Source organism: Hippocampus bargibanti, linkage group LG01, assembly GCF_051943395.1.
Source record: "Hippocampus bargibanti isolate YZ-2025 linkage group LG01, ASM5194339v1, whole genome shotgun sequence".
Taxonomy (NCBI): domain Eukaryota; kingdom Metazoa; phylum Chordata; class Actinopteri; order Syngnathiformes; family Syngnathidae; genus Hippocampus; species Hippocampus bargibanti.
In genome coordinates this window covers 14,981,411-15,125,589 of record NC_142734.1, presented here as the reverse complement: position 1 = coordinate 15,125,589, position 144,179 = coordinate 14,981,411, and the positions used below count along the sequence as shown (strand labels likewise).

General features: G+C 43.3%; 4 protein-coding genes across 11 annotated transcripts; 2 read left to right on the top strand and 2 right to left on the bottom strand.

Annotated features, from left to right (window-relative positions):
• Positions 1-24,190: 24,190 nt before the first annotated feature.
• Positions 24,191-31,463, bottom strand: LOC148903265 (inhibin beta B chain). Of its 5 annotated transcripts, none has more exons than XM_088998815.1 (4): positions 30,261-30,646; positions 30,058-30,163; positions 29,495-29,903; positions 24,191-25,394 (listed from the first exon to the last, which is right to left on the bottom strand). In XM_088998815.1, exons 2-4 carry the CDS (start codon positions 30,112-30,114, stop codon positions 24,619-24,621), a joined length of 1,242 nt encoding a protein of 413 aa, XP_088854941.1. In that variant the 5' UTR covers positions 30,115-30,163; positions 30,261-30,646; the 3' UTR covers positions 24,191-24,618. The 5 variants fall into 5 exon arrangements, with proteins under 5 accessions (XP_088854941.1, XP_088854949.1, XP_088854974.1 ...); XM_088998823.1 differs by having other exon boundaries at positions 30,058-30,158; XM_088998848.1 differs by lacking the exon at positions 30,261-30,646 and having other exon boundaries at positions 24,191-25,119; positions 25,201-25,394; positions 30,058-30,236.
• Positions 31,464-31,508: 45 nt separating this feature from the next.
• Positions 31,509-36,736, top strand: LOC148903264 (ras-related protein O-RAL-like). Its single transcript, XM_088998855.1, has 5 exons — positions 31,509-31,639; positions 33,007-33,136; positions 33,206-33,414; positions 35,094-35,268; positions 35,558-36,736. Exons 2-5 carry the CDS (start codon positions 33,023-33,025, stop codon positions 35,663-35,665), a joined length of 606 nt encoding a protein of 201 aa, XP_088854981.1. The 5' UTR covers positions 31,509-31,639; positions 33,007-33,022; the 3' UTR covers positions 35,666-36,736.
• Positions 36,737-45,504: 8,768 nt separating this feature from the next.
• Positions 45,505-132,220, top strand: agap1 (ArfGAP with GTPase domain, ankyrin repeat and PH domain 1). 4 transcript variants are annotated; one of them, XM_088998797.1, is made up of 21 exons: positions 45,505-45,760; positions 46,044-46,167; positions 46,239-46,447; positions 70,137-70,195; positions 70,274-70,361; positions 76,024-76,038; positions 76,476-76,561; positions 76,667-76,808; positions 77,790-77,924; positions 81,993-82,120; positions 83,247-83,402; positions 83,485-83,577; positions 98,550-98,654; positions 100,695-100,863; positions 101,538-101,708; positions 104,352-104,513; positions 107,895-108,049; positions 108,149-108,239; positions 108,854-109,076; positions 129,086-129,341; positions 130,055-132,220. In XM_088998797.1, the coding sequence occupies exons 1-21, from the start codon at positions 45,523-45,525 to the stop codon at positions 130,262-130,264; spliced, it is 3,015 nt and encodes a 1,004-aa protein (XP_088854923.1). In that variant the 5' UTR covers positions 45,505-45,522; the 3' UTR covers positions 130,265-132,220. The 4 variants fall into 4 exon arrangements, with proteins under 4 accessions (XP_088854923.1, XP_088854933.1, XP_088854906.1 ...); XM_088998807.1 differs by lacking the exon at positions 76,024-76,038 and having other exon boundaries at positions 45,520-45,760; XM_088998780.1 differs by lacking the exons at positions 45,505-45,760; positions 46,044-46,167; positions 46,239-46,447 and adding an exon at positions 53,710-55,476.
• Positions 132,221-135,558: 3,338 nt separating this feature from the next.
• gbx2 (gastrulation brain homeobox 2) lies at positions 135,559-137,489 on the bottom strand. The gene is made up of 2 exons (XM_088995379.1): positions 136,885-137,489; positions 135,559-136,424 (listed from the first exon to the last, which is right to left on the bottom strand). Exons 1-2 carry the CDS (start codon positions 137,300-137,302, stop codon positions 135,904-135,906), a joined length of 939 nt encoding a protein of 312 aa, XP_088851505.1. The 5' UTR covers positions 137,303-137,489; the 3' UTR covers positions 135,559-135,903.
• Positions 137,490-144,179: the final 6,690 nt, after the last annotated feature.

Here is a 144,179-nt window from a genome sequence, read left to right as displayed (position 1 = left end):
ATATCGGCCTGGAGTTATATGAGCTTGAAATGGGGGCCGTTGTACAAAAGGCAAATGCTCCCCCCTTGTGGGAGGAAAAAAATATTACCAGAGGTCTGACCAGCGCTTTATCAACACTCCCCACCCCAAATTCGGCAAGGGCGCTATATGTCATATTTTCAATTCCTGAATAAATTTGGGAATGGCAGTGAATGAGTTAAGATACTTTCGTTTTAATTATGACCTATAACATCTTGCGCAATACGGATCTTACTATCCATCCACTCATTTCCATTTCCTAATCCCAAATGTGCTATGATGTTTTAGAAAAAGAAAATCCACCTGTTTCTAAACCGCACCCCCTAATCCGTAATATATTGTTCAAATGCGAGTTAGCGCTGGCCCAAGACAGAAATTTTGTAGAAAGTTCAGAGTAATATGTAAAAAAAAAAGAATAAATATGCGATTAACTCTCATTTTATGTTGGGGAAAAAATGTTGATTATATTGTGGGTCATTTTTTCCCGTATGTAAAAATCCACACAAAACAGTCAAATAATAGGTGACATCAGCAACTACTGTTTCTGAGATGTTATAAACATACATTTTTTTTTTTTGTTCTTTTGACTTCAAGACGGCGCCGCGAGAGTGGCTGCCTTTCCAACAGCACATGTATTTTGTTTTTCTACTTTCATTCCTTTCATCACTTTGCTGCTGTGAAATGTAAATTTCTCCACTGTGAGACTAATAAAGGCATATCCAATCCAATCCAATCCAATCCAATTTTCTATCCCATTGAGATATTTTAGACTTTTTTGAAGAAAGGAAAAAAAAGGATATCCAGTGCTTTAATCAACACAAAAACGGAAATGGGTAAAATTGATCCGTAACATAATATGAGAGTTAAAGTACCTTGGAAAATCTACTGAAGTAGTATTAGTCTTAGTATGATTAGAGTATTATTAGTGGTACATAGTTGTTTCCAATAAGGCAAAGCTTTTATGATGTTGTGATTCTTTCAATCAAACATTCACCATTCGAATCAGAATTATCTTCATTGTTACAGAAAAGGAACAACAGGTTCCATGGCGGCACCTTTCGTATACCTCCTCAAATCACCACTGCTACTGAGGCCCTTACACAATCTTCTGATTGACGAGGGAAAGAAGTCAGAGTGGAGCTTTGCGTGCAAAACGGGCAGTCTTGCCAAACACATTTTCCCTATCACGCGTCTTCCGCGTACAAATTATTTAGCACGGTTCTGAGAAGGTGGGCCCCGGGTCGGAGAGCGGTGCGCTCGCGGAGTGCGAGTGCTGCCAGCGCATGTGCCACTAATTAGATGCGGACTATTGTCCGCACAGGGTCAGTGGAGTGAGATTTGGGGGGATTTGCTGCTGCTTGAGCGAGCTGATTCACCGCTGACACTGATAGGAACGCAGCGGGGAGCCACTCCAGTTACGTGCATGTGTGTGTGTGCAGGGTACATTAGTGGCACACATGCATGCACACACACTTTATTATGCTCCCAGTCATGCAATGTCCCATCTCACCGCATCACTCAATCACAGTGTGAAGCACTGCGGGGGTCCGTGACATCCTCCGTTCGCCACTAAGCTCTTACTCCTCTTATGAGTGCGTGGAGGGGGGGGGGGGGGGGGGTGCATGAATGCCGCCTTGACTGCGTGACCACGTCAACATTTGAACCAAGTTGCTGGTCACGCACTGGCCTCACAGAATTGGCTGCCATCAGATAAGAGCTTAAGATGAGCCGTGACCGGCCTCAAAACTTCGGAAAACTCATATCCAAAATCATCTCTCCTAATTGAAACAAAGTGAAAGGTCATCAAACCACACCCTCAAAGAACAAACCATTTTGCATCATAATGTAATACTGCAATCCACTTCATTGTGCTGCTCCTCCTGGTGTGGTTATCTTGGCCATCAGGAGCCAGCCACGTCGACACAAACAAAGAAGAGTAATTCTTTGACTGTAAGTTTGTTTTAAATATGATGTATGAGTCCTTTTTTATAGTTTGACAGTACGCTTTCATTAACTCATTCACTGCCATTCCCGAATTTATTCCGGAATTGAAAAGCATGACGTGGAGTGCCATTCCTGAATTTGTTTGGGTTTTGGTTTTTCTTGGGGGGGTTAATGCTTTTTTCATGTTAGCACTTTGTTCCAGCTTCGGCTGTTGTTAAAGAACTGTATACCCCAATATGTATGTATTGCATTGTATTTTAGACAGCCACCCTCCTTTTCAGCTCATAACACCAGATACATATAATTTAGGAATTAACTTTTTTTCTTTTGAAAGAAGAGGGTCTAAGGTTTCTTTCATTGTATTGAATGTTTATGAAGTCCTAAAACTCAATCTTCTGTGGGTCCTGCAATTCTAGTGAAAATGACAAAAACCCTGGCACTGGAGTAGACACATTTTTGTACATTGTCTGTCAGTGAATGAGTTAAAAGGCTTGGATTGAGCTCACTGCCACCATTACAGCAGTAAAAGAAGTCACCCTCATGACCACTCATACTCCAAAAAACTTGTAAATACAGTCCAAATACAAATAATACCAGACCCAGCATGTGTTCCACATCAGATTGTCCCCCAGCATGCAACAAAAGTAATCCCTGTTTGGGAAGCTTCAACAGAAGGTGAACATTGAACCACTCAAAATTGTCTTTGCATTCTTGCGTGTACACGGTACGTATGTACAGTATGTCACTCAGATCAAAAATCACTGCGCCACAGCATGGGAATGTCCTCCTGGGACAATCTAGTACGCTCTTTTGTGCCTCTGTGATTGTCTCCCACTGCGCATGCTTGTTTCCAACATTGTCCTGGTCTGATGGAAATTGGCTCATTTTCAAACACAATGCCGAGCGAGCTCCGGTGACAGGAGCAGATGAAAAGGAGGGATCTTTAAGACCATCTCTTGTGTCCCAGCTGCCACTCGTGTCTCCCTCCGTCGCTGCAACAAATCCACACGTAATAGCCGTGACCGCCGCCCATTGTTTGGCCTGCGTAAACACTTTAAAATGAATCTTAACTGGCCCGCCCTGTAAATATGTCAGGCAGCTCCTTCAGGAGGGATGAAAGGGACGACGGTTGGCCTGTGATGCCAAAGCATTCTTAGCGCGTCCTCTTGAACAAAAGGGCTTCATCCTGCCACCGTTAGCCACGCATGCTTCCGCGTTGCCGTGGTTGGACTTGAGAAGGCGGTTAGAGGAAGGTGTGAACAGAAAAGCGTCTCAACTTGAAATGTTGATCAATACCTTTCAGCCATGATGCCCATGTCAGAAACAACCATACCACGTCAATTTCTGCAAATAATAAATGTAGTTGACTCAAAGAGCCTTTGTTTCTACTCGACTCCTTATGCATGGAATATGCACAAACAAGAATGGAAGCTTGGATAAGGAGGAGGGTTCTTAGGAAAAGGTCTCTCTTGTAAGGGGTCCCTGGAGTCTTTTTTTGCGAGGTCTGTTGATGGCAGTCATGTGACGATGGGGTCACAGCTGTAGAGAACACAAAATGGGCATTTTGTGTGTTCACAACTGTGTGCTCCACCACAAATGTTTTGACTCGCCGCACGAGACAACAAGGACATTTCTCACAGCAGTTTTTATTGCTGTTTTGGGTCTTGAGAGTGTCATAATATTTGATTGATGTGCTCCTATATAAGCTACAGAATATCCTGGAGGCCCAGATTTGTGCTTTGTTCACGAAGTGCTCAGTTTGAAGTGAAAATGAGTGCAATATCATCAACACACATGGGGAGAACTGCCTTTCCAGACATTCTAATGGGAGGATGTCTGTGTGACATCCTGGTTCTATTCCACATGCAGCATATAATCCAGCTGGCGCTGGATCAAATCTGTTGAGTGGACACATCCATGGTTTGGTTGGGTCGAGTGAGGCCACTTTGTTTTCACTCAGGGGCCTATAAAGGCACATGTAAAAGGAGAAAGGTTATCAGATGGTTGCGGTCAACCACTATGACAGAATGTCAAACGCTGGTAAAAGGCTCCAAGCCCACTAATTCCTGACAGAATGGGAAAGTTTTCGGTAAAACCCAAATTATAGTTAGACTGATGATGAGACACCGTCCATGTGTGTCTTGTGTTCTTTGTGAATGAACCCAGCTGCTTGTTTTTTGGCAGATAAGGTCCTTACCTACGGCCAGCGTTACATATGTGCAATGATGTTCGTGTTACTGTAGACCACCAAACAAAACCGGCACATTAAGTATGAATACTGAAATAATGATGAGCTCTTCTCAGCTTACTCGCATGATGTGTTTAAGTCAACACAAAGCTATCATTCTGTTGTTTGAATGGCAGCAGGTGGATTACGTCACCGCCAAAGATAGATGAACAAAGCTACATTGTATGTTGCAAATCAATAATGATTTTGGGATCAGTTGAGTGAAATCATTTCTTATGACACCGTGGTTGGAGATCACTGATTTTAGCCACTTTGAGGCATCAAACAAATGACACAACACCATTCAGTCCTAAGCCTGGCATTCAACCCAAAGGATCACGTTTCAGAACAGGTCAATGAAAGCCGATGTCACGCAACACAAATGTAGGCCAATTTTGAGGCTACAGACACGTTGCAGACAAACATAGTGTCTCATAGCCAATTTTGAATTGTCTTAATGCATCAATGCCAGCATAGTGTGACATACTAACGATTGGTCATGAGTTGTCTGGGATGCTTCATGACCAAGACAAAAGTCTGTCATGTCAGAATTTTTCTTTACCATTTGACAATTTAGTACATCAATTTATTTTTGTGTTATAAACAATCCATATCACCTGGTCCTCACCATCCAGGAGTGGGTCCATACTCTTTTTAATAATATCACACATGCACACAATGTATCCATCGACATGATTAGAGGTGTCAATGGGCGGAATCTTGAAGGAAGCACGAAAACAACTGGGCAGGGTCTGATCAGTGACAGACTTTTAGGGTGATATCTCCCTCGGTCCGAGGCACAGATCGATATTTATCTGTAATTCTGACAGCGTGAACTTTGTGAAGAGCAAAACATTTTGACAACACCATAACAACGTATGATACGGATTCTTCACCTCACGCTATTGCTATCTTTGCTATACACCTGGAAGTCACCAGCAAAATATATCATGGGGTTTATACTACACAAGGTAGAGGAAACGGATTAGAGCATGAAGAAGATAAAGTGAGACTCCCCCACTTAAGCTAGAGCTAAACCTAGAAAGCCCAGTGGTGGACATGAAAGAGTTCCGGTTCAAAGGCTTGCCACAAATCAATGGCAGAGTTGGGATCAAACATGTCCGCCACCCTGCGTCCCAGTGACATAGCGCTTCTATAGTTGAATCCACACTCGGTCACAAATCAAGGCCTGTCTTGGTAGCTCAGCTTCAAAGCTACAAAGAAGCTAACATGTACATTCACTCCAAACAAAAAGTCAAGGAGAATTAACTTTCCGTTGAAAATTTCAGGATGACCCTAAAATGAACTATACTCTTCATTGATGAACTTCCTTTGGTATTGCATGACCATTTGAATGCACAGGGCTAAGTGTTGAATATTTCAGTGTTGTCCGCACAGCTTGTTGGTCTCCATTAAGGAGCTGAAAAAAGGCAAAATTCCTAACAGGTTTTTGAACGATCAAGCCAGGCCAAGGAGGACAACACTACTCTTAGCCAGAGAGAAACAATGACGTCAGGTCGAAACAGTGCATGGCGGTTTGTCGGGATGGGCTCTGAAATGAGGCAATAAAGCCTTCAATACTGCAAAAAATGTACACAGTCCCTGACTTCAATTTCATATATTGAACACATAGGATATTCTGTAAATAATAGGACTGTTGAAGGATATTTCTTTGTTTTTATGTAAAAAAAAAGTCCTAAGTGAAAATAATGTTCATCAGTGACACACTGAGTGTCACGATCTGGTTGGCGACCAACGGGTGGCGCTGTCGGCCCCGCCTGCACATGCACAGGTGTTGATCGTTCCGATCAGTGGCAGACTGTCACGTTCTGGTTGGCAACCAACGGGTAGTGCTGTCGGCCCCGCCGTTAGTTGCACAGGTGTTGGTCGTCTTCATCAGTGGCCGTTAAAAGGATTCCCGGCACGACGATTTGTTGTCGGGTCATTGTATGTACTGTGTATGTGTTTTGCCCCCTGTCAGGTTTGTTTCATCTTGGCAGATTTTTACTCATGGTTTTCTATGATACTTGGTACTTTTCTGTTCGGATGACTTTGATGTTTTAGATTTTGTTTCTGCTGACTTTATTTTAATACAATTGTCAAATACAACCTGCTGCTCCCTGCTTTTTTGGGATCCACAGCCTCCATCACCAAGCCTCCATCACCTCGCAAGCCGTGACACTGAGAGGCCCGACGATGACACTGACAATGAAATTATTCCGTCAACGCTTATTCTTTTTTTATTTTTTATTTTTTTTTTGTCTTGTCACTGGTCAGAAAAAAGGGCATCCATCAGTAACGCACTGTTTGAGCTTCCATCAACACTGACAGAATGGCCACATTTGTTCATGAGACCAAGATGTGGAAAAGTCTGATCTAAAACAGATGAGATTGCCACCTCTCACTAAACGATTGCAGTGACAGAAGCGCCCCGTGACTCTCGTAAAACTCAAAAATTTCATTCTGACTTTCGGTTTATTGCCTGACACTGGAAATCATTTGGTGCAAGGCCAGCGTGAGATTATGAATTTGGATGGTTGAGTTTATGGTTCCAGTAATCCCAACTGCTTATGTACTTATACTTGGTGACTGCCTGCCATTCACCGGAGCAGTGTGTGAAATTCAGAGAAAATTGACTGTGGAACATTGAACCAAATGAAAAACTTTATGAAGTTGTCTTTTTCAACATCTCCCCTTCTGTGACTATTATATCATCAGCACAAACTGTACAATCACGGGGTGCGACAAATAGCAGAGTCCCGGCAGAGACCCAAAGTCACTGTCACTTTATATGCCACCACCTCCACACAAACATACACACACGCACATTGCACACACAAAGAAGACTTGGCAGGCAAGGGATCGGGGTCCGGTGTTGCATCATCTCTTGGGCCTGACTCAATTACAGGAAGTTGTGAATGTGTAAGAAGACTTCTTGGTCAGAGTTGACTTGTTCCATCTGCTGTTCAACAAGCAGCAAGACCATGTAGCGTTAGGAGGGTGGGTCGGGCGCTTGTTTGGTGGAAGGGCGGAGCTGTTGTTTAGTGGCACATTCATCTGTTTTAAGGCTTGCCTTTGTCTGCCTAGCAGGTGCTTCTAATCCCACTGTCACTGGCCTGGACAAGTTGTTTGAACAGGCCCTCCCCGATACACACGCGCGCGCACGCACACACACACTTACACACACGCGCACACGCATACACACACACACACACACACACACACACACACACACACACACACACACACACACACACACACACACACACACACACACACACACGTGATATGATCCCAACCCACATGCTAATGTCAGAAAGAGACTGAACCAATGTCCCATTGCTTAAACTACAGTAAGGATTTTATTTCGCAACTCTACATTGGATTGTTTTATGACCATATTTGGTCACACATTCTGCTGGAATGAAATGTGCGTCCAATAATTGTTCAAACGTGCATTCATGCATTAGAGACGTGTATTTGTGCATTGCCCCTTGAGATGAGCAACCATCTCGTTTTCCACGTGGTCCGCCAAGATAAATATCAAATTCACACAATGTACAGTGGTGCCTTGAGATATAAATTTCATTTGTTCCATCATCACGGTCATCGCTCAAAACACTATTTGAGAAATTAATGACCAACTATATGGGACCTGCGATCAGTTGTCTTACTTAGAACAGTCTCTCGTAAAGTGGCCCCGGGCCCAATCTTTTTTTTGCCCCACAGCCCACTTTCGTATAATCACATATTTTGTCCAAGTCACAAATTTTGCTGTTAACTGGCAACCTGTCTATAGTCAAGCCACAACTTTTGTTCATGAGCTACTCTAGAATTAATTGTCACTTTAATAATAAAAGTCAAACACGTAATAATGCACATGAATAATTTATTGGTTTATATTTTGAAGATGATCCTTGGTAAACAATCGCTGTGGTAGCTGACTTTACCCCAAATTGAAGCTGGCCTGAACTAATCTTTGGGGCATATTTTCATGTTTGTGCATGTCAATGTGTGGGTTTCCCATGTGCTTTCAATACGATTTTCCCATCTTGCCTTCAGTCATACCCACCATGCGTAACCATATGTGCAAATCTGTGCACCACCATCGATGTGCATCCGCTGCCTCCTCTGCACTGATTCAGCCGAGTCGGCCGGTGACAGTCAGATGTCAGAAGCTATAAAATGATTTCAAATGTTTTATTTGATATCTTATCTGCAAAAGGTCTAGATCTTTGTACAGCCTCCAGGGTGCGCAGGCCAAAAGATGCTCATGTCAGCGGGAGAATGCAAGCCTTAGCCCTGATTTCCACCGTCTGTGCATACCTGTACATCAAAGTCAAAGTCAGCTTTATTGTCAAATATGCTCATATGCATGACATACAGCACAGATGAAATTAATGTCCTCTCAGACCCAGCGTGCAGGGCATGCAAGGCACTTATAACGTGGCTAAAAAGACATACAATTGACAACAGACAATACATGTAATTTCTGAATGTAAAGTGAGGTAGTGTCATCTGGAAAGTGAGGTAGTGACGTATGTTAAGTGAGGTAGTGACATATGTAAAGTGAGGAAGTGACGTATATACAGTGACGTAATGTAGTAATGCAAAAACAAACAAGAAAGGGTTGAAGCGAGGTCTTGCCGAAAAAAATGAAAAAGAACAAAAAAAATAGAGTTTAGGATGATAGTACAGCATGTAGGTTACATGAACAGAGGTTGCCAGTTCATAGTCATACTGCTTGTATTGCAGCATGTTCTTCATAAGCTGGAGGTCATGGATAGGTGCATCAGCTGCAGATGTGGTGGTCACCCAGTGGCTGGTGTAGAATACATGAACTGAGGTTCAGGAACTCAGATCATAACTGACCCAGAGCAAATAAGCTGCTTACTACAAGTTGTGGAGTACCACAGGAAAAAAATTGACAGTTTCAAAAAAGCCACATTGAACAAGTGATAATACAGTGAGACCTCAACTTACGAACTTAATTGGTTCCCAGACCGAGTGTGTAAGGCGAAAAGTGTGTATCTTAAAAAAAAATCCCATAGGAAACCATTAAAATGGGAATAATCCGTTCCCGGGTTTCCATAAAATATACTTTTCAACTAAATACGCCTTAAGACTACACACAACATACCTTATTCTATGTATAATAAATGTGCTATTGTATTGTAATGAAAGAAATACACTGCATTGTATGATAAAGTCACTTTATTTACATTTGTGATGGTCATTTATGGCTTGATGGAATGGCGTTGGAGGTTGAAGGTCAAAGGGAATTGCTGTTTGGAAAGAGAGGCGCATTACATGACGACTGTAATTAAAGAAATAAACTGTGCTGTAAAATAAAGTTTTATTTACCTTTTTGATGGTCGTTGATGTCTTATGGAAGGAGAGTCACCTTCCATAAGGACTGTTGGTAACTTAACCTCTGGTGCTGTTCGGTCGTGTGCTTCCGCCGAAGATCACTCTGCCAGCCGTGGTGGGTGTGTATTATGAAAATAGTGCTTATTATAAGTTTTAATTTTCATAAATTTGACGTTTGTAAGACAAAAAGTTTGTAAGTTGAGGTGTTTGTAAGTTGAGGTCTCACTGTACATGAATTAGTAACATCCTATCTGACAGTTTCTTATGCAATATTTGTGTCAGTGCAGTGCTATCATACTACCAAACTGATTTTTTGTAGTGTCGCAGCTGTTTGTGCATTAAAATTAGCTAAGATCTATTTGTTTTATTATGCTTACGACCATATTCAAGAAAATTTTATTAGCTTTCATTTGGTACCACTTTCAATGCTATAGCATCAACCTATGGAAAGCTACAATGAAAATAAGGACATAGTATCCCAAATTTTGCAGCGTTTTTGAAAAATGTCAAGAATAAAATTACATGGCTCTTGAGGCAGGCATAGCCAAGGTCCAAGATCACAATAACTGGTATATTTAGCTAATTTTGACCTTGGAGAATGGGAATAATATCAGTTTCCATATGTTTGAAGAAAAGGGTCAATTTTGAAGAGGTCTAATGAAGGTGCATGACTGACACAAGTCTTTGGGAGTATTTGCCTAGTCCAAAAAGAATATTACAGTACCACTTTTCTCAGTCTAGCACTGAGGAGAAAATTCCGCCGGTCTGCAAAAGGGCAATGACAAAGTTGAACTGGATCACATTATTCAATTTCCAGTGCTCATGCGCACTGTTGCACCTTTCATGTGCACCCCATGTTATAAAAGACCAAAGAGCCAATGGTTCTCATGGTGTCAGGCAGAGGTTTAATTCCATTTCCTTATTTTTTCCTTCTTTTCATTTTTAAACCTGAGCATGTTGCGACCTTTCCTCAGGCTTTCTCTGCTCCAGTCAGTATCAAGATGTCCTATTGTGTGTGTCTGATGGAAATGATGCTGCTAAAATCTCCTTATTCCTGACAACAACCACAGCATTGATTATGCCCTCTGGGGTCAAGATATGACCCCCAAACTGCTTTTCTTTTGTGGAAGATCTCATAAGTTGCTCTGGTTCCGTTTGTATTTTGGGAGATTCGTGTGATGTGTAGGATGCTGTTTCCCTCACAATCCTCCTGGGTCCGTGTCTGCGTAACCTGGTTTCCAGCTGTGCTCTATTTTAGCAGGAGAAGAGGCCGCTGCTTTATTTTGGATTCCTGGTGGCCCGGTTCTTCAGCCTGAGGTCTCCAATAACCCAATTTGAGTTGACTTTTCCCGTTGAGGGAGCGCAATGGCCCGGGGCTATGCACTGTTACAATTCAAGTGGTACAATGAACACACATCATCACATGGCGCAAATTCACCTCTTTCTTCTTTTGCAGGCCTCAATAGAACATTAGACCTAATAATGTTCCTCTCTTGTGTTGACGGCATTGAGGTTTATTTGCTTCCTCAAATTTCATCTAGTATCCATCTGGTCTTCTTCGGGCTCAAACACAATATGGACTCCTCAGCAGACCCTGAGCAAGTTGTCAGCACTTGCCGATATAAAGTCAGAACCTCCTCTGGCTACACGTTGACCCAAATGATTGACATTGTCCTAGATTTGAGGTGTTGCATTAACTTCAGCTCATTTGATGGGTAAACTTTCAAAAGATACGAAGAACTGCTTTCATCATTTCTCTGGTGCCAACATCCCGTACCTATCAAAAAGTTACACATACCAAACATTGAAGGAAACAGCCTAAGTAGTGTTGCGACCAACTTCCATTTGAAACTTGCTTTTCACACAACTTTGACTGCTTGACTTTGTCAATTATCAAGTCTTCTCCAAATCCTTCTCTTCGTAAGTTTTTATCATGTCTGGTTTCATTTGCATCTGGATATATCTGTTGCACATTGCATCTAAAGTATAATTCGTGGTTGGGGGTGGGCCTCCAACTTGGACTATAAAAATGGACAGTTGAATTGGCTACAGTAACGTTTTTTCTTGAACTAATGTAGATGCTGGGATGAGAGGCAAAATGTCTTCTAAGACAGAGCAGTGCACTGTGCATCCTTTGATGCTTTGAAGGATCTGATTATTTTGAAAAGCACTGCGCGGTATAAATACATTGTACTATTTTTTTTGTCTGTTGTGAATTGAAATGCACACTGGCTTAACCTTCAAAATGGTGTATCAATGTCACAAATGGTGTCATATGGATGAATCTGATGACGACAGACATGACAATATGTATGTGATGCGATGGCTGTTGCGATGATGTTGGGGGTGGGGCGAGGAGAATTAGGGCGGCGTTGCACGCTCTGCTACGCTGGGAACGTCATTGAGGGCCGAATTGTGCTGCTGGGAGCATGAAGCTATTGTTCGGGTTGGCACGGAGCGGGGCGCCTGCGGGCCACGCCGTCAAAAGGTTTCTCTCCGATGCCCAAGCGTTTTATTGTTGAACATTGTCCTCCCCCCGAAAATTAGCATAGAAGAATCCAAAATGCAAAATGTTCTGCAAATGACAGCTGCTTGACTGAAACAAAGGAAGCAAAATGGCTTTTGGTTGTGCGGCACTTGTTATGCTAATGGCCTCCCTCGCCTCTTCCCTGCTAAGCCCCCCCCCCCCCCCCCTTCCACCACAACCCGCCTTCCACCAAGAGTAGCGCCATACAAATCACGGTTGTCCTTCACATTGTTGCACCAGATTGAAAAAACTGCCCATTTTTTAATTTGCGCCTCAATCACATTTAAACCAACTCAAGTTTGCGTGCAAATAATTGCAAGTGAAATGTCACCATGACTTCTGAGGGTCGATGTCAGCTCTTTCTGACCTAGGTGGTGCTGATGCTTAAAATGCTAACGCACCACTGTGTGGAGAAAGTGGTGAAAAAGCTCCGGTTTCTGGGTTGCTCCACTGGGCCTCATGACCATCACGTCACTTTAGGACACGGGTACGGGAGCTGATGTCAGTAGAAGTTCAAACCTCCAGCACACAGAGCATTGACCTTGCTTTTTCAGTTGTCCTCTTGGAGTCGCTTCCAGGTTGTGAAGTCGTGGTTCACTTTTTGCGACTTCCACAATGTGTCGTTATGCTGTTCGGGCCCGTTGCTTGGCGCTGAAAGAGATGGGCCACGCTCGCCTCTCACTCTTTTAAAATTAAGTTGCTGTCCGACGCCTATGGACCCATTGTCTTGGAAGCTTGAAGCCGGTGTTTGGTATTCCCTGCACAGAGCGGGCTTGGCGGCGCGCTGCCATTCGGATTCCCTCCTTCACCATTCCAACTCAATCTGGGCCTGAGCCCTCTACTCTGACCTGCGTCCCCATAGGGTACATACTACTGTATGATTGAGCGGCTTTGACATGGGAAACTGGTCCACTGCAGGAAGCTGATGCTTGACTGCAAAGCACATTGTGGCATTTGCATTTAGTTGCTCTCCATCATTAGGGAGAGCTGAGAGGCATTTCACCTGCTGTCTTATGAAATGCTAGCTTTCACAGCACTCGTACAGCTGGTTTACATCGCATCTCCCTGCCTGTGTAGGTTTTCTCTGGGCACTCTGGTTTCCCACCACATTCCAAAAACATGCATGGCGGGTTTAGGGAACACTCTTAAATTATCCCAAGGTGTGATTGTGAGTGTGGATGGTTGTTCGTCTGTGTACCCTGGCTGGCAACTGGTTCCAGGGTGTACCCTGCCTACTGCCCGAAGATAGCTGGAGTAGGGTCCAGCATGCCCGCGACCTTCATGAAGATGAGTAGATTAAAATGAATGGAAGGAACTAAGACCTTAGTCCAGGGGTGAGGAGCCATTTTTTATTATGTTACTGCAAAGAGCCACACACAAGCACACACATGCACCCACGCACGCACATACATACACACACACACACACAGACACACACGACCATGCGCACACAAACATTGCATGCACGACACGCAACAACCGGAGCGCCCGAACATATATGAAATCTAAAAACACAAACACCCAAATCTTTTTTCCCCAATTTCCCCCTCCCACTGTTAGCAGTCCACTTGGGACCAATCTGCTGGCTCTTGGCCGATTGCGATCGACTTAGCATTTACCACTTAGGACCGATTTCTGCGCATGAGTGGTGTTCCAGTCATCTAATCGGCTGCCCTCTATGACAATCAAGTAGCGGGATTGATGATAGGCTGATGTGGTTCGTTCTGTGTATTCAGAAACGTTTCAATGGAAGCGCCATCGGCGAGGCGTTAATGTTGTCGTGTGAAAGCCCGGACAACAAAAGAGTTACATGCGGCTCACGAGCCTCGGATTGGCAACCCCTGCCTTAGTCAATGTGAAGCGAATTACATATCAATTGTTCAAAATACCAGGCAGTGTTAGCACAAAACGGTCAGAATCTCGTTGGAGGGCAGGGGGTGCAGGAGAATTTGCATTACACATGAGTCTGAATGTGATTGGTTAGGCCTGAACACAACCGCATTGCAGTTGAAACCAACGTGTTCAACGACATTATCACAATTTGCTTTCACTCTGAAAAATAACATCACTGGTAGGAGAAGTTTTGAAGGCATTCATGTTGGGGGGGAGAAAAACCTGGAACACAAGTGTGTACATTTTTCAAACACACTCTATTTATATAGAGGGATACTGGGTGTCCAAAAAGTACCAACTCTTTTACTGGCCATTATTCATGTGTTTTTGTGTTTATATTGTTTAATGATCTAAATGAAAGAAAAATTAAATTCAGGCAGGTGTAAAAGAAAACATTGAGCTTCTTCCTGGGTTGATGTCCACACTGTCTTGCACAATGCACAATGACACATTTCATGTTGGGATACCTATCGCACAACCCATGTGATATTGATTTCTTTGTAGCTCTGTGAAGCATTTCCATCAGCCGTTCTTCTGTGTTGGGGCCTTTGGTTTTCTGAAGTCATCTGAAATGTTGCAGATGGACATCTTGAATAGTTCCATCAGCTGCAAACTGGTCACTTATGATCTCTTTTGCCAGTGTTGTTCTACCCTGAAACTAAATCAGAAACTCTATGATAATTGGCGATCAAATATTATTCGGTTCATCTTTATTCAATATTGGGAGCTTCAATGGGTCACAGTACTTGGCAATTGGGAAGATCCTGTTGTCTTGTTTATAAGTGCACGTGCCCTACTTTTCTATCCGATACAGTCCACAATGTTGTGTGAAAATAAAGGTTGCTGCGCGCTTGCAGTTTTTTTGTCTTGTCCTGAAGAGTATGCTCTAATCCGACCCACATTTGGGGATGAGCATGGGGCCTAATGAGCTAACAACGATAGCAGTTTGTATGAATGAACGAGTTGTTACCAAAGGTGCTCGGCCTGAGGGGGCGGGGGTCGACAGCAGGAAAACGCTTCCTCTCATGAATAGTCATCAGGGCCACACGTCATCCCCGTGAATTCTAATCAGGCTTACATGCACAGTTTTTCCTACTCATCAATATTCATGATCCAGTGAGGGTCTCCATTGGGGCTCAATGTCTGTCAACCCAAAGGAACGCAGATAATTGGACTGGTCTGGAGTACCTTCACATGTTGATTATTTTCATTCTCATTTTTGTTGTTGTGACCAGTCAGCAAGTAGTCATGAGTTGTGCCTCATTTCACGTGCATAACCAATCTGCAACCACAAGTGTTTGTGTGCATGCGAGCTACAATAGGATTGTTTGAAATGCGAGTCAAACATCCTACAGCCACAGGGCAGGAGACATCAATCGCAAGTCTGAGAGGCTCTCATTATCACTTGCTCTTTTGATCACATGATGAAGTGGCAAAATTACACTCTATTAAAAAATATCTATATATATTTGGGCCCCAAGGCAGTAATTTCTGATGGTAAAACGGAAAGATAAATTGCTGACAGTTATTGCAACAATGGGTATTTTTAACTTTGAAGTTGTTTTGACAAATCTTAATGTTGGGCTTCCACAGAGGGGACAGTTGTTCTGTAAACTCATATTTCCTCACAGGAAAGCCAATATTTGCCAGAACATTTTATTTTATATTTTTTTGTGTTTTTGTTTTGTTAATTAGGTTGAGCTGCCCAACTTAAAATTGGGTTTCAGTTTGTTTACTGAAATTCTGAGTTCACTCAACTTTATTGGATTATAAAGGCTGGTAAAATTATAAGTACCTTTTGCACTCTTTTTTCCACTTTCTTCCCCTTGATGCTATTGAAGTTAAAAATAAAGAGCGTCACACGGATCATGTATCATACTCAAGGAAAAGGGGCCAGATCTAGACACGCCATCATTTTATAATAATAATAATAATAATAATAATAATAATAATAATAATAATAATAATAATAATAATAATAATAATATGGTGGGACCTTGGCTTACGAACTTAATTGGTTACCAGACAGAGTGTGTAAGGCAAAAAGTGTGTATCCCAACAAATATTTTCTCATAGGACACCATTAAAATAAGAATAATCCTTTCCCAGGTCCCCATGAAATCCTGTCTACTTGATATCTAATGTTAAGCAGATTCTTTACTTACAGACAGCGTAGGTGTTCAAATACCTGACATGTTTCGGCGACTACTTCCGCCTACACTGTCTGTAAGTAAAGAATCTGCTTAACATTAGATAATTTTCTACTTCTACTAATTTTCTAAGCCTTTTCTAAGCCTAAAAACTACACAAAATATACCTTATTTTATGTATATTTTATTTTATGTATATTAAATGTGCTATATTATTATGATTAAAGAAATAAACTGTACTGTAAGTCATCGTTAATGGCTTGATGGAATGGAGTGTCCGGTTTCCTCAGCATTAAACACTTGATGAGAAATATAGGCTTCTTTCACCATCTTGAGGAATGATCCCTTTTAGGTGCTTTCTCTGTGATAATTGTATCTAGTTCATCAATTGTGATCTGTTTAGCTGGGTTGATAGCTTTTTTCATCAAGTGTACAGATGACTTGTGCGGGTTATTTGTGGAGCCTGATTGATGGGATATTATAACTGTTTTCTATCCATTTTCTCACTATTCTCACATCTTACACTTTTGTTTTTTTGTTTCAAGCTCTGTCATCTCCCTTTCGTGTGTGTGTTTTCTCAGTCTCTGTCTGCCTGTCTCTTTAATGGTTAACCCCCCCCCCCTCCACTGCTGGGTTCTTGACCAATCACGTGGATTTAACCGAAGACTGGGGGCGGGGAATAGAGGACAAAAACAGTGGTCACCATTTTCTTGTTAGGAGAATGGGCTCGTGCGCGAACGACACATCACTCATTGTGGCAGCTACGTGTGTATTCCAAAAAATAGTTTGTATGCCAAGGTAAAATTTTCATAAATGTAACATCCGTAAACTGAAGGAGTTCGTAAACCGAGGTTTCACTGTAATAATAATAATAGTTTTAAAATACTGTCACATAATGTCACTTATGTTCAATACCCATTTTGATAAAAAAATGATTTGTCAGATTTTGATCATTTAAAACGAGTGCTAACTTGCATCTGGCTCAGGCTTTTATGCTGTCAAAACTGAGCTACATTTAGAAAATCAGAAAATCAACTCCGAACAACTTTCATTGGTTCTGATCTGATTTCGAGTTGATGTGGGCCCCGTTTTTGTTTTCACTTGCCTGAAATCCTCAGAGACTCAGACACACACACACACACACACACACACACACACACACACACACACACACACACACACACACACACACGCGCACACACACACACACACACACACGCGCACACACAGACACACACACACACACACACACACTTGTGAAAATGCCAGGTTTTTGTTTTGGACAACAACTGTAACTAAGATGAATCAAAGTGATGACAACTTGAATATGAATGTAAACATATCAAAACAAATTGAAAAAAAATGTGTATGATGATAATCTTGGTTGCTAATGGAACTGCATAGTGCCACTTAGCAATTTTTGATGATGATACTAGTGCAGCGTGTTCTACCGGAAACAAATTCCTTGTGTGTTCTACATACTTGGCAATAAAGATGATTCTGATTCTGATTCAAACGTATGCACACCCTCTCAGGCCTCGCTGTGAATGTACACTGACCACTCACATTGAATAATGTGTAAATAATGTCAAAATAAAGCTGACTTTGACTTTTGACAATATCTGTATCATTTCAAGGGGAAGTCAAGTCAAAAAGGTATTGTATGTCCCATCTCTAGCCTACATCAGAATAAAATGATGTTACAGCAGTGGTTTGACTTTCAGTAACAGCCAGATTTCCTCTCTAAACATCTCTGGGAGTTGTTTAGGTTGAATCAAGGCCTTGTATAGTCGATAAAATCCACTGCTTTTGCTATTCACTGATATTTTATGCAAATGAGAATGTTCATGAAGGTAGAACTTGGACATGACAGAAACCCTCTAAGTGAGGCAATCGCTGGAATTAATTGAACAGCTGGCTTTCAAAAGTCATTACGTAAAACGTGTTGTTTGACTTGAATGTGTTTTCTGCTGGCCTCTGGCGCATTCCAGCCAAAGCACGACTCTTCCTTCTTGACACACTTGACACCTGCAAATATTTTAAGATTACTGAGGAGACATGATTGCACTGAAGCAGAACAACCTTCCTTGCTCCTCATGAAATAGTATTCCCTTTCCAGTCTCCTTTTCTATGTATGGAATCTCCTTCAGAATGCGTATATGAACTATTCCTCTTCGCGGTTTACACTGGAAAGGTTTATCACCTTGCCATGACCTACTGTGGTTGGACAAGAACTGTTCTGAGTTCTTGATCCAACTGGGAAACCACTAATGGCTGGAAACAGAGCTTTTTTTGGAGACCAGGTTGTACCACGTTCGGGCAAGGCGGAGGTGTTTTGCTCAACTTTCCGCAGCTCAGAAGCGTGCAGGCTACTAATCAGGGTGCAAGGTAGCCAGCAGCAACTCTGTATAAGGACCCAGCCAGCTGACTTTCATTCTGTCAGTTTTGCGAGACTTGTAGCAATTGTGAGGTACTGAAAACCATTCACATTAAAAGTGAGTATTATCACAAAATTATTTTCAAGAATACATTCAGAGCCTTATCATACTGACATTTTGTTGATGTGTGTGTGGCTCTCACTAAAATACATTTCCAACTATTTTGCTTTAATGGCTCTCTTTGTCAAAACAGTCACTGACCCTTGCGGTAGCTGAATGTTCCATTTGTTGTTCTTGATTTTGAATAGACAGATATGTCTTTTGTTAAGTAGAGCCACGACAGACGTTCCCCACCTTAAGAACAAGATACGTTCCTAGCGGTATCATAATCGTGATATATTTTGTATGGAATGTATGTTCAAGTCAAACAATGAAAGAGGAAGTATAAAACACAGACGCTCTAACAGTCGGAAAATAAATTCACACCTACTGTAGGACGACGACATATGTCCTTGGGTCTTCAGTAAGCCATTACTGAAGCTGCTGGCGCGTAATTCAGTAATTACTCGCCACCATTACTTTTTGTTATGCAACGCGTGCTCCCGGAGCGTCAACTTGGAAGACGGATTTCCTTCCCGCCCACATACTCTACACAGCCAATCGTAAACAAGCTCGGCGCCTCCTCCTCAGAGCCCAACTGGTAAGAGGGATTTCCGCCCCGCCCACATACTCCACGCGGCCAATTGTAAGTTATCTCGGCGGATCGGGGCCCGAACTCATTGGTCAGCCTCGGTGTCCGCCGTGTAAACTTCTAGCCCTTGAAACCTCCAATGCAGGGGTTCTTAATCTTATTGGAGGCACCGAACCCCACCAGTTTCATATGCTCGTTCACCGAACCCTTCTTCCAATGACCTAACTACTAACTGCAGTCGAGACTAAGGGGTGGACCTCTGCGGCGGAGGATCCACCGAACCCCCGAGACCGACTCACCGAACATCTAGGGTTCGATCGAACCCAGGTTAAGAACCACTGCTCCAATGTGTGTATGTGCGTGTGTTTGAAGCACCGGACAGAGTCAATCGCAAGCGAGCTTGGCCGAAAAAACGCTCGCAATACAAAATCTAGTTTACAGCATTTCTGTCTGAACCTTTTTCGACATACTTTACCCGCAAAAATGTTCGTATGTACGTAACTCGAATGTTAGTTAATTGGGGAGTATGTGGTCAGGGAGGAAATCCCTCTTCCCAGTTGATGCTCCGAGGAGGAGGCAAATTCATAACAGAAAGTAATGGGGCATAATTTGGTCATTATGTGCCAGCAGCTTCAGTAATGGAGTATGGAGTTTTATACGTTCAGTGTTTGACTTAAACATACATTCCATACAAAATATAGCACTGAAGCAACTTACGATCAAATTCACCTTACGAACGACCGCTCGGAACGTATCTCGTTCGTAAAGAACATGCAAACATGCAAACTCCACACAGGGAGGCCGGACCGGGTCTCTGTGAAACCGGCATGCTAACCACTCGACTACCGGGCCACCCATGAATGAAACAGATTTTCCAAATGTAATATATAAATATATAAAAGTTTTCCAATTACAAGACACACCACATTATAAGATGCTACAGTCGAGGCTGGGGTTACGCACTACTTCTTCTATAGGTGGAAATGAAGTTGGTGGCTGCTGACAGTAGTTGCGAGACCTGTTGTGGCTCAATATTACTTCACATGTAAGGCGCAGCTGCGTATAAGGCGCAGGGTCATCTTTTGAAGAAAATCAAGGTTTTTGGGTGTGCCTTATACACTATATATGTATAGACCAAGTCACGTGACCAGCTCCCGTGCCTTGCGCAGTGTAGCAGACGCCATTTTCTACCACGTGACCAGTCACGTGACCAAGCCACGTGACCAACGGCGCGACTGATACAGATTTTGATAATGGTGGTACTGTATATATATACATGTATATATGTATAACCGATAGCGATATAACAAGACTTTACTGTATTTAAAGTGTAGTGGTTTCATTTGCATGTGAACATGTTTAATCAACATGTACTTTGATGGTTTTTAACCTGACAAGTTATTTGGGTATTAACTGAACTAGCTGGCCAGTGTGGGAGTTCCTTAGTCCCTGTTTACACAAAAATGATCAATAAGTTCACCGACATTGATGCCTCAGGGTCTTTTAATGGTAGCTTCAAAGCTCCAAATCATCCCAACATTCCAGTCAAACTTTTTGTAAGAACTTTCCAATGTCACACGACCCAAGAAGCTCAAACAATCGTGTAAAAAGAAATTTATTTTGTGACAGTCACCATGAAGAAAACATTGAAATGTTACTGTACAGAGACCACATGTGATTCATTATTCTAAATGAATCTACAAAATGAACTGAGCTAGTAAAAAGTGTGTTAAAAAACAAGACATCTTCTAGGCAGAGATGATGATGATGATGATGATGATGATGATGGTGATGATGATGATGATGATGATGATGATGATGATGATGATGATGATGATGATGATGATGATGATGATTCACTCGACAGTGTTTCGGCCTCTCATTACAACACTCCAAAACATTACCTCTTTGGTTCCTTGAATGCGGTTTTAGAAAAATAACATTTTTAAAACTTGATGTCCCGTGTTGGCAGCTTCACAGCTCCTCAGTGCAAATATTCTAACAACAATGGATGGGGAGGGGCTGCAGGAGGGGCCAGAGAAGCAGAATGATGCTGTCTTTAAGCCACGGCACAACATGAAAACGTTCGGCAGGGGATGTCAAGAAAACTAGAGAGCCTTAAAGCATTGTAACTACTCACCATGCCTATGTTTCAAGTATTGCCGATACTGATAGTTTGTCGCTGGCGTTCAACTTGTCTGCTGTGTGCTCAACATATTGCATAGTTTATGTGGCACTTGTGTCTGACTGGTGAGGCGCCACCTATTGCTCACTGAAGGCATTTCAATCTGCAAGTGCTCTTAACGGTGTGAGGGTTTGAGCCTCAGCGTGAGTCTTTGATTTGAAAATTGGCTGTGAGCTCACAGAGGTCAACTCCCAGCACAAAACCATGCAAATAAAGTGGTACTTTGAATTAGGAAAATCACTTTTTTTCTTGCATGGAAAAAAAACATGGGACTGTGTGAATTAAGCCACCCCCCCCCCCACACACACACTCTGTGTTTAAGGGGCATGCCCTTGTGAATGACATTAGACCTCTGCAAAATTGACCTTTTTCTTCAAATATATGAAAACTGATATTATTCCAATTCTCCAAGGTCTAATTAGCTAAATATACCAGTTATTGTGATCTTGGACCTCGGCTATGCCTGCCTCAAGAGCCGTGTAATGTTATTGTTGACGTTTTTCAAAAACGCTGCAAAATTTGAGATATTATATCCTTATTTTCATTGTAGCTTTCCAGGTTTGATGCTATAGCATTGAAAGTGGTACCAAATGATAAAATTTTCTTGCATATGGTAGTAAACACATGAACACCTGTGTTCATTTTAATTAATTTTAATGCATTTTAATTTTTATGCTTGGAAAGGATGCCATCATATAATACATAACTTTATCTAAAAAATGCTACTCTTAATACTTTGTTATATCAGCCTCCACTACAAGACGAAATAGGATAAACACTCGTCATAACTTGTGCCAAAGTTACATGAATAACTTCAAGGAAAGTCCGCCAGATTACTGCACACTCCACTGGGATGGAAAACTTCTACGGGATGTTTTTAGTGAAAGATACCCAGTGGAAATTCTTGCAGTGCTCGTCTCTGGTACTCCACAGTATGAAGAAGGGAAGCTGCTTGGTGTGCCCTTCATAGAAAGTTCCACAGGAATCCAACATTGTAATGCTACATTGGAGCTGAGACCTGGGGTCTCACAGACAACATTGTTGGCTTGGTATTTGATACCACAGCAAGCAACGGTGGCATCAACAAGGGTGCAGCGAAGCTTATTGAAGAAAAACTAGGCAAAAAGGTATTCTACTTCGCTTGTCACTATCACATAACAGAGGTAATAATTGGAAGTGTATGGGAGGCTGTGTTTGGCAAGGTCAATAGTCCTGACAACCCAATGTTCAGCAATGTGAAAGAGAAGTGGGACAAGTTGGTTAAGGACTGCCCAAGAGTTCAAGGCCTAGTTGAACAAGATTTGAAACAGAAGAAGACAAGCACAATTGCAGTCTTAAGCAATTTCCTTGAGGAAGCAAGTCCGAGGGCAGATTACAGAGAGGTGGCAGAGCTGTGGCCGATCCTGCTTGGTGAGGAAGCTCCTCGAGGTATCCACTGGGCCAAGCCAGGTGCCATTCACCAAGACCGCTGGATGGCCAGTAATATTTACTATATGAAGATGCTCATGTTTTCCAAGGAACTGAAATACAACACGGACACTATCTTCAAGCTGGAGAAGATGAACAAGTTCCTGGCCTTATTCTACACCAGCCACTGGGTGACCACCACATCTGCAGCTGATGCCCCTATCCATGACCTCCAGCTTATGAAGAACATGCTGCAATACAAGCAGTATGACTATGAACTGGCAACCTCTGTTCTCAAGAAAATGAACAACAACCGCTGGTATCTGACCCAGGAACTAGTACCATTCACCTTGTTCAGTTCACATGCCAACGTGACCAAGTCTGCAAAAGAGAAGCTCGCAGTCAAGCTGTCAGAAACAGAGAAACCTGAGAGTTACAGGAAAGGCAAGCCAGTGTTTCCTGTCATCAAGGCAGCTACAAGTCTCACAGACATGGTAGGGCCAGAGTCTCACTTTCTGTTTGATGCTCTTTTTGTGTTTGTGTTGTGTTGTGTTGTGTTTGTGAGGTCAGTGAAAGTGACCAATGATGTGGCTGAGAGAGTTGTGAAACTTTGCAACTCAGATCACAACTGACCCAGATCAAAGAAGCTGCTTATTACAAGTTGTGGAGTACCACAGGAAAAAAAATGACAGTTTCAAAAAAGCCACATTGAACAAGTGATAAGACATGTATTAGTAACATCCTATCTGACAGTTTCTTATGCAATATATGTGTCAGTGCAGTGCTATCATACTACCAAACTGATTTTTTGTCGTGTCCCAGCTGTTTGTGCATTAAAATTAGCTATGATTTACACAGGTGTTCATGTGTTTTATTGTGCTTACCACCATATTCAAGAAAATTTTATTAGCCTTCATTTGATACCACTTTGAATGCTATAGCATCAACCTCTGGAAAGCTACAATGAAAATAAGGACATAATATCCAAAATTTTGCAGCGTCGTATTGTTGACGTCAAAAACGTTAACAATAAAATTACATGGCTCTTTAGGCAGGCATAGCCAAGGTCGTAGATCACAATAACTGGTATATTTAGCTTATTTAGACCTTGGAGAATGGGAATAATATCAGTTTCCATAAGTTTGAAGTAAAAGGTCAATTTTGAAAAGGGCTAGAATGACATTGTGTATATATAGTTGTCCATGTTAAGTGCTTTTTTAACAGCTTCAGCTGTTGTTAAAGCGCTACATAAATCAATCTGTATTCTATTGTGTGTGCATATATATATATATATATATATATATATATATATATATATATATATATATATATATATATATATAGAGAGAGAGAGAGAGAGAGAGAGAGAGAGAGAGAGAGAGAGAGAGAGAGAGAGAGAGAGAGAGAGAGAGAGAGAGAGAGAGAGAGAATTTTTTTCCCATATTAGTATGGATACTGATTTGTAATATATCACACATGCAGAAATGCAGAATTGATATACCCCTACGGCATGGAGTGACTTTAAATTAACACAATTGATAAATAAAACAAATAAATAAAAAAAATAAGTCAATTTATGCGATAAGATGTGTTTGTGTATTCAAAACTCTGCCCTCCAGACAACCATCCCTCCCTCCCAAATCGAAACCTTCCACTGCATGCTCATTGTGAGTGTTTTCATTTTGTATTTTTTGGTACTTGTAAGACAAGGTACCACTGTGTACAAACAAACATAAATATATGTACAAGCTTATACGCAAGTTCACATGAGGGTGTACACGACTCCACATGGTCCATCTGTTTCTGACTGTGACGCATCAAGAGAAGCTCAAGCGCAGCCACACTCCTCCACGATCATGTTGGGAACATCTCGTTTCACAATGTTGTACTCGTCATCAAAGTAAAGCATAGACATGGTGCTCAGCCTGGTCGGGATGCAACAGGAGTTCATGGAGCCCGGGCTCATCCCCCGCATGCGGTACTGGTTCACGACTGCCGTGTGGAAGGACGACGCCGAGCCGGGTACTCCTGCCATGTAAGCGGGACACTTCCCTTCACAATAGTTCCCGAAGTAGCCGGACGGCGCGATGATCCAGTCGTTCCAGCCTATTAGTCGGAAGTCGATGTAGAACTGCTGGCGGCAGCACAGACTAGCGCTGCCGTCACATTCCAGTCCTCGCTTCCGGATGCGATGCTTGGCATCCACCTGCCGGGCCTGCACAACCAGAAAAGGCCGGTGCGACTCGTCGTTGCGATTGAGGAGGATGGGCGCGACACCCACCGCCTCGCATCCATCGCAGCGCACGTCCAGGTTCTGCCGCCTGTCGCCCTGCTCAAACACCAAGCGCACGGCATGGGTCAGCACAACAGTGTGCCACCCACTCCGTTTAAGCTCCAAGCACTTCTCTACCAGGTTCCACTTGCTGCTCAGGCCCGGTTCCTGGTAGTATACTTTCACCGTCACTTTCCGCCGAGACCGCATCTCAACAGGTGGAGGCAGCAACTTGAAGTAAAGCCAGAGAGTGGCCTGTGTCACATCCAGGTTCTGGTTACCCTCGTTGGAGATCATGAAGAACAAACTGGACTTGGATGTCACCAGGTCATCTGCAAACGGCACCACAACAGAGGGGAAATCACACCAACTCAATGACCTCAAAATTCTGTTTCTTGCAGCTGATTTGGTCTCAGACGGATCTTCGCAATGCTCAGTTAAAATATGTTTTTGTTTTTTTTTAATCCTGGATGTGAAATATCAATCCCGAAGGCCAGATCTGGGACACTGCGTTATTTTATGTGGTCCACTCAAGCAAACAAATGGCATTCTCATAGAATAATCCGTAAAGAAATCAGTTACATGTATTTTAGTGAACAAGAAGAAATGGAATAAGTCAAACTAATTGTGATTTTTTTTTAGTCACCAAACAAATAAAATACAAATGAAAATGCTTTTGAAAAAACAAAAACCAATTGAGAATGATTTTTATGTTCTCAAGCAGCAGCCAATTGACGCTGCTCCCAAGAGACAATTTTGTGTATGGTTTTGGCTCGAATCGTTCCATACCTTCGTTACCTTCAACTCTGCTCGAAACACAAAGCTCGGTGAAAAGTGTTCTCTTTTTTTGGGTCTTACATGGAAAACAAAACAGCATTTAAAAAAACAGTACTCCCAGGTTTCAGACTCAACGGGAATTTAAATTACAAATCCACCTCAGAAGTTGGTAACTTGGCACATGAGGCATTAGGGCGTGTACAGGCATACATCACTGCAATTATTGCGATTCAGTTCAGTCTGTCTATAAACTATAATCTGTATGATCAAAGTACAGTAAAGTCTCGTTATATCGATATTCTCGGGAGTCGGAAAAAATATCGATATAACCGGACTATCGATATATCCGATCCTAAGGCATGTAAATTTTCTCCTTGCGTTCATAGAAATAGTATCGTAATAAGCAGTACTATCGATATAACCGATATCGATATAATGAGACTTTACTGTATTTTCAAATATTTATTAATTGAATTTGCATTACACAATGCTATTATGTTTTTTTAAATACTGTATTTTTAAGCCGCCTTGAATGGTAATTAAAAGTAACAACATTTCCATCCATCCATTCATCCATCCCTCCATCCATGTTTGTAATCTACTTAGCCTCACAAGGGTTGTGGGCATGCTGGAGCCCATCCCAGCTGTTTTCGGGAAGTGGTTAGGGGACACCCTGAACTGGTCGCCACTTAGACATCGACAAACACTCATATTCACAGTGACAACTCGGAACAATTTCGAGTGTTCAATTTATCTACCCTGCATATTTTTAAATTAAACTACAGTACCTGAGGATAACCACAACAGGCACAGTGATAACATGCAAACTCCAAACAAGCCCGAGCTGGAATCGAGCCCTGCACTGTGAGGTGGACATGCAAATTCACTATTTTTAAATTGGTAGAAATTGATAGCCGAAGTATGGGATGGAACCCTGCTACTCTGCGCCCAAGTCTGTCAACCAGTCAACTATCATGCTTGGATGAGCTCATTCACTGCCAGACGTGCAAAAATATGTCCACTCCAGTGCCAGGGTTTTTTGTCATTGTCACTTGAATTCCAGGACCCACTGAATATTCTAGGACTACATAAACATTCAATACATCGTTAGAAACCTTAGACTCTCTTCTTTCTCTTTTTCAAAAAAGAGTTAATTCCTAAATCATATGTGTCTGGAGTAATATGAGCTTGAAATTAGGGTGACTGTCCAAAATACAATAGAATACAGACATATTCATTTGTAGAGGGCTTTAACAACAGCTGAAGCTGGAACAAAGCGCAAACATGGAAAAAAGGGAAATGCTGCCCCCTGTCCCCATGGCCAGCGCTTTATCTGCACCCAAGCATGAAAAAACAAAACCCGAACAAATTCGGCAATGGCGCTCTACGTCATATTTTCAATTCCAGAATAAATTTGTGAATGGCAGTGAATGAATCTATGTAAGAAATGGTGACGTCAGAAGACATGGTTTTCAAAAAGGCCCCTGAGGGACACCACAACTACCATGTGGCCAAAGACCAAAATAAAGGCATGGTCTCATCAGCTGTTGTTGTCCCAGGCCAGAGTGAACACATGTATGGTACAGGTAGAGCTACAGTATACATGCTGATTGACAGTTGTCAGGTGAAGAAGATTAGAGCAATTATTCAAGAGTGAACTTTGTGAACTCGAAGCAGAGCCGATTGAGAATGACACTGAGAACCTGAGATAAACTTAAAGCTTCACACTTGGATGTACATCTACATGCAAACGCACAGATGCAAGTGCCCGTTCAGATGATGGGACAACCAGATCTTTCTCTTTAGATGCTTAAACACACATACAGCCCATGAGTTATGTACAACTTGGGTTTGTTCTGACTCAACTGTTGTAGTCTGCTGGAAGCCACTCAAGTCGCTAATGCAGCCAGTTGGCTGCAAACATTGTTGATTGAACCGTCTGAAACTCAAGACTGTCAAAGCTGACACCACGACTCACATTTCTTTTTTTGGCAATGTGGAGATTTAGGTGGTGTCCAACTTTCTCTGCTGCACTTGAATACAAGAGGTGTGGGAAAAAAAATCACTGTTGTTGTTTTTGTTTTTATTTTGAGAGCCATACATACCTGTATGCTTAAAACAAAGGCTGGGCAAACTTAAACTTTCAAGGCAACAAACTAGGATAAAAATTCAAGTTGGGCAATTCAACTAAATATTTCAAGTTTTGTTGTTGTAAAAATTGGCTTCCTCGCATTTCATGTTGAAGAAATAGAGTTCACGGAACTGTATTCATTCATTCATTTTCCAAAATGCTTTGTCCCTTTGTATTGTTCCCTCAAAATATAGATATAAGTAAAAACAACCCAGTAATTTGTTTGACTAGCTATGTTGCGGATGTGCAAATGAAATTAGCCAAAAATCTCAAGTCATATACTGTATACCGTATTTTCTGGTATATAAGGTGCACCCAAAAGCTTTGATTTTCTTCAAAAGATGACCTTGCACCTTACAGTACATGGGAAATAATATTGAGCCACATGCAACAGGTCTCATAACTACTGTCAGTAACCACCGACTCTATTTCCATCTGTAGAAGAAGTAGTGTGTAACCCCAGCCTCGACTGGAGCACCTTATAATGTGGTGTTCCTTGTATTTGGAAGACTTTTATATATTTATATATTATATTTGGAAAGCTTTTTTTTTATTCATTGAAGGTGCGCCTTATACACCAGAAAATGCGGTACTTTAAAATTGTCTCAACTTCAATTCGTTTTTGCCCCACCCCACCCCACCCACTCACTCACTCACACACACCAAAATACAACCTGTTTTTTTACCACCCAGAAAATATTCCTCATCACTTCATGAGAATAACGAGAGAAATTAAGCTTTTGTTACATCCATCCAATATCTGAACATGTCATCCTTGACAGAGTTTGCAGAGAACCTGAGCCTATCCCAGCTGTCTTAGGTCAGTAGGCGAGGTACACCCTCAGCTTGTTGTGAGCCAACTGCAGGGTACACATACACGGACAACAACCATTCACATTCACAATCACAGCAAAGGACAATATATTATGCTCAATTAACCTATTGTGTATGTTTTTGAAATGTGGGTATAAGCCCATGCGACCACAGGGCAACTCCACACAGAATTCGAACCCTAGACCTCTGTACTGCGATGTGGAGGTACTAACCAGTCGGCCACTGTACTACCTGCTTTAAACTGTTTGGATTTGCTGTTTTTTGGGGAAAACGTTTTTATTTAAATTTAACTGCACAAATATTTGAACTTTAAAGCATTATATTTTTATTGAGGTTATTTTGTTTTATTTTACAATATCTAAGTGCATTTTTCTTGGTCTACCTGCATACATGGGGGTAGGGTAATCTGACTGTATGTATCTGTGATTCATATAATAATAATAATAATAATAATACATTTCATTGCTAAGCCCCTTTCAAAACGCTCAAGGTCACTTCACAGTCACGGGATAAAGTTTTTTTGTGGGATGAGCAGCAGCAGCACATTATAAACTAATAATTGGAAACCGTTTGTCTTCTTATTATGTCTGTCTCTTTTCTGATGAGCATTCACTTACCTACTATCTAATACCTAACTTTATTTTAATGTTAGTCATGATGTTGGTACTTGGACACCGCTGGACAACGCACCTTTTTCCGCAAAGCTTATGATCTCCGAGCTCTCCTCCGGAACGTCATTGTTCATCGGGTGTCCGTCCAAGTTGGGGATCTCCACCCTGCCGTCCTCCCGCAGCTTCCCGGCGTGGAGCTTTCGCAGCGCCGTCACCATAGCGGCCTTCGGCACCGGATGGGTGATGTTTGGCCGCTTCCTCATCTGCAACCTGCTCAGGATGTGCCTCTTCACCGCCTCCAGCAAGTCCGCGTCCAGCCGGCCAGATTCGGTGGTCTTCTCCGGCTGAGCGGCGCTGCAAGACGCACAGTTATCCTGGGAAGGAGCGTGCGCCTCCCCCTCGGTAGTGGTTCTGGGCGCATCAGTGCTGAGGATGCAGAGGACGCAAGACGAGAGCGCAACCAATCGGAGCAGCCAACAAGTCATTTTCTGTTTGAGAATGAACAGAAAAAACTTTGTTCCCGCTTTGGTCACACTTCAAGTCACCAAGTCCAAAGTGAAGTACGGGGAACACTTTGTTACATCACGTCAACACTTTGTAACTCTTACGCTCGTACAGCTGCAGAGAAAAGTCGCGTCTCACCAGTCGGGGAAAACCTAACCCGAAACTTTCAACATATTCCACAAAATGTGAATCCATTTGAAAAGTTGCGCCCTTTCTTCATAAGTTCCCAAACATGACTGCTGCACTGAGACCAAGGTAGTGGGGGGTGAGGAGGAAAAGGACGAGAAATTAGAGGAGGTGATGTGCCAGCGAATGAGTCCATTCTGGCATCTGGGACCTACCAGCACGAAACCAGCAGGTCCTTTTAGACGCGGTGGGTGTGGCCAAGGATGGGATAGGTGGAGTCAAGGGAAATTTCAATGGCGCCTCTAGTTTCACTTGAACTTGTCTTGTTTTTGTTTGTATGTTACATTTAGTGTGAACTCAAACCGAGTGCAGAAGTTACCCGCAATTCTCTGGTTATTGCTTGTCATAGGTGTAACAAAACAAGTAAAAGTAATGTAACATGTAATTGTGGCGTGCAAATTTTATTTACTTTTGCATAATCACACTTTTATATACTACGTACAATTAAATGTAACACACTAAGCTAATTTGCTCAAATGCAAATCAAACTCAAGTGACTCGGTTTTGGGTCGCAAAACATATGTTAGTTTAGACTCGAGTAGCTCAGTTGCTTGCACCGCACTGCAAAACCGGTATACACGCATATTAGTTTTACATGGTTTGACGATGGGGTCTGGGAGATGCGAGTTATCCTTCCTTACATTTCATATATATATATATATATATATATATATATATATATATATATATATATATATATATATATATATATATATATATATATATATATATATATATTGATCCGTCCAACGTGAACAAAGTGTCCAGTGCCTTTTGTTTGGCCCACTAAAGCCACAGTTAGAGGAATTAAAGTAGTGCAGCAGGGCCATCTTTCTTTGAATGGGCGTAACTGCAGCAAAAGGAACTACCTCCTCATATAATTTCCCGATTCGATCAGAATGTATTTCAACCTCATCACACAAACTCGCTCGTCTGATCATCATTTCTCATAAAACGCAGCATGCAAATTATCGAGTTTCTTGTGCTTGTAACCAAACAAAAATAAATGTTTATTGATGTGATTTAACTTCTACGTCTAGGTGCATTTCTATGCCAGAGTGCAAAAAGAAATCGCCTAAATTAAAACAAGATTAATCATAACGAACTGCATTTACGTACATATTGTGGCGTCATATCCTGTTAAAAGTTTCTGCCGTTTTCCAAAGACAAAGAAAACGAAGGTATCACTCTGCGCCCATATCCCAAATTTGCTGTCTCAATGTTGTGACACGCGTGGAAACCTACATCTATGTTCAACATTTGTGCTTTATCTGTAAAAAAAAAACTAAAAATAAAGCTTAAAGGCGTGAAATTTGCGGCACGTTTATCCATTAAAGGACGGCAGTGTCAGCTCTCATGGGACATTTTAATCTGTCACGAGTGATCCCTCCTGTCTGTCTTCCTTCTTTATCTGCTTCGGCCACCACGCTGGGTGGGGCGCTAAACAGTCTGCTGGTAGTCTAATATATCTAACTTTCTATCGCTACGTTGTATGGCGGATGACTTTCAAAACAAGTGAAACAAGTAATACAAGGTGAGTTTGCCGATGTTTTCGTGACAGTTTCAGTTCGCTGAAATTTTCCTACTTTTGCGGACAAACCGTAACGTCGTTTAAACTCAAGTTCCCCCTCTGGGAGAGAAAGCACTATCAGCACCAGCGTTTCACGTGAGTGTCACTGGATTAAGCCAATCGTGTGTCTCAGGGCCGTGACCAGAACATCTGAAATCCAGTCAGAATCAGAAATTGATGAGAGGGCGGGAACCTGGAAGAACTACAGAATTTGGAATCCTTTCGAAACTCGTTGATTGGCTCTCACTTTACTCACAATCTTGAATTTATTCTACCTACTTGAGTAAACCCTTCGTTACACTCTTCCCCTGGGCCCTTCGTCACTCAAACTAGCTGCTGGAACCGGCAGTTTATTTAAAAAGGGAATAAACGACTCAATACTGACATTAGGAGTCCCTTCCGACTAATCTTCAACCACCCTTTCTGTCCATATTCATAGATTGTTCCCATGTTTCATCATATCCCAAATCAAAGACCACCTCAAATAACCAACTACCTTAAAAAATCGATGTGGATTTTGTACACAACTTCAAACTAAAACCAGCCTCCTTAAAATCAGCAATGTCCTCGACTCCGGCCTACTCTCCACCCTCATCATCCTTGAACTTACTTCCGCCTTCAAAATCCTCATACTCCGCTCTCACCTGAAATCCTTCAACGCGATATACAATGCCCTCACCTAGCTTCACACATATCTCACATACAGGAAACTATTCATCCACATCAACAACTGCTCCTCCTCCATTGTCCCCATTGTCCCTCCTCCATTGTACCCGATATTCCCGAGGTGTCCCCCAGGGCCCTCTTCACTTCATCCTCCACTTTCACCCCCTCAGCTAGATCATTCGTCATCACACTCTCCGATTCCACTGCTGCGCTGATAATGTCCAATTGTACACCTCCGCTAAATCCATCACCCTCTTTGAGACTAAATCCTGGATACAAACAAATGGTCTTATGATCACCTGCATTAAGTCTCTTCTTTTAATCATTGGTCCAAACTCCCTCACCCAAACAACCTTTAACTTTAACTTCACTATCGACAACTTTGACTATCTTCCTCTCACTGTCATAATTTTAGTATTCTTGTTGATAATAAAATCTCTTTTGACCAACAGTGGAGAGAACAACACTTTTCAAAAGAAAAAAAACTTCTCCATTGGTCCAGCGCCTTTCATAGACAAGTTAACTCAGCATACTTCATAAAGTATGAAGTATGTTTAAAAGAGTTGGTCAAATTAGGTTCGTTGTCAAATTTTACATTGACTCAAAAAAAGTTGTCTCAACAGTTCTCTGTAATGGTCTGTGATGGTTTTTATTGGTCTGAACAGGTGTCGCTGAGGCACCATGGCCTCAAGCAAAAACAAGAACCAGACATCTCTGGCGCTGCACAAGGTGATCATGGTGGGCAGCGGTGGCGTTGGAAAATCTGCCCTCACACTACAGTTTATGTACGATGAGGTGAGATCACATTGCTCCTTTTTCCCAGTCGCGACTCTTGGGTTTGCCTCATGGTTTCTGTCTCTGTAGTTTGTGGAAGATTATGAGCCAACCAAGGCTGACAGCTACAGGAAGAAGGTGGTCCTAGACGGGGAGGACGTACAGATTGACATTTTGGACACGGCAGGACAGGAGGACTACGCCGCAATCAGAGACAACTACTTCCGCAGTGGGGAGGGCTTCCTACTCGTCTTTTCCATCACAGAATATGAGTCCTTTGTGGCCACAACTGAGTTAAGGTGTGATCACCTTTTTCAGCCAAGTACAAATCCCGGTACTTTCTTTTGCACATAACGAAAGATTGTCTCAGATGATTAATTTGACACTCGTTAGATTTGTTCCTTTTTGAAGTTTTTAAACATACATTATTAGCATTTATGTGAAAAACGAAATGCAAATACTGACATGTAGTTTCAAAACATTAGCAGATTTATCAGGAATTATGGTACTTGACTATACATATAAGTATCCTGGGAACTTATTTTTACTCATTACATTTAAAAACAAATATACAGTGATACATCGGTTTACGAACCCCTTGGCTCACGAACCTTTCGGTTTACGAACGTTAAATTTATGAAAATTTAACCTTGGCACACAAACTATTTTTTTGGGATACACACGGAGCGCCACAACGAGTGGCGCTCCGTGTGTAGCCCGTTCTAACAAGAAAATGACAGCCAACCTGTTTTTATTCTCTATTCCCTGCCCCCAGTCTTCGGTTAAAGCCATGTGATTGGTCAAGAACGCAGCAGTGGAGGGGGGGGCGGGGGTTCGACATTAAAGAGACAGGCAGATGACAGAGAGACAGTGAGAAAATGGATAGAAAGCAGTGAAATTTTAACTCGTTTCAACTTTGATAGTTCAAAGGCAGAGTGTAGACGGGAAGGTTAAAATATCCAATCAATCAGGATCCACAAATAACCCGCACGAGCCATCTGTACATTTGATGCAAAAAGCTATCAACCCAGTTAAACAAAACACAATTGATGAGGAACTAGGTAAAATTATCGCAGAGACAGCACCTACAAGGGAGCATTCCTCAAGATGTTGAAAGAAGGCTACCTTCCTCATGAAGTGTTTAATGCTGATGAAACCGGCCACTCTATTCCATCAAGCCAACAACGACCATCACAAAGGTAAATAAAACGACTTTATTATATACTACAGTTCATTTCCCTAAATCATAATACCATAGCACATGTACGATACATAAAATAAGGTATATTTTGTGTAGTTTTAAGGTTTAGAAAATGAGAAAGTAGAAAATTATCGTTCATGGGGACCTGGGAACGGATTATTCTCAATTTAATTGTTTCCAACAGGAAATATATTTTTGGGCCTCACACACTCTCTCTGGGAACCAATTAAGTTCGGAAGCCAATGTATCACTGTAGTTGTACGTAATATACGTTTTACTCATTCCTGTTTCAAAATAGTCTCATTATATTTTTCAACCTCCTTGGGTGATGAATGACCCATAGTTGTGAGCCTGAAAAAAAACTCATTAAACAAGGACAGCAGCCAAATGGATAAAGATTTAGAGAAGCAATATATTCCCCATCCACAGCCGTATTTAGGAGTTTTGTTTAATGTTGTTGGCTTAAATATTGAATTGTGTCAAGTGTCAGCCCAACAACCACCTGTTATTGGTATTCAAAAGAAATATTTGACTAATCTGAAAACCACATACTGTAATTACTGAAACAACATAATTGCCTAAAGCAGGTGCTTTGGAGCAATGAATTGCCAAAACATGGACTTTTTCAGAAATACAGGAACAACTTTCAACAAAAAGTCAAATTGCCTCAATTGAATGTTTTCAGATTTCGATGTTTTAGAATCAAGACCGACTCACAAAGTTTATGAGCTCATTGTTAATTTGAACCCATACGAGCATGTTGAATGTTTTCCACAGGGAGCAGATTTTGCGTGTGAAAGAAGAGGACACCATTCCCATGCTGCTGGTGGGGAATAAGTCAGATCTGGAGGACCGGCGAAAGGTTCATGTTGAAGAGGTGGTGGAAAAAGTCAACGAGTGGCGCGTTCAGTATGTGGAAACCTCAGCCAAGACCAGAGCCAATGTGGATAAGGTACACTGTACTCTGCAGCTGCAGATAAGTTATCCCATAATACTGCCGCAATCTAAATGTATCCCACCTTGCAGTGTTCAAAAGCAAAATATACCCAGTATAAATAAATGTTAGACCAAAATACTCATTAATTCATGAATGTAATGATTGTATTACCAAAATTCCTTATCTCAACTTGCCATGGAAATGTACTGGAAATCTTCCCTTTGTAACTCGAAATAGACATGTGCTAATGTTTACCTGGCGCGCATGTTAAACATGCTGTCTGATCACTCTGGGTTTCTCTCAGGTGTTCTTCGACCTAATGCGTGAGGTGCGCATGAAGAAAATGTCTGAAAGCATGGACAAAAATGGGCCAAGTGGAAAGAAGAAGAAAAAACGCTGCAGCCTTCTGTAGCACGCGAAAGAACATGCTGAGAACACAAATGCTGCTGACGATCGACAATCACCTAGCCAATGTCTTAATGCGGCGCACCACTTCATTTTGAAATCATGTCACAAGAAGTAGCTGGAGTGGCCTGTTACTTATCAGAACCCAGCTCACGGGTGTGTTTCTTGGAAACAGTCCCAAGCATCAATTTACCTGTGTGTGGACCTTAGCTTGCTTCTGTTCTCATCACCGATTCACGTCACGCTTTTTGATTCAGAACAAATTTGACATTCTCGCTTCAGCATCTACGTTGTAAATGTGATTGAAAAATGTCACATTAAGTTCAATTTGTGTATTCACGACAGACATAACATGGCAAAACATGAATTGATCATAAAAGGACCTCACTTGTCTTTTGTATTTTGAAACCATAACAATGTCTTCATTCAGCTGTGATGTGTTATTTTTCCACTAGATACTGTCATCAATCTCAACTGAATCAAAGAAATGCTTAAGAACAAATACGGTACGCACGTCTGTCTGTACTCATTTTCACCCTTTCTTGTTTGTCTTCCAAGTGCACGAATGGTAGTTCGCAACATATCAAAGGTGACTTTTTGGGTTCTAGTAGCGTCATGATTCAAATCCCTCAGTGAACAACAAATAAAGTAGTGGTAACCAGGTGTTTGACAGGTACCAGTCTGCTTTCTGTCTACTGTTGCGGTATCCTTGAGCAAGGCACTCAACCACTCCTACCCTGTTTGAAAAAGTGCCCCACTGTTTTGCTCTTTCACTCTGGCATTATGAGTGTGAGATTTGTTTCCTTGTTCATAGCAGAGTACAAATTGAATTTCCTCTCGAGTGACAGTAAGTGAAATCATGATAGTTTTATTTAGTTGTTTGTCACAGGTGTTGACACATTTAATTGGGAAACAGTAACAGCATTCTTGCATTTACTTTTTTCTATAAACTGGGCATGCGGAAACAAACAATTCAAGACAAAACACGAGAAAAATGCAACTTTGTTATGACTGTCTCAACACGTGTGCGTTGATGTAATGTGCTGGTAGTATAGATATAATAAATCCAATCACGCAATCTTGTTTGTGGTTTGTTAAAAAAATAGAACGCAGTACGGGGATGTACAGTAGTCCCTTAAACGTTGTTTCCCTGTTTAAACGCCAGGGGTCACAATTTGCCCCCATGAGTTCAAATGCAGAAAGGAGACAGTATACAATTTCATTTTCAGACTGCACTCGACTTGGACGAATGTGAAGGGGCATTGATTGGCAATTCATTCAATGTCAGGTGTGTGGCACCATAACAAATATTGGAAACACAGAAGGTGTGCATTCCTTATACAGTATGAAGTTGACACGGTAATTTGCCAACTTCAAAGAGATGTAACAGAAACCAACTTTGGCCTGTGCTTGAGGGAGCATGACCAGTGTGAAATTTACCACCTAGAACACCTTCAACTCACTGCCTTTACACCCCTTTGTGTCATAAGTGAAGGCAACAAGCCAAGTAGCAACAGATGTGTGAGCCTCCATTATGGACACAGAGAGGGAAATAAATGCTGGCTGTACCACATTTGCCTCTGAGGTGCTAACTTGCTGTGTAGGCAGCTTGAAAGGGGGTAATGGCTTCTGGCTCCCAAGAAGTGTTGCCTTAACCTCACTACTCAAATAAGAGTAATGCATTTCATTTATAAGCGCCTTTCAAAATACTGTACTACCACACATATCAAATCATATTAAGTGTATCTTGTGGCGGGCACTAGGACCAGGCATCTTACCCAGCAGGTGCACGGGAGGGGGTGGGTTTATTTCACATATATTTCACAGCATTTTCTGTTTGATGGAGATCAACTTGTTAGCCGTTGGAATAAACACGTCTCCACATTCAGTCATGTGTGCTCTTTCCTCAACGGCTACACTGGTGACCCCGACGTTGGAAATGTTCATGGCAACAGACGAAGATGTGTCTTCTACTGCCATGTCGCCACGGCCGGCGCCCAAACTCGCAGCTGCCGCCTACACCGCGAAGTTGCCCGAGTTATGGCACAGCGACCCGGCTTCGTAGTTCCAGCATGTGGAAGCGCTTTTCCACCTACGAGGCATCACGACAGATGAGCCGAAATATTATCTGGTCGTGGCGTCTCTCAACGAGCAGACTACTCGCTGTGTGCTGCCGCTCTTACGTGCGCCTCCACAGAGCGAGAAATATGTGGCGCTCAAACATCTGCTGATCAGAAGGTTCACGTTATCGGCATCTGAGAGAGCAGACAGACTTCTTTCCCTTCCCGGACTCGGCGACGGAACAGCAGTGGATCTCATGGACAATATGCTGTCGCTCTGAAGTTCGGATGAGGCCGGATTCCTTTCCCCCCATATATTCCTCCGTCAGCTACCAGCCTCAGCGCGCGCCGCGCTAGCTAACTCAATGTGCTTAGCCACCGCCGACTATCAAGGTTTGGCTGAAGAAACGGATCGAGTGCTTGTGGCGACACGGCGGTTCGCCGTGCAAAGCGTGACGGCCGAACCCCTCGGTGAACGGGCATTGAGCATCGATCCGACCTTCGTGGCAGGAGTGGTATCTGAGAAGCGGCACGGGAAGACCACCTGTTTTTTCCATCAGCGGTTTGGCGCAAAGGCTCGACGCTGTGTGTCCCCCTGCTGCCACGAGGCTCCGGGAAACTCCCAACGCCGGCACCCAGTAACAACCGTGGGCGCCGGCAACGAAAGCGAGCTGCTTTTCATTACGGACTCCTCGTCAGGAAGTCGTTTTCTTGTGGACAGTGGGGCACAAGTAAGCCTGCTGACACCCACCGCCGCAGACAAGACGGCAGGTGGATGCGGGCCTCCCCTGTGCGCAGCTAGCGTCTTGCCCATCGCCAACTTTGCCTCCCGGTTGGTGACTGTGTGTAATTCCACGGACGGGAATTCAAGTGGAACTTTATTGTAGCCTCGATCACAGTTCCGATAATCGGCGCAGATTTTTTATGTGCTCACGGACTACTTGTGGACATTGCTAACCGTCGTTTGATTCACACCATCTCTTTCGCGACTTTCCCGTGTGAGGCTGCAGGGCAAATTATTTAACGTCAGGTAACGTTTACGGGGTAGAGCATTGCATCCCCACGGTCGTCCCGCCAGTTTTTGCCCGCGCTCGTCGCGTCGACGCGGCAAAATTGGCAATGGCGAAAGGGGAGTTTGCGACGATGGAGCGCTTGGACATCGTGAGGCGTTCCAACAGCCTGTGGGCCTCACCATTACACATGGTGCCCATCCTTGTTCATCCTTGTGGCCAGCCCTTCACCGGAAGAACACCTGTTGCACTTAACTAAGGTTTTCAAGCGTCTTGATTCGCACGGCCTTATCATTAACCCTCTGAAGTGCCAATTTGGTCTGTCCACGATCGATTTCTTGAGGCACCGCATTTCTCCACAGGGCTCCATCCCCTTACCCGCCAAAGTGCAGGCAGTGGTGGATTTCCCCCGGCCGGCCACATTTAGGGCTCTGCAGGAGTTTTTGGGCATTACCAATTTTTACAACACGCAGCCGACCTCCTACAACCCCTCTACGGCGCCTTGAGAAAAAAGAAGGCGAATGACCCCGTCGAGTGGGCCCCACAACAAGCCCAGTCCTTTCAACGAGCCAAGGAAGCTCTCGTGGGTGCAACTCTTCTGGTCCACCCGATGTCAACCGCACAGGTGGCCTTGACTACCGATGCGTCTGATGTTGCCGTAGGGGCGGTGGTTGAGCAGCTTGTGGAGAACGAATGGCAGCCCCTTGCATTTTTCAGTCAGACGCTGCAAGATAACGACCACAAGTATAGTGTTTTCGACAGAGAGTTGTTAGCACTCTATCTTGCAAGGCGCCATTTTCGTTTCCTCCTTGAGGGGCGCCGGTTCACCGCCTACGTAGATCATAAACCCTTAACATTCGCCATGTCGAAGGTGACCGAACCGTGGTCGGCCCGACAGCAACGGCATTTAGCGGCCATTTCGGAATTCACAACAGACATTCAGCACGTGGCCGGCAAATGTAACCCTGTGGCCGATTGCGTGTCACGCGCGATCGTGTGTCCAGTCCAGCTCGGGGTTGGATTTTTCAGAGATGGCCACCGCCCAATCTGAGGATCCGTACATCCACAAACTCAAGGCAGCAGGCACGGCCCTGAAACTTGAGGAAGTGGCACTGTATGAAGGGGGTCCCACTCTCCTCTGCGATGTGTCTACGGGTCGCACTCGTCCTGTGGTTCCGCAGGCGTGGCGTTGGCAAATTTTTGATTCTATTCATTCCCTCTCACACCCTGGCATCCGGGCATCAGTCAAACTACTTGGGGCCTGGGTTACGAAAGGACATCAGGAAGTGGGCATCTGCATACATGGCATGTCAGCGTCCAAATTCCACAGGCACACCCGGGCAAGCCTGGAAACTTTTCCAATTCCGGCCAGGAGATTTGACCACGTCTAAGTGGATCTGGTCGGGGCCCTCCCTCTTTCGCAGGGTTGCACACATCTCCTCACTATGGTCCACTAGGTGGCCGGAAGAAGTCTCCCTGTCCTCCACGACCTCGGCAGATATAGCCCGCGCATTTTCTGTCGTCCTGGGTCGTTTCGGACGTTTCGGCACGCCATCCAATATCACTTCGGACAGGGGCCCCCAGTTTGTGTCTGAGCTCTGGTCGACCATGGCACAGTCCTTAGGTGTGCAGGTACACCGCACTATGGCCTACCACCCGCAGGCTAACGGCATGTGTGAACGTTTCCACCGGTCACTTAAAGTCGCGCTACGGACTTAAGTATTTGGGGTCAACTGTCCAGAGCAATGGAGAATGTGGAAAAGAGGTGAAGAAGCGTGTCCAGACAGGCTGGAGCGGCTGGAGAAAAATGTCAGGTGTGATGTGTGATAGAAGGGTTTCAGCTAGGATGAAAGGAAAAGTGTATAAAACCGTGGTCAGACCAGCCATGATGTTTGGACTGGAGACAGTGCCACTGAAGAAAAGACAGGAAGCAGAGCTGGAGGTAGCAGAGCTGAAGATGTTGAGGTTTTCTTTGGGAGTGACCAGGTTGGATAGGATCAGGAATGAGTACATTAGAGGGACAACTCATATTAGAGGCTTTGGAGAGAGTCAGAGAGGCCAGACTGAGATGGTTTGGACATGTCCAGAGGAGAGAGAGTGACGATATCAGGAGAAGGATGCTGAGCCTTGAACTGCCAGGGAGGAGACCGAGAGTAAGACAGAAGAGGAGGTTTATGGATGTGGTCAAAGGGGATATGAAGGTAGCTGGTGTGAGAGAAGAGGATGCACAAAACCAGGATAGATGGAGGACATTGATTCGCTGTGGCGACCCCTGAGGGGAAAAGAAGAAGACTTAAAGTTGCGCTACGGGCCACGCTATCGGACGGTAACTGGGTCGACCGGCTTCTGTGGGTCCTGCTCGGGTTACGTTCGGCCCCAAAAGAAGACCTTAACGCCGCTCCGGCAGAGTTAGTGCTCGGCCAGCCGCTCCACGTCCCTGGTGAATTTCTGCCTGAAGCTTCGGGTACACCTTCTTTCCCCCTTTGGCCAGGAGTGCCCCTGACTCCAGCACCATTTCACCACTGCGTCCCCAAAATATTCGTTCCGTCTTCTCTTAGGTCAGCCCGGTGACGGCCGAACCCCTCGGTGAACGGGCATTGAGCATCGATCCGACCTTCGTGGCAGGAGTGGTATCTGAGAAGCGGCACGGGAAGACCACCTGTTTTTTCCATCAGCGGTTTGGCGCAAAGGCTCGACGCTGTGTGTCCCCCTGCTGCCACGAGGCTCCGGGAAACTCCCAACGCCGGCACCCAGTAACAACCGTGGGCGCCGGCAACGAAAGCGAGCTGCTTTTCATTACGGACTCCTCGTCAGGAAGTCGTTTTCTTGTGGACAGTGGGGCACAAGTAAGCCTGCTGACACCCACCGCCGCAGACAAGACGGCAGGTGGATGCGGGCCTCCCCTGTGCGCAGCTAGCGTCTTGCCCATCGCCAACTTTGCCTCCCGGTTGGTGACTGTGTGTAATTCCACGGACGGGAATTCAAGTGGAACTTTATTGTAGCCTCGATCACAGTTCCGATAATCGGCGCAGATTTTTTATGTGCTCACGGACTACTTGTGGACATTGCTAACCGTCGTTTGATTCACACCATCTCTTTCGCGACTTTCCCGTGTGAGGCTGCAGGGCAAATTATTTAACGTCAGGTAACGTTTACGGGGTAGAGCATTGCATCCCCACGGTCGTCCCGCCAGTTTTTGCCCGCGCTCGTCGCGTCGACGCGGCAAAATTGGCAATGGCGAAAGGGGAGTTTGCGACGATGGAGCGCTTGGACATCGTGAGGCGTTCCAACAGCCTGTGGGCCTCACCATTACACATGGTGCCCATCCTTGTTCATCCTTGTGGCCAGCCCTTCACCGGAAGAACACCTGTTGCACTTAACTAAGGTTTTCAAGCGTCTTGATTCGCACGGCCTTATCATTAACCCTCTGAAGTGCCAATTTGGTCTGTCCACGATCGATTTCTTGAGGCACCGCATTTCTCCACAGGGCTCCATCCCCTTACCCGCCAAAGTGCAGGCAGTGGTGGATTTCCCCCGGCCGGCCACATTTAGGGCTCTGCAGGAGTTTTTGGGCATTACCAATTTTTACAACACGCAGCCGACCTCCTACAACCCCTCTACGGCGCCTTGAGAAAAAAGAAGGCGAATGACCCCGTCGAGTGGGCCCCACAACAAGCCCAGTCCTTTCAACGAGCCAAGGAAGCTCTCGTGGGTGCAACTCTTCTGGTCAACCCGATGTCAACCGCACAGGTGGCCTTGACTACCGATGCGTCTGATGTTGCCGTAGGGGCGGTGGTTGAGCAGCTTGTGGAGAACGAATGGCAGCCCCTTGCATTTTTCAGTCAGACGCTGCAAGATAACGACCACAAGTATAGTGTTTTCGACAGAGAGTTGTTAGCACTCTATCTTGCAAGGCGCCATTTTCGTTTCCTCCTTGAGGGGCGCCGGTTCCCCGCCTACGTAGATCATAAACCCTTAACATTCGCCATGTCGAAGGTGACCGAACCGTGGTCGGCCCGACAGCAACGGCATTTAGCGGCCATTTCGGAATTCACAACAGACATTCAGCACGTGGCCGGCAAATGTAACCCTGTGGCCGATTGCGTGTCACGCGCGATCGTGTGTCCAGTCCAGCTCGGGGTTGGATTTTTCAGAGATGGCCACCGCCCAATCTGAGGATCCGTACATCCACAAACTCAAGGCAGCAGGCACGGCCCTGAAACTTGAGGAAGTGGCACTGTATGAAGGGGGTCCCACTCTCCTCTGCGATGTGTCTACGGGTCGCACTCGTCCTGTGGTTCCGCAGGCGTGGCGTTGGCAAATTTTTGATTCTATTCATTCCCTCTCACACCCTGGCATCCGGGCATCAGTCAAACTACTTGGGGCCTGGGTTACGAAAGGACATCAGGAAGTGGGCATCTGCATACATGGCATGTCAGCGTCCAAATTCCACAGGCACACCCGGGCAAGCCTGGAAACTTTTCCAATTCCGGCCAGGAGATTTGACCACGTCTAAGTGGATCTGGTCGGGGCCCTCCCTCTTTCGCAGGGTTGCACACATCTCCTCACTATGGTCCACTAGGTGGCCGGAAGAAGTCTCCCTGTCCTCCACGACCTCGGCAGATATAGCCCGCGCATTTTCTGTCGTCCTGGGTCGTTTCGGACGTTTCGGCACGCCATCCAATATCACTTCGGACAGGGGCCCCCAGTTTGTGTCTGAGCTCTGGTCGACCATGGCACAGTCCTTAGGTGTGCAGGTACACCGCACTATGGCCTACCACCCGCAGGCTAACAGCATGTGTGAACGTTTCCACCGGTCACTTAAAGTCGCGCTACGGACTTAAGTATTTGGGGTCAACTGTCCAGAGCAATGGAGAATGTGGAAAAGAGGTGAAGAAGCGTGTCCAGACAGGCTGGAGCGGCTGGAGAAAAATGTCAGGTGTGATGTGTGATAGAAGGGTTTCAGCTAGGATGAAAGGAAAAGTGTATAAAACCGTGGTCAGACCAGCCATGATGTTTGGACTGGAGACAGTGCCACTGAAGAAAAGACAGGAAGCAGAGCTGGAGGTAGCAGAGCTGAAGATGTTGAGGTTTTCTTTGGGAGTGACCAGGTTGGATAGGATCAGGAATGAGTACATTAGAGGGACAACTCATATTAGAGGCTTTGGAGAGAGTCAGAGAGGCCAGACTGAGATGGTTTGGACATGTCCAGAGGAGAGAGAGTGACGATATCAGGAGAAGGATGCTGAGCCTTGAACTGCCAGGCAGGAGACCGAGAGTAAGACAGAAGAGGAGGTTTATGGATGTGGTCAAAGGGGATATGAAGGTAGCTGGTGTGAGAGAAGAGGATGCACAAAACCAGGATAGATGGAGGACATTGATTCGCTGTGGCGACCCCTGAGGGGAAAAGAAGAAGACTTAAAGTTGCGCTACGGGCCACGCTATCGGACGGTAACTGGGTCGACCGGCTTCTGTGGGTCCTGCTCGGGTTACGTTCGGCCCCAAAAGAAGACCTTAACGCCGCTCCGGCAGAGTTAGTGCTCGGCCAGCCGCTCCACGTCCCTGGTGAATTTCTGCCTGAAGCTTCGGGTACACCTTCTTTCCCCCTTTGGCCAGGAGTGCCCCTGACTCCAGCACCATTTCACCACTGCGTCCCCAAAATATTCGTTCCGTCTTCTCTTAGGTCAGCCCGGTTTGTCTTTGTGCATCACGATGCCCACCGCTCTCCCCTCCAGCCACCGTACGTATGGGTGGGCAATGGGAGGGCATTTCAATAGACAGGGTCAACCGGTTCATTTAGTTATGGGCGAGGACATTTGGCCGGCCTACGTTCCACGTCGCGGACGCCCCCGAAACCTCCAGCCTCACCACGCCATGTCAGGGTTGAGTGTCCTTCGCCCACTCAGGTCTCACCCGGATCACCTGCCCGAATGATTTCACCTTCACCACCGAACGACGGACTGCGTAGTCGTTGTGGCAGGCTGGTCAAGCCCCCTGCAAATTTTTCACCTTGACCTTCCTTCTGGCTGTGTCGGGCACTAGGGCCAGGCATCTCACCCAGCAGGTGCACTGGAGGGGGCGGGTTTATGTCACATATATTTCACTGCATTTTCAGTTTGATGGAGATCCACTTGTTAGCCGTTGGAATAAACACGTCTCCGCATTCAGTCGTGTGTGCTCTTTCCTCAACGGCTACAATGTATACATTTTTCTTTGACACATTTCACGACTTTCGTAAACTATAGGAACATGTTTTGAAAGCATAAATGCTTTTGAAAACATACTACGCTGAGTGTAAATAAAAGTTGAAACTGATGTAATTTTTATGCCAAATTATCAGAGCTCAACAGTCAGTAACTATTTTTTTACTTTTGTTCTTTAGTCCATGTAGTTTATTTTTCACTTTGACTTAAGTATGTAATTTGTAGTGCGGAGTTCGACGTTTAACTTTTTTTAAAGACAAATACCTGGCCTTCTGCTTAAGTGCTTTTGTACACTCTGGTGACATGACATATTTTAAAGGATGTGACGTTCCACATAAATCCCAGCGGAAGTAGATATTGTTGCTCGTTTCCAGGAAGCAAGACGTGTTCAAGCCTATTCAATATTCCCAGTAATATGTCTAATGTTGGGATGGCCTTTTGCGTACTACTGTAACAACACTAATTAGATTTTTACAAGGGTGAACGATGAGTCTGATAAGTGTAAGTTGTTTATAGTGTACTGTACATATACTTCGATACTCGACTTACGCTGAGCGTTTATTTTGAAATGCTCAACACTAGCAGGAAACAATGCGGGAAATAACGGTTGTTCCACCTTCGTTTGTACCGTGGATCCAGTCTACCGGGGATGGACCGCGATACACTGGACGAAACAGCGGCCGAAAGGAACCAAACAAAACGGGACAAGTGATCGCTTCTAATGGAACCGCAGCGGTTCTCACTAGCGGATTTCCGAGACGGAACTTCGACAGGCTGAAACAAACGAAACAAGGGTCGAGGGGGAGAAAACACGAACCAAACGCTCCGGGTAGGACCCACCAAGCAGCTGTTTTCAAACCAAATATCCACTTCAATTTTTTTAGCATACTCGTGTTTGCTATTCCCCAAAACGACATTATTTGAGAATCTCACACGAAGTGGGAAGCTACTTCTAAGTAATTCGATTTAGCTGGGGTCCAGCTAGCAGCTACCGTAGCCTATTAGCCGCAAGGCCATTGTACTGTATTCCTTATGACTGGACGTCGGTCCGGAATCTTGTTTTGACCCCCATAAATCGGAGCCACTGTCCTCCTCCTTTCATGCCGTGACAGTCGAGACATGGAGAAGCCCTGTTCAGGCTACTGCAGGTCTGTCAGCGTCCACAAGGCGGGACCCGGGAGACGGCCGGGACCGAGTGCCTGCAGCGGCCAGTAGCTCCATCACTTCTCAGCAGTTGTGAGTACGATCGTGATCGTTAGGGTGCGGAATAGAAGTCGTGCTTATGCAATTTGCATCCGTATATTCAGTTCTACAGTAAACGTCCCACAACACCGGAAGAAGCCCCTCACGGAGATGAATTACCAGCAGCATCTCGCGAATTCGGCCGCCATCCGTGCCGAAATCCAGAGGTTCGAGTCCGTCCATCCCAACATCTACTCCATCTACGAGTTGCTGGAGCGAGTTGACGAGCCATTGCTTCAGAACCAGATCAGGGAGCATGTCATCGCCATTGAAGGTAGGATACGAGTTGCTGCTCCTCCGCAGAGCTGCTTAGGTTGTGTTTGAGGAACACTTCAAAAGCTGAATTGTATTATGGTATGTGGCGACCATATTATGAGCTAGCCATATCGGGTCATGATGCTGAAAATGGTTTTGTAGTGGCTGTTAAGTTGCGTAATGAATGCTGTTATGTTAACATGAAGGGAATTTTCGAGGCAATATTAAACCACCAAGCCACCCACCCATTTAAAACTGTGCATGGGTGGCTATTGACATGGCTGATGCATCCATGCTAAAATAGGACTGCAGAGGCCCCCCTCTTGTTTTCATATGGAATTGTAAATGTCAGCATTGTTTTGATGTGGTGGCTTCAAAACTACAAATGAGCAGTTTCGGTTAGAACATCTCATCCCATCATACATTTGACAGTTCAATTGAAATTTAATTTACACCAGATTATTTTCAGACAGACAGTGGCTTTTTTTAGGTGTTTAGGTGTTCAATTACCTTACATGTTTCGCCGTATACTTCCGCCTTCGTTAGAGTGTCACGGATGTTGTTGTGACACGCCTTTTTCAGCTGATGTTACTATGAGGGCGTGACCTACCTGTCAGATCTGACAGGCAAGTCACGCTCCCCGCTGTTCGCTGACATCATGGACTGGGAGAAGGCCAGAGTCATCCGCACCGAAGAAAACAAACATCAGCGCTGGATCAGGGAGGCCATTGAAATCCGGAAGCGAGAACCAAGGACCATCAACAGGGATGAGGGAGTTTACATGCTCTCTACCACCTGGAGCAGTATCTTGGAGGGACGAGCGGACAGCGGGGGACGTGACTTGCCTGTCAGATCTGACAGGTAGGTCACGCCCCCATAGTAACATCCGCTGAAAAAAGGCGCGTCACAACAACATCTGTGACACTCTGACGATTGCCTAAGTTGGCGCCAAACCATGTAAGATAATTGACACCTAAAATGACACCTAAGGAACACCTAAAAAAAGCCACTGTCTGTAAGAAAATAATCTGTTGTAAATTAGATAACAAGTAGACAAGATGAACATAACACAACAATTGAAGTTTAGTTGAAGTCGGATTGTTTGCAAATACCGCTGCAGTTTTATGGTCCAACATGCAACTTTCCAGGCAGTCTTATCCTTGTCCTGTTTGGTCTTTCTGATCTCTGCTTGAGGACCATCAGAGAGTGTTAAACATCACTTTGTTTGGTTTCCTGACATGTTCTGTCCCCAAGATGAAGGGTTATTTATTTGTAAATGTTCAACTGAAGGCATCACTGATGTAACGCAGTAGCAGAAATTTCTACACCTTTTGTCCATAATGCCTTCCATAAACCCTACCCCCATGCAGATTAACAGACATTCAATTCCTCTCGGTTAAGTGCTTGTGTGTTTTCTGCGCATCGTCATCTGTTGCCCTGCAGGCCCTTTTCTCTGTGCATAAAGCTGAGTGAGTGAGTTCTCGGCGGAGTCGTGATGTCAGGATTCTAATACTCATCGAAGCACAGTGGCCATATTGCAATGGCAGCATGTTAATCTGCATTTCAAGTCCCTTTTTCCCCATTGTGCTTTGTGGTGTGATTGGCCTGTGGCAGACGGTAGAGAGAAGACACTATCGATGGGTTGGGTGACATGAAAACAATGGACACAACTGCTGTATCGACAACAATAATGAAATATTTTGTGAATCCTGGATTAACATGACAGCTGTAATGTCGTTCATGTGCATTGAGGCAATCTCTCAGAAGGCATGTTGCTGCCATTCTTTAGTACAGAAAACAATCCATCCAGAAAATAAACAATCCATGCAACACTGGGTTGCATGGATTGTTTTTTTTTTCAAACACACCTCAAGGAAGCAAGAAAACATAACATAAAGGTGCAGGCAACTGTCGTGCGTTTAACGGTGCATGTAGTTGGCTTTCAATGGTGTGAAGTTATCAACCCAGCAGTGTGACCTGAACCAGTAGGTCAAATCTAGGTCCCGGTTCAGCCTCTCCTCTGACCAATTGATGGTGAGTTAAAGAGAACCGGGATTAGTGACAAACACCACTTTTCCTTTTCCTTAATCCGCTTGCCAGACACTGTTTGGCAATCAGATCTTCAAATGAGTGAAGTGTGAGGGAGATTATGGAGGTTGGCGGCTTTACTATCTGTTCATGTCAATGTGTGTGTTGTTTTAGCAATTCACGAACGTACATCTAAGATTGTTGGTGCCGCCCATGTCCCACTCTTTCCAATCTGTGTCGTTCCAGTCACCCCGCTGAGTCTTGAGTCTTTGTCTCTTAAAGCCTTAAACCCTTTGTTCAATGGGACCCCCCTACCTTCTGACCCCCTTTACAAACACGAAGCCCACAGCCTGACTGACGTTTTTTTTCTTTCTGTCTTCTTGGTTTGCGTGACAATTACTGAAGATATTCTGCCTTTTAAGAATAAATCCACCATTGACCTGTGACAGCATCAACATTTGAGCGGTTTCATGGGTTTTGAGCTGAGTCTTAAATTGATAGAAATTTGATGGACATTGACGAGTGCTGATGTCTTTTTTCCACTATGCTAACCTACCCCCCCAAAAAAATCAAAAGATGAAGACATGTTTTTTTGTCGAAATTTACTGACATCTAATACATCGAATATAAGCAGAACTACACAATGATTATGCTTTACCCTCCCCGAGTATGGTATATATTCTTACTGTCCTTTTGTGCTGGTCAAAGAGGACTGTGACTCTATTTTGATATTGATCAGGTGTCCAGCCGATTCGTGATGGAAATGAAAACAAATGTCTGGGAAAAAACTCACAAGAAAATCCACAGAGTCCTCTGGGTTTTCAGCTGAAGCTGTAACTGTAGAACCACCTAATGGTTGTATGCATCAGCGGCATGTCGAATGCTGCAGCTGCACAAGGCCGCTTACTTCCCTGTTCTCCAAACACTCCCCAATGAAGGGAAGCGCCGGACACTGACCCAAACAATAGCAGAGGCAAGTCCCACACGGATCACATGCAGATATAAAAATAGACTTCCTCTCCTTAGTATAACAATGCTCTTGCATCTTCCTGCGAGGGTGGCAGGCGTGCACCTGGTGAAACCAGACGGCAAGGTGATTTGAGAGACAAGCCATGCATTGCGGTCCAAATTCGTAGGCTTGGTGTGAGGAGGCTTTGGAGAGAAAGTCAGAGAGGCCAGACTGAGATGGTTTGGACATGTCCAGAGGAGAGAGAGTGACTATGTCGGGAGAAGGATGCTGAGCCTTGAACTGCCAGGCAGGAGACCGAGAGGAAGGCCCATGAGGAAGTTTATGGATGTTGTCAAAGAAAGAGGACATGAAGGTAGCTGGTGTGAGAGAAGAGGATGCACAAAACCGGGTTAGATTGAGGACACTGATTCGCTGTGGCGACCCCTGAAGGGAAAAGCCGAAAGGAAAAGAAGGTGTGATTACGGTTCATTATTCTTGTATGAGTTGTAACTTTTCGATGAAAGTTTTTGCATTTGTTATTTGTCCTGCCCGTTTAAATTAGGTATTCTGATCACATACTCCTTGTCATAAAAAACACCGGAAACTACAATACAAATATCACTTTATCATCAACTTTCACATGAAGCTTTTGCTGCATATGAATGTATTCTACCCACTATACTCATGAAATGCCACCCCCACTACAAACAGCCAACTCACTAATATGTGAACTGTATTGTGGGACTGATCTGAAATCTTATCCCAGGAGCCACGTCTCCAACAAGGCAGTGTGAGGGAACAGTAATGACTGAAAAGTGGCAGAGGATGAGATTTCCCTTGAAGAAAGAATTTCGAGAAGACGGTATGCAGATGGAGTTAAACATGAATAGAACATGAACACTTTCTTAAAGAGCCAAACACATAAAGTTTCGTCCCTAAATTTAGAACCTACAAATTTGTTCTTTGGACACAGTGCACTTGTTTTACTTCTCGGTCTTCCATTGTTTTAGACTAAACAATTTAATTTCATGGATCAACAACCTTGATTGAATCTTGTGAGAATGTAGCATTTTATTCACAGTATTTGAAAAGTATATTGTCATGTTCATACCTGAAACATTCCACACTGCAGGCTGTGACTCATAACTCACTGGTTGCCTTTTGGTCCTCATCCACGTGTATTTGCTAAGATTCCAGCTCAAATTATTTTTAGTCAGCATTCTTTTACATCCAGAAACAACATCTTGTGGTGATAGTTGCTCTGACCATGTGTGCCGCCCCAGCTTTCGGAGCAACTGTTGATGTCGTTCCTATGGGATAAATCTCATCACATTAGAATAACATTGCCGACCCCTAAGTTCATTCCAATAATAATTGTTCACAGACATCAGTCTGGATAGTTGTCTATTTGTTAGCCTTGCTCTCACAAGTCAGCCCAGTAAGAATAAGCGCTTATGAGAATGTTTGGATGCAGTTTTATGTGGAGTCCATATTCTGCTCAGACAAAGTGAACTACTGGATGACGCTCAGCAGGTGGCAGCAGTTAGTTTGATTTGCTGAATGTGAATGTTGGCATTTCTGAGCATGTGGAGATGTTTTACAATCAAGCTCAATAAACCGCATGTGTTCTGCTGGTGAATCGCACAGTGTACGTTTGATGAATATTGCATAATTTTACATCTTATGTTCCAAAGATCATTGTCTATGGATGTGAAGTAAACACACCAACGGAATGTGAGTTTTTCTCATTAAAAAGTAGAGGTCACTGCTGATAAAAAATCTTTAAGATTCCCGTTTGTTGGAAGATTTCTTTTTAAATACGGAAAAAAGAGTGATAATAACCTTCAAGCTGTGTCAAGCCTTCAAGACAGTGCAGTGTGTGTGTGGGGGTGTTCTTGTGATGAGCAGAGGAAAGTAGGTCAGGCACATTACTAATGTCTTCTTCTTCTTTTCCTTTCGGCTTTTCCCATTACGGGGTCGCCACAGCAAATCAGTGTCCTCCATCTTTAGAGGCTTGATCCGCATGTTTGTTTTGGCCAAGCTTTTACGTCGGATGCTCTTCCTGACACAACCCTCTGTATTTATCCGGGCTTGGGACCGGCACAAGAAGACGTATGTCCCTTTGTGGCTACAGAACAAGCAACTCACTCAGTCAGAGGCTCCCAAACACAAAATGGTCATCGGCACAGCAACATTCATGTATTTGTTGTATTTGTGGATTTGTTGCTTCGGGAGCTTGCAAAATTGTTGCCCATGTTGCCCTCTGGTCTCAGACCAATGGGCAACTTTACATGAGAACAGGAGATCATCTGATTGGTTGTTCATATAAGCACAGACCAGCTGTGAAACACCAACCAACGTTTGACATCAAACCTTTCATGAAGCCTCCAAGAATGCTGATGAAGGGGGTCAGTTATGTTGTTGCGGTTACCATCGCAATTTCCCTGTGTCTAAACTTGATGGGCAACAGGCTTGATTCTCCTCTTACCCACATTGATGCTATTTGTGCGATGTGATGTCTCAAAGGTATGCCTTAAAATTTTTATTTTGAATGGCACTGGGTTTGTTGAGCTGCCTGCAGGCAGTATTGGACCTTCCTCAAACTGCTCTCCCGCTCTTCCCATCACTGGCTGACTGACCCATTTTTACTGTCTCCAGTGGGGGTTGGCACTATGGGGGAGGGAAATGATATAACTTCTGCCGCTGCAGCATTCTGGTGTAAGCATCTGCCATCATAACACGACACGGTGAACAATAAAATGGTGAATGAGTGAAACTGGGAGGATGGGTCATATTTTATGTTGGCCTCGCCACGTTAACTGCATCCCAGTTTCAAATCAAACCGTAAAGGTGACCTTGCATATTGAACATATCACTAAAACGGATTTTGACATGGTACAATATGGTTTCGCGCTTAATCACCTCATCGTCAATGGGATGAGTCACCCACTCAAACTCTGACCTTTTCAGCCAGTGATGTGCAAAATTGTTGTTGTTAGGCGGGAGAAGGGTGACGGTTTAAATGCTGTAATAACATGAATATGCAAGATCAATGCAAAAGCAATAAGCAGGGATTAGTGCAAAGAAAGGAGATAACCACACTGTTGCTTACCCGCCAACCTTGGATAATAGCTGCCTTTGTAAATGATTGCAATTCCCGTATAAAAGTTGTAGTTTGCCATACATTATTTGAAATGATCAAAAAACCCTAACAAGCGGATTAGTGCAAAGAAAGGAGATAACCACACTGTTGCTTACCCGCCAACCTTGGATAATAGCTGCCTTTGTAAATGATTGCAATTCCCGTATACAAGTTGTAGTTTGCCATACATTATTTGAAATGATCAAAAAACCCTAACATAAGCGGAAATACAGACAGTTTATCGCGCATGCACACGTGCTACTTTTATCAATCCCAACGTACGCAGCGATAATATATATATATATATATATATATATATATATATATATATATATATATATATATATATATATATATATATACAGTAAAGTCTCGTTATATCGATATCGGATATATCGATAGTCCCGGTTATATCGATATTTTTTTCGGACTCCCTTGAATATCGATATAACGAGACTTTACTGTATATATATATGATTGCCGTGACAATAGTAGCAATTGGGGGCAACATTGTCGTTGGCTGCTGGGAGTTGAGCCAAAATGGTCTTTTTAAGATCGGTTCACAATTATGCCCTTTCTTTGATACTTGCACTATGTACAGTTTTTTATGAAACATTTTTTTGCACATTTACAGTATACATCTCAGTCTTCTTACATTTTTAGTATGCTTAGAATAACCAAACTGAGATTTGTTTTGTTTGTTTACGTCGAACAGCCACACGTAATTTGTTCTCCTTCATATTGATGGTTTTAAACATCAGAAACACTAGGTGAAGTGCCCCAGCACTCCGATTTGTCCCATTTTTATTTGCCCTCATCAGTATCGATCTGGGGGAGAAGTGGCTAATTTTGATTCGAAAAAAATATAAGATCGATAGTCTTCCCTCATCCCACTAACTGAACTGTGAATCCAATAGCACACATGTTCACACCACGGATGAAACTGAATTTGCGAAACAGCAGCCAAGTTGAGCAGGCGGGTGTTGGGGGCGTTACCGATAAATTTGACTGACAGCTATAAACTTTGCGAGCACATTCCGCCCCTTTCGGTACAAAGTAAAATCCGTGATGGTATTTTGGCAGCCTCCGGTTGGAGAGAATGACTGAAGAGGAAATCGCAAAAAACACGCGGCAGTCGGCCGAGTTTAATGTGTTTTTATCTGTAATGGAAAACTCTCGTGGGGAGGGAGTGCAAGGTCGCTCAACAGCAAAGCTGGCAGCACCGCTTGATTATCCATCCCATGTTTTCTCTGTGGCCTGCGAGTGTGTATGCTTGAGTCCGTGCGCGTTCGAGTGAAACGGAGCGGACGCCATAGAGACTTGCGGACGGCCCTCTTCTTGTTGATGTGAAGCTTTTTTAGATGATGATGATGATGATTCCGTCGTGAAGGTGAAGGATGGTCGTCTGGCGGCCCAGGGCATGCACGCCCACAACGAGACACCACGCGGTCGCAGGAGACGGAACGCGGTGAATAAATGTAAGCGCGGTTTTGGAATAGAGCGACGAGATCCTGTCGGGGAAGACACCTGCGCGTTGTTTTTTCCCTCCCTTTTTGAGGGGGAAGACTTTGCGTGGCCAACTGAATCCTATGGGGATGAAGGCGGAATGTATTTCCTGTTCGCTTTTGCGCCTCTGGGTGACTGGAGATCGCTCAATTGTGTTCACCATTGGTGCTGTTCAACTTGTTTAACATGTTGAGAAATGTGCGCACGTGAGTCATCTCCTGCCTGTAAGGGAGCTGCTGTACAGGATGTTTATGGAGTTTTTTTTAGAGGTGCTGATTTACAATTTCAGCCATGTTCCTCCTGGAGGGGAACTGTTCTGAAGGGATGGAGAGAGGGACGCCTCAGAGGAAAACGGTGTTCCGCATCTCCCTTACGCTGGTGAAGAAGGAGACATTGGAAGATGGCGCTGGCCCCATGGAAAAGTCAAAAGTAGGGATCTTCAGGCAGCAAGCCTCACTTGAGACCCCGCACTGTGGTCCACTAGAACAATTGCAGGAAGTGGAGAATGAATCAGATGATTTTTTATCGCAAACACACATGAGGAGCTTCAGGACGTATAGCACTGGCCAGCTGGAGCAAGGGAGTCTGAAGCTGTACTGCAAGAAGCATGGTCAAATAACAAAGAAAAACAACACCCCGTTGATAAATTTGCATGAACCGATAGCTTCTCACAAACATGAGAAGAACATTCCTACCAGAACAGACTCTCCTGGGATTGCTGTGAGTAGTGGCATGATGAAGATGAAGAACCTCTTCAAATCAAAAAGTTTGGAGACAGACCCTGAGTCATTCACCTACAGTGATACGCTGCCACACATAAACGGAATGACAGCTTCAAACGGGACACCACCAACACCAGAGACTCCACTTCAACAGGATCCCACCAGGCTGCTCCGCCGCAGCTTCAGCTTCCGGCACTGGACGGGCAGCGAGCGGCTACATTTGCAAGCACGAATGAAGGACAAACACCATAGCAGCTCTGCTTGCGCATACCACTATCTGGCCTCCGGAGTCCCAAAAGGAAACCAAGTGGATGCCATGCTGCAGAGCCACACCAGCCATCCTCGCCTAGGCACCATAGGAAAGAGTCGGACGCTGGAGGTCGGAGCCATTCTGAACAAGACAGATCCCGTGTTTGAACATAGTCGGTGGGAGAATGCTCATGGCAGTAAGAATCACACACTGGACAATAGCGACCTACAGGTTCTGACTCCACGCAAGGACGGTGCGGCCCTTCGGAGAGGAGAAGGAAAAGTACAGTCGAGTGAGAGGAGGCTGGTACGCTTCTTCAGTGGCATCTTCTCCCGCAAGGACGCATCTGCTTCCTTGACGCCAGTGGGAAGCCCCAGCACAATCCGCTCTTTCTTCCACAGCACCACTCCTTCGCAGTCCAGCACAGAGAGTGTGAACGGAAGCTCAGGCGGTAAACAAACATCTTTTGTATGTGTGTGTTTAGGGGTTTAATGTGTGTTTGTTTCGGACAGGAGGGGGCTGTTTTGTTGAGACTGATTCTGTTTGTCTTTCATTACTTAGGGCAATAAGGCCATTTGCAGTTCATGTCCCAATTGTAAACAGAGACAGCTCAGGTTTAAGAGGAGTGTCAGTTTAGGTCAGGTGACGATGTTGAGATAACAAGCATTTTCCAGACAAAAGTGGCAATGAATGGAAATAGCAGTGAGGGCAAAGATGAAGTTATAAGGAAAATCAGAAGAATCTTACAGCGATCTTCCTTCTTGTTTGGTCATCTTGGGAATGTCTGATCTCCCAACCTTTTACAGGTAGTTGGTTAATTTTTGTGGAAACCATCATTGGGCCAGGGCAGAATCAGAAGGTGGTTCCTTTTGAATTGACATAACTGTTAGTGAGATCAACTCCACTTTCCTTCGTCACATGACAATGTGTTTAGCTGATGTAAGTCTACAGTGTGAAACTGCTGTTAACATTGTCTGTGCCCTGGTGCTTCAAATATTACTGCTGTCAATTAATCTCAGTAAATAATGTACCTTTTTTATTGTTTGTCTGTGTTAGCTCTCAGGTTGGGGGGAGCAGAGGACTATTCATACCATCTATTTCTTAGCAAGAGAATATATATATATATATATATATATATATATATATATATATATATATATATACACACACACATACATATATATAGTCAATTCTACCAATTCTACCAGCAAATTTTAGTTCGCTAACGAAGCCTCTTGGATGAGAAGCAAAACAAAGAAGTATAGATGACGGCTGGAGAAACCTTTTCATAGACTTTTTTTTATTGTTGTGAAGATTGGTCGTGAGTAAGGCTCGACCGATTTAGGCATTTTTTTACATAGATATCAATTTTTGACAGAAAAAAATATAGTTAGCAGATTAATCTGAAAATTTACTTAAAATATGTAATGCATAAAATAACTAGCCCGCATCACGTCTGTGTAAGCTCTCAGTCATACAGGAGTGGTCCATCGATAGCCCGCATCACTTATAACATGGCTTTTTTGCTGTTCGCGGTCTTTTCTGGTTACTATTCTCCTAAGAATAGCAGGGGTCACCTGTAAATGTATGGTCAAAAAACGGGCTCCAAGTGTGCATTGCCTGGCGCACTATCTTTAATTAATGAAGTTATGATGATAATAATCCTTGTCATTTTAGTTATATAATATTTTTGAAACAGAGAGGGGACACATATGTACAACAGACCATGAATAATCTATCTGATTTTTTTTGGCCACACAATTAATTTGTTATGCCATAATCATAAAGTGTTTCATCAAGGCACCTTTCGTAAGCATTTTTAGAAATGGAACAACCTTTGTTCAAAGTATTTAAGCTTCATCTCACTCGAATTGGAAAGGAAAATACATAATACGAAGAGGCCCTCTGTTTGCCAAATGGCGAGCAGAAAAATGATAGAGACGGGAAGTAGCCCGACATATGTTATTGATTTACTGAATGTGTGGTTGATGTCACACAATTCCTTTCTTTCGTTCTCAAGTGGCCTGATTTGGACATCAGAATCAGAATCAGAATCAGAATACCTTTATTTGTCCCGCAATGGGGAAATTTGCAGTCCACAGCAGCAATTGAAGAGGGATGGGGTTGGGGTGGGAGTGAAAGGATAGAAAACAAGATATTCTAAGCATAACAAAATAAAAATGTCAACTGTATACTGTGCAAATGTAGATGTGCAAAAACCGTTCTATAAACAAGACTGTACATAGTGCAGAATCAAGAAATGCATTTAGATATATTGCAACAACCCATATTTACAAGTGTCCAGTTTTTTTTTTTTTCACATGTGATCATTGGGAATTGTGAAGACTGACAGCAGTCGGTAGGAACGAGCGGCGGTACCTCTCCTTCTTGCAGCGCGGGTGTAATAGTCTCTGGCTAAAGGAGCTACCCAGAGCTGTCAGGATGGGCAGGAGGGGGTGGGAGGGGCTGTCCGTCATAGCTTTTAGTTTAGCTAGCGTCCGTCTGTTGCCCACCTCCTCTAGAGAGTCCAGCGAGCAGCCCACGACAGAACTGGCCCGCTTGACAAAGCGCTCCAGTCTTTTTCTGTCCCGGGTGGTGATGCTGCCTGACCAGCAGACAATGCCATAGTGGATGGCTGATGCCACCACAGAGTCATAGAAAGTCTTTAGGAGTGACCCCTGAACTCCAAAAGACATGCATATCTTTTCAGACTTGCGAGTGTGCATTTGCTGTCAATGCACAGATCAGATTGACCTGATCAATGCAAGTGTGAAAGAAACAAAATGCAACTAATTGATGACGTCTATATGCTAGTCTGTCAAAGAGCATGGATGGATGGATGGAGCATTTTACTCCCAATTCCGCTGTCTTTAAATGTACATGGAAAGAAGACTAATCTATTGTTAGTACAGTAAAGTCTCGTTATATCGATATCGGATATATCGATAGTCCCGGTTATATCGATACTATTTCTATGCACGCACGGAGAAAATTACATGCAAACAGGGTCGGATATATCGATAGTCCCGGTTATATCGATATTTTTTCGGACTCCCTTGAATATCGATATAACGAGACTTTACTGTATTTTATTAGAATATGGCACCACAGACCTGCAGCGTGAATATATTTTCCCCTTGTCTTTCATCCACCCAGTCATTCTTCTTGCATGTACAACTTTCCGTTCCCAGCCTGGTCTCCGATAAACATGATAGTTTGGTGCAGTGCAGTACTGCACTCACAGTGAACATGCCCCCAACACAAAATGCACATGAACTCATAAACAAATAAATTCTCTCAGAAATACACTGCTTCCACTCATTGATTTAGCATATCATCATCAAACAGTTCAAGTACACCCAATGGGTTGTGCATGATAATAGTATTTGTAAGTGAAAGTGCATTTTTTAAAATGTATTTCATTGTATACAAGTCAAATTGTAATTTATTTCTTGTTGTGATTAGACACATACATGGTTGAATTCTTTTTCAATTTGCTTTTTACTTTTGATTGATTGACACCACTTCATTTTTATCTACTTTGCAGCATTAAGTTAATTTGCGAGGAAAAATATAACTGTGTTCATATTGACAAATTGCATTGCTTTACCCAGCCTGAGAAAATATTAATTCACCCGTATTACTCTTTAAAAGTAACTTTGGCAAGATGTTTCAACAATGTATTGTTGACTTCCTGCTCGAATCCCAGTGGGTCACAGGACCCCGACTGCCTTCAGGCCTATGGGAAACACAGCCGCCACTCTGACATCTGATGCAGAAAAAAACATTTAAGTTAAGAGAATGTGACACTTGAGTGTCACAATGCTGGCGTTCGCAGCTCTGTCAGCCCCCGACCGACCTCAAAATCTTCCCAAACAGACCCGATGAATGCTGACAGGAAATCTGGCACGTGAGGGGCTTTTTCCATTGCTTGAAATGACTCAAAAGGGCTGATATTCTGTATGACAGCATTTTAGTGGTAATATGTTGTGACAGCATTCAGCTTACAAATCAGAGTCAATACAGTAAAGGCTAAGTTTTTCGATTGAGGCTGGACCGGGTCTTGAACTCATGACCTATGCACTGTGAAGCCGGCATGCTAACCATTTGACTACCTATATATGTGTTCTAAAAATATTTGATCAACGGCTGCATAATGTTGTGTTAAAGATGATAAGGCAATTTTTCAAGATTTTGGGGTGGTCAACAACCCTGTACCACACCTGAGTAGGTCAACCCAAAAAAGAAGAAGAACGTGTTAAAGAAGCTGCAGTTTCAAATAACTTGTTTTAAGATCCTTAATCTTAAATGTTCATAAATACATATTGACATACAGCAAAAAGTAGAAGAAAATGTTTTTTTGCTTCCAAAATGTAATATTTTTAGTCACATTATTTTGAAGGGTCACTGTGTTATTTTAGTCGTAAATAGTTCATTTGCATCCTCAGACATTTACAGCTGCCCTACAGTATATCCATCCATCCATCCATCCATCCATCCATCCATCCATCTTCTGCCGCTTATCCGGGGTCGGGTCGCGGGGGCAGCAGCTTCAGTAGGGAAGCCCAGACTTCCCTCTCCCCAGCCACTTCTTCCAGCTCGTCCTGGCGGATCCCGAGGCGTTCCCATGCCAGCTGGGAGACATAGTCTCTCCAGCGTGTTCTGGGTCGTCCCCGGGGTCTCCTGCCAGTGGGGCATGCCCGGAACACCTCACGAGGGAGACGTCCCGGGGGCATCCTAATCAGATGCCCGAGCCACCTCATCTGACTCCTCTCGATGTGGAGGAGAAGCGGCTCGACTTTGAGCCCCTCCCGGATGAGACTCCCTTGAATATCGATATAACGAGACTTTACTGTATTTTATTAGAATATGGCACCACAGACCTGCAGCGTGAATATATTTTCCCCTTGTCTTTCATCCACCCAGTCATTCTTCTTGCATGTACAACTTTCCGTTCCCAGCCTGGTCTCCGATAAACATGATAGTTTGGTGCAGTGCAGTACTGCACTCACAGTGAACATGCCCCCAACACAAAATGCACATGAACTCATAAACAAATAAATTCTCTCAGAAATACACTGCTTCCACTCATTGATTTAGCATATCATCATCAAACAGTTCAAGTACACCCAATGGGTTGTGCATGATAATAGTATTTGTAAGTGAAAGTGCATTTTTTAAAATGTATTTCATTGTATACAAGTCAAATTGTAATTTATTTCTTGTTGTGATTAGACACATACATGGTTGAATTCTTTTTCAATTTGCTTTTTACTTTTGATTGATTGACACCACTTCATTTTTATCTACTTTGCAGCATTAAGTTAATTTGCGAGGAAAAATATAACTGTGTTCATATTGACAAATTGCATTGCTTTACCCAGCCTGAGAAAATATTAATTCACCCGTATTACTCTTTAAAAGTAACTTTGGCAAGATGTTTCAACAATGTATTGTTGACTTCCTGCTCGAATCCCAGTGGGTCACAGGACCCCGACTGCCTTCAGGCCTATGGGAAACACAGCCGCCACTCTGACATCTGATGCAGAAAAAAACATTTAAGTTAAGAGAATGTGACACTTGAGTGTCACAATGCTGGCGTTCGCAGCTCTGTCAGCCCCCGACCGACCTCAAAATCTTCCCAAACAGACCCGATGAATGCTGACAGGAAATCTGGCACGTGAGGGGCTTTTTCCATTGCTTGAAATGACTCAAAAGGGCTGATATTCTGTATGACAGCATTTTAGTGGTAATATGTTGTGACAGCATTCAGCTTACAAATCAGAGTCAATACAGTAAAGGCTAAGTTTTTCGATTGAGGCTGGACCGGGTCTTGAACTCATGACCTATGCACTGTGAAGCCGGCATGCTAACCATTTGACTACCTATATATGTGTTCTAAAAATATTTGATCAACGGCTGCATAATGTTGTGTTAAAGATGATAAGGCAATTTTTCAAGATTTTGGGGTGGTCAACAACCCTGTACCACACCTGAGTAGGTCAACCCAAAAAAGAAGAACGTGTTAAAGAAGCTGCAGTTTCAAATAACTTGTTTTAAGATCCTTAATCTTAAATGTTCATAAATACATATTGACATACAGCAAAAAGTAGAAGAAAATGTTTTTTTGCTTCCAAAATGTAATATTTTTAGTCACATTATTTTGAAGGGTCACTGTGTTATTTTAGTCGTAAATAGTTCATTTGCATCCTCAGACATTTACAGCTGCCCTACAGTATATCCATCCATCCATCCATCCATCCATCCATCTTCTGCCGCTTATCCGGGGTCGGGTCGCGGGGGCAGCAGCTTCAGTAGGGAAGCCCAGACTTCCCTCTCCCCAGCCACTTCTTCCAGCTCGTCCTGGCGGATCCCGAGGCGTTCCCATGCCAGCTGGGAGACATAGTCTCTCCAGCGTGTTCTGGGTCGTCCCCGGGGTCTCCTGCCAGTGGGGCATGCCCGGAACACCTCACGAGGGAGACGTCCCGGGGGCATCCTAATCAGATGCCCGAGCCACCTCATCTGACTCCTCTCGATGTGGAGGAGAAGCGGCTCGACTTTGAGCCCCTCCCGGATGACCGAGCTTCTCACCTTATCTCTAAGGGAGAGCCCGGACACCCGACGGAGAAAGCTCATTTCGTCCGCTTGCATCCGGGATCTCGTTCTTTCGGACACAACCCATAGCTCGTGACCATAGATGAGGGTTGGGACGTAGATCGACCGGTAGATTGAGAGCTTTGCTTTTTGGCTCAGCTCCTTCTTCACCACGACAGATCGGTACAAAGTCCGCATCACGGCAGACGCCGCACCGATCCGCCTGTCGACCTCTCGACCCCTTTCACCCTCACTCGTGAACAAGACACCCAGATACTTAAACTCCTCCACTTGAGGCAAAATCTCCTCCCCGACCCGGAGAGGGCACTCCACCCTTTTCCGACTGAGAACCATTGTCTCAGATTTGGAGGTGCTGATTCTCATCCCAGCCGCTTCACATTCGGCTGCGAAACGCTCCAGGGAGAGTTGGAGAGCTCCACTTGAAGGCCCCAACAGTACAACATCATCTGCAAAAAGCAGAGATGCTATACCGAGGCTACCAAAACGGAAACCTTTAACGCTTCGGCTGCGCCTAGAAATTCTGTCCATAAAGGTTATGAACAGAATCGGTGACAAAGGGCAGCCTTGGCGGAGCCCAACCCTCACTGGAAACGGTTCCGACTTACTGCCGGCAATGCGAACCAGACTCTGACATCGGTCATATAGGGACCGAACGGCCCGTATCAGCCGCTCCTGTACCCCATACTCCCGAAGTACCCTCCACAGAACTCCACGAGGGACACGGTCAAACGCTTTCTCCAAGTCTACAAAACACATGTAGAGTGGTTGGGCGAATTCCCATGCGCCCTCGAGGACCCTGCTAAGGGTGTAGAGCTGGTCCACTGTTCCGCGGCTGGGACGAAAACCACACTGTTCCTCCTCAATCTGAGGCTCGACTTTCCGACGGACCCGCCCCTCTAGGACCCCTGAATAGACCTTTCCAGGGAGGCTGAGAAGTGTGATCCCTCTGTAGTTGGAACACACCCTCCGGTCCCCCTTTTTTAAAAGGGGGACCACCACCCCGGTCTGCCAATCCAGAGGCACTCTCCCCGATGACCACGCAATGTTGCAGAGGCGTGTCAGCCAGGACAGCCCCACAACATCCAGAGCCTTTAGGAACTCCGGTCGGATCTCATCCACCCCCGGGGCCTTGCCACCGAGGAGCTTTTTAACCACCTCGGTGACTTCAGTCACAAGGATCGGAGGGCCCACCTCGGAGTCCCCAGACACTGCTTCCTCCAAGGAAGGCGTGTTGGTGGAGTTGAGGAGGTCTTCGAAGTACTCTGCCCACCGGTTCACGACGTCTCGAGTCGAAGTCAGCAGCGCCCCACCCTCACTGTACACAGTGTTAGTGGTGCACTGCTTTCCCCTCCTGAGACGCCGGATGGTGGACCAGAATTTCCTCGAAGCGGTCCGGAAGTCGGCTTCCATGGCCTCACCGAACTCTTCCCATGCCCGTGTTTTTGCCTCGGCGACCACCGAGGCTGCATTCCGCTTGGCTAGTCGATACGTGTCAGCTGTCTCAGGAGTCCCACAGGCTATATAAGCCCGGTAGGACTCCTTCTTCAGCTTTACGGCATCCCTTACTACTGGTGTCCACCAGCGAGTACGGGGATTGCCTCCACGACAGGCACCAACCACCTTACGGCCGCAACTCTGATTTGCCGCCTCAGCAAGGGAGGTACGGAACATGGTCCATTCGGACTCAATGTCCCCCACCTCCCCCGGGACATGTGTATAGTTCTGCCGGAGGTGGGAGTTGAAACTCCTTCTGACAGGGGATTCTGCCAGACGTTCCCAACAAACCCTCACAACACGTTTGGGTCTTCCAGGTCGGACTGGCATCTTCCCCCACCAACGGAGCCTACTCACCACCAGGTGGTGATCAGTTGACAGCTCCGCCCCTCTCTTCACTCGAGTGTCCAAAACATGAGGCCGCAAATCCGATGATACAACTATAAAGTCAATCATCGAACTGCGACCAAGGGTGTCCTGGTGCCACGTGCACATATGGATACCCTTATGTTTGAATAAAGTGTTTGTTATAGACAATCCGTGTTGAGCACAGAAGTCTAATAACAAGACACCACTCCTGTTCTGATCGGGGGGGGGGGGGGGGGGGGCATTCCTCCCAATCACGCCCTTCCAGGTCCCACTGTCATTGCCCACATGAGCATTGAAATCGCCCAGCAGAACAAGGGAGTCCCCAGGGGGAGCGCTCTCCAGCACACCCCCTAAGGTCTCCAAAAAGGATGGGTACACTGAACTGCTGTTTGGTGCATATGCACAGACAACAGTCAGAACCCGTCCCCCCACCTGAAGGCGGAGGGAAGCAACCCTTTCGTCTACTGGGGTGAATCCCAATGTACAGGCGGCGAGTCGGGGGGCAATAAGTATGCCGACACCTGCTCTACGCCTCTCACCGTGGGCAACTCCAGAGTGGAAGAGAGTCCAACCCCTCTCGAGAGGGCTGGTACCGGAACCCAGGCTGTGTGTGGAGGCAAGCCCAACTATGTCTAGTCGGAACTTTTCAACCTCGTGCACCAGCTCAGGCTCCTTCCCTGTAAGAGAGGTGACATTCCACGTCCCCAGAGCTAGCTTCTGCAGTCGAGGGTCGGACCGCCAGGGTCCCCGCCTTTGGCCGCTGCCCAGCTCACATTGCACCCGACCCCTCTGGCCCCTCCCATGAGTGGTGAGCCCTTGAGAAGGGGGACCCACGTTTCCTCTTCGGGCTGAGCCCGACCGGGCCCCATGGGTGTAGGCCCGGCCACCAGGCGCTCGCCAACGAGCCCCATCTCCAGGCCTGGCTCCAGAGAGAGTCCCCGGTGACCCGCGTCCGGGCAAGGGAAAACTGAATCCATTTATCTTTTTCATCATATGGGGTCTTCTGAGTCGTACTTTGTCTGGTCCCTCACCCAGGACCTGTTTGCCATGGGTGACCCTACCAGGGGCATGAAGCACCAGACAACCTAGCTCCTAGGATCATTGGGACACACAAACCCCTCCACCACGGTAAGGTGATGACTCATGGAGGGGCCTACAGTATATCAATCCATTTATTAGTCAAAGTGGTACTTTTTTTACACTCTTCTTACCTCTATGTTTTTTCTTTTTTTACTAGCCTTTAGGGCCATCTCTAATCTCATTTTTGTATATGTCACTGTCCATTGAAAAATCGATATCTGGAATAGGCGTATGTTTGTGAGTGTGTAGTCAGTCCGTGTGTGACCTACATCCACTGCCATGCAGAAGTAATGTGACACGTGCACACAACTGATCAGAGAGATGATGGGATGATTCTCTTCTCTGTCTCCTGCATATTCTCAAGCACTCCTGCTGCCACACACAAAGCAATTTGACCACACTTAGCTTCCCTGTCAAGCAATTTTCTGGGATTCGTGATTCCATGAGTGGCTGACCTTCAGCATCCAGTTGTGCTGCGACTCCAAATTTGAAAGCCAAATGAACAACATCACCCCATCGCGGATGTAATATCCACTCAAAAATATTTTGTTTTACCACATGATCTTTCACGACATGATAGGATTCCAGGCAAAATTCAGTCGATTGCTCGCAGCATTGATCAATACATCCAGCATATGGAATATAAGTTTTGTATTGCATTCCATAAGTATATTAATAATGTAATTTTTTATTGGTGGCAAATAAGCAAATCGGAGAGTCGCTGCCACTGAAATGCATGAATGCAGGCAATGAACAATTAGCCTCACACTATCCGAAAGAGAGTGAAACATACAGAGGTAATAACCTCTTCCCTACTTCACTGATGATGAGATATCGGCCATATTTATCCAGTGGATGCCAGAGGTTATGTGGCAGTCAGAGTATATATGTTCATCTGTGTTCCTCCTCTCCCTCACCTCTTCCTCTTCAGCAATAAATTTGCGCTTGTACTTTGTATGTAGCTTAGATGGCGTTGAGCAGGTATGTCTAAACTATATGGCTTGGGGCCCATTTGCCACCCTCTGTAAAATAGAATGGTCTTAGTTTGTTGATGATGACTTTTAACCCAGCCCTTGTCTTCTTATTTCCCCACGCATCCCCACGCACCCCTTGAATAAAATAGTTTGGGCACCTCTGGTGTAAGGGCAGGCAAGAAACATATTTCATGCCAAAAAAACAACCCCCACCCACTTCGGTTCAAACAAGCATTAGCAACCTCCAACATCATCCTTCCAGTTACACCTGCAATGCAGGCTGACTGTCAAACCACCACCACTGCTTCATGAACACACTTGCCTGGCAGTTGCATTCTCTCATGTGTTTGTTTTTGTCTCCACACTTTGTTTTTTTCCATGTAATGACACGCTACTGGCATGCGAATAGTGCACCACAGTGATCCACCCCCTGCTGCTAAAAGCTCTTACTTTATATAAGGCGCAAATCCATGAGGTCATGTGATCACTCTCCCTTGCATTGCATATACCCTTGAGTAGCTCAACATTGAGATTGGACAGAAAATCCACCGTACTGTATAAAAATGTCTTTGCTTTGTATGGGTTAGTGTAATTTACATAAAGAACCAGTCACTGGCTAGCTGGTATCACGTTTGATTTGGCATGAAATGAAAAATGCTCACAGGGTGACAGCTGTGTCCGTGCAAAACTGGTGGGGAACATATATGTTGTGTGTCGACATGATATGTAGGTCGGTCAGTTTATTGATAAAATATTTATTTTATCAAATTAGTTTTTTGACATCCCATGAGAACTCATAATTGCCTTTTAATAGGACAATCTCTTATTTTGACTAAATTTGTTGTTGTGCGTGGCGTCTCTCATATTTAAAGGACAACCGACGTCTCCGGACAAGTTGTGTCCATAATTTGTAAAATGGCTTCAAATGACTTCAACTGGGCGTATTTTAATAAGATTCCACCGCATATAGCTATATTTTACATTTTAAGACTCGCTCTGAATATTCAGGAAGTCTTGTTTTTGAGTTGGTGACACGTCCGTACGTGATGTCATGAAAGGACCGCCCCCTGACCGAAAAAAGACACATTGTAGCAGAACTTCCATCACGTCAATGTATTTTGCTGTACATGTTTGGTCTGAGAACCGTGTTCCACCCAAAAGCCGCCAGAAGAGGGCATCCAAGCTCCATATAAGTAATTTATCAGCCCGTCGGAGGTGGCCACTGGAGGTCGCCATTTTGTGCCTCTTTTTTTTGGGTGAGATTTTCCCCCAATGTTGCCTCAAAATGGCACATATAATTCTTTAATCGATTGCAAACATGTATGCTTTCCTCTTCAGAACGATTTGAATTATAGTCATAACTGGATGTGTAACAAGAAAGCATATTCTCCAAATTTGAAGCCATTGTTTGGATTCTCCAGCAATGCAAGACGTCTTGGCGTGACGTCACGAACTGGGGGCGGGACTTTCTGAAAATGCCCAATTCGCAGCTCACTTTTTTGCAGATTTTGGACACTTTAAGTCATTTTTATTGGTGTTTTGCATTTTAATAAAAATATCATACTGCGTGTTTTGGGTATTTTAGATGCTGTAAAACGTTTTTCTGATGTCAGTTAAAAAACAAAAAAGTCACGTCGGTTGCCCTTTAAAGAAAGGGTCATAATTAAAAAAAATTTCCAGGCTTTCGATGAGGGCGGGTGAGTGATTGTTAATGTCAAAGGCTAAGCTCATATGATAATGCTCACTACTGATGAGTCAATGCTGCCTTAATTTGTCAAATGACAGTTAGCATAGAGTGCACACACTGCGTCCCGAGGGGAGGAACTGCCATTCATGTGGTTCGTTCTCTATGCGTATGTGCAGGTATGTGAGGGAGAAACTCTAGAATAACTGAAGTTACGCAAGTGCTTCCTGACATTTAAAAGGTTTTGAACTGGTTTCACTCTCTTCCTCTGTCTATGTGGGGTTGGTTGAGATAAGAAAACTAATTCACCTCACATTGGAGAATTCCTCATTCATAGCAGCAAAGTTGAAAGAAAGGAAAGGAAAAAAAATAAGTAGGAAAACTCCTCCAGGTTGCTCCAGGCTTGACTTCCGACAGCAAATGTTGCGTTAATGGAATATTTGCATTATTTCTGAGTGCAAATGGTTGTGTCCAATGTTCCCTCTAATTTTTCATGTGTCTGAGCAGACACACAAGCTCCCTGGGCACACTAAGGACCACTATGAGCCACATCAGATGTGTACGCTGTGGCCACACACCAGTATCACGCCAGTATCACGGCGCGTATGGGCAGGCCACATTTGCGCCGTTCTGGTCCGATTGGCTACGTAGTGTACGTGAACTGTACGGCATTATTGTCTGGACACCTGTCACTCATTGAGTTACATTGCAAAATGTGCGCTGCATAGATGTTCTTGTGCGCGGAGTATGTGCAAGCAGTGCGCGATTGCACACACGCGCAGTTTAGAGGGAACATTGGTTGTGTCTTCTCTTTTTTTCTCAGATTAGTGATCCTTTCACCCTCAGCAGTTAGCATCCATTGGTAGTACCATAGATTAAAAGAGTTCCCTTTGTTTCAAGTTGTGAGCTCTGTGTTAATCGGGGGTCTCAAACTCAATTGACCCGAGGGCCGCTGGAGGCAGAGTCTGGGTGAGGCTGGGCCGCATCAGGATTTCTGCAAGAAACACAGATAAAACATTGCAATGTTCTCAAAATCTTTATTTTTAACACACAAAAAATGAATTAAATGAATAAATGGAAAAATGAATACAAAATAAAAAAAACACAGGAAAACTAATTATTTTATAAGTTTCAAATGTCTGTATTCACAGTTCTTTAACCTTTAACTTTCTTAACAAAGAAAATATTGAACATGAACTGTCCTAAACATGGCTTCTCTTGCCTACTTGTTCAGTTCCACACACAAGTTTCATTCGTATCAATCATGCGGGCCACACTAACATTAATCTTTCATATCAAGGCGGGCCACAAAATATTCTTTTGAGTGGCAGCAGTTGGCCCGCGGTCCGCGAGTTTGAGACCCCTGGTGTAAATAGAAAACATTTATATATCAGATGACAAATGATTTGGGTCATGCGGATCTTTTGGGAACGAGGCGCGGTATTGTATTTAAATCTGTTGTCATCACAAAAGCATGTCATGAGCCATGTTATTCAGACACAGGGGAGATGATTAAAACTGAAAAAAAAAATACATGTTATCTTCTTTAATGTTGCAATGGTGCTAAAATGGGTACACACCAATGCAATTGGCCTTAAAAACAGGAAACAGCTGAATCAACATCCTGCTTGGCAGTGAGCACACAGGCAGGCATCTGTGAAAACCGCTATAATGTCCTCTGTGTGTTAGGATTCTCCTGGATTCTGTCCAGACTGATAGTCCCAAAGTGTGGAAACCTGGCCACAGTTACTGCCAGGAATTTAACAAAAAAATCATAATCGGAAAATGAAAACTGAGTTAAAAGACGCAAGTGCATCGTATCGAACAAAAGCATTCCACTTAAAATATATTGACAAATGTAAGATATCTTTGAAGGAAATGCCACATTTGAAATCCTGGCTAATACCATTTCATTAAAAAAATTAAGGCTGGCAACTTTCAACAAGGCTCTGGTTCTACCTAAAGATTTAGCGTACCAATATAAGTTTGAACCCTTGAAACATCTTGGCATGCAGCACTCCATAAATGATGGATCTTTGTAGGTCAATGCATTTTCTAGATAAGTCCTGGAATGGTCAGCTGAGAGTGCAAGTTGGCCGGGTTTCTACAGTACCTGGAGGGCTTTTAGCACATTGGCTCTGTCGCAGATTGCATCTGATAAATTAGTGAGAAGGTCTAAAGGGGTGTGGCCTACTGGCCTACTTAATGCTCATGCATCGATGCCTTGCCAGAATTCAAAAGGGGTAGAACATTTGCAATAGATTTTCACCAAAGGCCAAGGAGAAGAATTGTTGGAAAACTGTCATATTGAAGCGGAAATATAAGCACTTTGTTTTGACACCAATGGATGCAAAACTTAAATTAAAAACAAAAAAAATCTAAAGATGTATTTCTAAGCAGACGTTTAATTTTTTTTATGTAGCAATCTATTTTTTCCTTTGAATCACAGAAAATGAGTTGTACAGTGGTCATCCCCTGACCCAGCCTTTTAAAATATGAACCAAAATACACCCCATCCAAAAATACAAACAAAGTCCCATTCAACTTCTGAAATGAAAAGAGCCCTCTCTGTTTCAAACAGTGGAGACTGTAGATCGTCCAAAAATGCACGTCATGGAGGAATGAATGCACAGTGCACGTAATAGATTTGTGGTCTTAATGGCTGGAAAGTGAAGATATTCAACTCTTGTTGCTTTGAATCTGCTTGGTTTAGTTATGGTGATGGTGTGATGGTATGCATCTTCATTATATTTACGTTTCTTATTACAAGCCAAACTTCAATGAATTTTATCCACTTATGCTTCATTGATGGTGTTGTTCTGTTGGCTTGTTAATTAACAATTAAAAATAAAAGATTGAAAATGCAATGCAAATGTCTTTTTGTTCTTCACCCAGATGCATTTGTGAACAGCCAGGAGTGGACTCTAAGTCGTTCTGTGCCAGAACTGAAAGTGGTGAGTTCCTGGACATTACGGCAATCTGCTGCATCCAAACTGTTTCCTCTTAATTTACAAGATGCATTCTCCCAACAGGGCATTGTGGGAAACCTGGCCAGCGGCAAGTCAGCATTGGTCCACAGGTACTTGACGGGAACGTACGTCCAAGAGGAGTCACCTGAAGGTAATAAACAGCCAACAACTTCCATAATATGCCAAATTTAAGCTGTTCCTTTTTTCCTTCCACATACAATCCTGCTGCTTTAAATGTGGCATGGTTGATTGATGGTTTTTAAAATAATTAGCTTCATGCTACAAATAGATTTAGCAACAGTTTTAATGAAATTACAACACATGTGTTCCAGTGAAACTATTTGAGTCTGAGCTCATACTAAATCTTTATATCAGTTATTTGCACAATTCAATGCTTGAATGAGAAAGTATTTGTCCAAAACTGGCTGCATGCGAAAAGAGAAGCACCAAAATCAATAATCATGCAAATAATGTTGCATTAAATCGTGAGGGAGTCTTCACTGAGAATTGTTTTTGTCCATGGAAGAGTTCTTGTAAAAAGTTTCTTTTTGGACCGAAACACTCAAAAACTGGAACTTTTTTAGAGTGAAACTGCTGGCCTCTTGAACTGCTTTCTTTGCAACTCTCCTATGTTATAATGTGGAGAGCCACAGCTACTAAAATATTTTTTGGGGGGGTCGATCACACACCATTGAATCTGTCATTGCCGACGCTGCCGTATGCTATTGATATAGTTCCATATCATCAGCGGTGAATACGTTAAGGGGAGGAAAATAGTCGACAACTCCACTTACTCATCCGTTGTGAAATTTGTCAGTTGGTTGTCATACAGAGCAGCTGGTTATATGCCTGTTTCATGCCTCACCACATGTGCGCTAACAGGAAAAACGAGCTGTTAATGTTTTGTTTTGTCTTCTCTAAAGTCAATGATAGCGTAGAAAGGTGATTAGGGGGATGAGTAAGCCAAGTGTTTCCATGCAGTGGGAGAGGAAGAATTTGTGTTTTCCCTTGTTTTGTTTTATTTTGTTTGCTATATGACGGACATCTATTTAGACATTGGCAATTGAAGGGTTATTTAAAGGACAACCAACACAATTTTTTTTGTTTCCTAACTGACATCAGAAAACGCATCTAAAATACCCAAAACACGTAGGCTAATATATTTAGTCAAATAAAAGACACCAATAAAAAACACTTGAAGTGTCCAGAAACTACTTCAAAATGAACCCGGAAATGGCCAGTTTCAGAAGGTCCCGCCCCCTTGTTTGTGACATCACATCAAGACGTCTTGCCTTGCTTGAGAATCAAAGCAAGCTTTAGATTCGGATGCTTTCTTGTTACTCATCCAGTTATGAATATGATTTAAATAGTTCTGAAGAGGAAATCATAAATGTTTGCAATCGATTAAATAAGTCATTCTGTGTCATTTTGAGGCATCTGGAATGAAATGTAGCATCCCAGAAAGTGCACAAGATGGCACCCAAGCTCCGTTGGAAATGGGCTGATTTGTCTGCTGGGAATTTGTGTCAGCTCATATCAAATAGTAGTCTTGGTGCAACACACAATGATTCACCATCGCGTTATTCATATGTTTTCCTTCTAATTTAGCCATCAACACGGATCAGCACGAAGTTTTCAGACCAAACAAAGTACCCAAAATGCATTGTGTGTCGCTTTCTCGGTCAGTGACAAGACCTACCGTGACGTCACGGTAGGTATCGTCACCAACTCAAAAACAAGACTTCCTGAATATTCAGCGCGAGTCTTAAAACGTAAAATATAGCTACAGTAAAGTCTCGTTATATCGATATTCTCGGGAGTCGGAAAAAATATCGATATAACCGGACTAGCGATATATCCGATCCTGCGGCATGTAAATTTTCTCCTGGCGTTCATAGAAATAGTATCGTAATAAGCAGTACTATCGATATAACCGATATCGATATAACGAGACTTTACTGTATATGCGGTGGAATCTTTGTCAAATACGCTCAGTAGAAGTCATTTGAAGTCATTTTACAAATTATGGACACAACAGAGGCCTCAGTTGTCCTTGAAAGCAGTGGTCCCCAACCTTTTTTGCGCACACGGACCGGTTTAATGTCAGACAATATTTTCACGGGCCGGCGGATAAATACAACAAAATAAAATGATACGACAGGCATGGAGACTGTTTTTTTTCTTTTTCTTTTAAATACAGTAAAGTCTCGTTATATCGATATCGGATATATCGATAGTCCCGGTTATATCGATGCTATTTCTATGCACGCACGGGGAAAATTACACGCAAACAGGGTCGGATATATCGATAGTCCCGGTTATATCGATATTTTTTCGGACTCCCTTGAATATTGATATAACGAGACTTTACTGTATAATAATAAACGTCAACTTTATTAGCAGAGTCCTGGTAACATCGCGCCAACAACAACATATGTAACAGCGTCTCTGCCCCTGAACGCTCTATGGTCACCATGGTAATGTTTAAACGTGCCTTCAAGATACATCACAAAAACAAGTACAAAGCGCATGAAAAATACAACTCACTACAACTGAATCGGTGGGACCCCTGAGCTTGTTTCTCTGCAACGAGACGGTCCCATCGAGGGATAATGCGAGACAATGACACCCAAAGTGTCTTGCTTATGTCCAGTCTACTCCATAGTTTTGTTTTGGTTGCTGTCACTGCAGAAAACCCAGCTTCACACAAATAAGATGTCGGAAATGGACGGCAACAGGGTTTTCAGTGCTGTTGTGGCGATCACGGGGTATTCTGCCATCACTTTAATCCAGAACACCGACAGAGTTGTTGTCTCAAACATACTTTTAAGTCTGCCATCATTTGCGAACTCCAGCAGTTGTTCTTCCTCTTGCATAGGCATGCTGGATTCACCTGGTTTGTCGACAAATGGATTGTGGATCCATTCCCTGGCAGTTTGTGGGTCTTTTGTGGCTGGGAAGTTGCGCTCGAACTCTTATTAAAAGCAAAGACAGGTGCTCGTGCATCAGTTGGGGGAATGAAGGCTCACGCTCAATCTCCTCCAAAAACCCCGCCAATGTTTGAAACATGTCAAATACACTGCTATTCACGCGCCGTCCCCACAAATCCAGTTTGTCTTTAAATGCAGCTACTTTATCAGCCAACTTGTAGACAGTTGTTATTTTCCCCTGAAGTGACAGATTGAGTTCATTGAGCAGGTTGAATATGTCGCACAAGTAAGCTTTGCGACCCGGAAATGCGTTGCAAGCGGTGACTTTTCATTTAAAAAAATAAAACATAGTTCGGACTCAGATAATAAATAAAACAGAAATTATATCAATTATTTATTTTTTCTGCGCGGCCCGGTATCAAATGACCTACGGACCAGGACCGGTCCGCGACCCGGGAGTTGGGGACCTCTGCTTTAAAGGACAACCGACACCATTTTTTTGTTTCATAACTGACATCAGAAACACGTTTTATAGCATCTAAATTACCCAAAGCATGCTGGCTGATATTTTTAGTCAAATGCAAAACACAAATAAAAAACTTAAAGTGTCCCAAAACTGCTTCGAAATGACCTCGGAAATGGCGAGTTTCAGAAGGTCCCGCCCCCTTGTTCGTGACCTCACGCCAGGATACTCCAGACACAAAACAATGGCTTCAGAGAGTTCAGATTCGGAGAAGATGCTTTCTTGTTACTCATCCAGTTATGGATATGATTCAAATAGTTCTGAATCAGAATCAGAAAAGAATCAGAAAACCTTTATTCGTCCCACAAGAGGAATAGCATCAATGTTTGCAATCGATTAAAGAAGTCCTTCTCTATCAATTTGAGCTGTCTGGACTCCAATGTCGCTCCCAGAAAATGCACAAGATGGCGCACAAGCTCTGTCGGAAATTGGTTGATTTGTCTGCTGAGAATTTGTGTCCACTTTTATGGTGTTACCGCAATTGGTAGTGTTGGTGCGACACACAATGATTCACCATCGCGTTGTGTGTTTTTCCTTCGAATTTCGCCATCAACACGGATCAACACGGATCAACACGATGTTTTCAGACCAAACAAAGTACCCAAAATGCATTGTGTGCCGCTTTCTCGGTCTGGGGCGTTCCTGACGTGACGTCACGTCAGGCATCGTCATCAACTCTAAAACAAGACTTCCTGAATATTCAGTGCGAGTCTTAAAACGTAAAATATAGCTCTATGTGGTGGAACCTTTGTAAGATACGCTCAGTAAGGTAAGGCTCTTTTATACTGCAGAAACTTACCCTGGGAATTAGAATCTTTTGCAGGAACATGGCGTGTTCACCTTAAAGGTTCAAAAATAACCAAAGAGAAGGACTTTTCATCAAGCCATGGAACATTTTCCTCTTGGGTGTCGATGCTAATAATAACAAAAGGAAGCAATAATGTCATTTAACAGGCTTTACTGTGCAACATTGACGTGTGTGTTTAATTTGTTCTGTGACCGAACCATGTGCCGACTGGCAGTAACCAGCTTGAAAGGGGTGCGATGCCCCTTTTTTTTTTTAAAGAAATCTTTGGTGTGTGATGCTTTTTATCTCACAACTCAGAAGTTGGGTTGCATCTAAGTCGAGGTACTATTCTGAGTTTTATTTGTTTAGTAGTATTTACCTTTAGGCGATTGGATATCCACATTTGACAAGCCTTCCCGTTATTATTTTTTTGTTTTGTTTTGCATCAAAGGCATTCCTAAGCATGTGTATATTTTTGTGTCAAATTTCCTGTTTCTGACCGCCAATTCAAGTTCCCCTCATACTACTCCACAAGGAGAAAAAAAGACAAGCACATAATTTTCACCTCCCTGTCTTTTCACATCTTTAGTAGTTTTTGTATTTGACTACTTTACCTTGTATAACATTGCAGAAATATACTGTAACTAGTGATCCAATTAAAAATATTCACTACCGCAAGACCTGTTGGGGCACACAAAGAAAGCGTTCATGTGCCCCAACAGGTCTTGATAGCAAGGAGAGGAACATCTACTACCCAATTTATTTGGTTGCTCCTTACTTTCAGTGTGAGCTCTGTTAAAAGTGTTTAATATTCTTATGGGTGAGAGTGCTGGTTTAAACAGTGACTGACTGCTGCAGGCCAAAATAAGTTTCTGTGTTGTTTTGAAATTCCTGGATCCTAAAAATATGCCGTCGTCTTGATTCCCATGCCGACTGATTCAGAGCTGAGACGGTGGCTTTGGAACAGCACAGTAACCACAGCGCCACAAAGCCGCTAACCAGAACTATTCTGAGGCTGCACAGCCGGCAAAGCGGCCGTGGCTTGGCCTGGGGTGTGTTCACGAACACTCAGACACAGAGGCATTCTCCCAGCCAAAGCAGAGCATGCAGCTGATTAAGGCTCTTGAACCACTAAATGTATGCAAACAAGTTGCACATCAAAGCAATCACGTGTTTATAAATTCACTGCACACAAATAGAAACGCGTCATCCGTCAGTGTTAAAAGGCATCTAATGACAATTCAGGAGTTTGCATTTGAATGCATACGTCCAAAGCACTTGGCTGTGATCTCTTGCTTGCCAGCGTAACGGTGGTATTAAGGCCAAAGATTTGCTCTCTTCACCCTTCGCGTGTGTGTGTGTGTGTGTGTGTGTGTGTGTGTGTGTGTGTGTGTGTGTGTGTGTGTGTGTGTGTGTGTGTGTGTGTGTGCGTGTGTGCGTGCGTGCGTGCGTGTGTGTGTGTGTGTGTGTGTGTGTGTGTGCGTGTGCGTGTGGTACGCACACGCCTGTGTATGTATGTGTGCATGTGTGTGTGTTTTCTCCACTCTCTTCTACTTGCTTCTCGGTATACTAGCTGACGTGGATGCAGGTAACTATCCTCTTCTTCACCTTCCTCTCATGTCCATCACGCCCAGATGGCTGCAGCAGCCTGCCAAAGACAGCTTGGATTCAATTAAACAGCATAATTGGTTCTGAAATGCCAACTATCTCAGGAAGAAACATGAAAATGCTGAACCCCAAGCTGAATTTGCCTGGCTGATACAACCTTCATCTTAGTTTGCTCATGTATGCTCTCTTTTCATAATAACCAATCATCTATCGTTGATAGTAATCCTTCCTTACTTTTTAACGTCTTAGCGCTATGAATCAGAACTCATGTTCTCCCATCAACATAAGAGCGTTTTGCAACGCTCAACATCTCCCAGTTAGAGGTTGTCAACACCCAATGTCATCCCTCCAATAGTATCATTCCAAATAGTCCAGTTGGCTAGCCACTTCATCTGATGCGAGCAATGCCTTCTTTAGGTGGTCGCTTTAAGAAGGAGATGGTGGTTGATGGGCAGAGTCATTTGCTGCTCATCAGGGATGAAGGGGGGCCCCCAGAAGCACAGGTTAGTATTAAATGTATGGTACATGACCATATCAAGATGGGGTCTTTTTGTGTGATCTGTACATGATGTGATGTTGTGTAACCAATGGCTTATTGCTGTCCACAGTTCGCTTTGTGGGTGGACGCAGTCATCTTTGTCTTCAGTTTGGAGGATGAGAACAGCTTTCAGACAGTTTATCACTACTTTAACCGCCTTGCCAACTACAGGAACGCTGCGGACTTGCCACTGGTCTTAGTTGGCACCCAAGGTCTGACCCCGCCCTGCCCCGCAACACACACACACACACACATACAAACACAAACGCGTCTTGCGTTTTTTTAATATACTGTTGCCATCTAGTGGACAGTTCATATCGTCACATGTAAAGTGGTGGAACATAAAAGTACATGTACAGTGTTGACGCCACCAGATAAAGTAGTTCCCTGATCAAGCTCGTAACTGAGTTAATTCAGATATCAAATCAATTGTCCAAAGGAAAAACACATTTAAATGTATACTTAATGAATTGTAGTATTTGAAATGAATAATAGTTTTTAAAATGAATAATAGTTTTTTTTAAACGGAAGACTTATTTTACATTAGGACACACTAGTTAAGTCTCATGATTTGGTCGAGACTCCCAATTTTGACCACAATAATCACTTTGTCAGTTCATTTTTGACAGTTCATTTGCAAGGTGAAACAAAATAAAATGTAAAAAAACAATACATTTTTATACATACTAATAAAATGTATAAATGAACAATGAAGGCATTTTTGGTTGTATTTACTTCTGATTTACACTTTTGTAACGCTCACATTATTTTAACACGCACCACAGAGTCTCATGTACGAAAATCTCCCGATTTATGGTTTCTGAAACTTAACATGTATGTATGTATTAGGATATGAACTTTTTTTTATTACATTAAGGAATTCGGATGGTAGTCATTCTTGGAAAGAAAATCACAATGTTTAGTCACATTTTGTAAAGAACGTCGTGTACAGTTTGCCGTCAGTGTTTGGGAAGTGTCGTTGTCTCTGCGTTCACTTTCACAGCAAGCCAGCAGATGGCACCAACTGCCAAGATGTGCAACGTGTTCCGTATATGTTCAACAAATTATATATACATTTTGGCGCACAATATTTTTGCTGTGTGTGTGTGTGTGTGTGTCTGTGAGAGTGTGTCTGTGTGTTTGTGAATTTAGTTTGGATTCGTTCACTGATTTATAGAAGTTGTTTTCCTCAGATGCAATCAGCTCATCAAACCCAAGGGTGATTGACGATAGTCGAGCCAGAAAACTGTCTAATGACCTGAAGCGTTGCACCTACTACGAAACCTGTGCCACCTACGGCCTCAATGTGGAGCGCGTCTTCCAGGATGGTGAGAACCATGATTGCAGAGTCCAGTCTTCTGGGAAGGTCACATTCCCTTGCTGCACATTAGCCAACTCTTAATCGCCCGTCAATTAGGGGGGAAATTGACCCGCTCAGCTATTTAGCTCTAACCGAACAGCAATTAAGTTTTATCATAGCGAGGGGAGCAAGGCAGGGAGGGGGCACTGCAGAAGAGTGCCTTCCCTGGGAGGTTTCATAAAACACAGATGAATTAAAGGACAGACACGCCCACAGTTCTCAAGGTCCAGACATGGCTACTATTCCATGGTCCAGATGCACAGCGTCCATATGAGATGTCAAACAATCCTCACTAAACCTATGGTGTGTATACATACACAAGGAAGTTACAGTTTGCTTTATGCTTCCAAGAGTATGTCTAGCCTGGTGCGTGTTGGTTTGTTTTCCCGAGTTGAAGATGGTGTTTGTTGACTTGCTGAGTTTGAACAAAGGAGGACAATGATGAGTTTTTCACGATATTATTGTAGCTTCATCTACATTTGTGTTGTTAGAAAACCATCAAGTTGCTTCTGTTAATAAAAAGTGCCTCTTAAATATCCCCAAACACAGGGGAGTTGGGCGTTTGACATTCGGAACATGTTTTTTTTATTGTGATTTTTTTTTATTTATTTCTCATATAAGGTGCAGTTGCACCTCCTTGATGTTAGGGGGCAGTGGTGCTCTCATTGGCAGAGTGCGCAGGCAACCGTTAGACAGACTAAAAGAGACAGAGAGGTAAAGAAACAAGTCTCCTGAAAGCTATGATAAGGAAATATGATGAAGGTAGTACTGTACGTCACGCTTCACTGACCAAGATGATAAACAAGGAAGACCGGTGTGCTTACTGTGTCTAAAAATGTTGGCAATGGAACGCATGAAGTCAAATAAATTAAGGCATCACTTAAAGACACTACGCCCCAATCATGCTGATTACCTGCTTGATTTTTTTGTATTTTTTTCAGCAAAAACGTGCCGACTATTGCTAACAATCATCCCGCTTTGTGAATGCTACTCATAGCCATTAATCCAGACATCATTTTTGATTAAAAAAAAAAAGTCATTACAAATAATTTTATATATTTTTGTTTTGCATGTTAAAGTTTTTGTTTAGTATTGGCCTCCTGAGTTAATGTTGGTGATCAGTGCATTCTTTTTTTTGACTGCAATCTTTTTTTATTGATTTTATGTAAAAAAAAAAATAGTATTACAGTAAAGTCTCATTATATCGATATCGGATATATCGATAGTCCCGGTTATATCGATACTATTTCTATGCACGCACGGAGAAAATTACATGCAAACAGGGTCGGATATATCGATAGTCCCGGTTATATCGATATTTTTTTGGACTCCCTTGAATATCGATATAACGAGACTTTACTGTCTATGGTCAGTCAAACAATTTTGACTGATTTTGGCACGTGATGTTTTCTTCTTTCTAAGTCGGGGTCATGACACAAAATAATTCAGAAGCACTGTCTTAAACCAAAGAGAAACAGAAACAGAACCTACAACTGTATCATTATTTTAACTTTGTGTTTGGGAGCCTTTGACTGAGTGAGTTGCTTGTTCTGTTGCCACAAAGGGACATAAGTCTTCTTGTGCCGGTCCCAAGCCCGGATAAATACAGAGGGTTGTGTCAGGAAGGGCATCCGGCGTAAAAGCTTGGCCAAAACAAACATGCTGATCAAACCTCTAAAGATGGAGGACACTGATTTGTTGTGGCGACCCCTTGAAGGGAAAAGCCGAATGGAAAAGAAGAAGTTGAGAATGTGAAAAAAAAAGTTTTACAGAAAGGAGGGAAAAATCCTGTCCACCGACAAATACTAGAAAATGACTCTTTGTGAATACGTGTATAACATGCATTTTTCTCGTATCCTGTTTAGACAGAGCATAATATAAACCACTGGGGACAACAATTGCTCGCCCCTCATATCTTCTGCATTTATGTACATGTCTCTGGAAGTTGCAAATCACCATATTGAATGAGGGACAGCATTTGGTGGTCTTGTTACCGTGGAAACTTCTATGTAGGGAAGGTGTATTTTTTTTTGAGATATTTGTTTTCATTTCTCAAATTGGTCTTGAATGAGCACCGAATGTCTTTGTTTGTTTTAGTTCAAGACGTGTGACCCATGAGCACATGCATGCGCGCATTAGACAAGTAATGAGAAGTGAAGTCTCGTCCAGTTGGGAGAAATGACCTCTGTGTGAGGGAAGAAGGGGGTAGCTGTGGTCCTCGTCCATCAGTGTGCTAATTTAATTAGACTAATTATGGCGACATGAGCCCCAAATGCACACAGGCGCACACACACACACGCACGCACACACACACGCACGCACACACACACACACACACACACACACACACACACACACACACACACACACACACACACACACACACACACACACAGTCAGTCTGTGGCTTCTTTCTCATCTGTCAGAGTGTGGAAGCCGAGCACATCGTTCACACTCTCTAACAAGCTAAGATGAGCACTCTCTATGGTTCATTCAGTGCAACACATGCACATGTTCAGTTCACCTGCAGGCTAGATTTGTGCTCATGGGAGAAGTAGACCGTGAAAACAAAAAAACCTGTCAAGTTTACACCTTGTTTTTTAATTGTATAATCTCTTTGTTCAACTTGAAGTAGACAAACACAATCCAAACGGCTCCATCACAAAAGTAATATTCCTGAATGATTAACCCCTTACCTTCCCCCTAACCATAAGGCAGATCGGTGTTTGTTCGTTTGAATCTTTGCTTCATATAATTGAAGCCAAATTTTCTTTAGTGCGGATTTGGGAATGAATGCGATTGAGTACCATCTTTGCCAACTCTGTCTTCATGGAGCTTCCCACCTGATAGACGCTTGCCTATTTACAAAACTTCACAAAAGATTGCTATACTTTTGATGAAACAGTTCTGATTTATTGTTTATTATGAGGTAGTTGGTACTTTTAAACATAACTGGTCCCACATGCGCATTATTTTTGTGATATTGCCCAAACGACAGCTTTGCAATGAATATTTAGACTCAGCATCTCAGCTCTACTCAGCTCTACATCACCATCTCTGTCTTTATGTGCCATTCTGCAATTAATCTAATAAGAGCATTGATGTTGAAGCAAGTGTTCGCCTCTCACACAAAGTGTTAAAGTGATTGATGGAGAAAGATGAATTGTTAATTAAATGACATGTGAGGTTTAAATATTTAGCGTATCCTTATAAAAACTATTCTTAACACATGCACTCATATGAGAGCACAGATCTATACGAACATCCACATAACAAATATTTGGAGGACTGCGGGAAGACGCAAGGCCTCAAAAGAAAAAGTCTGAACTGACACAGTACCCCCATGCTGTCATTGCAATCAAATAAGTTTTTAAAAATTTAAAAATTATTTAATTTCCACCTACCAAAGTGTTAACAAACTAATTAAACAATGAAGTGAATTTCAACACCTCCTTTGTCATGAAACATTTTTGTCAACAATTTCGTGTTCTCTGTCTTTGTTATCAATCATAATTGAAGAGATGGCTTGACGACAGCTCAGAATTGCGAAACATTACCGAGTGCATTTTGCTCATTTTGTGTCAAACACAAGTCAGAATCTCAAGTGAAACTTGTTTGGCGCCGACGCTACCCTTCTCTCAGTGTTCTCTCGGCGGCTGCCCTTGGCCCACCCCGTATCACCGGGAGGTAAATGTTTACGATGGGCTCTTCTTCAACCAACTTTAATGAGTTCAATTAAAACAATCGAGTTGCCTGTTTATTGGATCTCAGAGACATTCGGCGAAGTCTTAACTTTCATCTCTTTGGAAGCAAGCTTGTGCCAGCGTCCATGTTTAACATGTTCAACCTCTGTTTTTGTCAATGGTAGAAGGATGATCAATATTTCCATCTGCAAGTCTTTGTTTCGGAGATTGACCCCCTTTAAGTTTTTGAGCTCCGATGTGATAAATTGTTACCTCCCAGGTCGTGCATTTGCATTGTACCGTATCATTGCTGTACTGTATCTAAGATGAGCAATGATGTTTTTGTATCGCAGTTGCCCAGAAGATCGTTGCCACTCGGAAGAAGCAGCAGTTGTCCATAGGCCCCTGCAAATCACTCCCGAACTCCCCCAGTCATTCGTCCATTTGTGCGCCACAAGTGTCCAATGTCCAGGTCAACCAGGTCAGTGGGGCCCTTCGAGGCCAGGTGACAACATTGATGGCATGAATATAAATACATTGGTGTCATATTTAGGATGTGCAACTGTCATAATGCATGGTGCCTGTCATTAATGTGTATTTCAAACTTTACAGTATGTCCTACCAATCCAGTCCATTGCAATACAAAGATGACAATATTGTCGACTGATCGTTGGACAACAGTGTGTCTAATTCCACCAATGACAAGTGATACATATTTCACTGTCACAATACGCTAAGTTAGATATATTCACCCCCAGGATGAAAGATCAGGACAAACATTAAATGCACAATTTCCTTTACATTTCAATTTGGTGGCAACATTCACAGCAGGTGTTTGATCGATGAAGTGTTCCAATTATATCCACTTCCATGTCCTTTTGTGACTCTTCCAGTCACTATGTTTCTGTAGTAACGTGCCAGTAATTCTTAACCTTGTTAGAGGTACTGAACCCAACCGGGTCATAATCACATTCACCCAACCATTCTTTTGTGAAAAGTCAAACCGTGATTCTTGATAAATTCATGACAAAGAAACACACATATGTAAAAAACAGAAAAAAGTAAACACACTAAGTGAAGGATAATTAATTTTGATGGTGCATAAAATGAACCAGCAGAGGCCCTGTCAAACCTCTGAGACTGATTGCCTGGATGTCTTGGGTTAGATTTAACTAAACTCCTTTTTTGGCACCAGAGAGATTTAGTTTATCAACGATGTCAAAAAAAATGAACAAAGAGGACTGTTTTAATGCCACTTTGAATTGAGCCACAAAATGCATTTGTTCAATCAGATATCAAATGCCTGTTATGAATTTTGCCATTCATCTTGTTAATGAAAAGTTAAACATATGCACTCAAATGGTTACAGAAGGTTAAATTAGGGTCATTTTAAAATAGTATAATGGAATTTGGGTTCATTTTGAAACGTCACACAACAGTTTAATATGAACTTTGTGGATGTTGTGACTTATACAGTAATGGGACTGGGCATAAAAAACAACAACCTAACCAATGACACCATATTGCTTTGTGGAATGAAGCTTCAGTTCCCTTCCCGAACACAATTAACAAACGTGTTACACTTCCTGAATGTCTTGTTGTTTTAGACAAGTAATGGCGGCGGCAGTTTGAGTGATTACTCGTCATCAGTGCCATCCACGCCGAGCACAAGCCAGAAGGAGCTACGCATCGATGTCCCGCAGAGCACTAATACGCCCACGCCCGTCCGCAAGCAGTCCAAGCGGCGCTCCAACCTCTTCACCGTCAGTTTGTGTCAATGCGCGCTTGACGCTTTTTGATGACATCATTACGATTGGAAATGATCAGCCTGCCTCTCTTCCACAGTCAAGGAAGACCAGCGAGACAGACAAGGATAAGAAAGGCCTCGAGGCTCGCGCCGACAGCATTGGCAGCGGGCGAGCCATTCCCATCAAACAAGTAAGACTTCCTGTGTGCTAGCTCTTCATTAGGAGTGAAATCACACACTTGACATCAATTAGAGCACCAAGCTCTTCTGGGTGCTCCTAGCGCATCATTAGTAGACACACGCCTCCTTCTCCCTCTGTTCCCCCACTTGATCGCCCACTTAATGCCATCGCGTCACACCTCAAGCTGCTTCCTTTGCATTCGCCCGCTCATCTGCAGCTGAGCGCTTTGGCGCGCGTGGTAGCGTTTTCAAGGAATAAAGGACCAAGAGGAGGGGGAAGAGCGAGCAACCTGCTGTGACCGTGAGGGGAACGTCGCAATTGGTTCTTAATTTGCGGCCAACGTGTCGCAGCAGCGGCGAGCTCTCCTCCTGACAAGCATATCAGGCAATTAGCAAGTGCTAATCATGACCCTCGTGTCGGCGCCGCAGCCTCGTTTGTAATCTCTTAATGAACAAATTGCATCGCTGATTAGGGGCCGTCTCACCGGGAGAGAGCAGGCAAGATCGCAGCGGCGGCATCAGTAATTGCCTCGAGATGGCGTTCCATTCGTGTATTTCAAAACTTGTGATGTAAATGCATCTCAGTGGGCAGACTCCAGAGTTTTTTTCTGGTATCTATTTAGTCTGAGGGCAGTTGGACTGCCATAAAGACGTGACTTCTTTTGAAGAGTAATCTTCATTTTTTGACAATGACGGGGTTCAACAAATGTCTCACCGCTCATGCGTGTGTATGTGGGTGCCGGCACATAGAATTGAAAGTGCCTCTTTAAGTTATAATGGATGTTTCTCTTCCTCATGTCCTGCTGCGTGTTCATCGGACAGGTCAAACGAAATGGCTAGATTTTGAACCCCCACAAGAGCTGTCAGTCATAAAGATTAGAAAGGAAATCGGTTGGAAGACGCACAGAGTGTTTATGAGGGTTTGCACTCTGGTTAGCTTACCTGTATGCCATTTGGTGAGTACTCGAGATCTCATTACAGCGACTCTGGGCCACTCGAGGTGATGCCGGTTCAGCCCGCCTCTTTCTTAAAGAAGAGGGTTTTTGCGAGAAGCACACTCATTAAAAGTATCTACAGCAGTGGTTGAGCCAAAGCAAGAGAACAGTTGCACCTAATTGGTCCTCTCCATGTATTATGTTTATACATTTTACATTTATCCATAGTATAATGCATATTTGTGAATATGTTGTTTTTGCATATTCTCATGACTTCCCTTAGCCGCTGGCTGGAAGGTCATATGTTCACCTCCAAGTAACAAGTAGGGAAAAAAACTTCAGGTTATAGTACTTATGATTTCCGTTTTCCTTCAAATGTTGGCAAAATTATATGAAGCAATGTGACGGAACGTTCTTCCGATATGAGTCTCTGCAGGCCTAATGGTGAGTGAAATGTCCCGCTGAATAATAAACCTTGGAATCATTTTTTTCTGGAATGCAGCGGGTGCATCCAGCTTTGTTTACTCCTCCACATCTGCTCCGCTTCACTAATTAGCCGCTAATTGGCACGGAGAAGGAGAACCGCTCATTCATGTCTCCGTCAGGCAATTTACAGAGGAGTTCGAGGAACTAATGACGGCCCAGCAAACTTATACGCCAGGTGCACACAAAAATGGAGTCTGAAGTGGATGTTGATAGCTGTCAATTAAAGATTTTATATTAACCAGTGTGGCCAGAATTCTACGCAAATTACTTGTTGAAGAAAACATGCCGCAGAAGCATTCTCGCACTTGCAAATTTGCCTCTTTGTGTATTTCTTTTCAATATTTTTGTTTTGGTGGCGGTAACAAAAGCTTGATTTTCATTGAAAACGCACGCATTAGGGTTTATCAGCGTTTTCAGAAGAATATGGGTGGTTTGAAAAATATCCCCCACCCCATCAATACATTTCAGTTGGTGTTAATTATACACTAAGGATACAGTACAGTGGGGCCTTGGCTTGCGAACTTAATTGGTTCCCAGACAGCGTGTGTAAGGCGAAAAGTGTGTACCCAAAAATTAATTTCCCATAGGAACCATTAAAATGGGAATAATCCGTTCCCAGGTCTCCATAAAATATAATTTTCAACTAAATAAGCCTTAAAACTACACACAACATCCCTTACTCTATGTATAAAAAAAAATGTGCTATTGCATTGTAATGAAAGAAATAGACTGCACTGTATAATAAAGCCACTTTATTTACATTTGTCATGGTCGTTGATGGCTCTTAATTGACACCTGTTGCTTTCTGACTTGTAAGGTCTTACATTATCATTCATCATGTTGATGATTCTCATAGCCACAGCCTTTTCTGGATGGAACTGTTCAATAAAAGCATGCACATCACAAATTATTCCATGCTGTTTTCAAGGATCGAAGGGTAACATTATGCCAAGCCTTTTCTATCAGCTGAACACAATGATACTGTCACGTTCCGAGCGTGACAGGGATAGCTGACTCGTCGAAACGTTAATAAAAAGGGTTGGATCCCTAAGCAGGCGGCAGAGACGTAGGTGCTGGCAGAGATTTTATTCCAACAAAAAGCGTGGGTCCGATTATTCCACGGACCTGGAATAATGTGACAAAAAGGGGTGCATCGAGTAGGCGGGCGGGGGCGAACCGTCCAGCAACAAGCTCGGCAAATAAAATGGCACACGGGGGTGCAAAAGCTCGCGATCGCGAAAAGCAACTAACTTACGCGATCACGGCCTACAATCACCTCGGGCGAAGCAAATCCTCGTACTGGCAAAAGTCCGAGACACTAGTTTAAATGTCCCAGTGTCGGTGATCGTCGGGGATTGACAGCAGCTGGCGGGGGTTGGGAGCGGCAGCCCCGCCCCAGCTGTCAACTTGCACGTAACAGAGACACATTGAAATAGTCCGTCCAATAATCCCTAAGGGATAGTTCGGTGTCATTAGTCACGTGAAAGCATCGAGTAAATAAAGCCTTTGTGTAAAATTTTGTTGCGAAGGATGGTAGCAATGGTGGACTTAGCATATCTGTACCGGGCTGCTAAATCAGACAAACGCACACCTTGTTTGTGTTTCTCAATGATCTCCTTCTTCTCCTCGACTGTAATTTTGTTTTGTGTCTTCTTTGGCTGAACACGAGCCTGTGGTGGGGTCTTTTTCGGTCCCATAACAGCAAAAGTATCTGTAAAAGACTCCTTAGAGGTAATCAACGTGTGCATGGGCCGGCTGGGGCGCTGTTCGTCGTGTGCTGTGGTGGTCTTCCGCCGAAGATTACTCCGCCAGCCGTGGTGGGTGTGTATCCCAAAAAGTAGTGCTTAATTCAAGGTTTAATTTTCATAAATTTAACGTTCGTAAACCGAAAATTTCATAAAGCAAGGTGTTCGTAAACCGAGGCCCCACTGTACTTTAATTTAACTCTAACATTCAGAAATTAAAAATTTGGACAACGTGACATGTAAAAAAAAGTGTGTAATGCTATGTGATTTTTTTTTTCTCCTAAAAATGAAGTTTCAAAAGTAAAGTAAACTCTGAAAGGATAAGTCAACGTGATTACCGGAAATCATAATGACAGGAGCAGATCGCATCATGATAAAAAAATTCAAACTGGTGTCAGTCTACATTAAGTTCCATGCGTGCGTGCATGCATGCTTGCGCCTTGCACTAATGGAGGAACATGAATGATGTGTGATGAAGAGAATTTTGACAGGAAGAGAGGGGGCTTCAGATATATAGTCTGTGCCTTTTAGACTTTCTTACTGACCTGAACATCTATTACCTACATTACCTGATTATAATATTTCAATTGAATATGTTTGAATTTTTTTAAGGATGTTTATGTTATGTGGGCCAATGAAAGCTTATTCATATTGGTCCTGATTATGAGCCAAACATAAAAAAGCAGTTAGATTTTATCTGTGGCTGACAAGTTTTTATCTTATATTTGGTATATACCTACTTGAAGACTGTGTCAAACATGTCTAAATCCAAACATATCCTAAATCATTTCCCATTTTGATCCTTGAAAATGTCCTGGAGTTGACTGGTTTGCAACAATCTCTATCTTCTATACATGCTCAACGCATTCCACAACCCACGATACCCATAGGAGGTTCAATTTAACCCCACCCACCACCACTAGTCATCTACTGCTCATCTGAACGCAGAAGATGATATTAGTTGGATTGGATTGGATTGGATTGGAGTTTATGTGGTATACTTCCAAACATGGGACAGTACTCCTTCCTGTAAGGGGGCGATAAAGTGCTGAATTGGCTTTCTGCGTTGCAGACAAGTCTGGGGCTGGCTGGTTTTGACAAGTGTGCTCGCCCCCTCTGTGCGCCTGCTGCTTTGTCAAGAGTTAAATTGCATGGTTAATTCGGATGTTATTTACCCTGTAATTCATTAGTTAGGGCCCCCATTGGCGGCTTGCAGGCTGTAATTTCACGCTTGGCAATAAAAGATGTCTCATAATCTGCTTCATTTAGCAGCCAAAGAATTTAATGAAATTAACTGTGGCCCTAATTAAGACGGTGAATATTAAAGACCTGCCATCAAGGCTTTAACGAGGGTGACACTATCCGCATTTCACTGGATCTGAAAAATATCATTTCCCCGTGAAAGGTTGTCACTGCTCTGAGCCATTTTGGCCATGATGACATTTTTGTCACGCACACTCACCCCTGCAAATGAGATTTTGCAGGGGGCGTCACTCCCATTTTAGTCGTAGGAATAATTAAAAAATGCCACACTGGCGTCAATCAAAGAACATACTCATTACGCCTCATCTCCAGTTTTTGTTTGCCCCGGGATTGCCGCATGATGACCGTTGTTGGCCTGAGGGACTTCTGTGTTTTATGTCTGTTAATACACTAAAACTAACTAACTAATCGAATGAGCTTTTGGGTTTGTCATTCATTACCCCAATTCCCAATTTCCTTGGTTTCCAACCCTGTCCTGTAGGGGAACGGACCTTTAGTCAACTTTATTTTTGTCTTGAGAATCAGTATTGAGCAAATGCCAATAATGTGGAAAGTTTGTAAAACATTTGGTTGATCACATCTCAGCCATCTGAACCATTTGGCTAAACCGCCTGCAATCTCGGTGCATCCACACACGCACTGTCTGAAAGCATGATGGATGAGCTGCGATGGCCAACGCGATAGACGAGGCAGCGTCCAGCTTCCCTCCCACCCACGGTCACCCCCCTTCAGTCTGCTGTCTAGGGGTGACACCTCCAATTTAGTTTCTTGCTCTTGTGGGATTCCCGTGAACAAAAGCCCTATGGCCCCTCAGAGATTAGGCGTTCTGTGGAGAGCGTGTCTGTCCTCTGTCTCGAGGATTCGGCGCCCCCCTATATCTCTTTTTGGATCACACCCAGGACTATCCGTTGTGTGAGCAACATCAAGCTGAGGGATGAAATACTCTGAGTTCAGAGCAAACCAGCAACATTTATTCACTGCATCCGCAAAAGAGGCTTGTTGAAGAGCTCGCTTGATATGATCTCTTTAAGGGGCACATAGACTAGAAAAAATATATTGCTAAAGAACAATTTGTGGAGTTTAGGACAGGTTGTTGGAGAGATGCTAAATGATCTACCGAAGAATCGTTTTGTTATTTTGTTTTGGTGGTTAATTTAGTTTTTTTTTTTTTTTTTTTTGCAAGACAGGCACCTTTGCCCTAAATTTGAAAAGCCCTGATCTAATCACAACTACTAAATTAAAGTTATTAACAAAGTCAGGAAAGTGATAGAAATGTGACCATTCATATCCAATTGTGATGGATTTTGTAAAAACCGCTTGCAGAATATGCATTTTTTTTTCATTCAGGTGCTTACAGCACATAATCAAACAGGTTTGTTGAACGTAGTTTAATAAATCATGTGCTTCAATCAAGTGATGCTTTCAAGGACATTTTAACTCATTCACTACCATCCCTGAATTTATTCGGCAATTGAATATATGATGTGGAGCGCCATTTTTTGGTTTTGGTTTTTCTTGTGGGGGTGCCGATAAAGCGTTGGTGAGACCTCTGGCGATGTTTTTTCCCTTCCGCGAGGGGGCATTTGCCTTTTGTCCAGCCGCCCCCACTTGCACCTCATGTTACTCCAGACCCATATAACTTGGGTATTAAATATTTTTTTCCGATGAAAGAAGAGAGTCTAAGGCAGGGGTGTCAAACTCATTTCGCATCGCGGGCCACATACGGCCTAGGGAGATGTCAAGTGGGCCGGATCATTAAAATTATACCATACTCTGCTAAAAATAGCAAAAATAGCATGTATTTCCTTTGTTTTGGGTTTAAAGAAGCACAAGAAGATTCGGAAAATATTGACATTTAATGAACTATCCTTTTACAAAACATTTCATGAAACACCTCATATTTCCTGAGACAAATGTGCAATTTACTTTTATCATTCACAAATATGCATTGCAACTGATCCCACTGATTGTACAAAGGCACAAAACTTTAATTGGTACTGAAAAATATAGTAATGCACGTTAAGATTAAATCAGACTTTGAAAGAAAGGGAATTTTTAAACCACTTACACATACGCATATAAAATCTAAATGTAATCCCTGCGTACACCTTACAAACTAAGGAGAGTGATTTTAAACGTGTAATGAAGAAAGTGTTCACCTGTCCTTTAAATCTGTAAACTTCATACATGAAACATACATACACATACAATACATACTGAAAATGTATGGAGTTGTATGAACAGTAGAATTTCATCACAGAACTTTTGTTTTGAAGCTGCTGACGAACATTAAAGTGTGGTATGGCAGGCTGTGGTTAATGTTGCTGTCGCTGAGAAGTTTGTCAAACTGACGATGGTTCAGACCTCTGAAATTTACAGTGCGAACAACCACCTCCATGACGTGGCCCATTTTCAGCGACTTGCAACACAATGCCTCCTGGTGCAAAATACAGTGAAATGTCCAGAAACGATCTCCTCCATTAAGGGCTTGTACTTTTTTCTTTGAACTTTGTCGCGACACCTGCTTTCTTTCCGACCACGGATGACGCACCGTCTGTAGCCAGGCTGACAGCGCGGGACCAGTCCACTCCAACTCTGTCCAATACAGCAACGACAGAGCCGAAAATGTCCTTGGCTGTTGTGGTGTCCATCATTAGCACCAACTCAAGAAACTCTTCAGTAACAGTCAATGTCTCATCAACTCCTCGAATGAATATGGCCAGTTGGGCCACGTCTGTGATGTCAGTGCTCTCGTCAATTGCCACGGAAAATGCAATAAATCCTCTCTGCTGTAGTATTCCTCGTCAGGCTAATATTGGCAAAAGCTTGTCGCTTCTCGGAACATACAAGTTCAGCCGCTTTCATCATGCATCGTTTAACAAAGTCACCGTCGATATACGGCTTCGATGCTAATGCTATTTCACTAGCAATTAGGTCGCTAGCTTTTACCGCTGCTTCACTGACTTCTCCGCTCCGGCTCAAAGTTGACTGCTGTTTCTTCAGACCCGCCAGCAATTCGTTAATCTTTTCTCTTCTCAGTTGTCCTTTCAACCAGTCATATTTTTCGCTGTGATGAGTCTCGTAGTGGTGTCGAATATTATATTCCTTCAATACCGAAACCTGTTGCAAACACACCAAGCCCAAAGTGTTCGGTTAAAACTTCTTGTTTGTCTTTCCTGGTTCGGGTATTGTCGGGAGTTCACTTGATAAAAATATCAGCAAGTACAATAGATGGTGAACAAAAAACTACTTTATTCTAATGAGACAGAAAAGGCACTTCTCGTCTCGGTGCGACGAAGACATGAGCACACGAGCAAAGAGAGAACAAAGAGACAAAAAGACAAAGAGACCGAGCTCCCGCTCTGACAAGTTTTTAAACATACAGAGTGGCGATCTGTTGTCCAATCAGTTGCGGACAAGTCGACCTTTCCCGTCCAATCGGTTACGAACAACTCAGTGTTGGGCGGGTCTCAGATTGGAGTTGGAGCTGTTGCTTTTTCCCAACGACTATTGAACTAATAAGACTGATAGTTTTATTTAACTAAATTAGACTGAAATTAAACGTGCACAATTCATAATATATACTAAGCTAAACATGAAAAAACATATGTTTACTTAATCTAAACATGAAATAACGTAATATGTTTACTAATGTGCATAAACACTCTATCACAAAGGTTTTCCGTGCATCTCTGTAAATAAATAGGACGTGGTCCATTTTTCTTTGAAAATTCTACACTCCTTATCTACTCTTCTCCGTTTGGATAACGACATTTTGGCTAATGAGGGTTTAGCGGAGAGGTAGAGATCAAGGTATTAACAACGTCGTAACAAGCAGCAGATGGCGCATTGACACCGTCTGCTGTTTTCAGTCTGTCTCAGTGATGCGGCGTGTCTTCTACTCTGATGGAAAGAGTGCGCCCCTTAGCGGATAATCCATGAATTGCAGCGAATTAAAAATATTAATTCCATGTCTTTTATGCATTTTTCCACTTTCAAATTATCCTGCGGGCCTGATCGAACCTCCCTGGGGGCCGGTTCCGGCCCGCGGGCCGTATGTTTGACACCCCTAGTCTAAGGTTTCTTACTCTGTGTTGAATGTTTATGTAGTTCTAAAACTCAATATTCTGTGGGTACTACAAGTTCAGTGAAAATGACAAAAACCCTGGCACTGGAGTGGACACATTTTTGCACGTCTGGCAGTGAATGAGTTAACATGGACGCAATTGAACCCCCAACATCTGGGTTGGGAGACAATCACTGAATCATACTGTATCGTCTGATATTACCAATAGATATATATTTTAAAATTTTGCATCTACGTAGGCACGGACATCAGCATGATGGTAACCTATTGCAAACCAAAGTTAGGGTTGATCGTTGAGACCCCATTCTTTGAGTACCTACACCAAATTTGTAACTTCACTGTCTTCTGGAAAATAGCATAGGCCTATTCAATAGCTTTGTCTGACACGTGACTGCTGCACCACCCTCAGGTACAAGCCTGGTGTCTCATCTAATGAATGATCTCATCTCTCTGCTTCCCGTCAACAATCGACCTTTCCAAAGCACTACTTCTTTTCAGTCTTTATTCACCATCCGGCTTCTTCTACCTGAGCTTAACTATGAAGCTCGCCAGCGCCTTTGGACATTTTTGGATAGTGAACAAATGACATCATCTCCCCATCAACCGAGCCTCCTCTACCTCCCCCGCCAGCTATCGACCTTTTCCTAAGCACTTGGCACAATACTTCATGGGGCATGGAAGTGCCAAGTGAGTATATCTGAGGACATATTTCCCCACACAGAGACCTTGTGTGCCGTCATGACAGCCAGCCCGCACCTGAAGGCGAATCGTGCCGTGTGTGTCACCGAGCCTGCCGACGCACATCATGAAACATATTAGCCATCAGCGTTCAGTTCTCCTCACCCTCATGCAAAGTGATAGCATGTCATGCGCAGGACGAATGACTCAAATTAATCTGCTGATGTCTCCTGTCCCAAATTGTCTTTTGGGCAGACTGTTGTGAGGAATGTTAAGCAGTGAAGCCCCCACCCCTGGGTCACTACAATCTTGGACACCTTCTGACTATTTCTTTTTGGCACACATTACTGAAAAATAAAAAATGTTACAATACAATATCCATCCATCCATTTTCCGTACCGCTTATTCCTCATTAGGGTCGCAGGGGGTGCTGGAGCTTATCTCAGCTGTCTTTGGGCACGAGGCAGAGGACACCCTGAATTGGTTGCACACAAAGACATACAACAGTCACAGTCACATAATTTTCTGAAAGGCAGTAAATGAGTTTATACTGGCGGAGGGAGAAAAAAAAATCACCATGATATCTGGTAGTCAATTCTATTTCAGAAGAAACCTTCCGCTGCCTCATCGGGTATGATGCCGTTTAAATGTTTGAAATTAATTGTGAACCTTTTGGAGTTTAATGACTACAAGGAGGGATGTACAGTGAACCCTCGATTATCGCGGGAGATACGTTCCAAAAATAACACGCGATAGGGGAAATCCACGAAGTACAATATAGTCTTTTTTTTTTTTACACACAATGCAAAACTGTACATACTGCAGAATTAAACAAAAAATAAAACCTCTTTTTTAATACAGTAAAGTCTCGTTATATCGATATTCTCGGGAGTAGGAAAAAATATCGATATAACCATCCTATCGATATATCCGATCCTGCGCCGAACTGCATGAAGCGGGGCAATAAATGGGGGATCTTTGATATGGCATGTGATTTTCTCATTGGGTTCATGGATTGCGTATCTAGCATGCTTTTGTACTGTAGTGAAGTGAAAAATAAACTTATGCATTAAATAAAAACGTCTTTTGACTTTTTTAAGTACTATTTCCTTCCTAAAATTCAACCAATGCAAAATCCTCATGTTGTTCTATACACACGAGAGAAACCACGAACGCCAGCATGTACAAACGTGAAAAACAGTGATTATTGCAAGCGATAAAGATATCTGAATACAACACAATTAAATACATGTATAGAAAACGAAAACTGCAACGTTTACGTTACTTACGTTGATGAAGTATTCTGCGGCACAGCTTTCTCTCTTTCGTGATGAATGATTTGCTTGTTGGATTGTCCTCCACAGCCACGATTGCCTTGTACGTTGTTCGGATATCACAATTCTTATGTTTCCCTCCCTCTTATGTGTATATAAGAAGACTAAAGTACGGTATTGTGCCGTTCGGTGTTTGTTGTGCATGTTTGGGGGCTGGTGCTTGGGAGGACCTGAAAACGGGGTTCGAGAGAGTGCCCGAATAGAATGACTGTGCGTGAGTTGTGGCGTAGCAACAACTCCTGTTTGTATGTGATAACTGCTACGTTTTGTTATTAAAAAGACCGACCCGCTATACCAGCAACTGTGCGCATCATTTGCCACGCTGAGGGACATTACAGTATATTTCAGATGCTATTGCAGCAGTAATGAAAGATGTGAGCTCCGCTTCGCCGTTTTTCTTGTGCTCGAGAATGACAGTTCAAAACACGGAAGATGGTCACGTGACTAGGGAATCTTTAATATGGCATGTAACTTTCTCCTTTTTTAATGATTTCAGGTATTTCTTTTATAAAATTCAACCAATGCAAAATCCTCACGCTTCAACAGAAAAAACCATAAACATTGTTGCAAAAAAACGATTGCAGTCATATACAGTACATACATACACTGCAACACAAACTGCAACGTTTACATCTTATTATGCAATACGTACTTAAAAAAAATCTTCCATCTTCTTCTGCTTCCCCTTTTCACCTTTTAACACAAAAGATTCAATCTTGTTTAACATTTCTAAACAGCCTGATGCATTTTCTCTGGACTCTAAGTAAGATAGTAATTCCATAACACTTTGCAACGCTTTTGTCTTTGTTGGAATAGGTGTCTATTCAGTTGGTTCTTCATCCTCGTCATTCTGGGAATCTTCTGGGGCATATTTGGCTTTAATTTCTGCCGCGATATGTGCATCTGACGAGTTTTGGAATGAAAATGGCGTCTGCTACACTGTGCAAGCCACGGAAGTTGGTCACGTGACCAATGGTGCGCCCGATCCAGATTTCGATAATGGTGGTACTGTATAGAAATCCCGAAGCAAATATCGATTCAGCTTAAGTTGCTTTTGTATCGATATAAACAGAGCAAAAGGGCCGGCGGGAGATGAAAAAGTGCATCGTAGTAACCGGATTATCGTAATAACCATGTATCATACTCAACGGAATTAATTATACATAAAAAGACTAGAAATTTGCCGGGAAATGAAAATAGGATCGTAATAAGCAGTACTATAAAAATAACCGAGATCGATATAATGAGACTTTACTGTAATTTAAAGAACGGTGTTGTAAAACAATATTTTGCTGCTGCGCCTATTCGTCCTGACTCCGCTGCGCTGTAGTGTCTAGTTGTTGGCACTCTTTCTTTTTTTAGCAAGAAGATTTTTATAAACCGACATGGCCCGATTTCTAGAAGCAGAATGCTTCATGAGCTGTTCAAAGCCAGTGTGTTTGATTTTATTCTGCTTTGCAGTGTTTGCAGTGTTGTTTCTTTTACTTTGTTTGTTTTCACATTTGCATGGCATTAAAAAAACAGTTTTTCCCCTGAAAAAAAAATCCGCGATGCACTGAAGCCGCGATAAGTGAACCGCAAAGTAGTGAGGGATCACTTTATGGGCAAGATTGTCTCCAGAAAGACTCGACAGTTGATAAAGCCCAGTACTCTGTGGATTTAACTGTTGAATTAATTTTTAACTGTGGCCGTGTTAAAAAGTGCCTTTTAGTTCATAATTTTCTTCAGCGGCCCAACAGAAAGCACTTCTGATCATCACATCGAGCTTTATGCACCACAGTAATCCTCATACGTGTTCTGTGTACTTGATCTTCATTTGGAAGCAGCGAAGCCATTCGAACCGTGGAAAAACATCAGTGCCTCGCTAAATAAGCACAATTCACACTGGGGCAAATTAGATCCTATTATCAGCACCCAGCTCAGGTTGTTATAACAGTGTGTACACGTGTACAAGTTGGTACATGGACTGATGAAGTAGAATGAAAGTGTGTGCTTTTGAGGGGTTGATGTTACACAACATGAAATTATTGAAATATGTGTATGTTGTGTTCCCGCCAAAGAAAATGATTTGGTGCCTTTTTTGAGATCAGAATTGATCAAGTGATTTCCTATATTGTAATGTAGCTAAGCAGGACCTGATGAATGACTGCACTGTTGTGTAAGGATATAGTATTTCTCCTATTATTTCACTGCGAACGGTCGGTCGGTCACCCCGGGCCTTCCTCTCCTACATCCCTCAACCACTGGCTGGCGTAATTCAATTCATTTGAACCTCTTCCGTCCAATGCAGGTTGTCTTAATCAAAGTTGAGCATTGAGAGTGCCACCGAGTGTGTTTCTCCCCTCATTCGTCTGATCCTTCTTGGGTGTTTCCGCCGCATGCCCCCTCCCTTTACGGCTGTACTCTATTATTATCCTGTGTCGGCGTGTTAATGTTGTTGAGGTCCAGTGGAGTGACACGCGTGGCAGCACGGCTTTAATTGCTAATCAGTGGACAGTTTTATCCGCTGCCGCCGCCTCCCATTACCGTCCCCCCTCCCCCCATCGCTCGTCCCCTCGCCGTGCCTTTCTCCCCGCCATCTATGCGACCTTCGTGCTCTCTCACCTAATGAATGGAGCACAAATGAAGTGTGGGCGGCGGTGTCCCGGCCTCGCTGCTCAGTCAGCCGCGGCTGATGTGCGTAGGAGCGGCGCGCAGAGAAGCAGTGACATTAACAAGCCAGAAGAGGGGAAAAAGTCAGACAATTATTAAATGATGGCAAATGTCGTAAGCTCGTTAAAGCACTCGTGTACACTGAGACGGACAATTGCGTGTTTATGGCACTAAATGCACTCAGATTCGTTAGTGGACATTTTTGATTGGAACATTATTTCCACACTGAACAACACGATGCCACTGTGATCAAAGCTTTGGATATACCGTACATGTCATGCCTTATGCGTCCTACACACCATGCAGAAAAATGTTTTTTTTTGTATTTCGTGACTGTGTGCTGTGAAAGTGAATTTCAGTTTCTATATGCAGTGTTTATGTGAATAATTTCTGTCCTTTATACCAAGGCAATTTTGAGCCTGACATAGCTGTAAATCACTACCGTATTTTCTGGTGTGTAAGGTACACCGGACTATAAGGCGCACCCCCAATGGATGGTGTTTTCACTTTTTCCATATATAAGGCACACTGGACTATAAGGTACAGCACCTTCAATGAATGACATCTTAAAAAGTGTTCCATATATAAGTAACACCAGATTATTAGGCACTACAGTAGAGAGTGGAGTTACGTTTTCTATATCCCAGCATGCACCGCACACTACTTCTTCGACAGGGGCAAATGGAGCTAGACAGTTGCGAGACCTGTTGTGGTTCACTATTACTCTATATATAAGGCACCCCTGCGTGTTAGGCACAGGGTCATCTTTTGAAAAAAATGAAGGATTTTGGGTGTGCCTTATACACCGGAAAATACAGTACTTCAAAGAAGCATACTAAAATATAAGGCTCACTTAAAGGACAACCGACATCACTTTTTTGTTTTTTAACTGACACCAGAAAAACGTTTTATAGCATCTAAAATACCCAAAACATGCAGTATGATATTTTTAGTCAAATGCAAAACACCAATAAAAATGACTTCTGCAAAAAAATTTACCTGCGAATTGGGCATTTTCAGAAAGTCCCGCCCCCATTTCGTGACGTCACGCCAAGACGTCTTGCATTGCTTGTAAATCAAAACAATGGCTTCAGATTCGGAGAATATGCTTTCTTGTTACACATCCAGTTATGAATATGATTCAAATAGTCCTGATGAGCAAAGCATACGTGTGTGCAATCGATTAAAGAATTTATTTGGGCCATTTTGAGGCAACATTGGGGGACAATCTCTCACAAAAAAAAAGAGGCACAAAATGGCAGCCAGCTCTGGTGAGGAATGAATCAGCCCGTTTCCACAGGCTGATATATTCCTTCCATGGAGTTTGCCTCCCTCTGCTGGTGGCTTTTGGGTGTAAGACATGGTTTTCAAAAAAAAAAACAGTACAGCAAAATACATTGACGTGATGGAAAGACGCTACAATGCGTCTTTTTTACGGTGAGGAGGCGGTCCTTTTCTGACATCACGTACGGACTCGTCACCAACTCAAAAACAAGACTTCCTGAATGTTCAGCGCGAGTCTTAAAACGTAAAATATAGCTATATGCTGTGGAATCTTATTAAAATACGCTCAGTAGAAGTCATTTGAAGCCATTTTACAAATTATGGACACAACTTGTCCGGAGAGGTCAGTTGTCCTTTAATGCAGATGTACAGAACAAAGAATATGAGCAAATTGTGTGCAAGTCAGACAGGCGCCTCCTTGGTAATGTAGAACCTGACAGAGTCTTGTGACCACATTGTGCATGCTTATACGTGCACTACAATGTTCTGCTCCTATTCTAAGGGTGTACTTGTTTTCAGGGTATGCTGCTGAAAAGGAGTGGCAAGTCCCTCAACAAGGAGTGGAAGAAAAAGTATGTGACGCTGTGCGACAACGGGCTGCTCACCTACCACCCAAGTCTCCATGTAAGACATGCACACACACATGCACAGAGAAGCGGCGTTGCCTGAATTATCATTCATCATCAGTTTGCTTTCCGCTGATTTAAAATGTCTTTATTTACCGCTAGCACAGATCCCGTCCGCAGTGCACACTTTCATATGCACATTACTGCAAATTCATCATTTGGAACACATTCTCACGTTTCAACTGTGTACGTCAACAATGGCGGTGATGATGATCATGCTAATTCTTATCAATTTGAAGCCTTGCAAGTGAATTAAGACGATCTGCCACAAGATTTTTATTGTTCTGTCATCTGTATGTGTGCTTGTGTCACTTTATGTTAGAGTAAGGAAATGGAGCTTAAGTGAATTTTAAGCCTTTGGCGCCGATTGCCTGTGCCCCGAGGTTGTGGGTTTGATTCCTTCTAGCGTGCTCTTCTGACACACTTGAGCAAAGCTCGCACATCTATCAGCAATTAGAATAGCTGATGCAGTAAATTAGTGCAAAAAGTCATCACTTAACACATGAGCAGACGCAAAACGCCTCCAGCACAAAAACACTAGTTTTCCTGAGCAGCTCGCCGTCAATTAGCATGTTTGCAGAGGCTAATCGGATGAAACTCAATCAGCGCTGCTAATTGCCTTACAATGTGCAAAGAAATCACATTAACGTCGCTAATTAAGTGGATGGAAATAACGCCGCCTTATTGGCCGCAAAAGAACCAACTATTGCCTATTTTCATATTTCTGAGTCCCCAAGGAACAGCCAACGAGTGTTTGTCGTGCTCGCTTCCAAGAGCCCTGCTGATAATCACTTTCAATGTCATGCAATCATTTTCTCTAAGAGATCTGGGTTTCTTTTTCAAAAACAAATTCATCTTTTGTGATGTCTTCATCATTCCCATTCAGTATGGGTTCACGCTTTCATCTGTCGGGACTCGTTTGCACACACACGCACATGCACACACATACGCACACACACAAAAATCTCTCTCTCTCTCGCTCTCTCTCTCTCTCTCTCTCTCTCTCTCTCTCTCACTCTCTCTCTTTCTCTCTCTCTCTCTCTCTCTCTCTCTCTCTCTCTCTCTCTCTCTCTCTTCTCTCTCGCTATCTCTCTCTCTCTCTCTCTCTCTCTCTCTCTCTCTCTCTCTCTCTCTCTCTCTCTCTCTCTCTCTCTCTCTCTCTCTCTCTGCGTCCCTCCGTCCGTCCGGATGGATGGATGGATGGATGGATAGATATTGTACGCGCACACACATTCCTCCAACAGATTGTCTGAGGTAATTGAGACTCTATTTGCATGGGGGTCCTTTCATCATTGGCCCATTTGTCCTCTCATCATGTGGTGTCCAGTACATATGTGTATCGACTGGATGCATCCACAGCAGGTGGCCACAGTGTATGGAAGTGAAAGTGTCTGCCTTGGTGTGCCTGCGTATTTAGGCCTTACCCAGTGGGCTCTCCAGTGGCTTGTTAAGACGGCATCAAGAGCACTTGGCTTTGAATTGGCCTTTTGTCAGGCTGAAAAAAGATTGTGTGTGCGTGCGGGTGTGTATGAGGATTAAAGGTTTAAGCAGTCAAAGGGATACAGAATCACATGCGTGTGGACACAAGTTCAAAGTGGTCAGTTAATGATCTTGGAAAGCGCTGCAAAAATAAGGAACATAAAAGTGTTCATGTAAACGTCTTATCAAATGCTCTTTACAAAACAGTTGATGAACAATTGAAACAGACAGTGTGTTGCACTTTATTGTGTGTCTCTATCAAGCACTTATAATTCCCCCCTCCTCACAGAGGAGATGAGGGTGTATTTAAGAAGTGCCCCTTGTTCACTCAAAACATTTGTGCCCATGTCAGAGGATCAGTGGTCCTTTTTTGATTCTGTAGTCCACTTGAGCTAATGTTAGGGGATTAGCACATCTTTGTTTGCCCCCTTGGAGCAGTTTTGGATCATTCACCTGTGTTTTTGGATACATTGTGGGACGAATAAAGGTTTTCTGATTCTGATTTACATTTACAATCCACAATTAAGTATCAGTTTGTTCTTACTGTAATCACTGGCAGGACTACATGCAAAATGTCCACGGAAAAGAGATTGACCTGCTCAGGACGACGGTCAAGGTACCAGGTAAACGCCCACCGCGAGCCGTGTCCACATGCGCCGTTATGCCCAGCCCCAAAACCAATGGCTTGACAAAGGACATGAGCAACCTTCATCTGGGACACACACCAGGTGAGGAGGACATTATGCAATTTTACTACCATAATTTCACACCCTAAAGAATTAACATTTTGATTTGCGACTGTCCTTGAAATCAATAAAGATGATGAGAATGAAATGCAGCAGCAATTGAGGCTGCTGATTAGCGCTTGACACAAGATGCCGTAAAAGAGATACGTGTCTGTTTGTCACACACACACACACACACACACACACACACACACACACACACACACACACACACACACACACAAAACGTATTTCAGAGGCCGAGCTAATGGCATGAATATTCAGTGAGGCGTACTCATGTACTAATTATTGTCATGAATATTAATGTGATTAGAGACAGAATTCACTCTGCCAGCACCAAGAAATAAGCTACAGTCAATGAGAAAGGGGTATAAAGTGAGGCTGAAGGGGGGCCTTGACATAAAATAGGATAGGTCAGGATAAAGTAGACTGATGTGAAAGGTCGGGTGTTTGGGGGTAATCATCCAACTGGAGGACAAAGCAGCCTCAGCGAGCGTTTGGACACACCAGTCAATTTGTGCCATGTGCTTCATGCTTCAAATCCGCTACATTTACCTCATATGAGATCCGTACTCAAGTTCGGTACGCTCCCTGAACTCTGTAATGGCACGATCTATGCAGAGATTTGATTTAAAAACCATGTTCTGTCTCGACAGGTTTGGTAAGCAGCAACTCAGCAGTATCTCAGATAGCGAGCGGCATAAGCTTGGTGTCCTTTAACAGCCGTGGCCCGGAAAACACGGGTGGGCATCAGCGCTCATATTCCGTCTCCAGTGCAGACCAGTGGACCGACGCCACCGTCATCACCAACTCGGGAATTGGCACTGGTGAGTAACCAATGCACACTGGTACTCTCTGATGGAGGCAATGATTTCACACTATCATAACAAACTTTTTTATGTAGGGAGTGCCGTCTGCCTTTTGCCTTTCTGTCAGTTTCTGCCTTTAGCAAGGCCTAATTTCCACAAGGGCGGTTTTCCCTTCTGTGGCAACCTGATCTGTGGCGCTGTGAGAGTGGCTGCCTTTCCAGCAGCTCATGTATTTTGTTTTTCTACTTTCATTCCTTTCATCACTTGGCTGCTGTGAAATGTAAATTGCTCCACTGTGAGACTAATAAAAATCCAATCCAATCAGTGTGCTACATTTCTGTGGTTGTAGGAGGTGAAATGTAAATATGCCACTCTGCTCAGAGCGTTGGCAGCGCTTCTCAAGAACCAGTTCAATTAAAACTATGTGGTAGCACACTGACACTGCAACGCAGTGATGCTCATCTTGACTGACACTGACAGTTATGTCTTAAATATTGTGCTTCCAGCCCTCCACAAATAATGTTTAAAGGTGTGAAATGCTTTCAGCAGGGTGAGTGCCTTCCCTTTCGCTCTTTTGCTCTTCCTTTTTTCACCGCGTGTGACTCGGTCGCCTGAGTTCGCCTTATGACAGAATTTCTTCGGTTGGCGCGCCTGCAGGCATCCAGAACTTTTGCTGTTTAATGTAATGTAATGTAATGTAGTAGTCATAATTTTAATGGTTACATATATTTTTAAACCTAGTTTGGGAATTCCCGGTTGACATCGGGGCCGCTATTTGTAAATACGATTTGTTCCTCGATCTCTCTCTCTCTCTCTGCCTCTCTCTTCTTCTCCCCCAACCTTCCTGTGCTATACAACTTGAAGTAACCTCACAATGTGGCATTACAAGGTCTGTCATTACAAGAAATGAAATGAATGTAGTCATTCACATCGAACCTCAGTTGTGTACCAACCTTTGGCGGATCCGGCCCGCAGTTTGCCAATCTCTGTTATAGCAGATGTTATTAATCAAGCTTACATTTTCCATTGCAGTGAGTGGACTGTGACACGTGAGCAGCGGAAAAAGGCACTGCCTATCGTCAGTCTATGGTCTGTCGTGACAAGGAGCACAAACATTTCAGGCCGAACCGAGCTCTGTCGTCCAAACTGTTGACGGGCTGAAGGGAAACAATCATGGAGGAAGTCTCCAGGCTGCGCGCGGGTGGGGGTAGGGTTGTTTGATGTGGATGAAGCGCAGCGCGCAGATGGGAGCGCCGTTAATCCACGCCGGTTAATTGCGCGCTCGGGGATGGCATCTTGTCAGCAGAGATAAGTTGTCACATTTTCCACTTGAGCTGAGACTAAACGATTGTAAAATAAGTTATGGCCGTCCTTGAGGCTGTCTGCCGTGTGGCGACCAGTGAGCTTGTGTGTGTTTTTACATCCACACACATACCCGCACACACTTTTACCACGCCCATGTCAGTGTCATCGCCGCACTGTGATATTGATGGAAACTGAATGTTATTTTATTCCGCCGCTAGTCACAGCTGTCAGCACCCGGTATCAAGATGGAAGGCGGAGAGAGATGCCACTCCTGTTCCGCAAATGCATCCCATCTGTATTGTTTGTACCCAAAGCGAATCCAATAAATTCCAGGAATTTTCAAAATTGGAAACTTAATTGGGAGTTACGTCTGTGTAAGCTCTCAGTCGTACAGGAGACTGAGAGCGAAAAGGTTTCTTCAGGCTGAAGAAATCCTTTTCATAATTGGGAGTTAATACAAACTTAGATGAATGAATGGTGACTTTAGAAAAGTGAAGGCGAGCTCTTCAATGGGGAGTTCAATAGATTTGGTGAAATTGTATTTTTGCAGATTCCTGACCTAATATAATACATATCGGTTTCATGTCGCACACAGTGGTATCTTGACTTACTGGTGGCCTTGGTTGCAATTTATTTATCTATTTTTTTTTTTTTTTTACAAGTTATCGTCAGTTTTTCTTTGTACTGTATTGAGAGTCAAACTGAGCAAGCTTTGGATGCACTGCTGCTTGAGTGATTATGGATGAAGCAATTAAGGTACTCTCATGCCTTTGCATGAAAACTAAGAGAGCTACTGTATTTGTTTTGTATGAGTGTGTGATCATGAGCAAACTAAATGGTTACATTTATTGGAGGTGGAACAATAAATCAATGACGCAACAATTAGTTGATGAGTAATTTAATTGATAAATGTTTTTATGACTCATTTTGAGACCATGTCAAATTTAAAATTGTCCAAATTCTCTCTATGGTTTTTGCATCAGCAATAAATATTTTCAGTGTATGTACTTTTTCATGAAATCACACTTCATGAAATCTTTCAAAATGCAACATTTGCTATCATCTGTTGGTTAAACATGTTGTGGACCAATCCAGGAACTGAATCATAAACTTAATCAAGAGATCGACAGTTTTTAAATTCTCATTTGTCATCAAAATAATTGATATATTAATTGAGGATTAAAAGAATTAGTAGCTTAATATTTATGCTTGAATATGATGCCTTTTGCCCTTGATTTCCAGTTCATCCCCATAATTTCAATGGAAAGTTTGCAGTTTGCAATGTTCCTAAAATTGCTCTTCTGCACTTTTGCAGCCTTAATGATGAGGTGTTTCCGATTTTGGGTTTTTTTCCAGATGGCAGCCTGGGTGACTCAATGTCTTCCAGTCCCAGCATCTCCAGTACAACCAGTCCAAAGATGGAGCCTCCCCCTTCACCACACGCCAACCGCAAGAAGCACCGGCGGAAGAAAAGTACCAGCAACTTCAAAGCAGACGGACTCTCGGGTACTGCCGAAGGTAACACCAGCTTCCACCATCAACCTCACTTGTAGTATATCTCTTGGCACAAGTCATGAAACACACACACACACTCCCACACTCAAGTACTTTGACTTGAGTTTCTCACACATGCAGAACAGATGTGAGAGAAGCCGTAGCAGATGTAACGTTGTCTTCTCCATCATAGCAGGGAAATTATAGTCAGAGAGACAAATTTACAAGTTTGTCTTTTCTTTATTTTCACCTCCTTCCTTCATCATCATTGACTCATTTCATCATGTCTCCTCCTCCTCCAGTTCTCCTCTTTGTTCTCATTTCATCAGCCCACTCTTAATTCCCCCACCCCCCACTGAGTCAGCCAGGCTTAAGTGAAATATTATAAATAATGTGGTATTGAAATCTTTTATCAGCAGTGTCACTTCCATTATTCAATAAGCGATTAGTTACAGTCTTCCCAATTTAGCCATTAAGCAGCGAGCGCACCCAGGCGGCCGCCGGCTCGCCGCTGCTTGTCATGCCGGGCGGGCGGACAGGTGGCTGAAGTATCGTCATGTCAGTGTGAAGCCCGGTCTAATTCATGAGGGAGACACGCCCTCTTGTCTCCCTGTTCTGCCTGATTAGACTCGCTGCACTTGCCGAGGCAAAATTGAAGTTAACAATTGATTCTGTTATAATTGCTAAAAACTGTGGAATTCATCGCAGTGACATTGCATTTATTGCAACCTTAGGGTCACATGGGCGATGACCACTTTCTCTCTCGCATGTAAATAGTCATTAAAAATATAACTTGAGCCAGGAACAAATATGAACTGTAAGGGAGACATCTTTTGGCATTTCTAACATCCTTTAGGGCCACTCAGAGCTTGACAATTATACAACTGACTTTAGCTCATCCCACACCAACAGTGAATCTATCCAGTTTGCAATTTAATGCCAAATGGCCGCTTGCGTGGTGCACCCTGTATGTTTATGGTTCACTTTGTGCTGCGGAGAACCTTCCCGTGCCCTCGCTTGAGTCACATGACCCGTTGATCCCACCTTGCATTCGGTGACGGCACGACACCCTGAAAGGTGTGAAAGCATGCCAAGGATGTCAGGTGACATTATCCAAGGTGTGCTTTGTGTCCATGGGAGCGAGTGTCGTGAATAGCAGCTTGCACTATTTTCCAGGTTATTAAAGTGGTAAAAGACTGCTGATATGGAGAGTAATGACCTGTGTCGCAAAGCAATACTGTGCGCGCTGACATTTAAGCTTTTAATTTGTGTTTCCCGAGGCCCCGTTTGTGTCCCTCACACCTCCCCTCTCATTGCACCTGGCGGCCTGCTGTCACATACACACGGCCACACTGTATGCATCTCGGTCCCTCCCCCCTATATTTGGTTTGTTCTGTTTGTGCCGCTAAAGGTTGCCGGTGTCAGAGTTCACAAATTGCCTCGACGCCGCCTCTCTGCGTGAATGTCGCTCACAGTAGCCGAAAGCACTCCCGGTAATTACCAATACTGCGTGAGCGACCGGCTGTCTGGCAGCGCTCGGATATGCTCGTATACGCTCATATATGCCATGTCGTCAGAAGGAGGAGGATTTACTTGCAGCACACACAAAAGGCTCACTTTAAACTCACTTTCAATTTGGGTTTCTTGGATTTTATAACCCGTTGCCCCACTGAATGAGATCAGATCCCTGTTTGGACCTCCAAAGATCATTTCCAATTGCTAAGGGGTGGGGTGGCGGGGGGGGTTACAGCCCAGTTCCTATCTACATTTTTCTTACGTGTTCTTAACTCATTTGCAGCCAGACGATAAGCAAATATGTGTTCACTCCAGTGGCAGGGTTTTTGTCATTTTCACTAATATTCACGGAATATTGAGTTTTTGGACTACATAAACATTCAATGCAGTGTAAAAAACTTCAGACTCTCTTCTTTCATCAGAAAAGAGTTCATTTCGGGCTTACTGGGTTGTAGAGTTATCTGCATTGAAAGTGGGGGTGGCTGTACAAAAGGTAAATGCTGCCCCCTTGCGGGCAGGAAAATCATTGCCAGAGGTCTGACTAATGTTTCATACGCACCCCGCGCAAGAAAAAACAAAACCCAAACAAATTTGGGAATGGTGCGCGACGTCATGCTTTTCAATTTGTGAATAAATTCAGGAATTGGAGTGTCAGAGATACGACAGTCGGACACCGTGGACAGAGAGATTGTCCAGAACCAGAAAGATTGTCCCTACTGCCGGCAGGAAACGCAGTCATCAATGATATATGTCTGAATTCTGCACAGCTCTGCCAAGCTATTTATTGAGAGTATATGTAAATTAAAGTGATACATTAGTAAAACATAGTTTTCTTGATTAGAATACCATGTTCTACCGGAAACAAATTCCTTGTGTGTTCTACATTCTTGGCAATAAAGATGATTCTGATTCTGATTCTGATTCTGATGCCTCTGGATGTTCTGGACACCACAGCTGTAAGCAATAAAACATTGTCTTTCCCATGAACTGATAAGTTTGTATCCTGGCTAATGACCTCTTCCTGTGATAAGGAGTTTCCTCAAGTCCTAAATTCTTTTGCCTCCGTGTGCCCTGCGATTGGCTGTCAACCAATTGCCTTGTGCCCAAAGACGGCTGGGATAGGCTCCAGCACCCCCCGCGAACCTAATGAGGATAAAGCGGTCTGGAAAATGGATGGATGTGTTCATTTTTCTGGCACCCGTTTGTGATGGCATGTTAACTCATTCACTGCAATTCACAAATTTATTCGGGAATTGAAATTTGTTCTGGTTTTGTTTTTTCGTGCTTGGGTGCCAATATAGCGCTGGCCATGGCCTCTGGCAATGTTTTTGCATTTCCACAAGGGGCAGCATTTTCCTTTTTTCCATGTTAGCGCTTTGTTCCAGCTTCAGCTGTTGTTAAAGCCCTATATAAACCAATATGTATGTATTGCATTATATTTTGACAATCACCCTCAATTCAAGCTCATATAACTCCAGACCCATATCATTTAGGAATTAACTATTTTTTCCTGATGAAAGAAGAGAGTCTAAGGTTTCTAACACTGTATTGAAGGTTTATGTGCCCCTAAAACTCAATATTCTCAGGGTTCTGGAATTCAAGTGACAATGACAAAAACCCTTGCACTGGACCCATTTTTGCACATCTGGCAGTGAATGAGTTAAACTCAAACTGGGCTCAAGTCAGCCGCCACACCAACACCCGTACTCAGGAACAACTCAAAAATAAGTGTAGGAATGCACTGAGGAAGTTGGCCCTGTCACCATGTTGACTTGGTCGTCTTCCCAACTATGCACATGAAATAAACACAGAAGGCAGAAAAAAAACTCAAACATTATTTGGAATAGAGGTATATGTTTCATCCTTAGTCCTATTTCTCACACTCAACAGAGCAAGAGGAGAACTTTGAGTTCATCATTGTATCACTTACGGGTCAAACATGGCATTTTGAAGCCACTTCGTATGAGGAACGAGACGCCTGGGTGCAGGTCATCGAGGGTCAGATCTTGGCCAGTCTTCAGTCCTGTGAAAGCAGCAAAAACAAAGTAAGTGTCCCATAATGTGCTTTCGCTCATGTGTTTTCTGATTTAGAATGGTTCTGTAACCACATCAGTGATGTGTTGACATTTGTGTCATCGTTCCAGTCACGTCTGACCAGCCAGACTGAGGCCATGGCCCTGCAGTCTATCAGAAGCATTCGTGGAAATAGCCGCTGTGCCGACTGCGACTCTCTAAGTGAGTAGAGGGCATTGTTTTTGTTGAATGTACTGTGAAGATTGTAAGTCACCTTTTGCACTCTCACCATATTGTGGCATTTCAAGCTTTTGTTCACGTATTGATTACAGTACACAGGCAAGTCCAAATTTTGAGTTGTCCCTTTGGTTTAGTATCAAATTATGCCACAACATGCCAGGCAGCATTGAGCTCAACTTAATGTAGACTCAGTTTAATTAAAAGAAGCAAAGAGACATGGAAGGATTCCCGACTAACCAAGCAGGGACAATTAACTTGATGCCTGGGAATTATACACTATGGTTTGGTTGAAAATATCAGTCTTGAAATATCCTCACATGTGGTTCATTCTTTGGCACAGATTCTGCTCTGTATGTGTTTGTAAGTAGCGCTTGCTTGAATGTCCACCATAATGTAGGTACTATGATCCGTAGAGGATTGTATCTACATTTTATGCTTGCTATTTGGTGCATGTGTGTGTTTAAATGTGTGACTAATGTATAAAATATGTTTTGGAGTAAGTTTTTGTGGATTTTAAATTGTATGTCAGAAATAGAGAAAAATGCTTTTACTCGTAGGGTAGAGTTTCACCAATAGTGTCGCTTTGACTCTCGCAGATCCAGATTGGGCCAGCCTCAACCTCGGTGCTTTGATATGTATCGAGTGCTCAGGCATCCACCGGAACTTGGGCACCCACCTGTCCCGGGTACGATCTCTGGACCTTGATGAGTGGCCGCTGGAACTCATAAAGGTCATGTCGGCCATCGGCAATGAGTTTGCCAACAGCATATGGGAGGCCAACTCACAAGGTCACTTGAAACCAGGACCAGATGCCAGCAGGTAGGAAACGCTGCTGCACTCGGGTGTTAGTTTGCGCCAATTCACAACAGAAATTATCTCAAGGCACTTCACATGTTGAGCAGGTCAAGAACCACGGCTTTTACATTAGAAATACTGAACCCCACAAGAGCTAACACTAGGCAACATGGGCATTAAAAAAAATCCCAACCGAATCCAGGCTCTATGGCGCCGCCCTATCATGAGCTGAGAGACACACATTAGTGAGAGACAGGGCAGATGAATGATGACAGGGAACAGGGGTTGAAAGACAAGTGAACAATGGGCAAACAACAGCTGAATCAACAACAGTAATCGTCCCATGATGACAGCTACTGGTCTGCTCCCAACACCTCTGCTAATAACATGCAGATGAATGTGAAGGTGGTATGACACAGAGACCACCAAACATGGTGGAGAATGAAAAACAAAGTGAATCAGGTTGGTAACAAACTACATCAGGGGAGGGTCAACTCCAATCGTGGAGGACCACTATTCTCTACAATTTCCATGGTTTAGATTGCATTGATGGTGAAGCGATAACTTTTCATGTAGCAAACCCCTGCATTCTTAAACATGGGCTGAGATAAAAAGGAAAGAGATAGAGAAAAGCTGATGAAGGAAGGATCCCCATCTATGGCAGCATAACTTCAGAGATGTGGCAGGACATGCTCTTACAATGGAAACAGGGGTCCCCAAACTTTTTCCTGTGAGGGCCACATAACTTTTCCCTTCTGTGATGGGGGGCCGGTGTCAGTTTGTAACAGAAAAGGTGTGACGATCGTAGGGGAGCTTAAAAAATGTGTTTTCCGGAAAGCCACACATAACCAAATAACCCTTTCCAGGTTCTTTACAGAAAAAAAGTCAGGAAACAAATAATAACACTAATAATGAAATAAATAATAACTAAATAACCCTCTCTGAGTTCTTCACAAAAAAAAAAATCAGGAAATAAATAACACTCTTTATGAAATAAATAATAAGTAAATAACTCTCTGGGTTCTTCATAGAAAAACAGGAAATAAATAACACTACTACTATAACACTGCTTTTTACTGAGCGAGTTGCTTGTTCTGTAGCCACAAAGGGACATAAGTCTTCTTGTGCCGGTCCCAAGCCCGGATAAATACAGGGTTGTGTCAGGAAGGGCATCTGACGTAAAAGCTTGGCCAAAACAAACATGCGGATCAAACCTCTAAAGATGGAGGACACTGATCTGCTGTGGCGACCCCTTGATGGGAAAAGCCGAAAGGAAAAGAAGATTTATGAAATAAATAATAACTAAATAACTCTCTCTGTATTCTTCATAGAAAAAAAAGCCATGGAACATTAACTTTCTGTTGTGCCATGCACAATCTTAACAGATAAAAGTTCAGCTCAGTTGTCAGAGCAGAAACTCTCTGACACATATGAGCAGTCTCTTAAAGTTATTGTGTTCCTTCTTTATAATCCTTTTGTAGGTTCCAGTCGGCTTGTAGACACTCTCTCTCATCAACTTCCCTGTGAAAACCACAAAGGAAGCAGGTTGAGAAAGTGAACTAGGTGATACAGCACCTACACAGCACAATACATTTCACTACCAGTATGGCTGTAAAGATGGATTTCATCCCAGTAGATTTTATCATGATTATATTTGTTTATGCTCAGAATGACTCATTCAAGTCAGAAAAGTGAGCTTACCTCTGTATGTTCATCCGTGTGAACTGTGGGTCTGCATCTGGCTGGTGAGAAGTTGAATATCAGGTTCCATTCTAGTTACAGCCAGTCTCAAACACTGATGCAAATGTTCATCTGTGAATCTTGATATCATCGGAGTTTTCAGCAGTTTCATGCCAGAAAAGGTTTTCTCGCAGATATATGTGCTGCCAAAAACTGTGGACATTTTCATCGCGTGTTTTTTGATGTTTGGTTATGTGTCGTTTGGGAGGGCTGCATAGAAGTCAATGAGACTTTCAGACCATCACAGTTCTGTAACTCAGGTCCAACTTCTCCATGGTTTTGTACACTTGGTCAAAAATATCCTCTCCCGTTGTAGTCCCTTTGAGACTTTGGAGGGCTGCCAGCTCCTCGCATATCTCAAAGTTTGCGCTAACTCCACGAATAAAAATGAGCAGTTGCGCTGTGTCTTGCATGTCTGTGCTCTCATCCAGTGCTAATGAAAAATGTCAAATTCTTTCTTCTTCTGCTGCAGCTGGGCATATACATTCATCCCGATTACTTCACCGCGTCTGGTGATTGTACTCGGCGACAGACCTACGGCATTATATGCATCTTTCTTCTCGGGACACAACTCCTCCGCGACAACATCCATACATTTCTTAACAAACTCTCCATCCGTGAAAGGCTTACCGCTGCTTGCTATCAGCTTAGCAACCCGAAAGCTGGCCCGAACGGATGCCTTCTTCAGCTGAGCTTGGCGTACACATGTATTCTGCTGAGATAGTAGTCCACTTTTCGCTTTGAGAGTGTGTCTGCTCGTATTTGACCTTGCAAGCTATCGTACTTGTCTTTGTGACGGGATTCATAATGTCGGCGAAGATTGTATTCTTTGAATACCGCCACCGCCTCTTGACCGATGAGACAAACAGCCTTTTCTTTGCATTGAACATAAAAATAATCGTTTATCCACTGCAGGTTAAATACCCTGCATTCTGAATCAATTTTTCTCTTACCTTACCTTTTCGCCATTATTCCGTTCACTCTTTGACAGGAAGGTTTACAAGAGAAAACGGGTCTGGGACCAAATAGAGCGGCAAACTGAGCTCACCTGAATGTACCACTGGACTATCCTCCACGTCACTTTCTTGTGTTGCGTCGCATTGTGACCGACTCCTTTAGAGTTCTATTGTGAGCAGGCGTGTTTCTATTTTTCAATCACGATTATAAACAACATACAGTGAGACCTCTGTTTACAAACCTCTTAGCTTCCGAACTGTTCGGCTTACGAACGTTACCTTTATGGAAATTTTACCTTGGCAGACAAACTATTTTTCGGGATACACGCGGAGCTGCCACAATGAGTGATGTGTCGTTTGAGAACGAGCCCGTTCTCCTAACAAGAAAATGGTGGGCACCGTGTTTGTCCTCTATTCCCCGCCCCAGTCTTCGGTTAAAGCCAAGTAATTGGTCAAGAACGCAGCAGTGGGGGATCAGGTTACAAACAGAGAGAGAGTGAGGCCGTTCTCCAAAAAAACAAAATGCCGTCTCCGGTTAAAGCCACGTGATTGGTCAAGAACCTAGCAGTTGGGGGGAGGGGGGGGGGTTAAACATTAAAGAGACAGGCAGACAGAGAGAGTGAGTGAGAAAACACACACACGAAAGGGAGCTGACAGAGTTTGAAACAAAAAAACAAAAGTGTGAGAGTGTGAGAATAGTGAGAAAATGGATAGAAAACAGGTAAAATATATGGGATATTTTGTGAGAATAGTGAGCAAATGAAGAGAAAAACAGTTAAAATATATGGGATATTTTAACTGTTTCCTATCCATTTTCTCACTATTCTCACACTCACACTTTTGTTCAGGCTCCACAAATAACCCGCACAAGTCATCTGTACACTTGATGCAAAAAGCTATCAACCCAGCTATAACTAGATACAATTATCACAGAGAAAGCACCGACAAGGGATCATTCCTCAAGATGGTGAAAGAAGCCAATGTTCCTCATCAAGTGTTTAATGCTGAGGAAACCGGACACTCCATTCCATCAAGCCATTAACGACCATCACAAAGGTAAATAAAATGACTTTATTGTACAATACAGTTTATTTCTTTAATCATAATACTAGAGCACATTTATTATACATAAAATAAGGTATATTTTGTGTAGTTTTAAGGCTTAGAAAATTAGAAAGTAGAAAATTATGTTTTATGGGGACCTGGGAACGGATTATTCTCATTTTAATGGTTTCCTATGGGAAATTAATTTTCGGGATACACACTTTTCGCCTTACACACTCTGTCTGGGAACCAATGAAGTTTGTAAGCCAAGGTCCCACTGTACATTGATTACATTGATTAAAATAGGAACAGATAATGATCGAAAACCAACCTTTGACTAAAAGGATTTTTTATTTTTCTGGAGGCCAAATAGGCAAAACATCTGATAGCATCTCTGGTATTGTCCAGGGGGCCGGGCCAAATGTGCTGACTGGCCTGACAAGGCCCGCGGGCCGTCGTTTGGTGTCCCCTGATGTCAACCTTCAACCCGGGAAGTCAGAGTCCCACCATAATACATTGACATGAACCAAGAGTACAAATGAGCAAAAGAGTGTAACACACATTGCTGCGGTAAAAATGCAAATGGCCATTTATCAGCCAGCTATCGACGATGCGCACGCACGCGCACACACACACTGGGTGTATTGACGTCCCATTAACCCTCGTCCATCACAGCGCTAACGCTTTTCTTGTTGCTCATGTTCCTATTTATTTATTAATCTGATATATGTTTCCCCCTGAAGAGATTAGAGCAAGTCAATATTGTCTCAATTTAGCTGAGACGCGCCACTGCAGCTGCATCACTCACCAGCCCGTCAATAGTATTTATCAGACCATTCCTTAAGTGCCTTGATTTCACCCCCGCCCATTTCATGACTTCTGTCTCTACTCACTTGAACGTCATTCTCATTTCACGCGCTACTAAAACATGTGCTACTAAAACCTTAGACTGAGCAGAAACACTGGTCATTTACTGCTCCAATTGTGGAGCAGTCAAGCCAATTGCTTGATTTTTGCATTGGTGACTTGAAACATTTGAATTTGACACCTAAAAATGAACCTGAGGCTTGCTCAACATTTGACCTTTGATATCCATGAAATGTACAGGAAAAAACTGAGAGGGCCTTTTGTTTTAACACTTGTATTTTATATCAGCACAAGTATTGAGTCGTAAAGTTCTCTGTGATCTGCCTGTCTCCTGACACATTCCTCGAGCCCGAAGGGGAAAAAAGTGCCTTTTTTGGCCTGCTTATCCTTCATAAGGTTCATTCATATGCTTAGACAACTTTATGGAGTCTTAGTGACAGCCTATGAATTGACTGTTTTGCTCGTGCTACAAGCATGCCTTAACATCAACTCCTGTGGGATACAAAAAATATGATAGTCAAATATTGTCACAATCGTCACTGGAGCTCCTCCGCCACAAAGGGGGAGCCTGGATTTTTGCAGGCAGCAGAAAGGAAGGGGGGCAGATAGATGGAACACTCACCCCACCCCCACACATGGTCTCTCAAGTGAGTAATAGAGGCCGAAATTTCATTTTGCAAGTGGCTGAGTTAATGATCCAAAGGGTAATTAATGGCCTGATTATCTTAATGTTAAATATGGCCAGCAGCAATTACACTGACCTCCTGTCTGTCTAGGTCTGCCCCCCCCCACCGTCACACACACACACACACACACACACGCTCACTCCCACACCTTCAAATCACATCTTGTTTGGACGTTTGGGTCTGATTGGGCAAGGAAATTGGCTGACTCAGCAAAATAAAGAAAGAACAAGGTGGTAGCGTAAAAAGAGGAGTCGCCCCTGCATACATCTCTCAGATAGCAAAAAAAAGATGGAAGGAGTCAAGAGAAAAGCATGGCGAAGGATGGTGGGAGCCCAGGGGAAAATGGAGGAGGGTTGGCAAAGGAGGTGCATTAGCATGGCCGCCTATATTAAATATCTCCTCCTCCTCCCCTTGCTGACTGCTTGGTCTGGCCAGAGGGAGAAATTATGTTCATGGAGATCACGCCCCTGTCCAATGAGATATGTGACAGGCCCGTCTCCAGCTGTTGTCATCGTCTCTTTATCAACCTCTGGTTTGTAGCCACCGTTCACGGCTCACCATAAGCCCACCCACAACATTTTCTAGTCTAGGTCACATTAGCATCAGTAAGACTCTTAAGGACTCGGCTCCCCACTACTCGAAGACTTGTTGACGTTGTCTTGATGAAGCTCCAGACCTCTGCTGCGCTCTCGGCTTTTTTTGCTATTTTTTTCTCCAAGGTCCAAAGCAGAAAAAGACTGTGCCATCGTCTAAACGTTTCCATTAACCCCCAGCTGCCTGCGGTCAAGCGTCCTCACCTCAGCTGGCTCGCTCGCTGGTATCGGCGCCACAGCTGATGCCACAGCAGAGGGCGTGACAAAGTTTGGGCTCACTGCCCGTGGTGGAACAGCCACGGGGTTCGGCCGCTTTCATCCCCACAACAGCGGCACCCATGCTTGTGTTGTTGGTCTCGCGGCTCATTGTTTTAATTATCTGTGGAGTGACATGGCAACACCAGCACGACCAGCACCTTGGGCCTGAGTCAGGCTCCACTTGACGCTGCGTGTTAAATAGGCCACGGCGGACAGCAAGTGACAGCTCCGCAAATCTGCCCTCCTGGCTTTCATACTACAGAGGTGATGTGCGGCCGTGTCCTTTCCTTCCAAATAATGACCTTTGGCGGGTTTTCCCAGAGGCTGGCCTTGGCCTGGTTCTGTTCATGTTTGTTGCGGATATTCTGTGCATTCAAGCACTTGACTCAGACCAGAACCAGAGAAATACTCTTGTGTGGCTTAGCATGTAAGATAAAGTTGGTCCCTGCAGACAGGTATGACTTTGTTGAAAGAATGGAGCCTTTCTTAACTCATTCACTGCCAGACGTGCAAAAATGTGCCCAGTCCAGTGCCAAGGTTTTTGTCATTGTCACTTGAATTCCAGGACCCACAGAATATTGGGTTTTATGACTACATAAACATTCAATGCAGCGTAAGAAACCTTAGACCAGGGGTGTCAAACTCATTTCGCATCGCGGGCCACATACGGCCTAGGGAGATGTCAAGTGGGCCGGACCATTAAAATTATACCATACTCTGCTAAAAATAGAAAAAATATCATGTATTTCCTTTGTTTTGGTGTAAAGAAGCACAAGAACATTAGGAAAATATTGACATTTAATGAACTATCCTTTTACAAAACATTTCATGAAACACCTCATATTTCCTTAGAGAAATGTGCAATTTACTTTTATCATTCACAAATATGCATTGCAACTGATCCCACTGATTGTACAAAGGCACAAAACTTTAATTGGTACTGAAAAATATAGTAATGCACTTTAAGATTAAATGAGACTTTTAAAGGAAGGGAATTTTTAAACCACTTACACATACGCATATAAAATCTAAATGTAATCCCTGCGTACACCTTACAAACGGAGAGTGATTTTAAACGTGTAATGAAGAAAGTGTTCACCTGTCCTGTAAATCTGTAAACTTCGTACATGAAACATACATACAATACATACTGAAAATTTATGGAGTTGTATGAACAGTACTGCTGTTAACCTGCTGACTAACATTAAAGTGTGCTATGGCTGGCTGTGGGTAATGTTGCTGAGAAGTTTGTCAAACTGACGATGGTTCAGACCTCTGGACCGGATGAAATTTACAGTGCGAACAACCACCTCCATGACGTGGTCCATTTTCAGCGACTTGCGACACAATGCCTCCTGGTGCAAAATACAGTGAAATGTCCAGAAACAATCTCCTCCATTAAGGGCTTGTACTTTGTCTTTGAACCTTGTCGCGACACCTGCTTTCTTTCCGAACATGGATCACGCGCCGTCTGTAGCCAGGCTGACAACGCGGGACCGGTCCACTCCAACTCTGTCCAATACAGCAACGACAGAGCCGAAAATGTCCTTGGCTGTTGTGGTGTCCATCATTGGCACCAACTCAAGAAACTCTTCAGTAACAGTCAATGTCTCATCAACTCCTCGAATAAATATGGCCAGTTGGGCCACGTCTGTGATGTCAGTGCTCTCATCAAATGCCACGGAAAATGCAATAAATCCTCTCTGCTATAGTATTCCTCGTCGGGCTAATATTGGCAAAAGCTTGTCGCTTCTCGGAACATACAAGTTCAGCCGCCTTCATCATGCATCGTTTAACAAAGTCACCGTCGAAATGTCGAAATACGGCTTCGATGCCACAGTTTCAGTGCAGATCAAACAGACACACTTCCCCTTGAATTCTTTGAAGAAACATTCACTCTCCCACCGTGTCTGAAATTTTCTGCACTCACTTTTTACCTTTCCCTTCTTTGGTTCTGCCATGTTTAGTAACGGGTACATTTCTTCTGGGATTGGCCTTTTTGGTGGAGCAACTGCCTTGATCAACAGTAGCTCCCCCTGGTGTTAAAATTTAGAAGTGCGGGCAAAATTTGAAGTGCGGGCCATATTCCATTCTGTTTATAAAATTTCTTGCGGGCCAATTAAAAATGGGCTGTAGTTTGGACACCCCTGGTTTATATAGTGCTTGAACAACAGCTGAAGCTGGAACAAAGCGCTACCATGGAAAAAAGGGATATGCTGCCCTTTGTGGAAGGAACAAAAAACATTGCCAGAGGTCTGGCCAATGCTTTATCAGCACCCAAGCAAGAAAAACAAAACCCAAACAAATTCGGGAATGGCGCTATACATCATATTTTCATTTCCCGAATAAATTTGTAAATGGCAGTGAATGAGTTAACTGGGGTCCCTGTAAATGACGAATTTCCAGCCAGTATTAATTCAGCCTGCTTCTGACTGCAGTGATAGCAATGAATACAAGCTCAGAGTAATAATGTGGACCCCCACCTTTCCCACTGTCCCAAATCCTGAAAAATCCAGCCATGCACCAACAGATTTGAAATGAGACCTGCTGCTTTTAATCTGAGGTGCAGGGTGTCAGGTGCGGCGAACGCCATGGCAGGGTGGTGGGATTGGGCTCAGGGGACTTGATGGGGCCGCCAGGAAAAAGGGGTTGGTTGAGGGGGGACCCCACATCACAAGATAATTGCCCCCTTGGGTCAAAGCAATGTCGGGGTGGGGGGTGTAATACTACTGCTGCTGCTTCTCCTGCTGCTCCTGCACCATTTCTGTGATCATAACACACATTGGACTTGAGAGAATATAGCCGCACGCAATTGGACAAAAATGGTGACAAAGATTGAGCACCCCACATGAGACTCAACGACTTTGGAGCTCGATTTACTGGAGGACATTTCATAAATCAGCCGCAAACCAAGTCACGTGACTCTATGATGGAACACGGTCAACTTGTGTGCTGCTGAGCTCCCTTTTGACCAATGATGGCCAAGACCACCCTGGCCGCTCTAATCCCTCCGCCATTATGCGCAGTCCCTGCTGATGTGCGTCGTTGTCTCGGTTTGCATTTTAAACAGCGCACGCTGGCAGAGAGAAGCCTCCTGACAGGCGGCCCAGTGCAAATAATTGGGCCTACATTCTAATTCATCCTTGATTAAATGATTCCTAATAGACATTATTTTTTTACATGACTGCCTCGCTGCGCCCGCAGCCGCGTCCTGCGACTCGCCTAATGAGCCCTCCAATTTACTATTGACATTAAACCGGCTGACACGAGCCAATCAGATTGCCTTCATGGTTAGTCATCAGCGAGAGGTTCTGCTAATGTGGGCTAAAAGCACATTTTTAATGCCTGAGTCATCATAGCATCGTAATGAGTGCGTAAATAACAGTCGCTACGTGCACTACTCGACCGCGGCTCCTCAAGCAGATCGGAATACACTAGAAGTAACAGAATTTGTGTGCCGCTGGTAAGCGTCCTCCCATCCTGTGGCTGTTTGGCCTACTCAGCGAGTAGCTCATACCGCGGTCGGTGGGGGCGGGAGGATGGGGTCCGCCTCGGGTTTGTGGGTAATATGTTTGGATTGAATGAGTTCACACGCTGCTAAAAAACACTTGAGACACTTTTATTTTTTCCGTTTTACTCATTTATGCAGACTTTTCTTGTTAGCAAAGCAACACGTCCCATGTGGTTTGGTTGCAAGCATTAGCCCAAAAAAAATGGGTGTTTACCTTCTCATTTAGAATCCCGCGTTATTATATCAATGTACTACAGGGATGCATCTGGGCCGTGCCCTTGCTCCATTTACACATTTTGACAGCCACTGGCGCTACTTTGAAACTCCACTGCACCAGCACCGGCTTAAGTCTATGCCGATAAGCGCATATTGCTACATGATCTGCGCTACATATGACATGCTTCTGTTAAAATAGGTAAAGAAACAAATTTAGTTCAACAGCAATTGAAAACTGTTTGTTTTCCATCACTTTTTTTTCGTCTGCCATTTGCCTTACCAATATCTAGTCATAATCATCTTGCATTTGTTTCAGTGTGTTCCAAAGTTGTGGCCGAGGATATCTCTGGCTTTTCCGTCATCCTGCGAAAACTGCTGAAAGAGATCATTGAATATTCTTTTACCCATGGTGCATTGCATTATTTACATTGAACGTGGTGGATGGTTGCAATATGAAGCGTGAGAACAGGAGTAAAACTCTAAAAGACATTAAAAACAGGCAGCAAACAAACATTCTTGTTTTTTTAAAGACAATCGAATAAGTCTGCAGAGGGTACTGACAATTTGTTGCAGAAAACTGCTGTTAATGATTCTAATTTAGTGGATATGGGAATACAGTGGTACCTCGGTTCTCGACCATAATTCGTTCCAGGACTCTGTTCGAAAAGCGATTTTTTTTCGAACACCGAAACCATCTCTTTGCTCCTGTCACTTGCGAGTTGACAGCGGGGGAGGGGGGGGCTGCCTCTCCCGGCCGTTCTCCACCTGCTGTCAATTCTCTAATCACGGACACGGGGCATTTATACGGTTCGCAATCACCTCGCCAATGCCGGATGATTGACTCAACTCGCCACCGTACCTGGACTCTTCCTTCGATGCGCGAGTGTATCCGGTCCGAGGTATTTTCCCTGCGCCCCTGCGTAATTTTGCACCCTTGTGTGCCATTTGCTTTTTGGCGTAGTAAGCGGGTCGGATAACCCCCTGCCTTCTTACTCGCTGTGTTTTCTTTGATTTGTGCATAAACATCCTGCTTGGTTAGTACGTGTCTGTTTTGGGATCCCAAACATTCCACTACGTTCCGACGAGTCAGCTGACGTCACTCTCGCTCGGAACGTGACAGCTACGGATGACTCGGCTACAGGATGTTCTTTTCTCTTCAAATATCTATCCCAGGGGTCGGCAACCCAAAATGTTGAAAGAGCCATATTGGACCAAAAAAAACAAAAAAAAATATGTCTGGAGCCTCAAAAAATTAAAAGCCTTATACGTTTGTTTTACTCAATCACTCAAAAGCCACAAACAAATTGCTACGAGCCACGTTGACTCCACTTTCTCAGCGGCTTTCAAAACTCTGAAGTACACTTTTGAGTCAGGGTGTAGTCCGAAGCATGCTTCTGATTGGCTGCCGGTGCCGAGTATGCAAATTGCCAAACGAACGTTTGTTTGGCAATTTGCGAGAGGATTTAACAAACATTATGTGTCATAATTTTTCGCGTCTTCGAAGGTTCGTTTGGCAATTTGCATACTCTGCACCGGCGGCCAATCAGAAGCCTGCTTCGGACTACACCCTGACTCAAAAGTGTACTATAGAGTTTTGAAAGCCGCTGAGTAAGTGGAGTCCTCGTAGTGTTAAGCAGGCAACACAACGCAAACGTTGCACGCCCGCACGCGACAACAGTTGGTCACGGCGAGAGCGATACACCCGTGCGCCGCTCAGCTCCCCACCCTCGCGTTTACATCCAAAATTGTTTTTTTTTTTGTTAAGATTTTAGCAATCATTACAGAATTTCACATATTTTTTCTTTTCGCGGACCAAAAAAAATGATGTGGCAGGCCGGGTTTGGCACGCGGGCCTTGACTTTGACACCCGTGCCGTAGAATACCAAAATAGCACAGGATTTAATGTGTAGTAACTAAAGAAAATTTTTAATGTTTATTTTACCTATCAATACATTTTTTGAGTTGAACTAATTTTTTGTTGATATATTAGAAAAATAGATTCTATTCAAATAATGTTTTTTTCATTTGCAATTTAGAAATATTATGCTCTAAAGAATGTATGTTGGTTTTTTTCAACCAGTTATGTATACTTCAACAATCTAGTTAAATCGGGCTCATCGATTTTAGAATTTGCCAACCTTTTCAGACACAGGGGGGCCAACCGGCCCCTTTTAGAATTTCATCCAATGCATCCATGGTACTACTACTTTCTGTCATTAGAATAAAAGGTTTTTTTTTTTTTTTGGTTGCTTTCAACATCTCCATGTTTAATTACCCAACAGATTTAGCCGACTATAGCTTCGCCCCGTTTCTACTTTTTTCTTCAATCGTCTCCCTCCTCATTTGCATTGGTTAACCCATCCGCTGCTGTCGAGTTGAGCTGCACGTATGACTCCCCTTCCTCTCTCTCACTCCCGCCCCCCCCTCATCTCCTTTAATTATCTATGCCTATTGGAGGGCAGCTAACGACCGTCCGGCAAAGGCTAATTGATTTCAGCCTCTTCTCCTTGTTCTTTGTCTTGACTTTTTTTTCCCTGGCATCCATTGATGTGTAGTAGGTTTCAATGGAATATTCCGCAGCTCACCTTGTGACAAAAAGTGTGATGTGGTGATTCATCTTGACTGCACATTAGCTTGGCAGTTAGCTGATGCTCTTACCCATCTATTAATCTATTAATTAGGGGGCTAATTAGGCTAGAAGAGGAGTCACTGACACCATGTCACTCTTAACCCTGTTTCCTACCGCTCATTACCTCTGACGCAGACACACCCTCTCAGACTGTAATTAATGAGGGTCTTGAACAGAAACCGATTAGCTCAAGTAGTAGCTTTTTCAGGAGAGGAGTAGCAGTACCTTACATTGCAGGAGTTTCTGAAAAACTACAAAGAGTCCTTTGGCAACACAAAATTTCTACTTATTTCAAACCGATAAACACTTTAAGGCAAAAATTAGTGCATCCAAAAGATAGGCTGCCAAATGAAAAACAAAGTAATGTAGTTTATTCAATACATTGTAAGAATGAAAATTGTAAAGAGCAGTACATTGGGGAGACGAAACAAATTCTCAAAAAAAGACTATCAACATCGCAGGGATAATACTAGTGGGCCTCAATCGGCAATACATATGCACCTAAAAGCTAGCAACCACTCATTTGATGACAATGAGGTTAAAATCTTAGCGAAAGAACATAGATGGTTTGAAAGGGGAGTAAAAGAAGCGATTTTCATAAAACAACTAAATCCTTCATTAAACCGGTTTGGTGGGGTGAGGTTTAATTTAATTTAACTATACCTACAATAGATTATATCACAGCTACTGAATCGGCTATTAAAAATAACAAACTTTCGTATGCAGAGGCAGATGATCTACGCATTAAAATATCAGCTCTTCTCAGTAGTGCCAAACTTCCTCCGTCCAACATAACATTAGAAGAGAGAAAGGCGTTAACTACTCTACAAAAAGACAAAAATATTACTATTTTGCCAGCAGACAAGGGCAGATGCACAGTGCTGCTCAACACATTGGATTATGAAGACAAAATAAATAGGTTAATCAGTGATTCTAACACGTATGAGCAACTAAAAAGGGACCCTTCCAATAGATACAAGAAAGAAATGATTGACTGTCTCCAAAAGCTAGAGAAAGGAAAACATATAGACAAACAGATGTATTTTAGATTATACCCGGGAGAGGCCACGCCATGTATCTATGGCCTGCCAAAAATACATAAAGAAGGGTTCCCCCTCCGACCCATTGTTTGTAGCATTGACTCCTCTACATACAATGTAGCCAAATATTTAAAAACTATTTTAGCTCCGTTGGTTGGTAACACAGAATACCACGTAGAGAACACCACAGGGTTTGTAGAGAGGATCAAAGACCTCATATTGGAACCTGAGGAAACTTTGGCATCATACGATGTGACTTCTCTCTTTACATCTGTCCCAACCCCAGCAGCAGTCTCAGTGGTGAGGACGAGGCTGCTGGCGGATGTTTCTCTGCATGAAAGAACCAAACTGAAACCGGATCACATCTGCCAATTATTAGAAATCTGCCTTAATACTACGTATTTTCAATTTCGGGAAAAATTTTATAAACAAATCCATGGTTGTGCTATGGGCTCACCAGTTTCACCCATAGTGGCTAATCTTTACATGGAAGAGATGGAGAAACAGGCCCTCACATCCTTCCCAGGGACAAAACCTAGACACTGGTTTAGATATGTGGACGATACTTTTGTCATAATTAAGAAACAAGAAATTCAATCCTTCACAGATCATCTCAACTCTGTAGACTTCAACATTAAATTTACTCGTGAGGACATTCAAGAGAACCAACTAGCCTTCTTGTATTGTAAAGTAATTATAAAAGAGGACAGAGCGCTAAAAACAGAAGTCTTTAGGAAGGCTACGCACACTGACCAATACTTACTTTTTGACTCTAACCACCCTTTACAACATAAACTAGGAGTTATCAGAACCCTCCAGCATAGGGCTAAACTTATACCAACTAGCACTGAAGGTAGAGAAAAGGAGTCAAAACATATCAGGAGAGCACTCACTAACTGTGGGTACCTTCAGTGGTCATTCAACAAATGTCAGAAAGAAAGAATAGCGAACGAAACCAATAATTCTCAAGATTCTAAAAGGAGAGGAGTAGCAGTACCGTACATTGCAGGAGTTTCTGAAAAATTACAAAGAGTCCTTTGGCAACATAAAATTCCTACTTATTTCAAACCGATAAACACGTTAAGGCAAAAATTAGTGCATCCAAAAGATAGGCTACCAAATGAAAAACAAAGTAATGTAGTTTATTCCATACATTGTAAGAATGAAAATTGTAAAGAGCAGTACATTGGGGAGACTCAACAAATTCTCAAAAAAAGACTTGATCAACATCGCAGGGATAATACTAGTGGGCCTCAATCGGCAGTACATTTGCACCTAAAAGCTACTAACCACTCATTTGACGACAATGAGGTTAAAATCTTAGCGAAAGAACATAGATGGTTTGAAAGGGGGGTAAAAGAGGCGATTCTTATAAAACAACAAAATCCTTCATTAAACCGGTCTGGTGGTGTGAGGTTCAATTTGGATCGTTCATACAATAGCCTGCTCAGGCAAAACAGGTTAGGCAACTTTCGCAATGCTGATGAGGGTCGTTATGCTGATGAGGTGATACCGGGGGGAGTGGGGGTAATAGGCCAATCGTTAGTCAGGAATGTAGGAACAATCAGTGGGGCCACAGGGGGGGGTCCCGCGCCCCCCCCAACCTGAGAGTAGGGACCTATCATAGCTGTGTCCGGCGCCACCAGGTCTGGACATTAGGGATATATATATGGGGCCGATACGACCAGTCAGACTTTAGTTCGCTGACGAAGCCTCTTGGATAGGAGGCGAAACGTCCGAAACCTTCACTTTTGTGCAAATGCTTTTTAATGTGATTAGTTGTCTCATTGTGCTTCAAGTTGTGAAAAATGGGGCAGGCAACTTTTCAGTTATCTGCCCTGTTGTTCGCTAACTTTTTGTCATGAGTTTCAGACACTGTTTTTACTATAATTTGGGCAAGTTCGGCGGGCCGGATTAAAAAGCCTAACGGGCCGTATATGGCCCGCGGGCCGTAGTTTGCCCATGTCTGCTTAGACAATCAGTTCGATGCCGAGACTCAGTTGAGCATAGGAAAATGCACTCACTGTCTGGTTAATAGGGCATTTTTTAGGTCTAAAGCCTGAAACAGCAAAGTTTATCAGTTTTTTTTTTTACTTTCTTTATTTTTCTTTTTTTACTTGCTGCAATAGTGTTGTTCGCGATGGTAATGATATCATAGTCGATTGCTTTGCTATAAGAATGCAGTCTATACGAAGTTTTTTTTACGTTTGCGATTAATTTTTGATTGTCTGCGCTTGTGTCTACAATCGAAGAATTCACAGCGCTTGGAATATTGCTCAACACTCTGGAAGGGCAATACATACTGAAGCTTTTCATTTCTTTCCTATATTAGAAAGTCCAAAGCCTGACATTGACATGTGTTTTACCTTAGGCCGCCTTTTTACCTTTGGCTTTAGTTTAAACAAATCAAGTAATTTAATGATCTCTTGAAGGAAAAAAATCCTTATTGAATAAAGGGAAAATGAAAGCGCTATGTCAATAAAGACATATTGTACTGTACCGTTCAATACAAAAATGAATCATTAAAATTACTCAGCAGTATTTGCTGTTAAAGTAATACAGTAAAGTCTCGTTATCGATATTCTCGGTAGTCGGAAAAAATGTCGATATATACTATCGATATATCTGTCCTGTGCCGAACTACATTAAAAGGGGGGGGGCAACACGTGAATGGGGGATCTTTCAAATGGCATGTAATTTTATCATTGGGTTCATGGATTGCGTATCTATCATTCTTTTTGTACAGTAGTGTAGTGAAAAATAAACTTGTGCATAAAATAAAAACGTCTTTACACTTTTTAAGGACTATTTCCTTTCAAAATGCAACCAATGCAAAATCCTCACGTTGTTCTAGTCACACGAAACCACGAACGCCAGCATGTACAAACATATTAAAAACAGTGATTGTTGCAAGCGATAAAGATATCTGAATGCAACACAATTAAATACATGGATGAAAAACCAAAACTGCAACGTCTACATTACTTACGTTGTCGCGTCGACAGACCAAAACACGGAAGCTGGTTACGTGACTGGGGCTTGGGAGGACCCGACAACGGGGTTCGAGAGAGTGCCTGAATAGAATGGCTGAGCTGTGGCGTAACAGCAGCTCCTGTTTGTATCTGTATGTGATCACTGCTACGTTTGTTATTAAAAAGACCGGCCCGCTATAGCAGCGACTGTGCGCAACATTTGCCATGCTGAGGGGCATTACAGTATGTTTCAGATGCTATTGCAGCAGTAATGAAAGACGTGAGCTCTGCTTCGAATTTTTTTATAGTGCTCGCTTATGACAAATCAAAAACGGAAGCCGGTTACGTGACTGGGGGATCTTTAATACAGTATGGCTTGTACACGTCTGTGTAAGTTCTCAGTCGTACAGGAGTGGTACATCGATGAGAAGGTTTCTTCAGCCGTCATCTGTACAAATTTGAAGGTTTCGGACGTTTCACCTCCTATCCAAGAGGCTTCGTCAGCGAAGCCTCTATATCGTAGTATCGATATAAACATAGCAAAATGGCCGGCGGGAGATGAAAAAGAGCACCGTAGTAACCGGATTATCGTAATAACCATAAATCGTACTAAACGGAACTAATTATACATAAAAAGACTAGAAATGTGCACGGGAAATGAAAATAGTATCGTAATAAGCAGTATTATCAATATAACCGATACCGATATAACGAGACTTTACTGTACTTATAACACAGTTACAAATTGATGGAAAATCGTCAGACACAAAGAATGCTGAAATTCTGCTGAAATGTTAACGTCTGGACTTCCCATGTTGCAAATGTCAGTTAAAGTGGTGTTAAATTAATTGAGCGTGTAATTATGCTAATTAGATGGGTGTGACTATCAGTGTGTGTTTGAGGGTCATGGACAGATGACCCCTTGAATGGCACCGGGGGAGCAGCCAAACGGCCTCTGGCCTTTGTGTGCGTGCGCGTGTGTGCACGATTGTGTGTGTGCGGGGAAGTGCTCATAAGGAACACTGACACACAAACACACACATTGTGAAGAACAGGAAATGTGAAAATCTCCGGGTAGCTCCTCAAAACACGGGGATGGACTCAATCGTCCTCAGCGGACATTGGTCCACTTACACTGGGGTGACAAAAGCTGTCAGCCAACAGGTGCAGACTGCAGGCGGACCATGTCTCAAAAACAATGGAAAGACTCAGTCAGTCTGTGACAAGAAAGATACTGTGTTGGGTTTCATTTCACTCGGTCCAGACTCGTGAGTTACAGTAAACGCATAAAATGGGAGGTTATATCCTCTGGGCACTGCTCCCTCCCTCCCTCTCTCTCACTCTCCCCCCCCCCCCCCCCCTCTCTCTCTCTCTCTCTCTCTCTCTCTCTCTCTTTTTAAATATCATTAATTTAAATTACACACACTTTAGCCCTCTGGGCCTTTGTTTGTGTGTGTGCGCGCATGTATGCCTTCTCACCCATACTCATGTTTAATTATCTACCCAGCATGCCTGAGTGCAGGAAAACAGCGCCCTGCCTAATGGGATGTGAAAAGAGACACATATTAGCACACAGAAATATGAGGCTCCGCATTCACAAGATACACGCAGACATATAAACACACACGCACACACTGTGGTTAATTAGTGCAATTAGCCTCTCCGCTGTCGAGAGCTATGTGATTTTCAACACTCGTTAGTTAGTAATGATGGAGTCACTGTATACACACACACACAAACGCACTCACACAAACACACGCACCCACAGACTCCGAGTCTTAGCAACCGAGGTAGTGGGGGAAGGTCGGCATCCCGCCGCGCGCTCATGTTGAGTGACACCCCCCAGGCTTTGTCCTGGGGTCACGGGCCGTGATCTTGTGGCCGGCCTTCCTGGTCCGGAAGAGAAAGCCTCCAGGACATTCCGTGATGCTAGCCGCTATTGCTCGTCTTCAGGAAGTTAATGAGATTGTGGTTAGTTCCCACACACTCTTGCTTTGCTTGTCTCATTCATGTCCCATGTTGTCAACTCAGCACAGCAATTGATGAATCAGGTTCAAGTAGTTTTGGAGCTAATTTGGAGCAGACCTATTGTCTTCTTAATTTTCTATCAGGATTCTGAAATATTTTTGTTGTTGTTGTTTTTAAGTTTGATCTATAAGAGCTTCCATCAAAATGGATTTTGCCTGGCATTCTAATTTACAGCTGAGAAAAATATATACCCTTTGCTAAAGCCATTATCATTCTTCTGTAAACCCGATGCCTTTGAGCAGGGGTGTCAAACTCTTTTTTTTTTTTTTTTTTTTTTTTTTTTGCCGCGGGCCACAGTGTCGTTAGGATTTTGTCACGGTGGCCATTATTAATGTGGGGAAACCATTAGAATGTTTCATCTCCTCCACATATTACATGCAACAAATGAATGAATAACTAGTTTTCAAATCTGAAATCAAGAATAATGACTGTTATTGTGGTTTACATACAATTCATATCTGTCAATTTATACGTTTTTGCCGTATTGTATGTGTTTTTTTTTTATCATTTCAAAGAATGTATGGCGTACTACAACTTGTATACAGGAAAAATAATTTACAATTGGGAACCGATCTTACACAAAGACCATTTTGGCTCAAGTCCTGCTCGTCTCAACTGCTGGTTGCAAAAGTAATCCTCAATTTGTATTTTTTTTTTAATCGCTGCGTATGGTCGGATTGACAATAGCATAACGTGCACATGCGCGGTAAACTGTCTAAATTTCCGCTTGTGTTATCGCTTTTTTTATCTTTTCAAATAATGTACGGCATACTACAATTTTTATACAGGAATTGTAATCATTTATAAGGGCAGCTATTAGCCAAGGTTGACAGGTAAGACAATTTGACATTTTGATTTGGACATGAGCAAGCATCATGGTACTTGACATGCTTGATTTTCTTACATGGGCTGAATAAAATGACATGGCGGGCCAGATTTGGCCCCCGGGCTTTGACTTTGACACCTGTGCCCCAGAGGAAAAAAACAACAGCAACAAAAGCAGATTCTGAATCTAGAAAATTGTAAAGTTGTAACCAGTGCAATATTCCCGTAATGACAAGCAATGATAATCATCAAGTCATGACACCGCCATTCGAGAACAAAATCGCAATTGAGGTGTGAGATTTCATTTTCGTCACATGATCGTCGTGGACTTATGAGCTCAACACTTTTGGGTCCCCTTCCATCTCCTGGCCAGGGTGCGTTTTCTTCAAGGAGGCTAGTTGAGGAAAAGCTCAATGTTTCCCCCACGCCGGCCCGCCCTCGCACTGATCCCACGGGTTAGAATGAGTGGCTGTTTACATGGTTGGTTTTGGGCAGATAATCACCACCGGATTAAACACGGCCACGCTTGATGGAACTGGATTGGAAACTGTCCACGTTCTTTGTGTCTTATTTTAGCCACTGGGGAAATGACACTTGGTGGTAAAGAGCGGCATGAAATGCGTGAAGAGCGCCATGTTGTTGCATCATCTCCCGCTGTGTCTTGGCAGGGAAGAACGCGAGCGCTGGATCCGGGCCAAGTACGAGCAGCGTGTGTTTTTGGCATCGCTGCCGTGCGCCGAGCTTTCGCTTGGCCAACAGCTGTTACGGGCGACGGTGGAGGAGGACGTGCGCGCCGTTGTGTTGCTGCTGGCGCACGGCTCCAGGCAGCAGGTCAACGAGACGTGCGGAGAAGGGGACGGTCGCAACGCACTGCACCTGGGCAGCCGCAAAGGCAACGTGGTCATCACGCAGCTTCTCATCTGGGTAACTCGGCATGCATTACATACCTTTTCCTTCCTAGGGTGAGCTGCAACCCATCCCAGCTGATGAAGAAATATAAGAAGTTGTTGAGCAGTATAATTTAACTCATTCGCTGCCAGGCAGGTGCAAAAGTGTGCCCACCCGTGTGCCAGGGTTTTTGGTCATTGTCCCTCGAATTCCAGGACCCGTACTACATGAACGTTCAATGTAGCGTAATAAACCTGAGACTCTATTCTTTCATTAGAAAAAAAAGAGTTAATAACTAAATTATATGGGTCTGGCGTTACATGAGCTTGAAATGAGGGTGGCTGTCCAAAATACAATGTAATACAGACATATTGGATTATATAGCGCTTTAACAACAGCTGAAGCTGGAACAAAGTGCTAATGTGGGAAAAGGGGAAATGCTGCCCTCTTGTGGAAAAGAAAAAATCACTGCCAGAGGCCATGGCCAGCGCTTTATCGGCACAGAAACAAAACTCGAACAAATTTGGAAATGGTGCTCTACGCTGTATTTTTAATTCCTGAATAAATTCATGAATGGCAATGAATGAGTTAAAAGTATCATTTTCTTTTCAAAAAATGATTTGCAACCTTTCAACATTTTAACTTTCACCCATGATTTTTTTTTTTGATGCTGGTCGCATTTTGCCGATATTCTTCTTTGGAACGTCTTGTTTTCAATGCTGACTTTTTTTCATGTTTCCTCTCCACAGTACGGCGTGGATCTGATGGCGAGGGACGCCCACGGTAACAGCGCCCTGGCGTACGCCCGTCAGGCCAACAGCCAGGAGTGCGTGGACACACTGTGCCAGTACGGCTGCCCGGACGAACGCTACCCGCTCATGGCCACGCCCAACCTGTCGCGCCGCAACGCCAACCGCAACAACAGCTGCAGCAGCACCGGCAGCAGCGCCTTCATTTGAGGCCTCCTTCGGAGGAGTCAACCTTCTTTTAGGAACCGCTCACGACCTGCTGTGACTCCGCCCACCTCACATTCCAGACTGGTTGAACTGGGCGACGAGCGTGGGGAGTACCCAAAGCATGCTGGGTGCCGCACCGGGTCACTTTCACGTCAGACTTTGGATGGCTAATGTCATCTTTCTCTTCACACACTACAGGCCAGTTTGCTCTCAGGCAGCCAGCGTCACTTTCACCGCACAAGCGCATCGTCTCCTGGCCCGCGCGGCGCACCGAGTCTCGTGGCCCAACCCCAGTTTTTTTCTTCTGTGAATTAATTTACCTGTGTTAAATGTGACAAATATATGAACAATCGAAAGGGGGCGAAATTGGCATGTTCTGGCTTTTTTTTTTCCTATTTGGACTGCTTGACGTGGAATGTTGGATCGGGCTCAGGGAAGTGTGTAAGTGGTGGTCTCTCACACACATCTCCATGATGAAGATGACCTCAACCTCCTGCCTCCCTCCACACACACACACCCAAGACAACCGCTTCCCCATTTTGAAGGCAAAAGTGGGGGGGACTTCTCTCACTCCAGTCAGATTTTAGAACGAACGAATGACTCCACTTGACTTTGACTTGGTATTGTCAAGTCTGAATTTATTTAATATGAAAGTCTGCATTGACAGTTTACAGTGTCATTTGTTTGATTTTGGAAAGAAAACTATTTTGATCCGGAGGGCAGGGCCGGGCACCTGAGATTACATTACATTTGTATTGAGGATGATGTTTTGGAATATAGGTATGTGTTAGTAAATCAAATTAGTACAGACACTGAGTACAAAGTAGGAAACTTATGTTGTGACTGAACCAAATTGTAAGACTTGACTGATAACGTCCATCACCCAATTAATCAGGACTTGATTGGAATTCCTCATGATCCCACCTCACCTTGAAGATACAGAGTTTGTGTCCAAATAGCTCCACATTTTGCAGAAATTTCCATGTGTCAAAGGGAAGGAAATGCGAACCACTTTCATGCCATTTTGAATCTCACCCCCAGTGAAAACAACATTCAAAAAGAACGAGTATTTCCACACACGGTCACTATAACGCTCAGAGCGGGTTTGCGTCCGCCTACGGGAGTCCCAATTGTTTGTTTGTCTCATTCCTGGTGGGGCAAAAAGGGAATCTGACTTCTTCAGGTGTTTTAACTCCAGGATGTTGTTTTGTAAGCTCCTGCTGTCCTTTCATCTTCAAGCTGGAAGGGCTTTTTCTTGTGTGTAAATAATTTGAAATGACGTTCTGGTCCTCCTTGAGATGCGCTGACAACCGCTAGACTGAAGATGTTGCTCATTTATCCACGACTTCATCTTTAACCTCCAACCCAAGACTATTTATTTATTTTGTCGCCTCTACTTTGGCTTCATATTGTCAAATCTGACATTAGAAATGCCAACACGTGACGGCAAGGCTGCATTAGTGGATGATTGAGGGCTATAAAGTATGCTTGATGACCAAAACAGTCATGCATATCGCATTGATTTGACTGAATGTGCTGTTAGTTAGCCGTGTTTCCTCACCCTGTGACTGCTGAGTAATGGAGGGAACCTTCTGTCAGTTTTCCAATTCCCCTCAACCTTTGTGTAGATCTTGAGCCGGGGTACACACATACCAGTTTTGAATGTCTTTGATACATGAACACGACAAATGTTTTCCCGTGCCATTAAAAAAAAGACATCTTGACAAGATGACCCAACTGTAAATTAGCACAGAGGTTAATCTCATCAGCAGGTTGCAAAAGAGAAAAGGGATTCTCAAACGTCTAAAAAAAATTAAAAATGCATTTATGTGCGTGTGTGTGTGCGCGTGCGTGCGTGCGTGCGTGCGTGTGTGTGTGTGTGTGTGTGTGTGTGTGTGTGTGTGTGTGTGTGTGTGTGTGTGTGTGTGTGTGTGTGTGTGTGTGTGTGTGTGTGTGTGTACCCCGCTCAAAAGTCACTTCTGCACTCCATGATCCTTGACTTTGTTTAAACACGTCTGCCTTTTTCAACCTGTCATTGTGCAAACCACGCCCCTCACCCATAATGCCCTCTTTCATTTCGTCCTCTCTCTCTCTCTCTCTCTCTCTCTCTCTCTCTCTCTCTCTCTCTCTCTCTCTCTCTCTCTCTCTCTCTCTCTCTCTCTCTCTCTCTCTCTCTCTCTCTCTCTCTCTCTCTCTCTCTATATATATATATATATATATATATATATATATATATATATATATATATCTATGGCTGTCTGTCTATATATATATATATATATATATATATATATATATATATATATATATATCTGGTCTATGGCTGTCTGTCTATATATATATATATATATATATATATATATATATATATATATATATATATATATATATATATATATATATATATATATATATATATATATATATATATGATTTCAATCATCAGGCAGGACGGCGGCCCTTGAGGACCGACTATGGACACCCCTGATATATATATATATATATATATATATGACTCATGACTGCCTCATGCTATTTTATTTATGACAAAAAATGCACTAAATTCACTTAGCATTTGCTCCTCATGGCTTTGAAGCTGTTTGCGATTGGATGCGTTTACTTTAATTTTAGACAAGATTAATGGCTCTCAGTTGGCTTGAAGTTTCCTCCATTTTGTCTACGTGCGTTTTAAAATGCTGAACATGATTCAACGATGCCAGCGCAAGTGGTAAATCCAAAAAAAGTTTTCACATGGACCCATGTGAGACGTGCAGCTTCTTCTTCTTTTCCTTTCGGCTTTTCAGCTAACGCAGATTAAAGCCGTCGACACGAACCGTGATGTCTCTGTTATCTCATATTGCTCCTCTCTCACATGTGCATTTTGTATAGTTTGCCTGACAAGTCCATCCACGTTTTAAGTATGTTCATTTCTCGTTCAGACACATTATTGATGTTCTTGTGGTTCTATTAAGTATTTTTTAGTTGGCTGTACAGTTAGATAACACAAAAACTTCGCCTGTAATGTGTCTCTTTTCAATAAAGAGCAGAATGATGATCATTGACTGGTTAAAAATTCACCTGCAATATCTCCTTAATTTCACAAGATACTTAATTATTCAAATAGAACAAAATCCATCCATCCATCTCCGCCCCGTATCCGGAGAGTCGCAGGTTCAGTAGCTTTAGTCGGGAAGCCTAGACGTCCCTCTCCCAGCCACAACCCACCGCCTTCGAACAGGCGTGTCGTTGCCAACTCGAACTTTGATTGGTTAAAACAGTCATCCACATCCATTTTTATGCTCCAGAGCCTGCAGAACTGAATGTGAAGGCGTCCAGGTAGATTTCTGACCCTGGTAACAACTAATGGCTGAAATGTGATTGGCTAAAGGCTTAAATATGAAAACACACCTGGAAGCAGCACAAGGGAAAAGCAATGAAAGGAAGCCGACAGACAATTAGGAATTATTTAATAAGAATTCAAGGACAAAATATAATACAGATTAGACTGTGATTCAGATATTTTTAATGCAGCAAAGACGGCCTTGCAGGCCCTGGCGGCGCACTTCATCTTAAATCCATCCATTTCTCATACACTTTATCCTCACTTGGGTCGCAGGTGGCTCTCGACGATTACAGCTGTCGTTGATATGTAGCCAATCGCAGTGCACACGTAGATGATCAACTCACAGTCACATCTACCACAGCAGAGCACCTTGAGAAAACCCACGCACGCACAGAGAAAACAGGACGTTTATACTCTTGACAAGAAGGTCGGATCCGGATTGGTAAACTGAGACATGGATGTGCTAACGAGATAAACAGTCAACTGCCGTACCAGTATGAAACAGACGTCAGAATTTGTCCGTTTTTTTCAGCGAAGGTGACAGAAATGGGCCTGCTGTGAGTAAAAATTATCTACATTTTCCACCTTTGGTTTTTAATTGTCCGTAACAACGATAATGGTGGTATTGGTTAGCCCGCAATGCTACCAAACAATTGTTAGCATGAAGCTAAGTGTAAAGGTCTTGTTTTGTGTGTGCGCGCCCGCGTGTGTGTTTCAGTTATACATGAAACAAGATCTTACTTAAACGTTTTAAGTGAAAAACATGGTTGACTGTTCCTCGGGATCCTCTGCATTGAGCTATTTTTGCAGGTGTTCATGTGACACATTTACACAAAATTGCTCGAGATTATTAATAATCTGCATCTGTGTGGGAAATATATTGCAATAACATTTATGGCAACAGTGCTAGTTAGCACAGTCAAAAAAGCCAATTGTTTGTTCCAAAACAATTTGCTGAGTTGTGACCTACGTCATAAGGACGGGGGCCGGCGGGGTTAATACGAGGGCCAATTAGGTCTATAAACTCATATTTATTTATGAAATGCGGAAAAGCCCCTTTTGCATTTAAAAAGGGCAAATAATTTGTCATTTTTGTAGCCGACTGTGACGCGTACCCCAAGCAAAATTCTGTTTGACGTCACGTTGTCCAACATTATTCTAACTATACGTAAAATAAGATGGAGAAGGAATTCGATTGACTCATTGATTTTTTTCTTTTTTTAAAAAGTCGACAGTTATGCTTGACTTTCAACCTGAAACGGCGTGCGTGCGTGGGAACGCGGAGTTGACGTCAGTGGGAAAGACTTCAACTTCAAGTTTTCTTCTCATTTTGATCGTAGTTTTTCCGTATGACTTGAATGTATTCCAAGTTTTCAGTTTTTTATTTTATTTTGGTGTTTCCGTTGGAGCTCCGATTAGGACAGTTTATTATTGTCACATGACTCGGAGATGACAAGCGTTTTGCTTTTTATAATAAAAAAATACATTGCAAGTCAATCGTTCGTTGATTTGATTTACCAGCACTTTATATTGATATCCGTTTGTTAAATTAACGGATGTTATTTTTATTTGGGTTGTTGGTGTAATTATAATGAGATAACTAAAATAAAAAATAGAACAAATTTTAAAAATCGGCCTAAACCTAAATGTAATGTTTCATACTATTTTTGTGGAAATCGACTGAATAAGTTTTTACATTTCTGTTGCTGGACATATCCGAATTGAAATGAGTAGTATGTTTTAATTAACTACTAGTAAATCGAAGTAAATTTGATCTAATTTATTAACGGAGTGGTGGAACGGTCAATTTTTTTCCGCTATTAAATGTTGACTTTAATTTCGAATGGATCGGCTTTGTGGTCCAAAAAAATTGATGTGATTCAAAAATAAGCTCCCGCGTCATAAAGAAAAAAAGAAGAGACTTGTTCTTTTGAGTTGTTTTTGTTTTAATTGACACGTAATCACTGGAAGTCACTGAGAACACTTTGATTTAAATAAACTAGCAGCGTCTTTCTGGGGGGGGGGGGGGGCAGAAAGCTCGTACAAAAAAAAATCACTTCCATCCTCGGTTGCTGTAGTTTCTCGTTGTCATGGACATTCTTTTCTTGTTCAAACTGTGTCCCTTAAAATACGTCATGGTTGTCCTTAGTCTTTTTTTATGAATTAATTTAGATCATATTGCACTTGTTTTTTTAGTTATATTTCTTGACGTTTCAGCTTTGGCCTGAAATTTTTTTCTATTTCTGTGTTAAGTGCGCTGAAGAGAGAGGTCAGTTCTCGGCAGTGATTCCCTCGGATTTTAGGGTCGGCTCTGCTCCAACTGTTGGTGCTGACTTCTTATTGCGAAGCGGCTCACGTGCACCGGGATTGGAACCACAATCTTGGGGTTTCGTGACGGTTCCCCAGATTTGTTGTTGACGTTGCCGGCTTTGACTCGTTTCCACTTGGCGCGCCGGTTCTGGAACCAGATCTTGACCTGCACCTCGCTCAACTTGAGCGCATGCGCGATCTGGGAGCGCTCGGTGAGCGACAGGTACTTTTTGCAGTGGAACTCTTTCTCCAGCTCCAGGAGCTGCTCGCTGGTGAACGCGGTCCGCCGCCTCCGATTCTTACCCCCGCCGCCGCCTCCTCCACCCCCAGGAGGGCCCGAGCCGCAGCCGGCCGAAGCGTGTAGGTGCAGGCCGTCATCCAGCCCGGCCGCCGCGGAGCTCATCATGTTGTCGTCCGAGCTGTAGTCCGCGTCGCTGTCCATCGAGAAACTTTCGTCTCTTCGAGCGCAGTCATCCTCTTTAGACTCGTCCGGACTCGCGTGTCCTCGCGCTGACACCAACATTAATGAAGACTGACGTTAATATTCAACCACTCATTTTTATACACTCCTATAAATGCTGGGTCACGCTACCTGGGTTAAATTGACTCTAAATACCAAAGGTGGACAATTTGACCCAACGTTCTGGCCTGTTTTATGGCTATTCTCAAGCAAAATAATTCAACAATATCAATAATATCCATACATCCATTATCTGAACCGATAACGAAGAATGATGATAATAATAGAAAGGTGTTCTGCTAATCGATATTTATTAGAATTGATTATATAAATCAGGATGTATTGTACTGTAATACACCGCAGACTAATCATCATAATTATCTTTGTACAGCGTACTACCTGAAAATAATTTCGCCTCAGTAAGTTCAATTAAAATTCGCAACTCCCATTAAATAATGCATCGTGCAATTTTCAGTAAAAAAAAAAAATCCACTGCATCCAAAGTCGTACCTGCCCCTGTTTGCGCCGACGTATCCGTGTCTTCTTTCGCTGACACTGGCACCAAACTCTTGGTGTCCTCCGTGTGCTTCCGGCCAGCGTCCGGATGGTGCTGGCCGGGCGAAAATCCTCCAGGCAGCGACGCCATGAGCGTGGAGGTGAGAGCCAGGCTGGAGCAAAAACCGCCCTGCAACGCCGGGAGGTGCGGTGGATGTCCTGCCGGCTGCAGGGAAGCGGCTGGCGGCGGCGGAGGGGGCGGCGGTTGCAGCATCATCGAGCGGTAGGGCATGAACATGGGGTAGCCCGTGTACACAAAGTGTCCCGGACTAGGCTGCGGAGCCGCCCCGATGAGAGAGTCGATGCTGAAGGCAGAGCTGCTTCCGAGAGGCCGCTGCATCACCACGAACGGCGGACTGGACGTCGCACTCATAGGAACGACGGTGGCTGGACGACTAGCACTGGACGCGGCCGGCGGCGAAGGGGCCACGGGGCCCTGCGGGCTTCAGGGGAGCCCGGGGCGCTTCAACGAAGCCGGATACACACGCATTCCATCCAAGCATGCGTCAACTTTCACCGAGGTCCTTCACACTAGGCAGCTCCGCTCTGCTCCACGCCCGTCAGTGCGTCCGCGGACGTTTTGCCATTTCAATTTGCGCTCCCCGCTGTTTCGTTGAGCAGGGTGATGTCACGCCCTCGTCGCACAACACCGGCCAACGATTGGTCTGCCGATATGACGTCACAATGACTTCGGCTTGTTGGATGAGTGACATTTGACTCGGATATCTTTTTCTTCGATGGAGCTAATTTTAAAATATTGTTCTAATTTTTTTCCGTCTGTCGTTTTTACTTTTTACTGTTATATCTGGCATTTTGTTACAGAGTGTGTAAATCATGCAAAGCTGATTGAGTAATAACCACACACTCCCTAACCGTATATACTGTATATTACAAAATATTTTAAGTATCGATAAAATACCCCCATACAAGAAAAATACGTGTTTTAATAGACTGTACAGGAAGGGCATCCGACGTAAAAGCTTGGCCAAAACAAACATGCGAATCAAACCTCGAAAGATGCAGGACACTGATTCGCTGTGGCGACCCCTTGAAGGGAAAAGCCGAAGGGAAAAGAAGAAAAAGAATATACTGTATTACATTTTCATATTAATAAAAATACATTTTATTTCTAAGCGTCTTTCAAAACTCTCTTGGACACTTTACAATCCCGGGAAAACTTTTTTTTCTGCAGGTGAACAGCAGCAGCCATTCGCGCCAGTGTTCACCCAACCCGGAAGTATACCGCAAACTCAAGCCGCTAATAATGCATTGTGAATGCATAAACAAAGATAAAATATCTGAACCAAACAAGAAAGGGGTTCAAGAAAACAAGATACAGCGAACTATAGAATAAATAATAATAACTTCTTTTTCTTTCGGCTTTTCCCTTTAGGGGTCTCCACAGCGAATCAATGTCCTCCATCTCACTCGGTTTTGTGCATCCTCTTCTCTCACACCAGCTACCTTCATGTCCTCTTTGACAACATCCATAAACCTCCTCTTTGGTCTTACTCTCAGTCATGTGAGTATTGAGAAGCCTGACAGCAGTCGGTAGGAACGAGCTGCGATACCTCTCCTCATTGCAGTGCGGGTGTTCTCCCAATTTCCTCTCACGTTGCAATAATGTGCTTCTCAAGTTATTTGACAACATCAAATGGTCCGTAATATGAGTGGAAATGGTCATTGTGGGCTGTGACTGGCTTGCACAGTGTCCTTCAGTTTAGAACGACTGGTACACAAGTGCATGCATCACTCCTCATGTCCACTTCAGATGGGTTTAATTTGGTTTCTTTTTGCTAAATGGGAGTAAAACTGTAAAAATACTCCAGCAAACATGCAACTTCTGGCCCAGGTTTGCCAAATTGAAAAATTCCTGTTTTAAGCACACACAACCGTCGACTGAAATATCGAGCATCATTATCATATGTAGACGAATGACCTCCGACCCCAAGTAGATCTCCCGGTGGATTGCCCTCCCTCTCCCCTGATGGGCTGAGTCAAGGGCACGCTTGAACGCCCCCATCCCCTAAGGGTCACCGAGACACCATGTCATTAAAAGCGTCCTGATGTGTGGTGACATTAAATAGCAGTATTTTTCAATTAGCGCTGACAAATTCAATCAAAGTCTCATGGATTAGCAGGAACGAGCCGCGGCTCATTTACAGGGAATTTTAATTGCGCGGCCATTACACGAGTGGAGCACGGCCTTGCTCTTATTATCAATCATGCAGCGCATCAATAGTAAAAGGTTGGAAAGGGAGGGGAGGGCCACCATGCTTGTGAATGTAGGCGTGCACGCATGGCAAGCGCACACGCCGCTGCTCAGCCACACTTTGCACAGCAGCTAATAAATACTCACTTTTGTACTTATAAATTATCCAGTTTAATTAACAACAGGGATTATGATTGGACGATGATTTAATTAAACCTCTCCTGCATGCAAGGAGAGTGCTGCCATCATCCATTACGGAGCGAAGAGGGGCAAGCTGGTGGCGGGTAGGGGGTGGGGGGCGGCAGAGGATGCTGGAGTGGGGGGGGGGGCATACAGAGGAGCAGCGCTGAAAAGAGCGGCTTCATGCTTATTTTGTGGCATAACTTCCTAAGTTACAGTTGTGCCTTCGTTTTAATTTCCGTAACACAAAATATTTGTATTGCAAATCATCATACACCATTGAACTGAATGGAAATGCCATTACTCTGCCACACCCTCCCGAATACAACACACACACATTTGTCTTCAGTCAATGCACATTGTACTGCTCCTACTGTTAGGGCTGCCTTGGCCGCCAGGGGGCAGGGTTATTTTTATACAGTGATACCTTGGCTTACAAACTTAATTGGTTCCCAGAGAGTGTGTGTAAGGCGAAGTGTCTATTCCAAACATTAATTTCCTATAGGATGAGATTAAAATGAGAATAATCCGTTTCCAGGTCCCCATAAAACATAATTTTCATCTAAATAAGCCTTAAAACGACACAAAAATACCCTATTTTAGGTGTAATAAATGTGCTATTGTATTGTAATTAAAGAAATAAACTGTACTGTATAATAAAGTAGTTTTATTTACCTTTGTGATGGTCGTTGATGGCTTGATGGAATGGATAGCTTTTTGCATAAAGTGCCTCAAGGAGCACTGGGTTGTACATCTTAGAAGTTGTGATATTGCAACAGCAACAGATGCACTAGCCTCTTCATTAATAGCTGGTTCCCTTGCTTGTATGTTCTCTTCAAATTGTACAGATGGCTTGTGCGGGTTATTTGTGGAGCCTGATTGATGGGATATTTTAACCTTGCAGTCTACACTCTGCCTTTGAACTATCAATAAAGTGGAAACGAGTCCAAATTTCACTGATTTCTATCCATTTTCTCACCATTTCACTTTTGTTTGTTTTTTTTTGTTTCAAGCTCTGTCGTCTCCCTTTCGTGTGTGTGTGTGTGTGTGTTTCTATTTCTGCAACCCCTCCCCCCGCTCACTGCTGCGTGTGTCCCCTCCCTCGACTACCACGGATCTTGACCAATCGCGTGCGGCCTTAACCGAAGACTGGGTCGGGAAATAGAGGGAAAACATGCCGGCTGCCATTTCCGTTCGCGAACGACACATCCCTCATTGTGGCGCTCCGTGTGTTTTCCTGTAGAAAAATATTTGGTATGTCAAGATTATATTCTCGCGAATTTAACGTTCGTAAGGCGAAAAGTTCGTTCGCTAAAGCGTTCGTAAGCTGAGGTATCACTGTACTGTATACTGTATATAGATTAAGACAGTTGCAACACAGTTAACTCATTCACTGCCATTCACAAATCTATTCGGGAATTGAAAATACTATGACAAAGAGCGCTGTGCTTCCATTCGAAACAGAGGAATCCGGTTCTTTGTACTGATGGTTAATTCATTAATGTGATTTCACACCACCTTCACCACCACCGTAGAACTACAAACAAGTATAAAAATAAAGCTATTGTTTACGCATAAACATTTGGACTTTACATCAATGAAATAAAACGTATGCAATAAAATCGTACAAACCACTTTGCCCGCTTTCGGTCCGAAAAAAAAGTTTTTGGTCTTTCTCCTTTTGTTTTTTCCTTTCGCAGTACAGCGATAAATCATGCCGATTCTCGCCGTCTTCTCAGTAAAATGAAACTGAAATAACGAAGGACGAAAGTAAAGCCTGTGCCCGAAGTGTCAACAGCCCAATGTAATGTCAAGAAAATAAAGCACAGCCACCTGCTGGTCAACTATGGGACAGCAGTTATAAACAAATGTATCAGCTGCAGTTACAAGTGCCATTCCCAAATTAGTTCGGGATTTGTTTTTGCTTGCTTGGGTGCCGATAAAGCGCTGGTCAGACCTCTGGCAATGTTTTTTTTTTTTTTTTTTTCCTTTCCATAAGGGCCAACGTTTTCCTTTTTTTTCCCATGTTTGCGCTTTGTTTCAGCTTGAGCTGTTTTTAAAGCGCTATATAAACCAATATGTATGTGTTGCATTGTATTTTGGACAGTTGCCTTCATTTCAAGCTCATATAACTGCAGACCCATATAAATTCGTCCACAGTGTCTGACTGTCATATCTCTGAGACAGGTTTCTTCGGCTGCATTAAATGTTTATGTAGTCATAAAACTCAATATTCTGTGGGTCCTGGAATTCGAGTGACAATGACAAAAACCCTGGCACTGGAGTGGACACATCGTCCGGCAGTGAATGAGTTAATTGTAGTCATATTAGGCAGTGGATGAAGAATATATTCCTTTGAGTCTTGTTATATTGTTAGTTTCTAACTCTGGCAACATTTTGTGAGCCCATCTATAGCATTTCTCTGTCCAGTGGTGCCTTGAGTTTATACAAGCTGTTGACATGACACCGTTTTGTTTTGAATAGTGAGCAGAGTTTGAGATACCAGTTTTAACATTGGATATAATAAACTGAGTAAGGGCTTGTATAATAACAAAACCTCTTCAATTTGGTCACTTTTAAGTAAAGGCACCTCTGGAATGGCTGACTTCCATTTCACCCCTCCCCCCTTTCCCCGCCTCTTCTGGCGTTTAAATCTCCAGCTAAATGGCATCTTTGCTCATATTACTGTATGCAAAGTGGCGAGGCCGTGGCATAACCCCATTAACTAGTTCAGCCAGCTGATTGGAACAGATGCAGCAAGGGTTGGGCGGAGTTGGAGTGGTGTGCATGGTGGGGAGCGGGGGTTGGGGGGGCCCTGCCGTCTTCGCCCTGAGCGCTGGTGCCACTCGCCGACATTCTGTAAAGGCGTAGCAGCGTGGCGGTATCAAACCATTTCATCAGCTTCCAAATGCCAGGGTGCGTTTATTCATATGCGCCTCACGAATGCCGCCACACAGCGAGAAAGCCCTACAGGCTTTAAAATATACTGGGTCAAAAGTGTACATTTACTGTGGATGAGGAGTGTGAATATAAACATGCTAGCCTCCTGACAAATTGCCCCCTGTTATCTGTGTTCTCCTTTGCTATACTCCTACTCCGGTAATCAGGACGACTTTCATTGAAATTAGTTAAATGATTATCCTGACAGATTATTCTGGACTAGGGGTGGTGTTAAAAGGATTACTCCTTCCTGATCTGTTCACTGTAATTGTTACCCGTTCAGTATTTACACTTGGAAATGCTGCCAGTATGTGTGTATTCAACATCCACACAAACAATCAAAACCAGGACATTTGACCAATGCGTAGCCATTGAGAAAACAGATGGGTAGGGTTTGAGTGAGGACTTTAGCCTTCTCCTATAGCAGGTGTCAGGAACGTATGGCTCTTTTGACTTGCATCTGGCTCGCCGATAAAACTAAATACATACGTACATGTATTCTCGCTTTTTTGCTGTTCATTTCCTGTTTGGAGGCAGTTGGTGGAAAGCGCAATTTTGATTGGATGATACTGACCTATGGCCGTTGATGTCGAAACAAGTAAACATCCCCCTTTTAAATAAGCCTGACGAGTTAAAAAAAAAAGACGTGTACGTATCGTACACTTCCGGTTGAAAGGATTTGCCTTTGTGAAGAGAAAAAGTTTTGCTGTGATTCCAATTTTCAATGAAACAATACCAGTTGAATATCAGTGGCACTTTGACAAGCCGCATGCTAATGTTAGCATCAATATACTTATGTGAGAGACAGCAGAAAACAAGCGAGCAAGCTCATGAGCAGTGTGCAGGCTCGCTAGCAGTAACTTCGCCCAAGTTGACTTTTATTCCGATCGTTGGCTGGATTTTTTTTTACCAATCATGAGGAATGGAAAACTATTCTTATTAATGGTGAATATTATCACTAAGTTATATTTAATAATGTATTCTGACATTTTGTTGTAATCGTGTGTGTGCGTGTGTGTGGCTCTCACTGAAAAACATTTCTAAATATTTTGCTTTTATGGCTCTCTTAGTCAAAAATGTTTTTTACTTTTATGGCTGTTTTATAGCGATGCCTGAAATAGTGGACTGTTTCTACTAGCAGGCTAGCAATTATGTTTTTCAAAATGACAAAGTACTGAAACACAACTCAAGTAAACATTCTATGCAGACTTTTTGAATACTCAAGAAACCCAAAGTTGGAATTCCCTTTTAGAAGAGGGTAGTACGTTTTGCCAGCTTCTCTGTCCAGCTCTTTACGACTTCCGCTTGATTTTACTTTCTCACTCACAGGAAATGTGAATTTAGATTTTTTTTTTGCAGGGGAGTTGCTGATAAAGTGGTGGTCAGGCCTGTGGCAATGTTTTTTTCCCTTCCACGAGGGGGCAGCATTTGCCTTTTGTACAACCGTCCCCACTTGCGCCTCACATTACTTCAGACCCATATAACTTGGGAATTAACTCTTTTTTTTCTGATGAAAGAAGAGAGTCTAAGGTTTCTTATGCTGCATTGAATGTTTATGTAGTCCTCAAACTCAAAATTCTGTGGGTACAAATATTGTCCATAGGGCTGGGGGGTGGGTGAAAAGGAGACAAAAACTACATAGTGCAAGTATAAGAAAAGCATATTGATATATTGCATCAACATAAGGTCACTGTGCTATTTACAGTATGGAGTACAGTACAGAATGGGTATGAAGTGATCAAACTCAATTTTCTGTGAGTCCTGCAATTTGAGTGAAAATGACAAAAACCCTGGCACTGGACTGGACACATTTTGGCACATGTCTGGCAGTGAATGAGTTCAAGATGTTAAAATTATGTTTTCATGATCAGACAGGCTTTAAAGCAACAATAAGTTTGTGGTCGCTCAGTCATGTAAA

Coding starts and splice junctions, on each gene's coding strand:
- gbx2 (XM_088995379.1), bottom strand. CDS start 137,302: ATGAGTGCGACGTCCAGTCCGCCGTTCGTGGTGATGCAGCGGCCTCTC. Junction 136,425..136,884: donor GTCGGCGCAAACAGGGGCAG/GTACGACTTTGG, acceptor TGTTGGTGTCAG/CGCGAGGACACGCGAGTCCG.
- LOC148903264 (XM_088998855.1), top strand. CDS start 33,023: ATGGCCTCAAGCAAAAACAAGAACCAGACATCTCTGGCGCTGCACAAG. Junction 33,415..35,093: donor GTGGCCACAACTGAGTTAAG/GTGTGATCACCT, acceptor TGTTTTCCACAG/GGAGCAGATTTTGCGTGTGA. Junction 35,269..35,557: donor CCAGAGCCAATGTGGATAAG/GTACACTGTACT, acceptor GGTTTCTCTCAG/GTGTTCTTCGACCTAATGCG.
- LOC148903265 (XM_088998815.1), bottom strand. CDS start 30,114: ATGGATTCACATTTTGTGGAATATGTTGAAAGTTTCGGGTTAGGTTTT. Junction 29,904..30,057: donor GGTTAGGTTTTCCCCGACTG/GTGAGACGCGAC, acceptor ATTCTCAAACAG/AAAATGACTTGTTGGCTGCT. Junction 25,395..29,494: donor CATAAGCTTTGCGGAAAAAG/GTGCGTTGTCCA, acceptor TGCCGTTTGCAG/ATGACCTGGTGACATCCAAG.
- agap1 (XM_088998780.1), top strand. CDS start 54,345: ATGTTCCTCCTGGAGGGGAACTGTTCTGAAGGGATGGAGAGAGGGACG. Junction 82,121..83,246: donor CCAATGTCCAGGTCAACCAG/GTCAGTGGGGCC, acceptor TTGTTGTTTTAG/ACAAGTAATGGCGGCGGCAG. Junction 83,403..83,484: donor GGCGCTCCAACCTCTTCACC/GTCAGTTTGTGT, acceptor TCTCTTCCACAG/TCAAGGAAGACCAGCGAGAC.